The 127,526-nt window shown below is 42.2% G+C and overlaps 6 protein-coding genes and 1 pseudogene across 8 annotated transcripts in view; 2 read left to right on the top strand and 5 right to left on the bottom strand.

Moving 5' to 3' along the window:
- Positions 1-6,206: 6,206 nt before the first annotated feature.
- On the bottom strand, positions 6,207-81,843 carry LOC311019179 (guanine nucleotide-binding protein G(o) subunit alpha). 2 transcript variants are annotated; one of them, XM_084018438.1, is made up of 8 exons: positions 81,088-81,832; positions 80,373-80,415; positions 62,909-63,050; positions 30,992-31,152; positions 23,573-23,701; positions 21,804-21,933; positions 9,828-9,981; positions 6,207-7,802 (listed from the first exon to the last, which is right to left on the bottom strand). In XM_084018438.1, the coding sequence occupies exons 1-8, from the start codon at positions 81,203-81,205 to the stop codon at positions 7,615-7,617; spliced, it is 1,065 nt and encodes a 354-aa protein (XP_083874564.1). In that variant the 5' UTR covers positions 81,206-81,832; the 3' UTR covers positions 6,207-7,614. The 2 variants fall into 2 exon arrangements, with proteins under 2 accessions (XP_083874564.1, XP_083874565.1); XM_084018439.1 differs by lacking the exons at positions 6,207-7,802; positions 9,828-9,981 and adding exons at positions 13,674-14,433; positions 16,125-16,278 and having other exon boundaries at positions 81,088-81,843.
- An 11,433-nt stretch (positions 81,844-93,276) lies between these two features.
- hsf4 (heat shock transcription factor 4) lies at positions 93,277-106,010 on the bottom strand. Its single transcript, XM_084016979.1, has 13 exons — positions 105,656-106,010; positions 103,529-103,637; positions 103,323-103,450; positions 102,497-102,621; positions 101,231-101,306; positions 100,813-100,880; positions 99,778-99,877; positions 98,592-98,710; positions 98,275-98,511; positions 98,080-98,197; positions 97,879-97,944; positions 95,773-95,871; positions 93,277-93,707 (listed from the first exon to the last, which is right to left on the bottom strand). The coding sequence occupies exons 1-12, from the start codon at positions 105,779-105,781 to the stop codon at positions 95,812-95,814; spliced, it is 1,332 nt and encodes a 443-aa protein (XP_083873105.1). The 5' UTR covers positions 105,782-106,010; the 3' UTR covers positions 93,277-93,707; positions 95,773-95,811.
- An 828-nt stretch (positions 106,011-106,838) lies between these two features.
- Positions 106,839-111,641, bottom strand: LOC311019048 (cytochrome P450 2D15-like). The gene is made up of 11 exons (XM_084018211.1): positions 111,479-111,641; positions 110,982-111,144; positions 110,197-110,361; positions 109,954-110,114; positions 109,709-109,777; positions 109,330-109,434; positions 109,113-109,251; positions 108,601-108,686; positions 108,415-108,516; positions 107,690-107,831; positions 106,839-107,585 (listed from the first exon to the last, which is right to left on the bottom strand). Exons 1-11 carry the CDS (start codon positions 111,638-111,640, stop codon positions 107,392-107,394), a joined length of 1,488 nt encoding a protein of 495 aa, XP_083874337.1. The 5' UTR covers position 111,641; the 3' UTR covers positions 106,839-107,391.
- A 2,191-nt stretch (positions 111,642-113,832) lies between these two features.
- LOC311019049 (cytochrome P450 2F2-like) lies at positions 113,833-120,004 on the bottom strand (the record flags this gene model as incomplete). Its single annotated transcript, XM_084018212.1, has 11 exons — positions 113,833-114,276; positions 114,713-114,854; positions 115,174-115,275; positions 115,926-116,011; positions 116,217-116,355; positions 116,505-116,612; positions 116,776-116,844; positions 117,078-117,238; positions 117,371-117,523; positions 118,615-118,777; positions 119,843-120,004. The coding sequence occupies 11 exons, from the start codon at positions 120,002-120,004 to the stop codon at positions 114,089-114,091; spliced, it is 1,473 nt and encodes a 490-aa protein (XP_083874338.1). The 3' UTR covers positions 113,833-114,088.
- Positions 119,953-127,526, bottom strand: part of LOC311019050 (histone H1-like) — an 8,955-nt gene continuing 1,381 nt past the window's right edge. Inside the window, exon 2 of the mRNA XM_084018213.1 lies at positions 119,953-120,076. Coding sequence (XP_083874339.1) covers positions 119,977-120,076 — 100 coding nt within the window. The 3' untranslated portion in view covers positions 119,953-119,976. The remainder of the gene's footprint in view (positions 120,077-127,526) is intronic.
- On the top strand, positions 124,856-125,354 carry LOC311018507 (histone H3.2). The gene has a single exon (XM_084017505.1). It carries the CDS (start codon positions 124,923-124,925, stop codon positions 125,331-125,333), a length of 411 nt encoding a protein of 136 aa, XP_083873631.1. The 5' UTR covers positions 124,856-124,922; the 3' UTR covers positions 125,334-125,354.
- Positions 126,589-126,969, top strand: LOC311019051 (histone H2B 1.2 pseudogene; annotated as a pseudogene). Its single transcript has one exon. The product of its transcript is annotated as a histone H2B 1.2 pseudogene (transcript).

Raw genomic sequence — 127,526 nt, 5'->3', positions numbered from 1 at the left:
TCTTCACCCCGCAGGATCTAATATCAATATCCTTGTCCTGTCTTTATTAATATTGCAAGATGTTAGAGTGTAACCCCCACATGTACCGGAAGTTTGCTGTACAGGATGTTCAGTTCGTAACGATACTACACCACGTTTGTTTTTATTAATCGCATCGAATTATGTGGTTTTACCAAGAAAGCTTTGCCAGCTGACCAGCTGTTGTTAGTTGTAGCAAGCTAGTTGGTTTAGCCAGAAATGATGAGTCATTAAACAAATTGTGATTTAGAACATAAATATATGAAGCTTAAGGTAACACTTGACTAATATTATTTTATGTCTACATCATCATGTTGATGGACTTTTTTTACAAATAGGCATCATAATGAAGTTAATTCGGCATTATTGCATCGTTTTAGTGCTGTATTACAACGACACAATAACCAATGAAGAAGACGAGCTAGTAACAAGTTAAAAGCAACAGACATTGTCTTCTTTTATTGTCTTCTGTTGAACAAGTTAGTGTCCTGTTGACTTTTAGACACATTGAAGCTGCATGATGATTATATAAATGTGTTTTAAAGTGATAGCGTATCTAATTCCTCTCTCTCAATCCGACAATCACAAACATAAATATGAACTTTACCCAAATGACTGTATTTTATATGTATTTATTCTGTATTCATTGCAGCAAAATGAGGAGTGTCTGTAAAAAAGAAAAAAGACAATAAGCTTTACAGAAATGTTTCTTTCTAAAAGTATATTCTTTCTACTGAAAGTGATGCTATAATCCTTAAAATATGTACACCCTTAGATCCGTATGAGATGATTCTGAAAGTAAAGACAAAAAATGTCAAAAATAAAATAAAAAATAAATAGAAAGCTTGGGAACAATTCAGGGTGGCACCAGCCCCCTTAAAACAGATCTAAAACGTCACAGCAGCTCAGTGAAACTTACCTCAACCTGAAACCTCGTCTACGTGGAGGTAAGCCCCGCCCCCTTCCTCTCTGGCGCTTCTACCGCGAATAAACAGATTCTTCGCCAAACTCGAAAATGTGCTTTGCGTTTGGTGTGAACCCACCTTCAGTCAAACGTGTATTAATTCCGAGCTGGTTTTAGTATTAAATCAACACCCAGTAACAACACGTACTCACATACACAGCTACGGCATTGCTAGCATGCTAACGTGCCAATAGCGATTAGCATATACAGACTGCTTCTTATCTAAACGCTTCAAAATTAGCATGCAGGTGTGTTTACCTTCACGGCTCTGGATCCTCTTCTACCCAGCGTTGGTAAACCCCGTGTCCACCTGAGGAACGGGCCTAAATCCCCCGGCAGCTCTAGTTCGCCGGTTAACCCTGTAATAACAACAGGTAGACTGCTGATGCCACGTTCACGTGCTAGTCGGAATTACGACAATGTCACGTTCAAGTGCTAATGCATCTGCACCGCGCCAGCAGACTATTAGTGAATTTGTTATGGAGAGAACGATACACTGCAGTAGTATATATGGAGTTAAGTCCACATAATAGATCACTAAGGGGAAAAGAAGATCACTAAACTATTTACAAAACAATTAACTTTATTTTCAAAGAAACCTCCGTCTGCTGTTCTAACCTGTTCATTTCAATTAAATTGTATTTAAAGTGTCATATCATAACGGAAAATATCTCAGGACACTTAACACATTGAGCAGGACAGTTTAGAAGTCCCAACATCACCCAGGAGCGTTACAGCGACAGTGGCGAGAAAACACTGCCTTAAAGGAGAAATCCGGTCATTTTTGATCCCATTTCCGTTGTCCCCAGGGTCATCCCGACTTATTAGAAGCAAAAAAACAGACAAAAATTTACGTTGCCTAGCCCGAGATCTGTACCTGCCTGGCAGCCTTCCAGACTCGCTCCAATGCTAACCCATTGGGGCACGTTTTATCTGCTTTCCTGGGACTCAGAAAACAATTCCAAGACCTATGCAACACAGGTTGGGTCCGTACGAGACACCACGGCGCTCGTTTAGCTCAAATAGTGTTGCAAAACGACATAAATATGTGTGTTTTAGCATGAAGTTACTCACCTCAAATCACTCCGTAGACATTAGCAGTAGATAGCCGAGCGCCTGTCGTCCCTCCCAGTCACTGCAGAAACGAAAACGTTTTCCACGTAGTTTTGATTTTGTATCCATAAAGAAACGACCGAGCTGTGCAGTCGTCCTGTCCGTAATAAATCCATGAAGCTGTTACGTCCATATGTATGACTATGTTACAACATAGCAACGACTGCTTACAGCTAAACAGTAGCCGGGAGCCAAAAGTCTCGCGCAAGTTCCCGTCTCCCGACGTCCTCACTCTGGAGCTGTTTTCAAGCCAATACAGTGAAAAATCTTGGACAGTCGTGCGAGGGTCACTTTGTTCTCACTCTGTTGATGAGAGACTGCAGTCTGCACGCGCTACACGCTACATGCTACACGCGACACGCGACTCCCACTCGTGCTGTCAACACAACTAGCCTACTGAGACTGCGCGAGATTTGTTGTGGTTGTAGCAGGTTCAACTGTCACACAGGCTAAGCAATCTTACTATGTAGGCTAGCGCCAGTTACACTGTCATATGGACATGACGGCACTGCTCGATGGAAAGAAGTTTGTCACTGTATTGGCTTGAAAACAGCTCCAGAGTGAGGACGTCGGGAGACGGGAACTTGCGCGAGACTTTTGGCTCCCGGCTACTGTTTAGCTGTAAGCTATCGTTGCTATGTTTCTGCGGTGAGTGGGATGGACGAGCGCCCGGCACGTTACTAGCTGAAGCTATGTTGCTATGTTGTAACAGTCATACATATGGACGTAACAGCTTCATGGATTTATTACGGACATGACGACTGCACTGCTCGGTCGTTTCTTTATGGATACAAAATCAAAACTACGAGGAAAACGTTTTCGTTTCTGCGGTGACTGGGAGGGACGACAGGCGCTCGGCTATCTACTGCTAATGTCTACGGGGTGATTTGAGGTGAGTAACTTCATGCTAAAACACACATATTTATGTCGTTTTGCAACACTATTTGAGCTAAACGAGCGCCGTGGTGTCTCGTACGGACCCAACTTGTGATGCATAGGTCTTGGAATTGTTTTCTGAGGCCCAGGAAAGCAGATAAAACGTGCCCCAATGGGTTAGCATTGGAGCGAGTCTGGAAGGCTGCCAGGCAGGTACAGATCTCGGGCTAGGCAACGTCAATTTTTGTCTGTTTTTTTGCTTCTAATAAGTCGGGATGACCCTGGGGACAACGGAAATGGGATCAAAAATGACCGGATTTCTCCTTTAATAGGCTTTTAGGCAGAAATCTCATGCAGCCCAGGCCCTTGGGTTCCAGCTGCATCTTGGTAGTAGTCGTATTAACAGAAACAGAATTAACATTCCTACTGCGTTTAAAACCCCGTAAATTAACAAGTAACACACACACACACATATTTTAAATTATATATATTTATGTTTATCGCGGCTACCATGCGCTTACTTATTCATGCATCAATTTTGCAGACTGGGCCACATTCTCATTTTGGATGATGGGGGGATACAAACAAATGAGAAAATGATTGGCCCCAACTAAAAAAAAAAAAAATGTACACAAGGAGAGTGATTGCATGACTTTTTAAAAAGAAATCAGGGTGAGTCAAGTTGATGCGATTCAGAGCTCTCCTTCCTTTCACCTCCTCTGTTGCAGTCTGGTCTCTCTCTCTCTCTCTGTGTATATATATATATATATATATACACACACACACACTCTCTGTGAACCTGCTGGATCAGCGAGGATGAAACGCTCCTCTCTCTTCATGTGAATACCAACAGACACCGACTCTCTCTGCTTCCTGTCACTCCTGCTCACATGTTGTATTCTATCTGCCAGTCTTTGTGACACGGGTAGGAGTGTGTGTGATGTTTCACACCAATAGTAGCTGCTGCAGCCCAGTGCAAATGCACCTCAATGAGAGACCAGTGTGTGTGTGTGTGTGTGTGTTCTTGTAATACTTCTAATACAAATAGAGGATGTGTAAGAAAATCCCCTTTCACGTTGTCAGCACGTGTGAGGAAGTGTTTCATTGCCGTTGGGCTGAAGTGAGCATTTTTAGAGATAGTATGAGAGCGTTGATAGAAAAATGTGTTTTGTTTGTGAACCCACTTCACGACTTCCTCCCAGTGGGGATCGGCTGAGGGGAGGACAGGAAGCAGCATGTTTGTGTCTCTCATCACTATCGTGTGTGAATCATATATATATTTTAGTGGTGTTGTGTTTGAGTCCAGTACACTTATCTAAACCACGTATCAATGATCCACATATTGATTTGGTTTGATTGATTTGTTCCACACACCTCTCTTCTTTGGCTTTTAACACAGCATGAGTTGTATTGTTTTTGTATAGTTTTTATTGCACAGTGCGAGTGGTTTTTGTCTGTGTCCCGTCTCTACAATTAGATGTTTTTTCATGTTTGTTTCTGTATCCTTTAGGGTCATTGTCTTAACATTAAAACCCGTCTTTTAATATCGCAATCTAGTAACCTTTGAAGAACAATGTCCAGTGCAATGGAAGAGCCGAGGCAAACACAATTCTCTTCATATCGTTGAACTCTCATCGCTCAAAAGTGATTTGTGTTATAATGGTGCATTCTTTAAATATTCTCCTGATTTAATGAATTTCCTCCCTCCGTGCTGCCTGCCCGATAGGACGCCCAGCTGACAACAGCGAGAGCTTATTAAAATGCTGTTAAAAGATATCACAACACACTCATCTGGCGTCACAGTGTGCCAATAATCATCCTGAAGCCGTTCAGAGGCGTTACGTTGACTCAGCACTTTATAAACCGTGAGATTCATTCCACAATGTGTGACGCCGGCATCAATGACTTGCAGTCAATTAATTTTTTTATGGATTCCTCAGAGCTTAACTGTAAAAAAACACACACACACACACACACACACACAAAGTGACGGAATGACTCAGAGGCAAGAAGAGGTTTGTTTGTTTTTTTGTAGTCATGAAAACAGTGGCTTTTTAATGTAAACACTACATTCGATTGGTTTTTCCAGCACGGACATCCCACATGAAATAACAACCATTCACTAAAGAGGATTAGAGGGAGAGAGAAAGAGAGAGAAACAAAGCTGCACAGGAGAGAAAAATAAAAGAAGCATTCACCGGGTAAAGAACAGAACAGAAGAGGAGAATAAAAAAATCTAAGTGATGAAGGGAACAGAATGCCAAAGAAACAGGTACATCATGTCATTATACACAGTTGTTCTCTTTTCAAAACTAGAAATCAAGAAGGCAAAGAGAAGGAGAGGTCAATATAGATAGATGGATAGATAGATTGATGGGGGGGGGGGGGGGGGGGGGGGCACATGGATAAGTTATGAACAGTTAAATTTCCAAATCTACTTGTGTGTGCGTGTGTGCTTGTGTGAGCAAATGTGTGTGTGTGACGTAAAAACTGTGCTTTTCATTGTAGACCTGGAAGGTGTGTGTCGAACTGAAACAAGAAGAAGGAGAAGGAGGAGAAGAAGGAGAAGAAACATGGTTTATACAGCGTTGATGTGTGAACATGCGACGTCCCTAACTAGCGGACGCAGCGAGACACGTGCTCTCCCCCCCGAAAAAAAGTGGTTCCGTTTTTTTTCTTTTCCTGAAATAATAAAAATAGGTATTGTTATAATATTATATTTAATCGTTCTGAGTCAGGCTAAAGTGAGGACACGGTTCTGATGCAGGGAAACAGGCAAAAACGGTAAAAGGAGATGGGTGGGGGGGCAGGTCAGAGCATTACAACAACACAGGTCAGTCTGACACCATGTTCCAGATCAGCTCGCCGTCACACTGGAACACTTTGCAAAACAGCGTTATCTTAAAAAAGGGAGATATAGAGAACACAAAAAAACTGTTTCGTAGCCACAAAGCACAAGAAAGATCAACTTTATGAGAATATCACAGGTTCATAATGATCGTAGTCGTCGTTGTAATACCCACGTCCATTGGTTTTATTCATGTTTATAGGTGTAGACTTTCTACACGTCTCCTTCCGAGCGTCCCACGTTATCTTTCTTCCTTCAAAACTTTGACTCTCGCATTTTTTTTTTTTTTTTTTTACATTTCTTTTAAACTGCTTCTGTTGCTGCTCTTTGTTTCCCCCCCATCTGTTTTTATTCACCTTTTGCAATTTTTATTACTATTTTTTTTAATTATTATTATTATTATCTCAACAGCATCTTTTTTGTGTTTGTTTTATGAATTCTCTTTATACAAAGGCTTGAGTATCTCATGCTATCTGTGTCAGGGTTTTAGGAGGAAGGGGGAGGGAGGGGGGGTAGGAAAGTAAGAAAGGGGCTCTATGATCCCAAAATCAGGACGCCATGCGAAATAAAGGCAAAAAAGAAAAGATGGATGGAGGTGAGAGTAGTAAAGGCATGGTGGAGGTGTGTAAACAAAGAGAGAGAGGGAGGGAGCGGTATGTGGAGGACATGCGATTAATCAACCAATCAATAAATTAATCAACCATTACGAAACCAGTTTCCTTGCATGGAGAGTTGGTAGGTCAGGTTAGAACAGCGAGGAAGGTAACGTTATGTGATTGCTTCTAAAGCGTAGCTATCTACAGTACAGTACCTCTGTAAATGGCACTGATAGGACATTTAGCACGTTTCCTATTGGCTCTCAGTTTTGGCTGCGACCGGAGGTTGGCGGATGGCTAAGGCCAGGTTTGGGAGACGGGACGCCCCACTTCCTGTCGATGAAAACTGGATTGTGGGGAGTGAAATGGTACGTTCTTAAAAATCAAAAAGGAAATTGACAAACATCTTAAAATGTCTTGGCTACTGTAAACAAAAGACTAATGTTAAAATCAGTGTTGTCAGTTTAGGCAGGTCTCAATTTTTTTGAAGGTTTTCACCGACCTCGCCATCTGGTGTTTTTTTTTTTTTTTTTTTTTTTTTTTTTTTTTAGTTCTATCGACATTTTCACATATTTTCGCAAAAATTGTTATTACATAATCACTACTATAGCAAAAAAAAAAAGAAAACCCAAAACAATACACATAAAATGTGTCAAGGTGAGGCAAAATGTGAATAAAAAATCAGTGTACAGACTGATACTCATGTAATAAATATACACACAATCAACAAAAATAAATCAGAAGTCATATCCATAGTAATAAAAAAAAAATCAGAAAAGTACAGGTTTTGTTTTTGTTAACAACAAAAGACACAGCTGAGAAAGAAAAAAGGACGGGGAACAGAGGCTTTCATTGACTTTGTTCAAGAAGTTTTCAAGGCTTCAGGGTTTCCTGTTTTCTACTAAAACAAATGTGTTTGCTTGGCAGCCGGCCAAATAACATCAGGAGGAGTCAGAGCGCAAACAGAGGAGACAAGAACTAAAAACATTATATATATATTTATATTTATATATACGTGTGCCTATTTTTTTAAATTATCCTCATTATTAATATGTACCTAGTTGCATTTTTCTTTCCTTTTTCTTTAAATAATCAGCAGACTCATCGTCGTCATTTCCACAGCAGTGTCAAAGGAAAGGGGGGGGGGGGGGGGGTGAGAGAGAAGAGGGGAGTAGGGGGGGTTACGGGGGAGTGTGTGCTCAGTACAAGCCACACCCTCGGAGGTTGTTGGCGATGATGATGTCGGTCACGGCGTCAAACACCACCTGGATGTTTCCTGTATCCGTGGCGCAGGTCAGGTGACAGTAGATTTCCTTATTGGGAGAGCGATTCTTGCTCTCGAACTGTGCTTGGATGTAAGCGGCTGCGTCCTCGTAGGTATTGGGTCCTGGAGAGAGAAGAGAGGGAGACGGAGAAAAGCAGAGATGAACTGACGTTCCTATTATTATAGCCTTTAAAAGACATTATCACATTTACATTTAGGTCATTTAGCAGACGCTTTTGTCCAAAGCGACTTACAATAAGTACATTTGTCAAAAGAAGGAAACAAAGAAACCACAACGTATCATTGCTGATAAAGTAAGAGCTAAAAATAGAACAAGTGTTAGATCCTCATCTGAGTAAACTAGTACCTTAAGAGCAACAGTGCTATAGGTAAGGGTGTTTTTTTTTGGGGGAGGGGGGGAGAGATATTATTATCACAATAATAACATAACATAATATAATATTAGAATCATTCCAAGGTTGCTGACTTTACGTTTTCCACACCTGACACTACAACTCTTGGTTTACTGTCACGAGGGGGCAAAAGCAGTGGCGGTTCTACACGGGGGCCTACAGGGGCCAGTGCCCCTGTAAAAATGTCCCAGGCCCCCCCTGTGGCCCCCCCAGAGCTGACTGAATAAGCTGACTGAATGATAAAATGAAAATGAAATAAATTGATCAAGTTATTACGATTTTATGCGCTAGCGCCAAAAGCGGAACTAATGTGACTCAGCGCTCTACACGGAATAATTAGAGCGACGCACCCAAACACTGCCTTGCCGGATGCGAGATGAGAGTGAGAACGGCAGCCACAAGTTTTGAAGAGAGGAGCTAATGTCTTGTTGCAAGAGGCGAAGGTAAGCAAAACGATTTCATCTCGTAAAGTGATTTATTGCACGTAACCGTGTTACTGTTGTTCCTCACTACGATAAGAAAATCAAGTTTGTAAATGTCTGATCTCGCTATGTTTAAATATCTAAGCAAACTCATCGAAGCAGAAGCAAATATCCGAATGTCAGTATCCTAGCTAGTTCTACGCAATGTTGTGACGTTAACCACGTAAAATTAAAGTATTTAATGTTTAAATATCATTTGTTTCCATTTTTTAATGTGCCCCTCTGATCAAACATTGGCCCCACCTTGGCCCCCCCAGTAAAATTTGTCTAGAACCGCCACTGGGCAAAAGAGATGCAACATGCCCGCCTGACTGATTATGGAGGCAGTTAGAAGAGAATAAAGCCTGAGAGACGGGGATGAGGAGGACTGTGTGAGAGCTGCATGTGTGTGTGACGAGGACAGAAGACAGAAGACAGCTCTCCCTCGTCCTCCCTCGTCATGGCTGACCGAGCGTGACGGCGTCCTGCTCTCTGACTGACAATCTCCTCCACGGCTATCTGACTCTCACCTCCACGGGAAGGACTCGGCCTCTGTTTTCTTTCTCCTTCAACCCCCCCCCCCCTTCCTTAGCCACCTTTTTCCTGTGTATAACGGCTGATTTGACGTTAAGTGGTTAATGTCCAGCTTTTACACAGAGATCCCACCATAATCAAGGAAAGAAGACCGCTGAATAAGATTTAATTAGAAATAAGATTTTATATTGTTTCCTGCTGAAAGTCATGGGAGGAGATTGACTACAGCTAGCAGTCAGTTAGCATAGCTAAGCATAAAATATGAAGAGGGGAACAGGTAACAAAATACTCATTAACAGGCTATTTCTTGTTTATTTAATCCCCTAATTATTTTTAACCTTTAGAGGTTCTGGTATTTTGTTATGTTTAGAGAGAGCCAGGTCTGCGGTTTCCCCGTTCCCTGTCTTTATGCTAAGCTAGGCTAACCAGCCAGCTATATATTTCATATATGTATTTATTTCCATCAATCCTCTCATCGAACATTCAACAAGAAAGTCAAGAAAACAACCCATTCCTTTAAACTCCACTATTCATATTGTAATATGCACTTCAATGCTAGTTTTGGAGCTAACAGCGCTGCTAATGTCTTACCTCAGTAAGCTAAAATGGTACAACCGTCATGTTGCACAATTAGATTCAGCTCCACTGGTTTGGAGCTTTTTTGTTTTTGTTTTTTTCCTTGTCTTCCTCACCTGTGCACTTAAACCAACAATTCTTTTTGACAAAATATTTTGTTCAACCTGTGTATTCAGGGAAGCAGATGCTGAGTGCAGACTTCTTGATCTTCTCGGCAAACAGATCCTTCTTGTTGAGGAAGAGGATGATGGAGGTGTCGATGAAGAACTTGTTGTTGCAGATGGAGTCGAACAGCATCAGAGACTCGTGCATGCGATTCTGCGGAGGAGGACAGTGGAAGAGGGGGGGAGAAAGAAATGGATGGAAGAAATAATGAAATAAGAGAAGATGGGTGAGGTCAGAGGTTAATGGAACAAGAACAAGTGAAGGGACGGTGATGAAGAGAGAAGAGGAAACAAAGCAAACGTTAAAGTTACCACTAATCTAAAAGGGGGACGGAGGAAAGAATACCATTGTTATGGACAAAAGGCCAACTTTTACACAATTACTAGAGCAAACAATAAAACACATTTCTCTTTCTTTCCAATTACAACTTTAGCAAACCAGAGAGAAGAGAAGAACGGGGAGATGCAGACAAGAAACAGTGGTGTGTTAGTTTGCAAAGAGGGCCGGGTCGGTTCAGGAAATCCTTTCCAACATTTAAAATAAATACATTTAGGAAAACGCAGAAAGTGAGAGGGAAAGAGAAAAACACACACACACACACACACACACACAGACACAAAATAATTAGGTCAGGAAAATAATGACACGTATCAAGTTACTCATGTGGTGCTTTATTGACATTTCTCTTCTGTATAAATACAACTTTCAATAAATTATCACAGCAGTGAGGGAGATACAGCAGATATATTTTACTTACAGTGCCCAGTAAAATACACCACACACACACACACACACACACACACACACACACACACACACACACACACACACACACACACACACACACACACACACACACACACACACACTAAACAGGTGTAGATTTTGCTGAGGTGTACAGTATAGACAGGATGTTGGTTGGTATTGACAGAGGGGTTAAATGACTTGGATGTTAAGAAGCTGCAGCTGTGAAGGGTTGAGACGGAGGCTCACACTCGGCCCTCTTGATTCTACCCGAGTTCATTACGGTCCTGAATCCCCTCCCAGTCCAGCGGTGGAACCGGATCTCCTCGGCTCTGCAGAGGCCAAAGTGCTCATTTTGTGTCAAGTGAGAACTGAACGTATTATAAAACGAACAAAAAGCATTTACAGGCAAAACTCAACTTCTAAATTTCAAGCGCAAAACAAGTTGGCAAAAGGACACCACAGGAGCTCATTTACACTAACAAAGGGTTAAAAAAAACACCAAGGGTGTGCTAACATTTATTTTGTGCCACCACCTGCTGCCCAGACGAACTCGGACCTTTGTTATCTGAATGATTGTATGAACCACATCAGACCCACACACCTAGACAACCTGGGACTACATTACCCACTCAGTCACTGCAGCCTGTAGCAGTCCATTATGTATGTAAGACATAATCAACCCGCTCCCCTCTCAGCCCCACTATGTGTACTATAAAATATAACATCAAGCCCCCCCCTCCCATAAAAGGTATTTATCAACATATACTGTATGTGTAGCAAGGGATTTTAAATTCACTTCTAAATGCATCTGACATGACACTGAAGAATGTGTGCACAGCCTGAAGGTAACACAGGTTGGAAGACAAAGCTGGAACTGTACAGGATGCTGCCCCCAAAAAATGAAGTATCTGTTTGGCTTCGATGCAAAATTTCTCTGCACAGTGACGGTGGAGTAAAGAAGTGAATTCATAGAAACCTTCAATCAGTCTCAGGACGGTTTACGTATATATCAAGTCCTGCATCTAATTACTTTCACATCGTTGAACGGATGCAACACGACGGAGGAGAAGAACGAAAAGCTCCACGTTTGGCAAAAAGAACATCACAACATCTGAGGCTCCTCTAGTATTTGGCACCCGGAAAGTAAGGTGACATTTGGAAGTCCCAAGGGTGTGTTTGTGTCTTCTGTGTGTGGAAAGGGTAGACAGGTGCCTTCTGGGTAATTAATCCACAGACACTGACCCCCCTCCCTCCCCCATGGGATAACGTTGTCTCACGCACAATACATACACATGCACGTACACACACACACACACACACACACACACGTTCCTGTACTACAACAGACACAGATGCAGGTAAAAGCACACAAGATGCTCAGAGAGAAACACACACACACACAAAGCAGGCTGATCAACAGCCTCAGGCAGCTCTCTAATTAGGGAAAGAAGGCACAGATGTGACAGGAAGAGCCAATGACATCATCTACCTGTTTAAAAAAAACACACACAAGAAACAACGCAGCTTTGAGCAAACACGCCCTCGTTGTTTCGAGCGCGGAGTCGAAGCGGAATGAAGCGAATGCCCGGCTCATGAATAATTTAAGAAGCGCTCTGCCTCCGTGTGCCAGAGAGCAGCCGTCACCAGCAAAGCCACAAACACACACGGCTCAACCGATTCAACCGAGTCCCGGAGACGGAGAGGAGGGAGGAGCAGACGTCATTCTCCCGGGGTTGTATGCATCTGGCTTTAACGTCGAGGCCCAAATTCGAGCTGTTTCCCCACAAAGCTTTTCATTTCAACCAAAGCTGCAGACTAGATCAGACCTCAGCAGCGCTGCTGCAGCTGCTCCAGGGCGACGACGACCCAGCCGCTCAGCAGATATCACAACATCGGAGCTGAAACAATAGTCACAAGGTTGATCCAGTCAAGCATATTTCAAAGCTCACCACTGGCTTGTTAAAGGTAGGAAACACACACACACACGCACGCACGCACACACACACACACACACACACACACACACACACACACACACACACACACACACACACACACAATGGATGCAGTCCCAGGGCCTTGTAAATGTCACCCCTTCCTTTGATGAGCAATGTGTGGGAACTGCTTCTCGTTGCTCTTAAAGGGGGATTTTACAGTGAATGGTGCAACATGAGAGGCTGAAAAATAATTCCTAGAATACAAGCAAACATCCACAGGGATGAGGCACGGTGGTGGGATAAAACACCTCCTCACTACGGCTTCAAATATAAACTACACATTTACAGAGGAGGAAATAAAACGTACTGCTAACCTCTTCTAGCTACGATCAAAAGATGACATCACAAAGAAATCTTCTTCTATAGGGACACAAACACATTAACCCTTCAATGAAAGGCATCCTTTGCCGATCGAACCATGACGAATTACACCAGAAACGTGAGACAATCCTGGTGAAAATCGACTTTCAAATCCTACATGGATGGCCTATAAATTGGAAACACTCGCCCTTTAAAGTCTGAGCTAATCAACTAATCGATTGGAAAAGCAGTGTGTCTGAAGAAAGGTATTGATGCTGATGTGAGTGTTTGGAGTGCTGTGTGTGTTTCTCAGGCCGGTGGAGGATGCTGCTGTTTTTAAGAGTTGTTTTATGCTTCAAATGATAATAAAGCTCTATTTTCACTGTAATTATATTACCTGGGACTTCTTTATCTGCCATGTCAGTAACTGGCATCTGCTCCTGTTCCACTGCCCATCATATGCTCAACAACAACATGACAAAACAAGATGTATTGTGAAAGTAATGCACACTTCACAATGAGTTTAGTTTGACTTTATCTAATAAATTGCTTTTGCTTTTTGTCAGTATTCATGCATGATGGTTGAGTTGATAATTCTTACTAAATACTGATTATGTTGGAGCTCCACGTTATCGGAGCACGGTTTAGTGCAACAATACAGTCGAGACACTTTGCAGCACGCCGCTTACACCAGACTGTCATCAAACAACAAAATAAAGTGAATTACACAAAACAAACAACACAAAAGCTATTTTACAGAAAATCTGAAAGAATCTGTTTTTTCTTTTTTTTGGCTGATGACTTAGAATCGAATATGTCACGCTCATAATGAAGCCTGAAGAGCGTCTTTCTGACGTGAATTGAATGTGACCCTGACTGTTGAAACAACATACTTATATGCTCACATTCACATTGGCACTAAGGCAGAAGTCTAAGGTGTGAAATACTTTGGGGGGTAGAGGGGTGACTTTCTATTATACTTCTTGAAAACCCTGAAGATGGCTGCAGCTAACTAGCATTAGCATTAGTTCTTTGAATAAGGCACTACGTAGAAACAAGTCTCAGGAACGTTGCATCCCTGGAGAGTCTTAAAAAAAATTGCATTTTCACAACAATTCAACGCACAAAGCTACATTAAAATAAGCCTCAACCAACCAACCACTCAAGCAGCCGATTCATGAATTAAGAGTCAAGACGGACCAATGGAAAGCCTTACAATAAAGCAGTATGGCGGCAGCATCACAAACCAGCCCGTACCCCACGGCTGACTGTCTATTCACTGACACGGGCCGAATATAACGTGCGGTACAAACTAGCAGGTAAACACAAGTCAAACATCCTTCAACCAATTGGCTAACATTTAACAGGTATCATCAGTACAGGCCACACCCCCGCAGGTTATTTGCTATGATGACATCAGTGACGGCGTCAAAGACAAACTGGATGTTGTTGGTGTCCGTGGCGCAGGTCACGTGGGAGTAGACCTCTTTGCTCGGTGACTTGTTCTTGCTCTCGTACTGACACTTGATGTGGTCTATTCCCTCCAGGTAAGTGTCCGGACCTGAGGAGAGAGATGATAGAGTGAGAGTCAGCTGAAGGCTTCACAGCCTTTTTTAGATCAGCGGGCTATCCCACATTCCCTGTATAAGCGCTATTCCTTGATATTTTATGAAACGTTCTAGCTCAGCACAGATTCTGCTGAGGTACACAGAGAGTTATGCATACCGCTCGCCAAGTTTGAGTAAAAACGACACGTGGACAACTTTTTCCAGTTAAAACGGAGAGGTGGTTGTGGACTGACAAATGAAAGGTGATGGAAAAATGTTCAGTGTTGGAATTTGTTGGCAACGTTTGCCAGTTTCTGATTTCCAATGTTTCACAGCCTTTATTCGGCAACAACGCGAGGCTGTGACAGATGTGAGGTCTGGGCAGCCAAAAGGGTCGCGAGCCATTATTCATACTGTATCCTGATTCGTGCCACAGCACAATCTACTGCGTGACCTTCGAGTTCAAGTCCACCATAAACCGTGAGAGCCAGCACTTGTTTCTAACGCGGAGCGGATTCAATCAGGAGCTGTAATTTGTTATAACCACGTTGTAATGAGTCCCGATCCCAGTGATTGGTGTCATTTTTACATCCACTTGGGCTCTCGGCCATCAGCAGCACTGTGGTTCGTCTGTCTGCCTCAGAACGGGCTACAAGTCTGGCCATGTGAGAGGTGGAAGAGACGAGGAGAGGAAACGTGTTTGGAATCCCAATTCTCTCTTTCCCACAATCTGGCTTTGTCTGTTTTCTTTCTCATTTTCTCACACGCTTGGATTTCTCCCATCGCTTCGCCGCGTTCTTATCTCTCGCTCTCTTGTATCTGGACGAGCAAACTCCACCTCCAAACTTCGGACCCCACATTTTATTCATTCTTTCACTTCTTTGACTCTCCTCTTTGTTTTTGTTTAAGGTGTCGAGCCTCTTTTTCTGTCGCCTCCCATTTTCCGTTTCCCCAGTCTTCTCCATTTACTCTTCTTCACACAACCTTTCATATGCAGAGTAACGTTCATCAGAGCACCTGCAATTTTACAACTCAGTCAATAAAACACCAAACTCATCTTTCCCCTCTTTTTCACAAAGCTGATTAGACACATTTTGACTTAAATATGTTGACGCAATAAAGGGGATTGATTCCAGTTGTGAAAACTACTAATAGGTACAAATGCTCATTTTAGCCAGGATTAACCTAGATTATAGCTGCTATATTAGCCGTTTTGAGAGTTGTTCAGTCTGTTGGGTTGCTAACGCTAAGCTAGCAGCTGTCTGAGGGAAACACAAACAGATTCATTTGTTGGACTTTCCTGCTCTACATGATCTCTAACTGATTATCAGTGTTGATGTCTGTGCTCTTCTTATTTGAAGCCACCAGAACTCACATATCGACTGAAATTGTGAATTGTAAAAACAATTGCGATTGTCTTGCCCAGCCGTAATTTAACAAAAAAATGAAACCACAGTAAGCATCATTTAAAAGACTGAAGTAAGGTCCAGAGTGGACATTTATGACTCTATGTAATGAGGATTTCTATCCACAGATCACTGAAATAAGATCTTCCATTTGAATGAATATACATTTTTTAGAAAGAGTTAATGTCATAAGATTGGTGGTGCGGTCACCCGATTGCAAAGCGTGTTGGAGTTTGGTTTTGTGTTGCTTCTCAATGATTCTTGTGTCACAGTACACAGTCAGGTGCACGGATATGTACCGTTGTACTCTGGGAAGCAGATGGACAGTGGCGACTTGGTGATCTTTCTTTCAAAGATGTCCTTCTTGTTGAGGAAGAGGATGATGGAGGTGTCCTTGAACCACTTGTTGTTACAGATGGAATCAAACAGCTTCAGGGATTCGTGCATGCGGTTCTGTCGGAGAGACATTGACACGGGTTAAAACGGGCTTCGGCACCATCAACCGGACAAGCACACAGACAGTGCGTAAATGTGTTCAGAGAACACACTCATGCACACAAGTGGCAGCAACACACGTAAACTGAATACACACCGACGAAAACGCAAAGAGAAACTGAGTCAATAATAATGAGGAAGTACAACAGAAGTACTGAGGAGTTCTTCTTGTCTATGGACACAGCATTTCCTGCTGCATTTCCTGCTGCATGTGTGTGTGTGTGTGTGTGTGTGTGTGTGTGTGTGTGTGTGTTCAGCTGGGTTGAACAAAGCCTGCATTTTAAGCTGTGAGTGAATAATAGCTTAAAGGTGCCCTGTGGATTCATGTTTGACCACTAGGGGCACTGAAGAGCAATGCTTTGAAACGAAGGTCTCTTTACTAAGCGTGTTAGGTATTCTGCAGCATGTGCTTGAGGACTGCGAGCGGAGGTTTATGTAACGTGCAGGAGGCAGCAACAGTTGCTTATTGTGGAGGTCATGAATTATAAAGGTTGCAGCGACGAAGGAGAATTAGCTTTACAAATGTTTTCAGAGGTAGAAGATTTAACACGTTTCTTTGGCCGGATACGGACAAAAATGATTAAAAAATAAAATAAAACTGAAAAATAGCATACAAAGAAAAAAAGCTATATCAAAAAACAAGATCCAAGACATAACAGATTTAATATTAAATTTAACACTTAAAGTTTAAACATTAGAATGTGAAATGCAGCTAAAACAAAACATTAATTTAAAAAACAATATATAAATAAATACATTCAAGCTTAAATTAAATTTAGTGTTTTGTATTTTTTCCATCAGTAGGCACTTCCTCACGTTAGTATCACAATAATTTTTACCTCCAGATTGAGTTGTTAGCGTCAGAATGCTTTATAAATTAGTCTACCTTGACCTCTTCTCACCAGAATCCACTGTTTGCTAACGAAATCAGCAACTGTCATTATTTTATATTATTCATGCAAAAAAACAACAACACTAATCACTGTGTAAAAAAGTGCTTAGTGATGAAAACATATAAGACTGTTGATTCTTTTTAAGAGTTGAAAGCAGCCTCTCTCTGGTTATGATACCGTTTGCCCAGTTAATGAAAGGGGAGGGGAGAAAAGGTGACTGATGGGGCCCATCGACCAATCAGGATAGAGGAAGCTAGAAACGTGGCATATTACTGTAGATTTAGGCAATGCAGCCAGAAAGACAGACGATAGGGGCTTTAAATTGTTATAGAATGAATCAAGTGATCAGACAGACGGACAGATAGATAGCATGCAATACAATATTTCATTAACTGAAAACAAAGCACACACACACACACACACACACACACACACACACACACACACACACACACACACACACACACACACACACACACACACACACACACACACACACACACACACACACACACACACACACACGCAATTCAATTCCTCGGTTCACAAACAGAAGGAGGCACCACTTTCAACTCATAGTAAAGTGCATCAACCTATCGGAAGGTTTCATACCTGTCTGTGGGTGGAGCATCTGTAGAAGATCTGACTGCTGATTGGTTAGAGAGGACAGTCGATGGTGAGAGTGACAGGAGGAGTGGAAGGAGCCAGAGATGCTGCAGGACGGAGCTTAGAGCAGGAACAGAAAATGCAAGGGACCCGCTCACCCACCCGCCTCGCTTTACGACACCCGCCTGACCCCAAAACGCACACACAGTACACACACACACACACACATCTCTAGTGCTGAAAAGAAAGTGTTTAGAGGCAGGAGGACAGGATGTTATCCAGATAGCGTTCACCCAGAGGAGTCTCATTGTGTAGTCGTGAGTGTCATGTGTGTGTGAGACAAAGACAGGTATAGAAAAACACAATGCAAGCAGTTCTCCAATAGAAAGAAGGGAATTACAAAGCAGGAGTAATATGTGCTGGACTGTGTGTGTGTGTGTGTGTGTGTGTGTGTGTGTGTCCACACAGCACTTAGATCGACAGTAAAAACCTTCAGCATGGGTTCAGTGATCTTTTCCTTCTTTATCATCCTCTCAAAAGGAGAAAACGTAATATGGCCGTTAACATTCACGTCTGTCCGAAATGTCATCGCGTCATTGTTTTATACTTTTTTGCGTTTCATTTTCAGGCGGACGTTTGTGCCAAACCAGAATGGACAACCTCAAAACTTGATGGCAACAAAAAAGCATACAAATCCACAAAGGAAACCGACAACCTTTCACTTCAATAAGTATCATACAGTTTGTGCAAAAATTCAGTTTCCGAAAAATAGGAAATCCTTAGATGGTATAAAACGTCTAAAAGCTGGCCATAAACAGTGATGTTATAAAATGTTATAAATGTTACACACCAATACACTAAAAGATGGGAGGTGGTTCTTCTCTTTTTTTTGTGGACTTTCAGTCAGCACCATTATAATGGGCAAGTGCCAGTTTTAGCAACAACAAACATCATTTGTTTACACATCCATCCAATTAATGCTGCTAATCCAGGTCCAGGTCACATCAATTCAATTAATTATACTATTAGGAATTATTATTTCCCTGCTGGGAACCAGTGCAAATGTGATATAATAATCAGTAATTATAATAATCATACTTTCATCCTCCCACACTATGGTTGTGAAATTGTAGGCCTAATAATGACTGCATCAATAAACAGACATCACAAACTGCATATGCATTACCTTCCTTGTAAACATCTAAGGTGTAAAAGAAAAATCCACCTTTAGCTACTCTTAACTGTCCAGACAGGATTGGCATAACGGGGAAAGATAAATCCTTAGCGCATCAGTCATGTTAAGGCGAGTCCACACCGGACCGAAAATCGGCGTCTTTGAGAGAGTCGGCGTCCGTGACATGAGTCTCCTTGGTGTGGTCGCTTGAATCGGCCCACGTTGGCGTTCATTTCAGCCGACTCAAATGTGTAATCCGCCATTCGAGTCGGCCATTCTTTTACCATTCTGATTGGTGGAGGCTAGCAGCTTGACTAGCGAATCAGTGAAGCCCGGAAGTGACGATGGTAAACATACCAGATAAACAGTGGAATCGGGTTACATTTTACATTTTAGATTTTTCCGTTCAGAGAGTAATCACAACTACAGTCTACAACCTCACTCTGCCGACAACAGTGACTGGTGAGGACAGCGTGCTCTGTCTTTAGGGTCTAGAGAGGACCGGCTACTTCCGGTTTTCGTGTTTTTTGGCCCACAATACAGATTAGCGCCGCCTGTTGTTTTGGAGACATTACATCAAGCGCGGAACGTATGGCATCGGCTGTAATTCCGTAGGTGTGAACCGCCCATGTCGTTGTTCGAGTCGGCCATATTAAGTAGCCCGACTTCATTTACCGACGCGAGTCGGGCAGTTCTTCCGGTGTGGACTCGCCTTTAGTGAACTGCCCAAAAGCCATAACGTCATGGCTCCCCCTTCCTGGGTGTGATCTTTTCTGTCCGATTGTAGAAGATCTTGACTGCACCCTACTCGGACTTTCTGAATTACCGTAATTGTGTCTGGAAGCAGAACAGGCGGAGGATGTGGTTTGCTCGCCGGAAAACATTCTGGTCCTTGCCTGTTAATTACAACTCCCACGCTAGTGTTTCCTCTTCAATAAGACAAACTCTTCATCAGAACACACGTACCCCTCGTGTCTATTTGAACTTAAGTAAAATAATAGTTTTCTCTTTAACAATACTCCCCAGAAATAGTGATTTTAGAAACGTGTCATTGCTCTTCCAGCTTAAGGAAATCATGATTGAATGTACACGATAATATCACATACATATGCCTACATTTAAATATGCAAGAACAAAAAGCCCAGTAAGCACCATACTACAATTAAAATGGACTCGGAAACACATTGTAGAAGCTGCTTGTGAGTGTGTTTCATGACGGAGATTGATTCTCTTCATGTGACGTTCTTCTGGTGCTCCCAGCTCAGAGGGAAGCTTGATGACATCTGCATAAATGGAGCAACTTAACAGAGCCTGATTTCCCAGCCTGGAATCCTCCAAGGACACACTTCAGCCTTTATAAATAGCGGTGAGCACCGTGCATTCAAATTAGCGTATTTGTTTGAGGTTGCATGCATCGTCTACGTGGCCTTTTGCCGAGGAAACTCTGAGCTGCTCTGTTGTGTTTTTGTTTAACCCCTCCAGATCCCTCGGCATACTTACCTATAATGTTCCTATAATGCTCACCTGGTTCTCTATATCACATTTTAGTGTATTTTTTTACATTTTAGTCGTCAACTTCTAAGTCATGGGAATAGCAGAGGCTTCTTGGATGATTAAAACAATAACCGTCTGTCACTGTCCGTCTACAGTCAGGATGATTTGCCTTCAGAGCAACCTAATATACGTGAGAGACATGCACATGTCCTTCCAATTATTTAAAACAGGTCATTTGCTTTGGCTCGAGAGCAATGGTTTGCAGTGTTAATGTACTGAAGCGAAGAATGATTTGCATAGAGAAAAACAACTGGCGTAGGCTCCTCTCTGTCTCCCCTTGTGCTTTCCACTGAACAGTGGGTTCTCCAGATGGAACCGCTGGAGCATTAAGTGCTTTCATAAACAAACAAGTCAGAATGTATTTTGAATGTGGCCTTCGGCGGTGTACTGTTGGTTCATTTACATGTTCGGTTGTGATATTGGAGGACGGTGGACCAAAAACGCAAATCTGGAGGAAACACCCGCAGAATCCCAGAGACATTCACGCTGTGTTCTGGATCGTACTGGAATATGAAGGCAGACGACTGCTGATGCTTCAGTGTCATTAAATAATACACCAGATGTAACACCAGTGTAGGGGTGGGGGAAAATATCGATACGGCAATATATCACGATACTTTGCTGCCCAATACAATATCGATTTTTCAACTCCAAAGATCGATAAAAAAAAAGAAAGAAGATTCATGTTTAGACATGTTGTGAATGCAGTACTTTATCCTTTTTCATTTTATTTTCAATATTTATTCCAGTGAATTTCATGGGAATTAATAAAATGGAGAGGCTGTTTTGAATGAAATAGTTTCGACTCAATGGGTCCTCTGATCAATATCATCTGATTTACATATACAGGTACTTGTGTTTTCATCTTTATTTATATCGCAATATCGTGATACGTATCGTATCGTGACCAAAGTATCGTGATACGTATCGTATTGTGACCAAAGTATCGTGATACGTATCGTATTGTGACCAAAGTATCGTGATACGTATCGTATCGTGACCAAAGTATTGTGAAACGCATCGTATCATGAGGTTCTTGCCAATACTCACCCCTACACCAGAGCAAAACAAAAGGAAACGTACGTCTGAAAGTTTGTATGTACCGGTGACCCCTAAAACATTCTGAAAAGATGTATATATGAAATGTTAAGATGTTTGCACCTTTATTTATTTAGCAGCTCATCAAAGAGCACCACAGACATTTATACCATCCTGTCTCCAGTGTTTCTACATATAGAACAGACATCAGTCCTTACCGTGGTCTCGTCCTCGTGCAGCACCTGGTCGTATCCGCTGAGTGCCACACAGAAAATGATAGCTGTCACATCCTCAAAACAGTGGATCCACTTCTTCCTCTCCGACCTCTGACCTCCCACATCAAACAGCCTGATGGACGGACACACAGAAGTGAGTAAATCCACTTGAACAGACTGCTGCTGGTGTCTGTTTGTCTATTGTGATGATGGGCCTTCTTCCCGAGACCAGAAAGTGGTTTCATTTCTTGCAAGCGTCTGATGTTGTCAACAGCTGACTCATTGTTTCTCTAGCCAAGTGTTTGCTCTGTACACTTTTATTCCCCTGTACTGTGTTTGGATGCTCAGCTAATCTCTTTAAACGTCAGAGCAGGGCTTTTTAACTACACTGTCAGAAACCTAAGGGACCCGGGAGACGAACATTTCCCCCCTTGAAGCTTTTCTGGCCTCATGAATTAAAACCATTTTGTGATATTCAGTACACTTTTCTGACACACTCTCCAGATATTACTCATATTTTGCTTCAAAACATAATAAAGATCTATGCTCTGTTCCCTGGGTGCCTGGTTATGTTTTTAAAATGGGGGACCAAAGGAAACTAAAAAAGATACTGTAATGTAAAACAAATTCAATACTGCACTTCTACACCAGCTAAACATTTAGATGAAACACCTGCACTCGTGTTGATGACTTGTTGATGAGGCTGCTATGAAAGTGGAGTCCCAATATAATAGATTTGTGCATATTTCTCTCTTTCAACCTGATGGTCTAAATGTTAAACATTCAGGGCTCGGTGACCAAACCATTTGGTATTGTCCTTTTTCTGAGCCCAATTCGGACATTGACTATTACTCTCCTGTCTCTCCTCTGAATCTGTAACGATGCTGGCTTTAACAGTCTAACCAATTTTTAAGGTCTGGGAGCTTCAGAAAGGAGGAACTGGTCTGAATGCAGCCACATCAAACCATGACCTGTGACCTTCTGAGGAATACGGTGAAGCTGAAACTATCAGGCAAAAATAAAAGTATGCTAGATAACAAAGAAAGAAATAGTCCATAGACTTTACGTCTAAGACCAGATGGGCCTTTTCCAGCTAAACCACGATACCAACTCCAATCCAAAATGCACCCAGTTCCACATGTGGTGGGTATAATGGTAGGTTGATTGATGGTTTACACCCAGTACAGGAGCACTGTCGTCTCCCACACACTGCCCGACTGCCAGTAATAGCAATTGAGCTGACGGTATTTCGGCTTCTCGGCAGAAACACACCCAACAGCAGCAGCAGCACGCCGCCTCCTCTAACAGTCACAGCAGAAACTAAAGCAACTACCATTTCTCTGCATGTTTGCATTGAGTGCCTGAATGTGTCTGAACACATAACTATAGTGTGTGTGTGTGTGTGTGTGTATACACTTCAACATCAGCTGCAGCATAATGGTGCATCCATACAGCAAAACGATCTGTGTCTACAGTTTATTAACTTCTCTTCTCTGTTGCACTCAAGAGGGGTAGAAATATGGTAATTAGATTAAATGTCTTTTCTCTGGCTTTCTTCTCCCCCCACCATCCCAACACACCCCTGTCCTTTGCCATCACTCCCACAGCTCCTCGCTCTAATAGTGTCAGACAATCAGAGATATACACACTTGTTGAAAGCATTTCATCTAATTAATTACAGACTGGAGCTCCTACTGCGTGGGTAAGCGGCGCAGACGGAGATAGATCTGTAAAAGACATAATACATGTCAACGGCGTGAGTTAGCACTGACCTGAAATGGAGGTTTTTGAAGGTAAAGTGTGTCTCGACGATGCCCGTGGTCTTCACTCGGGTCCTCAGGATGTCCTGCTCCGTGGGCTGGTAGTCGGGCGCACCGATCCGATCTAGGCTGTCTAGGTAACTGCAGACACACGGAGACGAGCAGGTGTTAAATCAGCAGCAATCTACTTCTAGCGGAGCTGCCGTGATGAGACACGGGTTTCGGCTAATGTTAGTGTCCAGCTCCTAATTGGATTTGGGAAAGTTGACATTCCAGCAGTCACAGCCAACGTCTCCCCCAGAAAGCCTTGGTGTTTGACAAATTCATCCTTTAATCCATTGTTTTTTCTCTTGCAATTTTAACGGGAAAACATGCTTTTTGAAAAGGAGCTTAACGGGGTTTCGTTAGCAGAGAAATAACTGTATAGTAAATATAAATATATAGTGTTAAAGTCAACAGCACAGCACAGACACTAGCGTTGGGATTGGATGGATGATAAGAGATACTGGCAGCCAATGAAAATCCATCAGATTGCCAAAGCCTCGTGTCCGACACAGTCGGAGCGGTGCTCATACTGTTATACCTCTATCGTTGAAGTGTACATGGCTAACAGTATGTGAGGTGGCAGCTCTTAGCGAGTGGTCACTTCTGATAACGGCTCCTTATAATTGGGTTTCTCTTCCTTTGAAGTAAGCCACGATTCCGCGAGTAGTCCTTCAGCTTTTAGAGGCCTCGGCAGCTCAAAGGGTAGCTCGCTGATAACACTGACACAGTAGGAGTTTGATTACTTTAAAAAAAGGATGCACTTGCTTGACTGTACTCCACGGTGTGTTACAGTGTAATGATGCATGTCTTGGCTCAGGTGGGTGAACCACTAAACATTACGTAAGAGGCAGAATGTGACAACCACCCACTGGATTATGTATGAGTAACGATAGCAAATGTGTCACTCTACTGACAGAAGCAGGGTTAACTCTGTATTCATCACACGCTCCCTCTATGACAGGTAGACATGGAACGATATGAAAATGTCACAGTTACCCTGGCCAAAATAATTGTGGTTCAATGATATCCTGATGGTCATAAAAATATGCTTTAAACACGAATAAAATGGCAGCAAACATCCTGGAATCATTTTACGTTATTTTAGTAAAAAAGAAAATATTTGTATTATATGTTAAGAAAGGTGATCATAAATCATATTCAAAGTGATTCATAATAAATTAATTAATTTGTATCCCATATTTGTTTTAAATCAGGCTCTATTTTTCATCTTCTATACCAGGATAGCAAGTTAGTCAGCTTTTTTAAAGTCATATTTACAATTATCCCGATTATATAGAAATTTGCCATGATCAACTTATTGGGAGTGTTTTATAAATTCCTATGTAAGCTACATGTTGGTACTGTGAGAGCAGACACCGTAAGGATTCTGAAGTCACCTTTTACAGTTGATTTAAATCTAATGACAAAACTTCAGGAAAAAAAGAAAATATTTAGTGGTCATTTCACAAAGAGTACACGTGTTCAATGACGTCAATATTCATGGTCTGGCATCTACTATACATACTGTATCTCCATGATTGAGACACATTAAATGAAGCCATGAGTCCTAATTGGTAGATAAAATACAGATGGGAGCTACTGAGTAGCCACCTGGGTGAGATGTCTGTCCAGTTAAGCCAGAAGCGGAGCTTTATTTTCTAATATAAGTATAAATCCAGTGATCCTTAATAGCACAGTTGGGAGATTCATCTCCCGGCTCAGGCGTGATCTCTTTGCCTGCCTCCTGGATTAATTCACCCCACCAACAAGCAAAGGACAGGGGAGACCAGAGAGAATAAAGATCTGTGGCCCCATTACTTATTCTCCTTTACAGCATGACCACTGAGAATCTTTTATTCTGATCGGTGGTGGTTATGTTCTTTTAATTTCATATGATTTATTTTTCTCCTGTGTAACGTCCACTTTGAAAGCTATAATTCCTTACGTCTTCCTTTTGAAAGATGGCTACACTTGATAAATGAGGGTATTCTACGGCGATGAAGACAGAAAGACATACCCACATCACGCATCAATTTAGTGTAACGGATACCAAGGAAGGCTTTAGTCATAGATTGGTGAGTGTCGTTTTAGAGCTTTTAGAAATGGATGCTGAGTTACTTCCAAGAGAAAGAGAGAGATTCAGTAATGAGAACTATCGATCACACAGAAAGGAATATGGGTTAGAGCTTGGGGTGTGGAGAGGAATTGGCAAGGGAGAGAAAGTTTTTTTTTTTTTTTACAGAGCCACAACGAGGCAAAGTGATCTGCTGGACTTGACTCATGTTCTAAATGGGTAATAGCTATCAGCATGCACCAGGTCCTGTTCTAAAAGTAGAGCTTTGATACGATTAGAAACAAACATAAAACAGCATTTCTAGAAACATCTAGGCTGTTTAAACAACATACACCAGTCGGGAAACTCACAGAAATGCTGTCGGACCAAATCAATTGTTCACTCATAAGTCCAAAGAATATTGCTTCAGCAGACACATAAACCTACCCAGAACCTACAGAAGTGATTATGAAGAGGTGAGGTGACAGGATGAAGATTAAGCCTTTTATTTTAAAAAGTAAAAAAAGAAAAAGAAAAAAAAGCCAAAGATTCACTGGTTCCACCTTCTTCAATGTGAGGATGTGATAGTAAGTCAAAGTAAGTGAAAAGTATTTATAAAGCACATTAAAATACAGTTTACACTGACCAAAGTGCCGTGCATAGATACATAAAAGAACACCTATATCCACACAGTGTAGCTAATGTCAATAAAAAGACCAACATGAGAACAACATATATAACAATATCTATGTCATAAAAGGGCAGGATGCTTTTTTGTCAAATTACAGAATGTCTTTAGGTGGCGGGTTGATCAATAAAGTCATTTGAATACTTCATGTTGCGCTCTGGGAGATTATAATTGATCATTAGGTGGTGTATTGGAAATGAGCGTACTAATTGATAATACCCGCTAGTTGCAGAAACCTAGTGTTGTAAAATGCATCTCCTCTAGTCGATGAATCCTTGGGTTTGAGTGTCGCTTCATAATATCTCAGCTTGCTCCATTTTTCCTCTATAGGCTCCACATAGATGTGTGACTATTGAGGGAGAAAGGTCAGATAAAGTTGCCGTTATTACTGGGGCTCACAGATTGACAGTGTGACCTTTACCACCACGGGAGGTTGAACCCTCTCTGAATAGAAGCAGCCAGCTGGTCACTGTTCCCACCCTGCGGTCACAAAAAATGCTTTTTCCACAAACGTACATAAACATAGATGCTGTGAATATTATTTCCATGTACAGAACTGCTGTCCCCTGAAGGTCTGACCCACAGTAATGTAAATCACATCATGCCTGGGCTGGCTAATGACTTCTGTATGCTCGGCTGGCTTTGAGATGGCATACAGTACTGTTTGTAGAGCGCAAATGCATTAGTCCCCCGTCCTCGTCCTGATATTCCTCTTCATGGTGCGCTAAGTCGATTAACACCAGATCCCAGCGTACGCTTCTCTCATTTCCCTGGTGATCAATGGAAGAGTGTTCGGCACAAAAGAAAAGACAACCGGAGAGAATGTTGTCCGTGAGGTGATCGTGGCAAAGATGAGCGGGTTTGTGGGTCTCTGTGTGTGTGTGTGTTTCTGGTGGGATCGACCAATTATCATTATTCATTCATACACGTCACTGATGAAACAGAATCACACAGTATCACTGGGCTCCATGAACAAAGAGGGTTATTGTATCAGAAAAGATGTGAAAGGGTATTATGTGAGTATATATATATAAATTAATATACACACACACACACACACACACACACACACACACACACACACACACACACACACACACACACACACACACACACACACACAAACATTGACCATTAATTAACATCAACAAAGGCACAAGTGTTGATAAAGCAGCAACTTGATGCTTTAAATTGTATATATATATATATATATATATATATATATATATATATATATATATATATATATATAGTTTTGGGGAACCTAAGTGTAAAATGAGAAACCGAGGGGAGCTATATATAAATAATTCAGTAAAATATACATACCAATGCATGAGGCAGAATTTCTATGTGTATGTGTTTTTCTTTGTTACAGCATCAGCCCTTTGGAGGCCGGCTCCACTGTCCTCCATCAAAGCTGTTGCTAAGTAACTGGTTTTTAAAGATTAGACGTCTCCCCTACTGTGACGTTCAGACACATACTTCCAACCACCAGTTGTCTACAGAAAGGGCGGGCGTCATGATGCTCTGAAGGGATGGAGGAAAAAAAGCCCCGTCATTATTTAGCCCAGAGAAGAAGAAGATGAACCGGGACATTTCCCACTGGCGGTTCACAACCTCTTGTGTTGTATTTTTCCACATTCTGTGAAGAGAAGCGTGGTGACCTTTAAACATTCGGTCAGTCTGTGTTGTCAACAGAAGCCAGAAATGGACAAATAACAGTACCCACTGGCACCAGGAAGTACTCTGTTTATCTATTAAAATCAATGTGTCTGGAGTAGCTTTACATTACTAGCCTGTAGGGAGATCAATGATGTTAAATAATCAAATGTAATGCAAGATGCAGAATCAATATAGGTAGTAAAGAAGGGAGAATTATGCCACTTTGTCATTTAACTTAAACCATCAGTGCTATCAGTGGGCAAGCTGCACTCCATCTGTGTGATATGGCAATCTTTCAGTGCACTAATCCAAACTCTGGTCCCCTGTCCATTTAACTACATGATCTGGTATCTTAAAGGACATCTCCGTAGTCACTGTCTTACCTACATATAGCGGCCGCCACCTCCCCTGATGTGGACGCAGCAGCAACATTTAATCTAGCCACTTAAAAAAAAAAAATCAATATGTTCATCCCTTAACCTTTTCCCACAAGACTCCTTCCACAAAAAAGTGATTCTACCGTGCGGAGCACAACACCTACTGGTCTATTGCAACCTCAGTCAGATGGATGGGTTGTTTGTGATATTATTTGACTTTTTAAGGATTAGGGTTTGGTTTGTTTGGATCGAGGCAGCAGTAGACCGGCAACACCCGCCTGCTCTGTGAGGTGAAAATAACGGTTTCCTCAATGGACTCTAGTGGCGTAAACGTAATATAGATTTTATTTTTTATGTGTGTGTTTCTTTTAGGTGGCTACAATGCGTTTTGCTGCTGCTCCCGTCCGCAGCAGTACACTGCTTGGCATCCGTGCTGATACTCCTCTGTTACCGGGGGGGATATGACCGAGGCCAAGCTGGTACATACATAGTGCACACCACTGTGTCACAAAGGCAGGGGATGTAAATGATAAACAGTATGTGAATTGGGGTAAGTAGATCAGGGCAGGCACAGAGAGAGGTGGCCTCAGGCACTACTTGCTCCTCTCAGAACAGAGGCAAATGCATGTTAGTGCACATGTTTGATTACACACAAACACACACATCCGACCAACACTTCCTACTCCTACTACCATAACCGTCTTCACTAAACAGCCGACCTTTCACCTCACTGTAATGCCTGACAGTTGAAAAGCATGTTTGAGGCATGGTTCAAAATATCTTCACTTTGGAGAAATAACATGTACTTTAAGAGATGCACGCAAACACACACACACACACACACACACACACACACAGTCAAACAGAATGTGGTCTGATCATGTGATACCTGTCCTATCAGTTCATTGGCTGGTCGGCCTGTTCTGCTCCACAGGCCACAACATGATAGGAAGTGTGCATCAATCTTTAATGTGACATTTAACTCAGGCACACAAAGGGACACACACACACACACACACACACACACACACACACACACACACACACACACACACACACACACACACACACACACAGTGTTGTTGGAGTTAATTGACATTACATGTAAATGTTGGCAGGAAAATGTTTGCACTTCCATGATGTCGCCACGATGAAAAATAATGAAGTGCTGCAACTCTTTCTGTATCTTTCTCTGCCTCCACCCTTTGTTGCTTCCTCATCACTTCTGACTCTTTCCCTTGACTTGCTTTAGTCTGAATCGTCTTGCAGTCTGTATCATTCAATCATTTTGATGTGTTGTATTTCGTCTAAGCCTCTGTTTGAATCTCCTTCTCTTATATCTCTATATCTTCCCTTTCTGTCTTTTCTCATGCTCTCTCTTGAGTCTGCTCTTTCATCTGCTATTGAATCTGTTAAATGTTACCTCTGTGCCGCATTAGCTCTACTCCTGGAAACATATTTCCACCGGTAGATTCTCCACCAAATGGTCCATGTGTGCCAGGTCTAACATAAGGGTAACAATTGTTTTTAACTGTCTTCTAAACAAGATATATTAAACTAACAAACAAACCCAGTAATTTAGTAGCAATCCAAAGGCAGGCAAGATGCTCACTAATTAATATTGTTTCCAGATGAGCATTGTTCATGCTTTTCTCCCAATGAAAAGCCCCTTTGTCCGCTGTCATATGACTCAAATCATAATGGTTTGGCGCAGCTAAAACTGCCCTTTGATATGAATTCATGTTAATGCATCAACAAGACAAACACAGGCTACATTCACGACATCAGCGTTTGGAGCCAAATACACATGCAGCAAATAAAAGATACATGACTCCATCCATCACTCTATTTTAATGCATCTTTATGTCGCTGTGTAATTTCACTGGATGGATGGGGAACAATTAAACAAGGACTACACACACAAACATGGCACTTGAGGGAAAACACTCCCACTTCTCTCTCTCTCTCTGGTCTCTCTCCTTTCTCTCTCTCTCCACCCACACACGGGCACTCAGCATAAATCAGACCCTGTACTTGTAACGGTGATTGACTGTGTGTGATAATAGCTAGTGTATGATTGCATTTAGAAGGTTGTGAATAAATAGGTGTGCATGTTTTTTTTCTTCTTATTTTTCCTATATGTGGTGGGTGGGTGGATTAAGGGGAAACACACACACACACACACACACACACACACACACACACACACACACACACACACACACACACACACACACACACACACACACACACACACGACAAATATGGACAAACTCCATGTGCCTGCTTTCTAAACTAACCAATTGCATGTAAGTTATAAGATGACAGCAGGCCAAGGGCAGCCTTTTATGAAAGTCTAACTGAATGTAACGGTATTACGATTCTCTCACACCTCTCATTTGCCGCTGTAGACGACTCCCCTTCATCATGAAACACACTCAGGCTGAGCAACATCACCCAGGATCAATATCGGATGAAATTATCCCATTTGGAATGACACGTTATCACACACCTGTGTGCGAGACTCGTCATGTTCACTCATTAACAACACTTTTAGGTGACAAATCAATCCGCCGATGCACAAACAAGCGGCCGTGTGTACGTACTACTGCGCTGAATCGTTGAGCTGGTACTCGCGGGCGCGGCTGAAACACTCCTGGATGCCTGAGTCGGACCACAGACGCATCATGGCGGAGAGCAGCTCGGCGGAGTAAGGCTCCGTGTCCTCCATACGACTGACCACGTCACACACCATCTTAGCATCCGCCTGGAGGAAACACAAGAGGGGAGAAGGGGAGGTTAGTATCCACAGAGGCCCGAGGAGGAGGAGGAGCAGCAGCTTCTCTGTAACCCTGAAGCATTTTCAATACAGTATCATCAATAGTGTATGTGACCTGACTGTGTATGTGGGATTTGGAAAAAAGCACAAATAAACAACCGATACACGATAATGTATTGTTGTAACTTAAACTACTCAACAGTATATAAAGTATTATATTACCAGCCACAACATTATGAACATGATGAATGAAATATAGATATTCTGCATAATAATAAGTACTTTTACTTCTAGCACTTCACGTATATTTTTGATAGCTTTTACTTGAGTAATATTTTGAATGCAGGACTTGTACTTGCACAAATTTCAAAGATATTACAATCATGACAAAGACAAATTAGACACGACTCAAAATTAATCATAATCATTCCGTCTTCCTTCTCTTTAATAAAACCCCCCCTCGGCCTATCTGCTCTGCCATTTCTCTGATCGTCTTCCTGCTGTGAGTCACTCGGCGGCGGCGCTGACCGTTGAGTGACTCACAGTGGAGCCCCGCCCCCTCATCGACAGGGATCTCTGGCTCCAAAGACTGTTGGCCTGAACTGATTTCCTACTTGGCACAGAGGCAGATGGTAGCATACACAGCTGAGGAGTAGTAACTGTCAACACAAACTTGTTTATGTCACGTGATCATAATAGTCGTGCAAACATGGCACTGAAGTCACTTCCTCCATTGATCGTCTTCTGTAAGCAAACAATTAGCCGCATGGTTCCTATAGAGGTCCCCCGTCCCCACAGACGAAGAGAGACAGTGACTTTTTTGATCCTATTTGAAATGTGCCATGAATTACACATGTGGATGTTTCTGTGTGAAATGAGATTTACAATAAAACACAAAGACATAGTGTTTCAGTTAAATTTTGTTTAATGTCCCAGTCGGCAACATGTTTTTGATCATATTCACTGAAGCCGACACTACGCTCCGATAGAACGACATAAATCATCCGGTTTTAGAAAAGAAAAGCACGCCTCTACGTGAACGCCTGTTGTTTGGCAAAATATCAACAATGCTCGTGGTCATCCTGTCCAATCAGCACGCAGGGCTGTGTTCGTGCACACACATACCCCTCCCCCCTCAGGTTGTTACACTATCACAGGGGGGAGGCGGAGGGAAGTAGCAACAAGCTTCCCATTCCTCATTAAAAACCCAAACGAGGAGGTCCACAACAACCAAGGAAAAGAAAACACCGGTGGAAAAGAAGGGAAAAAAGAAAGATGGTGACGGTGCCCGTGATAAAACCAGAGTCAACATCGGAGCCGCGTTTCAAAGGTGGCGTGATCTAAGGGATTTCAAAGGGCACGGAGTCGAGGGGAGGGAGCTCGGTGGTCGTGGGGGAGGAGCTCGGTGGTCGTGGGGGAGGAGCTCGGTGGTTGTGGGGGAGGAGCTTGGTGGTCGTGGGGGAGGAGCTTGTGGTTGTGGGGGAGGAGTGTGGGAGTTGTAAACATTCAAAATCTGTGCCCTCGATCCGCCGGACTTGCCGACTGGGACTTTAATGTCTTTCCCTAAGAAAGTACATTTTTTTTGTATTTAAGTCCAAAAGTGACTTGATAAGAGGTCATTATGAACTCAATGTAAAGCTGCTTCTGTCTGTGCATTACAATATACTTCAGAATATCTTGACCTTGCCTTAAGAGGGAAGATATTATGTAGAAACATTAAATGGATTCACCTCATTTTATTTGAAAACGAAACCATCCTGTCCATTGTGCATTATCTAATTGTGAATTCCCCAAGTAATTGCTTTTAGGGGGACATGAGATAATAGAGGCTTTCTGATCAAACTAATCGTTTTACGGGTAGCGTAGAAATAATACAATTGCTTTCCATTACAAACTTGAAACCAGCTATTATTTTAACTATATTATGTGGTATTAAATGTAATAATAACTCTACAGATTACAATATATATATTAAAATGCAACCCTTCTTCTGTGTAACAGACCAACAATATTTTAGCAATAGAATTCCTGAGTCAGCAAGCTTGATATATGAGAAACAAACGTCCAATAATGGATCAACAGACCCTTGATACTGGTATATACAGTTGCAACCTACAGATACTTTTATAGAAATGTTATATTTCTATTACTGCAGCCTCAGAAATCCAGAGTCAGCAAAATGAAATATATATAGTATATAAAAAAACTGTGGAATTCTATACCTGCTGACTCCATCACTGGAACAATATATCACTCTGTCCTAAAGAATTAAATACCGTTACCCATGAAACAGTAGTACTGAGATGAGTTTGATTGCAAAGCACTCTGAAATGACAATTACCCGATGCACAATCAGTTTGAGTTTCCACATACCGCCTAAATCCACAGCGATGCCAAACAATCTGGAAGAGATGACGACAGATTGCATACGATTGGCGAGTTGAAAGAGCATGCATGATGCTCCTCCAGCAGCAACCTGATTAAAACTCGCCCACTCCAACACGCTGGAAGTCGCCTGGTTTCTTTTACGGAGGGATTTCACGGAGGTGCTCGGCCGGCGGCTGGTCCAATGTTATTGATGTTACAACATAACAACTCAAAGCTTGATTCGTTTGTCCAAATTCAACAGATGCAGGCTTTGATATGCCCATTAAAAAAAGGGAGAGGCATCGCCACCTCCCTTCGTGCTCTTATTATGCATCTCTTCCCTCTCTTTCATTTTCTATATTTTTGACTCTGTATTCTCGTTCTCCACAGACCATAAAGGCATTTATGCTCAAAGCCCCGTTTGTTGCATTTTCCTCTGAAACGCCAGAGGTCGTAAAAATACTGTTAAGCAAGAAATCAATGAGAGTTACTGGGAAAACACCATAATCCAATCTTCCTTCACACAAGGGGAGGAATTGTATTTAAGTGTAAACCCGTATCTCCCATTCATGGAACTAATTTATCGCCTCATCCAACCCCTGTAAAGAGAGGAGTCAAGTAGCGGATGTATGATCATAAAACCTGTAAACAATTTGATTCCGCTGATTAAACATTTACTCAAATGTAGATTTAAATACCTGCCGTAAACAAAGTATTCATAAACAAAATGCTCAGACATGTTAATTCGTGCTCGGTTCGCAAGCCATGATGCATGCTGACGCACCAAGGTGTGTGTGTGTGTGTTTCTACATTTGTCCCCAGATTTGTAAAGATTTATTTGTGTGTATGAGAATGTTTTTATAGATTAATATCACATTTCAAGGCTCCGTCCATATTATGAGACAGATGCACGCACATTACTATCTTTATATCTATCTATTCTATCTTTTACCTTGTCAGTGTTATGTGTCGTGTTGTTATTTTCATAGGGGAAATACATTATCGTGTTTTTATTTCTACTTTGATTAAATAAATTGGAATTAGTAGTTTTAATTATGCATTTTAATATACTTAAGCTGGGATGTTAAACAGGTCACAATTCCCTCTCTAATATCTATTTTATTTTATTTATTTTTTATTGTGTGTGTGAGTGTGTGTGTGTGTGTCTAACATACAGTGAATAGGCAATCACTGGAGCAATTATCCTCACCGCCCTCATCGTCCTCATCATCTCGTCCACATTCTCTGCCCCAACAATATACATTCATAAACACGGATTCATTACCCCATACTTTCATGTATGTGAGTGTGTGTTTGAGGTTGAAGTGACCACCAATCCATACGACGTATTTCAAGAGTTACACAGCTGACGAAGATGAGAGGAAACCTCCACCTAAGGGTCCAATTCATTATACTGCATATACAAAGGGTGCTCTTTGAAATGTATATACATGTCGATATAATTAACTGTTCACAAATGTATTCACAAATGGTAGCATCATTAAAAAGGCACAGGTCCTCAAACACTACTGGATGGATTACCAAGACATTTTTCTGCCTCTTCTGTGACCAAACAGTGTGTGTGCTGAGGTTGTGTATATGTTGATTTTGTGTAGAGTATACCATCCACATGAGTATATTCAGGCTTCCATAACCACCCACGACGACATGTAGAATGTGCTCAAACACCTGTAGTCATCATCCCGCCGCAGCAGCAACGATGCGGGTCTCCTCTCCAGTCTCTGATTTGAGCGAGGGACATTTTACACAGGGATGGCACAGCAGCGTGACTTCATTACACATTTCAATCTGCAGACGCACCGACAGGATCAGTCAGGATCAAACAGTAAATCATGTTCTGTCTTCACATCAGACTGGAAAGATTTTACTCACACATTTCACATCTAATGTAAATGTACCGTCCTCAGGACGAGTCCTGACTGACCTCCATCTAATCTGTCCGGATATTTTTACTAAAAGCATAACAAATAAAGTATTTTCAGTCATATCAAGTAGATAATTGTTCGTGACTTGTCCCATTTTGCTGCTTCCAACCATGATAAAACCTGCAGTTGTGGCTTATGGGAACACAAATACAGATTTTGATACTGATTTATGTGCATTCGATTCATTTCAGTTCAGTGTGAAAGTCCTTACTGCACTTTGCTGTCATTTACTGTTTCTCTTTCTTTCTTTTTTTTTTTTTTTTTATCTCCAAAGCAGACTCCAGCATGGGCACACACACACACACACACACACACACACACACACACACACACACACACACACACACACACACACACACACACACACACACAGACTGTTACCTGCAATCATTGCTATATCTATGAACCCGATCAGTTAAAACTTGATCTGACCCATAATGCCGTGGTTCTAATCCCACTTGAAGGGGTTGGATTTGATGTCTTTCAGTCCTGGTTAAAGCTCTGTTCCAACTTCCTCTCTGCTACTGATGCTCGGTCAACTCTGTCAACAGCCACACAATGCCTGATATGGAATGAGGGAGGCATGTGTGTGTGTGTGTGTGTTCAGACATGTGTGCACCAAGTCCTGGGCAGTGGGCCATAGACACACTTAAAACCCACAGCCCAAGCCAAGGATACTGTCTGAACCGACATACTGGAAGGCACAGGGTGTGTGTGTGTGTGTGTGTGTGTGTGTGTGTGTGTGTGTGTGTGTGCTAGTAATGGACTACTCAGACAAGCACATTGGAAATGCTCCTTTTTTCCCCTACGATGCAGCTATGTTTGTACACGACTCAAAATTAAACACACGCACGCACACACACACACACACACACACACACACACACACACACACACACACACACACACACACACACACACACACACACACACACACACACACAGTTGTCAAGGAAACAGGGAAAGTAATTCTCTTTTAACCTTTGCCCGATTTAATTTCCTACCAAAAGGAAATTAAACTAGAACCATCTGTAATAAGTGGTTAAAAAACTCTAAATGGCAGAAAACAACCAAAGAGCATATTTTTCTTTCCAACCAGGACTGAGCGAATTTAAAGTAAGTGTATACAAAGTTGAACTCTTCCCTGCGTTGACCCACGCACATTCAAAGTACCGAAAACAATGATGATTGGACGGAGCCTTCTTCGTATGTATAGTGTCAAACAGAGAATGTGGGGGATTCAAAGGGAATGATGTTTGGAGTCTACCAGAGAAAGGCATGGATGTATACGACATGAGTATGAATTTCTGAAAACGAGACGCCACCGACAAACACCTCCATCCGTAGCAAAGGTTAAAAAACAAACTGGAAACCGTGGTTTGAATTGTAAACACGGCTAGGAAATCATGTCTCTTGGGAGACTCGGTTTCTCCTTTATGCCTTCATCACTTTAAGACATCTACTTGCTGCAGGAAGCAGACAGTAACCAGATTACTTGCGTGTAAATTAACTGAATAGGAGCGACCAGCATGTAGACCTTTTTGTCTAACATTGACATCAGCAAAGCAGACAAAGTCGATGCATCTTATTATGTATCTACCCCTGAGGGAGCAGATTTTTTTCTTACTTGTGAATGATCCCATTTGTTGTGCAGTCATGTATCAACAGCATTAATGATTTTAAATCAAATACCGGCTTTATATGATTTTATTACAGGCTTGTGTCATTTAGGGCCAGCTGCGCTTACAGCATGAGTAATACGTTTTGGCAAAAAGGTAAGGCACGCAGATTTAATTACACGTCAACAAAATGAACGTTATTGTTTGTTTTTACACAGGCAACGATTAAATAAAGTGTGATGTGTGCACAGTGAATGATTCTGTTTCACTCTCACATCTTCTCCAGTAGTGAGGAATGAAACACTGTGCTACTAGAGGGGGATGCGGAGCGTCACAGTTTGACACAGACGACCACTGACCGAGCTGCCAAATTTGACGCGTAGGAAGTGAGAAAGCCCTGGATTTTGAGCAATACGGACAAAAATAAAATACTGCAATATTTTCGATTGAAAAACCCAAATCAATTTGCGCACAAGATATTTACAAATCTAATTATTTAATTGGTTAGTGGGTAAAGGACAACAATAGAACAGTCTGGAATGTTCAGAAAATGAAACCAATTTACTGCTCTGCAGCATTTAAAACCAGGCTAAGACACTTTCTGCTATATTCCAACATCCAAACGATAGTTATAACACTATCGATACACCATTGATTGAGCAAATCATCACATCGTGACTTGACTGTCATTTAGTTATCAAACCCACAGACTCGTGAGAGACGGATATGAATGAAAACACAGGCAAGAAAGCAACGAGACGATGTGAGAACAATGAAACGTGTAGATGTTCGTGTCGTGTTGACGTCACACTGAGCATCAGATAACATCAGAAAACAAAACAAAAGCCATGGCTGACATTCTCCATCAACAATCTGTTCCAACTCCCCCTTTCTCTCACTCTTTTTCCCTCCCTCCCCTCCCCTCCTCTCTTCTATTTTTGGACATGAGTTCTCTTTTCTTCATCCTCCTGTCAATCAAACCTCCTCTCCCTCCCTCCCTCCCTCCCTCCCTCTCTTCCAGTCTAACCTTTATCATTCCACCTCCGGACAAACCTCAAAATGACGTCACTGGAATTCAGTGGCCTAAAAAAAAGGATGTAATACACACAGCGACTCACGCCTATACATACACTCCTATATCATTATATATCAGGTGTGATGCCTCTTCTCTCTCTCCATCCCTCCACTTTATTATTTCACTCCATTACCACATCTTTCCTCGTCTCTTCTGTCGTCTGCTTGCACGACCCCACCCATCTAACTCTGTCTCACTCACTCCTTCTGTATCATGTGACTCTCAGCTGCAGTTGCCATGGTGACCATCCTAGTTTCCCAGGAATGCAATCTTCTCTCTATCTCTTGCCCTTCCTTCCATTCTGCTGCACCATCCTCCTCCATCAGCATTATCCTTCCTTCTAATGCCTCCATCTCATTTCCTACCCGGACTCCACCACCCCTCTCCCTCCCTTCTTCACTGCCCCTAACTCCCTCTTCCTATTTTCCTAAAAATGTGTCATTTATGCTTCACTCCTGTATTTCATTCTCATGATATTGATATAGATGTCAGATATCCTGCCAACACATCTTACTGGCTTGAAGTACGCACCGCGCCTCCCTCACGCCGTCTCTCCCACTCCCTCGCTCAGCAGTTGCTGAATAATGGAAGTGATGAAATATTAAATTGTTGTTCAGCCCTCCCATAGACTGCCCCAACGGAGCCTTAACACACATAGACACGCATATATATATATATATATATATATATATATATATATATACACATATATATATCTCACAGGGGCATCCTGCAACCACACCCACCCACAACAACACACACAGAGAGAGGAAGCTGGCGGATATGGTCCATGTACAGTACGTGCTGGTATACGGGTGGATCGTTAAAACACACTTAGTCAATAGCAGCCAGAGTGCGCAGTAAAAGAAAATCGATGCTACTGTCCCCACCTCAACCCTGTGAGAGACGGAGAAAATGAAACTCAACTTTCCATGCTTGTTACAAAACATTACACATGCAAAAAAAAAAAAAAAGCATGAAGTGATAGGAACAAATTGCATCAATCGGTGGATGTGAAATGAGCTTCTTGAGCATGTGTTCACATCGTTTGGGCTCCGGTTGTGAAATCTCTACATTTCAAAGGCCTCGACTTGGAGAGTGTGAGCTGCCAGTTTACTCGTTAGTTACTTATTCATGAGTTCTGTGGCCAACTAAGAGGGAAAGGCCTCTATCCAGCTTCCAGCACTAGCTCATTTTTCAAGACTAAGAATGAAACCCAGCTCAAATCAAAAGGAAGGCTCTGTGGTTGTACAGCATGCCACTCGACCACCAGACACCCGAAAACAGCAAGATTAAGTCCACACATTTGGTATTCGACCATCAATTGAACATAATAATGTAATCACATTTAGCATAGTTGAAGATGTACAGGAAGTGTTTCAATAAATTGGTTTCACTTAATTCCTCGTAATACAAAGATGAATGGGGGAAAACAATGTGAGTGAGTTCATGAGTGTTGAGCTGGTAACTACAGTATGTAGAGTTATGTTGCTATTGAGATGATATTAGCACACACAACACACACAACACACACACACAGCTTGACAGCTTAATCAAAAGGTGTGAAACGCTTCACTTAATTCCAGGCTTAATGTATGGGTGTGTGTGAGTGTGTGTGTCACAGTGAAGATACAAGCTACATCTATCACATCTGCACCAGTTTCTTCTACACACACGATCAAACATTAACTAGGAATATGAAGTCTTACACACACATCTTACCAGCACTTCTTAGGACATGAATCCTTCTACTACACCCGATGTAGTCAGTGAGAAATGTGTTTGTCCACTACAGATGTTAACACACACACACACACACACACACACACACACACACACACACACACACACACACACACACACACACACACACACACACACACACACACACACACACACACACACACACACACACACACAGAGAGCCTCCAGCCGTCTTTGTCAACAGCAAAACCCTTAGAAGACAAAAGAGGCCCTCTCTCAAGGCCTTTGCACACTGGGTCCGTTTCTTTCATCCATCATGCGTACAATTCATTATGCACAGAAACCTTCCACACTAAGTGTGTTTTTAATATATCTGTCCGTGTGCAAAGGCCTTAACCGCCCGCTCCTACCTGTGCTGGCCTGGCACTTCTTTATGAAAGATCTCTCTGCTGAGCTGAGTGAGCAAAAAGACTGGTTGCTTGGTTTCTGGTGTCCAAAAATAGAAGGCATCATGTGATATGATTAATGGATTGTTTCCCTGGTCTCTACTCTTTGACTAGAAGGAAGTTTGTGTTGTCAATCCCTCATTGTTCATCCACGTGACAGCAGGTGATCCCGCAGCTATTGCTTATTTATTCTATGCAAGTTATCCTTGTTTTATATTTGATCTTTTTCCCCACTGATTGTGCTTTCCTAAAACACTCTGATTCCCCGCAGGGATACGCCTTCTTTAGCTGTCAGCCTTTGTGCTCTGAGCTCTCTCTCCTCGCACGTTCCCTCGTGTCGAGGTGCAACCTCTCGCCCAATCTGCCTCTCTGTCACTCACTGCTGTTTCTTCTCACACATCATCTATACTTAGATCCAATAGTGAGCTGTCACCCCTGCACTCTCCGAACAAACCTCATCCTCAGAGTCTACTTAGCGAGGCACAAGCGCCAACACACCCCAGCGACGCTCATCGGCGTACAAAATCCAGATGAGACACGAAAGTCACCCGATAAAAACGGGAGGTGAAAAGAGGATTGAATCAAAACACAGCACGTCTCTGTTCTTCAGACACTGTGTGATGGATTCTCATATTTCGATTCGCCCAAGGGAGACCATGAGAGCTGTTATATAAAGCAAAGATAAACAAGTGAGGAGCTGCAATATTTAGGATAACAAGTGGTTCCTATGTTTGGGTGTTGGCTCTCTGACAGTTCAGCAGGCTAATTATACACATTATACGTGTGTTTATTGCTGCTTGCGTGTATATCTGTGCCCTGCTGTCATCGGTGCCACCCGTCAGCAGCCTGGACTCTGGAATCAGGTTTGTTCACCTTCATATTCTGCTTGGTTTCCTGCACATTTACCACAGCGCTCGGAGAAGGACAATGTTTGCATTCTTAAGTGTATTTAAAGTGAAAATGGGGACTCCAGGGGCCGACCTGGCGATGTCTTGAGGTTTAATCCCCTTCTGGGGATAAAAATGTCAGTCAGTCTGGCCACCAGTTAGGCTACACTGGTTTCTTTCAATTTACCAGTGGATTCTTATTTCATGACTGTGGGTGGCCGAGTTGGTTTAAGGTTAAGGATGACCTCCAGGCACTTCCACTGAGAGTCGTTCTCGGCATGAATTATCGGGAAGAGAAGTACCTCGGGATCATTTGAGTCGTACAAAGAAACGGCTCAGAAAGAGTACAGTCTGCATCCGCCGCTGGAATTGTGTGTCAACCAAAATATATTAAAAGTAAGATGTGTTTTATTACTTTGAAGAAAAATATTAAAAAATTATACAGTTCTAACACTGTGCATATCAGCTGGCAGATTAATCACCAAATTATGAGTTCATTTTTTTTAATTATCATCATTATTTCTGACTTGCTCCATGGCTTACCAGTAGAACTCAATTTTCAGCCACACATCCAACATTATACAAAAACAGAGCTGAAACAAATTGAGTTAGTCAACACAGAATGAACGGGCAACTATTCTGATGATCGTTTCAGCCAGTTTGCAGGTAAGTGTACCAAAAGCCGATTTCAGGTTCTCAAATGTGAGGATTTGTTGTTTTTCTGTGTCATATATGATAGTGAATAGAATACCGTTGGGTTCTGGAGTAATGCTTGGATGGACATAAAGATGCAGTGATCTTTATCAACAAATGAAATCAATGAGAGGAAAGGAAATGTCCAACAGACTCGGGAACAATGAAGACAATAGTTGCAGTCCGACACGCAAAATAGTTAAAAATACTTCTTCTCTCGTACAGTCACTCACACCAGGGAGTCAAAAGATCATCTGTGACTTCTTTTGAATAAATGGCTTATCAATGTTCCATAAAAAGATTCCAAGATTCCAATGAATATTGATTTATTATAAATGGTCTCAGTCTAAAAAAGCTGCATTTGCTCATCTTTTCTAGCCTTTTCTTTTAGCTGATGCTTACTTAGTTGAATCCCAAGGCAAAACACCATTTTCCCCCTAAGGTAGAAATCTAAAATGTGAATCCATGCAGTGACTGTAGCATGCTGATGTAATACAATTCCTGTTTGCTGAGTGAGAGTGAGACACAAGGAGAGAGAGAGAGAGTACAGAGGAGAGATGCAAAAAAGGCGAGGGGAGAAAATAGAGTACAGCTATGAAAATGAGAGGAGAGAGAGAGAGAGAGACAGAGAGACAGAGAGAGAGAATGTGTTGGGGCCCCCCATTCCAACCAGTAGCATGTGAACAGACGTGGCCAAAACACAGCAGCCAATCGTGTGGAGGATTGGTGGTCAGGTGACCGCATGGCTGCGTGTTCCATGGAGGTGGCCGGCTAGCCAGGTTGCTACGGTAACTGGTCGGTATCCTAGAGACTGGCAAAAGGGGGGCTTATAGAAAATTGAATGGTAAGACACCCAGAGAAAAGAGAGAGCGATGAAAAAGACAAAACCTCATTCAACATCACACACTGTAGGATTGAGACAAGCGCACACACACTTCTATATACCATATAACAGTGTGAGTGTGTGTGTGTGTGTGTGTGTGTGTGTGTTTGCAGCATTTGGGGTGTTGTGGCCATGATAGATAAGAGCTGTTGGATTACTTTATCTTATTTTCACAGCTACAAACACATCAACACTATAGTCAGGCCTGATGCTTCATCGGACTATAAATAAAGACAGTCACTCAAATACAGGGATGCTTGATGATCCCAGCCTAGATATGCCTGTGAATCATTTGAATAAATGTGTGTCAGGCCGACTGTCACCGTGGTGAATTTGTACACTGGCGAGTACATGTGTCACCATTCACCATTGTTCGCTTTGGACAATTTCAGAAGGGTGACGTTAATGTGATTATCAAAAGAGAAGTGAGTACATGGTAAGTGGTGATGCATAAGGGGCTGTGCTTCTCCCAGTGGGATCAAGTCACTGGCCCCTTATTTCATTATATCACTCACACTCGCGTCTTTGTTAAACTCGACCGGAGTCAGTCTTGGCCACTGAATACTGGCTTTGAGCTCGCCTCCCCTCACCAGATACAACGATTAGCCTGAGTCTGCTAATGTTAGCCTTTAAGGTCGGGTCACATCAGCCAGTGGCACGATGAAATTCACCCACACGTCCTCAATAACGAGGCAGCGCTAGACAATTGGTGACTTATCGCAGGGATAGCTGGTAATCAGAGCAGATGGTGAATTAACATGCTAGCAGGCCAGGAGCATGCTAACATGCTAGCTCAAGCACTCAGTAACAATAGCTCTCCAAACTGCTTTTCTATTTTCTCTGTCCTCCGCCGTGACGTTCAATTAAGAGTAACTGAAGTGCATCGCTTTGTTGTGAACACACCTTTAGTTATATTACCTATTTCACCGTGCAGTATTAGTGTGTTTCTCTCTCTCTCTCTCTCTCTCTCTGTGTGTGTGTGTCAGCGCCCCATGGGCAGAACTTTCTGCAGTACTAGACTAGAAAGCAGCAGTGATGCACTAACTGCATGCCTGATTCTAACACACACCAACACACACACACACACACACACACACACACACACACACACACACACACACACACACACACACACACACACACACACACACACACACACACACACACACACACACACACACACACACACACCAACACACACACACACACCAACACACACACACAAACAAACACATTTTGTGTCTAACCACTCAGCCCCATTACTCTGGTCTATTCAAGCTTCTCTCCCTTCTTTCTGCTGGAGGACTGAAGAAGAGTGAAGAAGTAGCAGCTACGGACCGAACAACTCCACCACACTCATGCACAGAGAGAAAGGGGCGCACCGAGGTGTATTATTGTGTGCATGAAAGAACTCATACAGGACTCACTTCAGCAGTGAAGTCACAAAGAACACATCAGACCATACAGACATTAAGTCTACCCTGCAGCACTTCCTCTGTGTGTCACCACCGTCATCAGAACAGCCTCCATTCTGCCTTCTCACAAGCCCCGTGTTTGAGTCTTCATATACAGGGGTGTGAAATAGACACACTGAAAACTTGACGATGTGGACTGAAAAATATATACAACAAATATGTCTCCATGGTGGCCACTTAGCTAGCTGGCTAATAGGCCTCTGCCAAGCAAAGCAGCAGCGGGAGTGAAGTGTGATTGACAGATTGATGTGATGTGTCACAATCATATCAGAGTTTCTATTGGCCCAAGGTTAACATGGGTGTTAGTAATAGATGCTTGTTTTAGTGGCACAAATGGTCCCCATCTGCAGATATGCATTATGATACAGCACAATTTCATAATTTATAGCAAATTATTTCACGGACCCCACTTTGAGAACCTCTGGTGTGACGGTTTCCCACACTATTATTATTACCCTGCATGGAAGTCACGCTACCTCCGTTTCCCTGTCATCTCTTCTCCTTTACGCCGTCATATTACAGTGCTGATAGAATGTTTATATTGGGAAATCAATCTGGAATATGAGATGAATATGAAGGGAAATCTCCCTCTAGGTTAAATAATGAGCACATTGGCAGATAGTGACAAACAAGGATCATTTTAAATCACAACTACTGCTGTAATGATGAGCAGGAAGATGACATATCCAGAATTAAGTACAGGCAGGGGTTGAAATTAAGCTGTTTTACTCGCCAAATGCGAGTAATTTTTGTATTTGTCGAGTAATTTATGAAGACCACTCGCCACTCTGGCGAGTAATCTAAAAAAATAAAAGCCCATCATATCTTTCTTGTGTAGAAGCTTTTAATGTGAAGCAGCAAAAACAGGAAGTTGTGTGTTTTGATCAGCAACTTAACACGTCTCCCGTCAGTTCTGGGATGGACGCCTCTCATTGGCGGTTAGGTGTAGGCATGAGGAGTGAGGAATCAGGGTAAGCCAATCAGAGGCAGAGTAAGGCGGGCTATCCCAGATGATCCCGCGGAAATCAACACCACTTCCCACACTTGTTCATTCATACTTTGTAGACCTTTTTACCGCAGCCTATAAACTATTTTTTCCCGATTTAGCTACTCCATTATGTGGAGATTTCTTGTGGGGGGGCAGCCCCCAAGAAAAAAAACGAGGACGGAGGAAGAATCGACCCACAGCGTCTCAGCGCCCACCTCGTCTCAGTCAAAACCGGCGAAATATTATCAGTGTTTCCCCTACCATTGTACAGGCCTGGCGGCCCCCCAGGCCCAAAAAAAAATCCATATACCAAAAATAAGCCACCTATCAATTCATTCATAAATCAATAATCATTTACATTAGGAGCGCCTCCGCGCAGCACAGCAGACTTGCTCCGCAAGACGCGCGCTCCCGCTACGTTCTTCTTCCGTGTACTTGTCGCTTTCTACTTTGAAAACACGGAACGTTGACACTGTATTTTGATAAGCTGTTGCACTCTTCAGACTCGTGGTGTGAGCGGAACCGGTCCATAGGGTCCATAATATTTATTTTATTACATTACATTATTATTTATTTTTACATAATAAAAATGCCGCTGTGTGTCTCCGTCCAAAACCCGCTGCGCTCGCGCTGCCTGCTCGCACAGATCCGCTCGTGCGCACATGCGCTGATGCAGGTCGAGTGTTGTCGAGAAATATAAGCAGAGACGGCGCTCCTTAAAAACAACATCACGCCATGTGTGTGTAGTATTAGGACGTGATGACGTATGTACAACCGGCCAAAGCCCGTTTGCCCCCCCTCCCCGGGGGGGAGGATTGTTTTTGATAAGATGTGGAACTTTGAGTTAACTGCTGTTGAGTAAACCTATAACTTATATTTTACTTGATAAAATAAGACAATATATGCACTCATATGTCGTTGTAGTGTTTTACAGTATCTGTAGCTATTAATGTGATGCTCATCATTTTCCAGACATATTTTTCTGGACCCTGATCATTTCCATCAACCAGCACCTTAATAAGTCACTCTCTCCTTGTGATCTTGAATACACTCTGGTTGAACAAAAATGTTGAATGCAAATATAATAATTGCAGAATTGCAGACTGCTTGCTGTGCCACCTGACTTAATCCAACTGCACCAATACACCCTCCCATGCGTCTCGTCTGTTTAGGGTTTTTTCGGTGGGTACCACCGGGCCTGAAAAAATTCTAGGGGAAACACTGAATTATGTTCGGAAATTGAATGAGAAGTGGCGCTACACGGTGTCGGGTGAGGCAAGAACATGGCTTGAGTATAGGGCCAAAGAGGGCATGAAATGTTTCTGTATATATACTGCTAATAAATATTGTGAAGAAAAGAGACTGCGATTACTATGATTGAAAATCAATTTAGACAGACATACGAAAAAGTAATTCTAACAAATGGCAATTTAATATTTTTGTCTGGTAAAAAATCTGTTTGTCTAGTAAACATTTTCATCTACTCGCCAGTTGTCTGGTAAGCCAAAAAGTTAGTTTCAACCCCTGAGTACAGGTCTGCACGTTTGAGCAGATCGGCACCGAAGGGTTTACGCACCAAAAATATCGATCGTACGTGGAAAAAGATCTCTAACCAACACAACAATGTGATACGTGTTTCTGCCCGCTGTAGCCAAGAGAAAAAAAACAGGATTTGTTCCAGAAACCACAGCACTGCGTTTGAAGCAGGATAAAACAATAAACAGCACACTGTGCACTCTATGCCCTTTCAAGAAAATAAAAATATAAAAACATACAGTACATAAAAACATCCAAAGTGAGGCAATTTTGTAAATACTTTCCAAAGCTCCAAGCTGCAGCCGTTTCAATGAAATACTGGGGATGATTTAACTTGCAGCCTGAGAAAAACAGCAGCTAATCGGTGGAGAGGCCCGTGACTCATGTGGCATGTTGACTTATGGTACTCACAATTTCTTCCACGCCCCCTGGCCGCAGAAAAAACTGATAATTTCATCCTCCAGCTCTGGTGTTTCTGCATTTGTTAAATTTAGGGAATGAATGCAGTGAATGAGTGCCATCACAAGTATAAGGTGTGTGTGTGTGTGTGTGTGTGTGTGTGTGTGTGTGTGTGTGTGTGTGTGTGTGTGTGTGTGTGTGTGTGTGAAAAGAAGTGAACGTTAGCACAAGGGTGGGAGGGGTAACTGAGCTGGTCAGTCTGTACACAAGGAAATAAAAATGCTGTCCTGGCAGATTTCCTTCCACCGCCAAGTAGCTAGTTTACACTGAATGGAAAGAGAAGAGTGAGGGGAGGAGAAGGAGGAGGAGGAGGAGGAGGGTAGAAGAGACACTGAGGAAAAAAGAGAGCGGACACCAATGAGAAGGGTTGAGAGAGGCAAGAGGAAGAGACTTCAACCAGCATTAAAAGTCCAGTACATGTCGGGGCCCATGTTGTATCATTGCCCAAAACACGGACACACACAAACCCAAGAGCTTTTTTCCTCCACGAGCTAATCGATAGAAGCAGCACCTAAGATTGCAGCTCAAAAAGAGGCAGAGCGGGAGAGTGAGGGAGGCCTTTGAGGAAGAATTAGGAACATTCCAAAACCCTTGACGTTGGCATCTTAAAAGCATCCGTTGTCGGGCCCTAATGTGATGTGTTGACGTGCTGAAAGGATGCTCCGGCATCAGGGAAGAGAATCCAACTAAATCAATACCGCTGAGAGAATCTCTCTCTTAAGGTGCCTCACAAGACTATTATAAACATAGTGGTTGTAAGGATTTTTCTGAGTGCAGTTTACATTGTCACTCTAAACCATTTAGGCACAATCAACAACAACGACGGAGGAAGGGCTGAACAATTGGAGGTAAGTATTTCATTTTGATTTTGACTTAAAAAAAATGAATCTTTCAGCCCTGGTGTGAGGCCACATCTTTTAATAAATCATCACTTTTTATTGCATATTAAATTTGTCTTCATAAGTAAACGTGTGCTTCAAGACAGAGGAAGGATTTACTCGTGACACATTGGGTCAAAACTGAGGACTTGAGGACATGAAAACACTTCAAATGTTCTCTTTCATTCTCTCTGTGGGCGAAAATGAGATCGACAATGGACGAATGGAGATGAAGCATCACTTGGACATGAAAACAGATGCATGGAGGGACGGATGACGGCATGATGAGAAGATTAGAAGGAAGAAAGGAATACGGGAGGGAGGAAAGAGAGAAGGACAAGTGGACAGGATGGATGGATGGATGCTTTCTTTTCTATCTCACATGTGCACATGGGAATGGTCTTATTTCTATAACCTCACACACACAGGGGACATCCCATTTAAGAATAAATTATTAATGGACGGACAGATGCAGCTTTTTATGAAGTTAATAATTGAGGAAAGATGAATTAGAGGGTAGTAGGAGAAAGCATGAGGGAAGACAGGGATAGAGGGAAGAGACAAAGAGGGGGGGGGGAAGTCATTTTGGCTCTTTTAAATAGTTTTCCATAAACCATCTCAAAATACAGTAGAGTGGTGGCCTTTATCACCCTCCTCTCTTCTTATGACATAATCTATATTTTGATGCTCTGCTGTCTCACTGTCCCTTGACCTCATTCTCATTTCCTTCATTTTTTTCCTTCGTCCTTTTTCTCTCTCCCCCACCCTCTTAGGTGCCCATGTTACCATGGCAACAGCAGACATCAGAATAAATCACCTCGAGCGCTACCTTGTCTTGCAGCTACAGTGTGCACACACACACAAACACACATACATATTACATACACTCAGTAGAGAGAGACATAGCGAGGGATGGATGGTTGGATAGATGGATAGATAAGCACACAAAAACAATAATCCTCAAGATTGAGAATAAGACATTATCATATTATTATTATTATCAAAGCATAAAATGAATCAGGACCGAGCTTCTGAAGAGGTGCAAGCCGTTGTTAGCATTATTCAGTGATGTGGGAGAGATGTGGGAGGATAAACTAACCCTTTAGTTGCAACACGTTTAATGTTGTGTATCACGCTGCGGTGGTCACGTTCCCCTATTAACAGAGAGTAATGCAACGACACCGCATTTGCGTCATCTATGGAGGAAATGTGCAACCAACAGGGTGATGTTGGTCATTGACAATAGGTAGAGATGTTCCGATACCATTTTTCCCCTCCCGATTCCGATTACTCGTGCTGTGGGTATCGGCCGATACCGAGTACCGATAGTAAACCCTTTGTAAAACATGAATGAATACAGCAAATGGAACATTAGCTCCTTTCAGGTGTCAGGTGACCAATTCTTCTTCGCCCCTCGAAAAAACAGTGCCTGGACTCCAGTACTCGCCGGTACCGTTGCCAGCATTTTCGGCAGTATCGGAGGCATTTCAGATACTGGTATCGGAATCGGGAACAACTCTAACAATAGGGCATGTGTAATTCTGTGCTTGAGGTGGACAAACTACAGCTCTATTGACCAAAGACAGGAAGAGAAAACGGCAGAGAGAGAGAGACTCATGATTGTATCTGCTAACCTTCAATTAGCAGTGGCAGCAGTCAGCAGGGCATTGATTAGCCTCTAAATGCCAGAGCAGTGTGCAAACACCCACATCCAAAGACACACACACACACACACACACACACACACACTCACTGGTACAAATTAACGTCAAAAGTAATTCCATGAGGTTTAGATATTATTGGACACTAACGATGAAACGAGGATCAAAAATGATCAATCAAATACTATTATAGCTTTAACCACGTCGCCACATCAGCGTCAATCTAAAAGCATGATGTCATGTCTTTTGTGTCAGAGAGGTGTGGACTTCCCTCCCCAAAATGTATATTTATCGCTGGGCTTTTGTATTGGTTTGTCGTCCGACTGTACAGCTGTTGATTGTGTCTAAAATGAACCGACACCATGTCGGCCTATTATTCTGTCTCATCTCTGAATGATTTGCTTGACCCCAAGATTCCCGATTAATCACATCAACACACTGGTTTTACCTTTCCAACGACTTTGAAGACATTTTGCGGAACAAGTGCTTTTAATTTAGCTTTTCAAGCAACTTGAGTCGGGCTTCATGGAACACTGCTGCACACAGACGGCTCTCCTTGATGATCTTCTTACTGCCATCCCTCGAACATGATCCATCTGAGCTCTCTCTGACCTTTGCGCTTCGTTGGATGTTAGATGTTGAATCTTAATCAGTGCACGGGCATCTTTAGTTTGTCCTTGAATTGGTTTTACTATCAATATCGTATATGTTCCTACTTTAATGGCCATACGACTCAGACTCTTTTGTTTTAATGGTTTGCATCAGTCATCTTCAAAGACCAGGTCGGGACCCACAGATGGATCGCAGGAGATTATATTAGAGTCGGCGAATAAATGTGCTGAATCTTTCGATTAACATGTATAGCTACACCACACCTTTGAGCCACACCAGGGAACTAGTCTATGTTTTTATTAATATGCATAAAACTAAGTTGAAGTAGTTTGTTTAAGTAAAGACTTTATTTCCCCCTGTGAGTCAGAAAAAGCTCTAAAGACCTAGTCTGGACCTTGTCCATTAAAAGCTGCAGCAGAATAGGAGTAACAGTCAACAGGCGACACGAGTGACTGAGAGGCGTTTTTCTGGCTCTCCACCAAAAAAAAAAAAAAGGTACAGTACATAATGACTATGTCTGGGTTTTTTTTAGTTAACCTTCAAATCTTTCTGGTTTTTTTTTTGCTTCCCATCTCAGCCTTCCTCGATCTTCTGCTCAGACAGCTTTTGTCTCTTGCTCGCCATCTGTAAGGCTTTTACTGCCTAGGAACAAATATGTGCATGCTGACAGTGTGTGTGTGTGTGTGTGTGTGTGTGTGTGTGTGTGTGTGTGTGTGTGTGTGTGTGTGTGTGTGAGAGAGAGAGATAAACTTTGTGCGAATGTGGCCAGCAGGATGTGTAAGCCTGCAGCAGGACATTAACATTGAATGTCACATGCAGATATATGCCTGTCCTTGCGTATGTGTGTGTGTCATCTCTAACTGGTGTGTGTGCTCGTGTGCAGCCGATGATCAGGATAGACGTCGCTGGAAAACAACTGAGTCAGAGGTTCACTACCTGGCCTGAGACACGATGACAGGGCTGAGCACTCATACATCATGCTGCCTGACACACACACACACACACACACACACACACACACACACACACACACACACACACACACACACACAGTATATACAAAGAATTTCATTACTTTTATTTGACGCAACAATGACTTTTTGATCATGGCATCACCCCTCTGATTTGTAATGAACCGGTCAGCTTTTAACAGGGTAATGACAGCTCGGGCTAAACCATCGGCCCATCAGAGGGATTAGGAAAATTACAGGGGGAAAAAGAAATAATTGTCATTCAGGAACACCATTTTTGTGATGAAGAGATGAGAGAGGATTTAATCCATAGCTGATGATGTTTTTGTACAGCCGCATCACTTCAGTTCATGTCAAGATACGAGTAATTTAAATCATCTGACTAGAGCGTCTGTGTGTGCTTGCTCATTTTATATTTTGGATAAGCTTTGATCCAGAAATGAAAGTGTGGATGCTGCGAAAAAGTGATTTGATATGATGTTTTGAATCAGAAAGCTTCTTTACCCACTAAGCTGCAGTGCAGATGCTCTTCTGCTCACTGCTTTGCTTTCATTTCAAACAGAGATTTTTACCCCCCGCCTTTTTTTGCCACTTACAACTCCATCGTTGGGATAATAATTTATGAACCTTATAGAAGGAGTATAATGTCAAGCTCTTCCATATTGAGAAAGAGCTTGGCTTGGGTACGGATAGGCAAGTCTCCATGCCAACCTCACGCATGGTTGCATCCATAGAAGCAACCTTTTACCTCTTCAATCACTTTAAGTAGATACATACACTCACAGAAACAGAAAATGGCACACAGGAACACACACACACAGGAACACACACACAGGAACACACACACACACACACACACACACACACACACACACACACACACACACACACACACACACACACACACACACACACACACACACACACACACACACACACACACACACACACACACACACACACACACCTACAGTAGGCATGGCTGGTTTTGAAATAAGAGGCAGTCATCAAATATAGATTCAAATATCCTCCATAATTTACATCTACAAGGCACAGCAGGCGCACACACACACACACATTCATTGCTCTTGCTCTGTGTGTATATGTGTCCAACGCATGCGTGTACAGGGAAATGCGTACGTCACCGAGCAGGAAAACTAGGACACAACAGAAGAACAAGACGAGGTGGAAACCCAGTCGTGAAAAAATGGCGATGAGGCCAAAATGATACAGGGATAGAAACGGTGTCTATAATGTGAATTCCTGGCTAGGTTTGAGACAAATGATTAAGGACTAAATTCAATAATTCAATAATGCCGTTTTCAGCTATTTGAATAATAATTAAATAATCATTATTGCCCTATTTCAGTGGCCAGGCTTGCGTAACTTTGTTGAACAGACTAGACCTAGGTTGAATCCCATGGCGATTATTTAACATTTCCACAACCTCACAATGTTGATCTCACTGGAAACAGAGCAAGATCAACAGATTTCCTGCTCCAAATTCCAGACAGTGACCGGGGAGCGCGGGGGGGAGGCTTTAGCCACATTTCCACTGCATGTTTCGTCATGACTCTACTCTAATTACTCTTTTTTGTTAGTAAAAGGTGTGGATAAATGGATCAATGCTTCACAGCTGACTCACTAGCACATCATCATGACGGATACACCGAACTGAACCACCTCCACAGTGCAGAGAGGGGGGAGGAAGAGATGTTTTTCACTTGACAGACATGAAATGTGGTTCAGACATTCATGTCCCCCTGGGGATGAATTAGGCAGGTCTGTACTTTGTCTTTAGAGCTAATAAGCAAACGTTTGCATGCTAAAACACACTAAACTCACATTGTGAACCCGGTTCATATATTAGCAAATTATCAATGTCATTTTGAGCTTGTTAGCATGTTGACATTAGCATGTAGCTAATGTAACAGGGCTGGAGACTCAGAGGTAGAATTAGTCGTCCTCCAATCAGAAGATGAGTGGTTCAATTCCAGTTCCTCCAGTCCGCATGCCAAAGTGCCCTTGGGCAAGATGCTGAATCCCAAAGGCTGTGCCTTCGGTGTGTGAATGAGTTAGAGTAGCATTTAATGTGTTGTGACTTCCTCTTCTGTGGCTACATAATACAGTACTGTGCATAAGGTTTAAGGATTTATTTAAATATTTGATATGTTTTTTGGGATTATATCTTCAGTTTGAGCATTTCGTTTGATATCTAGGTCACTGTTTTCGGCCAGTGTTGGATCTGATAATTAGCATCAGCCCATCTGTATACGTTGATCATATATGCCCGTGTCTACTTTTAGCCAGGCTTAATTACCAGCCAGGCGGACTGAGCCTTCCTCTGGCCCAGTTCAATATATGGCTCATTCTACAATTCCACCAGAGTACTAAGCATTGTGCTGCAGCAGAGCCATAATATAATTACATCAGTGTCTATTCAGGGACAGGTATAATTAACAGGCCAAATACGCTTTCAACAGTACAGTGTTAACAGTCACTATATGGAAGGACACTGTGGACTGAGTTACCTAAATGACCGAGTTACATCTGTGTGACAATTCATGTAAAAGAAAAAATGTCATATTGGTTACTGTGCGACTCATCATCCCCAGAATATCCTCTTACATTGAGGAAAAAATGTGTTAGGTACTTAAAATTAGGGCCCATCTCACTAAAAGCTTTATTATTACAAGCTCTGACACAAATACTGACCAGCCACAGAAGCAGGAGATGTATACATCTGAGGTCTTGCATGACAGAGATGATATATGAATCGTATAGGCAGGTGTCTATTTTTAGCCTGGCCTAATTAGCTGCACCAGCAGTTGGCTGGCAGCTTAAACGCAGCACAGGGAGGAATTCAAGCACAACAACGTCAAAGAATGTTAGAATACAGTGGAAAAGTAAACTAGTGTACTTTACCCATCTACTGCTGTGTGTCCCACACTGTGGACGTTTTGGACAAATATAGAAGGAAATAGTTCCAAACTAGATTCAAGTAAAACATTTAACACAGAAAGACACTGAAAATAGTCAATACACTCCTTTCTTATTACCAGTAGATGATTATGCCTTTCTGTGGTTAGTTTTGTCTTGTTTAATGTCACAAACACAATAAAAACAGAGTAAGTAACCGGTGTAAATGTCATGGCTGTTACTTCTTTTTGATATTTCTTACTCTTTCAAACTAATACTAATCATAATAATACTGGTAATGCCGACTGTAACCTTTCCCTCTGAAGACAAAGGCAAGATGTTGGTGTGTTTTGTTGTGCAGTGGGAGAAGGGATTTAACAAGCTGCAGTTAATGTTATGACAGAACAAAACAGCTTCATAAACCGCACACGTTTTACAGCAGATTAAATAACCGCATGTGATCGACTGTTGTTGGTTAATCCAGTGAGTAAAATATCTGACATATCCGGGGTATTACAAAAAAAATTGTATGAATCCAAAATGACTCTGTGCAGTTCTGCACATTATTTTGCATCATAATTGGGTAATCCAACTAGAGCCGGTAAAGGGATAGATACCGGCCGATATATCTCTTTCACCTCACAGGACATATCATCCCACGGAGTGTGTGTGTGTGTGTGTGTGTGTGTGTGTGCAAACAGAATATACTGTATAGGGTGCACAGCAGCATACTGTATCTGTGGTCTAAACCGACACCAGAATTGATGACATTTGGCTGTTTTGCAGAGGCCTGGAAATGTGATGACATTAACGCAGGGTGCTTCATCAGCCCGATCCATTCTCCACACACAGGCACGTGATAGCATAGTGGTGTGCCAATGTGCTAGACCTCTAAGCACCATCTCCAGTGCTGCCTCCCTCCCCTCCTCCGTCACTCTATTCAGCATGTTTCACACCTGAGGGAGGATGTTTCATCCCGTTCTCCCTCCCGAGGGAGGGGAAGGGTGTAGTTCCATGCTCCGTCTCCGTCAGCACCTGAGAACCCGGTCCCTGAGGTAACTTTCACACAGCACAGTGGGCACACGCACACGCTAGTTGCCTTCATGAGTGACTGATCACAAGCCTATCTAAGTGGCTCGCTGACATAAAGCCATTTTTAGGAGGCTTTTCTCTGAAGCTGAGCAAATCTGGACTGATGATTGGCGGCCCTGGTAACCAGGGGCGACAGGAGAGAGGCATCATGGTCCTGTTGTTAGCGGCGCCGTGTTTTGGCGTGGTGAGACAGGTCCATGTGCCCGTCAAATAGATGCTGGCTGCACCAGTCTAGCAAACGCAGCGTGGAGGTAAGCGACGGAGTGCTTCTGTGGCTGCAGGGCGATTCATGAGGCTCTGGTGGATAACTAGCTGAGTGCGGGTTGCGGGCATGTTGCCTCCCCTAAAGGCCCGACTCTGAGCCTTTCTGATGTTATGCACTCTGACGGGTTTTGCAGGCTTGACTCTAGAAAAGCACTGTGGGTTCACAGGCGCACACACAGGGAAGACAAGAGGGCAAAGGAATGAGAGGCTTGAGCTAAATGGAGTTGCAGTGGGCCAGCATGAACATGTCGACGCGCACGCCGCCTGGCTTTGTCTCAGAACTAATTTTGCCCCCAACGGCTGATAACAGCAGCAATAACAAGCCTCATGCTGTCTCCAACAACACTGCTATCTTTTTTTTTTCTTTTCACCATTCCCTTTGATACTGAGGCGTGGGATCATGTGGAAATTGAATTTCACGATAACCCTGGCCAAAATAATTGCGACTCACCACATTATCCTGATAGTTATCAAAATATATTAAAAACTCTTACAAATACCACTAAGACACGCTGGAATTACTTGTTAAGAAACTAATAATCAAACCATCTTAAATAAGGTAATAATAAATCACAGGGTACTCAGGCTTAAATAAATTATACATTTCTAAAAAAAAAAATGGCAAATTCGACTTTTTTAAAAATGAAGCCGTATTTATCACTTATCACAGATTTTTCAGAGTCACTTCTGATGATATAAATACCATCACATTTCCTGATGATATAAATATCATCACATTTCCAGGCCTCTGCAAAACAGCCAAATGTCATCAATTCTTCATTTTTAAAAATGTTCGTAAATTTACGAACATCTTCAACTTATGTTGTTTTTCTATCGTGCCATCCCTAGTGTCTCATGAAACATCAGGGGGGGAAAAACTCACTGTTGCAAATTAATTAAAATATCTATTATAAACATGCAAGCTAATTAGTGGAGAACTCAAATAGCCAATTGACAAAAAGATGTTTAAGTCATTTTTGTTAAACAAGTAAATGACCCTCAAACACACGTGTGAAATGGAAGTCCATCCAGTAGTATTTCAGTCTGGATCAAAGCAACGAGCTGAACGACACTGCCACCAAAAACAAACACATTGCTTCCATAGCAGATCATCCAGTGATCCACACGTCTCCTCCCCTAACATTACTATGACACACGTGCACTCTTGGAGAAATGTACAATGCTCGTTTCCTCCTCGCTGTTACCGAGTCAGGCATCCATCCATTTTCTAAACAGCTTAGCCTGTTCAAGGTCACGGGGTGCTGGAGCCCATCCCAGTAGGCACTGGTTGCCAGTCTATCACCGACACACTGACAGACACAGTCATACTCACATTCACACCTACAGGCGATTCAGAGCAGCCACTTGACTAAACCTGCTTGTGTCTCTGGACTGTGGGGGAGCAGGGAGAGCATGCCAAGTGGATACAGGAAGGGTCCCAGCTGGTCGAGGATTCACACCAAAGGCCGACAGCGAAACAAGCTACTTAACCGAGCCACGATGCCTCGGTGCAGAAAGCAGCTGAATGTCGTCACTGTCCTGGCCAGTGCCAAGTATTCATGGGTGAATAGATATGAAATAGAAACCGTGTGTCAACTGTACATCTGCAGTGTAAATAATGGAACACGCACTGCATCGTCTCTCCAAAAACCTCAGGTATCTGGGCTCCTGGTCCTTTCTGTTGCTAGGAAACAGTTCAGTTCTCTGCTGTGACAATCTCACTTTCATGAGGCAGACTCTTTCTCTCTGGTTTACTGTATTTATCTCTCTCACACTCGCATGTTCAGCACACACACACGTCCACATACAGCTGACACACAGTGTGCCCCGTTGTATGTTAATTAGCCAGCTGCAGTCACATCACAGAAACACCCTATGATGATCAGTTTACCTTATAGAGCTAATCTTATCGAGCTATTGGATTTGACGGGAGGAACAGAATGGTGCGGTGAGTGTAACACTATAGGGGGATGGAGAGAAAGCTCCTGTGACGGGATAAAACCAGAGAGGGTGAAGAAAGGGAGTGATGAGACGAGATACAGGTAATAGGAACAGGGAGAGAGGAGGCTGATTGAGACGAAGACGGAGGACAGGAGGGGGAAAGGGTGAAATGAAGGGAAGGGAGTGATGAGGAGAGACAGGCAAAGAGGAAAGACGAGGAGAAAAGGAGGGAGGATGCGAGGTAGGGAGAGACAAATGTAGGATGCTGAAAATAACAAAGGGCAGGAGGGAAGGGAGGGGGTGAAAGAGGGAGGGAACACGAATCAAAGGAAGCTCAGCGCTGCAGGAGTGTGACAGACTGACACACACTTCAAACACACACACACACTCTTCTCAACACACAGATATACAAAAACTTCAAACACACAAATGTGAGTGTGTGTAGTGGAGGTCCCGTCCATACAATGACCTTCTTAACCTGGTTGAAAGGAATCTATAAACGGCACATAAACACAAGCCGAATCATCCTGATCAATAACCAACTGTGTGTGTGTGTATATGTGTGTGTGTGTAAATGTGTGTGTCGTAGGTTTGGAGGCTCAAAGCCTTGCATGTTGCTATGGACACGTGTTCAGGCCTGTTAACGCTCTGTTGTGATGAAAAATGAACCTCATTGTGTTCCTTACAATTAAAAAGTGTGCTAATATCAGCTTTTAAAAGTTTACGTCGGTATAATGGAAACAAGGCAGCCATTATGTCATAAGCAATTTCTCCCAAACTGTGTATTACTGTACGGAAAAATGGGTTTATTAGGTCAGTCCACAACAGAGCCGGCAATAAGGAGGAGCGAGCGGTTCTGGAATTATTTTTAGCACATTTATTTATTTATTCATTTTCACTTTTACTGTAAACAACATCATTAGCCTCCTGGATAATATGACAAAAAAAGTTGTTGTTTAAAAATCTTTTGTCTATATGTTCAATAGCATAAATACAACAATAGAGTCGAGTCTTATCAGCAAACACAAGCTGGTTGATGAAATCGGGGATGTAGCATTACACCATAAAGTTGTTGCCAAAATAAGAATAAGTATAGATATTAAAGCATTTGCTCATTGTTAGCATCTGCAAAAGCCTTTTAACCTATATTTGCTGTATATTTGGTTTTGCCAAGAACTCCCATTAAAAATGTGAAGACCATGGATTCCTTCTATAGCAATACGTCTTTAAAAACCAGTCTTAAATGTGTATTTTTATTTGGAAACCGGGTTGAAGGACAATGAAATGTAGTTGTAGTCTGTTAATGCTACACAAGAAAAAAACAAAAAACAAAATAATAACTGTAGTGCATTTTTTTTTTTATTTGCAGCCAACGTAACTACAGTGTCCATGTTCACTTGGTGTGGACACGTTGATGTGATGTGATAGGATAGGGGGCATTAGGGCTTCATGGCACAGAGGATATCATGCCTCAGATAAACAGATAATTGTTAACAGGTATAATCTTTTCATTGGATTTGGTGACAGTAAGTAAGTAAGACCAGTAAAGGTTATTTGGGTGTAAAAGCAGTTGCTCAATGTTCAAGAATCTGAGTTCTTGGAGACCTGTGGACTCACCTCCACTTTAAACTACACTTAGGTGTACAGGTTGTTATATTCTTTAATGAGCAGAGGGAACATGGTCATCAGAGGGGCGTTGTTCATACCCACGTATTAGAACGAACACAGATTAACCCATGAGGAAAACTAGCAACAACAAACAGCAACCTGTCTGCCGGCTCCCGCCCTCCCTCCCTCTCCTCCTCATGCCTCGTCTATCCCTTCATCGCATCCCTCTCTTCATTTCATCCCCCCCCCCTCCGCGTTTCCACACTCCGTCGAGACACAAAGTGTTTTTCTGATCTTAGTTGTTGTGCTCGTGCGCGCTGCAGTCGAACAGCAGCTGCGTCCTGCTCTTCATCAGTGCGTCCGTCTTAATTCACCTTAATCCATCTATGTGCGAGGGCATAGTATCACTCTTCATAAATCCTCACGCACACCACTTCCAGTGAAAACCCAGAGCTTTACAGACCTGCTGTACCTGCTTACTGCAGCCCAGTTATTGGAGAATTGTTGCTCAGGGCTGAGTAATTAATAGGAGTCACTCAAATTAAAAAGCAAAACCAAATACTGAATTCAGTGTGGATTCGGACCACGGGCGGTTTAACATTTGGGTTTATTCACCGTGGCAGAAGCCTTTTTCTTAAACCGGAGTGAAAACTAATTGAAGATTCATATAGCACTAACAACACGCAGTCTATTTCAAGCCCGCTATCAGTGTGTGTGTGTGTGTGTGTGTGTGTCACGTCGCCCTTGGACATGCGCTTGCGGAATGTGTTGAGAGCAAGGCAAAACACTGGGTTGCCACAGCAACTAGCTAAGGCTGGGATAGCAGATGTAGGTTTTATTTTTGTTTTGTTTTTTTAATCAGAAGACAAAGTGAGAACAAGCTAAGTAGGGAAAAAAATTAAAGGACAGGTGGAGTTGAATACTTGTGACTAACACAATATTGGTATTGTAAGAGAGAAAGAAAAGGTGATGGAGAGACATGAAGAGAGAAAGCAAGCCATAATCGCATTAAGGTGTTAAAAGAGTAACTGAAGTAATGGTTTTACATTTACGGAATCGTTTCACAGCAGATTGCAAAAGATCTATATCTATATATCAATATAGATCTTTTGCTATCTGCTGTATGAAACACACACACACACACACTTTTAAGCTATATCCTCCTTTATCCTCTGGTTACTTTGACAGGAAGTCAGATGTAGAGTGTAGTTTAAACACAGCGTAGTCTGGTCTCTATCTGTTCCTTGTCCACTGTCACATTCTACCCCCTTCTGTCTTAAATTATCCCCTTTCCTTCCTCCATCCCTCTTATGCCTTTCAAGCTTTTATATAAACTACTCCTTCGTTAAAACGTTGTTTCCATTTTTCCTCTGACCCTTCTGTCATCCTTCACCCTGTACTCGAAGCATATTTTGATTCATTCAAGTGCCGCCGAATAGTAGTTATAACACAGAGTCCCTCCATCAATCCATATGTGGTGGTGTAACAATAAAGGAAGCCAACAAGATAACCTTGCATAGCCCAAAATGTCTCACTTAACTGCCATCCTGATGTCATTCTGTACATTCTCAGTAATTCAATCACGTGTCCTTTATATGGGAAGATCCACTGCTGCATCACAGTGAGGGCCACTCCCATCAGCTGTTTACGCTGCTCATTCCCTCCATCGTGCATGCATGGAGGAGGAGGAAGAAGAGGCGTACGCCCAAAAATAATGCATACTGCCTCAGGCACCTCTTCACCTTTGAAATGCAATACCAAGATCACACACACACAAACACACACACACACAAACACACGTATCCTAATCAATAGATGTACTGTCTCAATATGAATAGCTTCATTGTGATTAAAAATACACAGTGCCTTTCGGTGTGGTTAAGGCACATGTGTGTGTGTGTGTGTGCGTGCGTGTGAGATCATGTGCTCCCGGGGAGCTCTGGCATCTAACACTTGCCCCAACAGCAGTGCAATAAAGAACCCACATATGGGCTTGTATCTGGTGTACTGCATACATTTAATTAGACAGGTCAAGCGTGGATTGTATTTGAATGCACCATCCCAGACTTCTCGGTTAATCTGCACATTTTTTCTCAAAGTCTATTTGCACTGTAATCCACTTGGAGCTCCCTCCATACTCCACATGGCAAACAGGGTACAAAGGTACAGCTAATTTAAATCTGGACAACTCTTATGACTTGAATCCTGAGGATTTTGGGACCTAAAATTGAGGCAGGGGTCAAGAGAGGCTGGTATAATGTAACAGTGCGTCTTCATGATCCTTAATTAACCTCCTCCCATTGCACTTTGTTGAGACAGGACTGATGCTCTTCTGTGGATTACAGTCATAATCCTCAATTAGCGTATAATACATTGAACTTGAATGGTTAAGGATTTAGAGGATTTAGAAGCAGCGCTAACTTAGATTGATCCTTCAATGTACGAGCATGACGGGGTTAGTTGGCAGCCTTTCCCATTAGGCCCTGAATCAGTGGTGGTGTAGACAGTTTAACCCCCCCCCCAAGAATAACAACATGATAAACAACTTAAAGCGATGGTTCGGAGTAAAATGCACCCTAGGTCATTTCCACCATGACATCCAGCCAAACACCCCCTCAGAAGCATTTTTAGCGATGGTCAGCATTGGTCAAGATAGGGCTATCAGCCGAATGGCTAAGTACTGGCGCGATGGTACATCTCGATTATCTCATAAATTACCCCACTAATAATGCATGGGATGTTACCAAACTTCTGCAGTAGTACACATAGGGTCTGTACTCACAAAACGATGCATCTGAAAGTTTGTAAGTACACCAGGAGTTTATTTAAACAGGTCACAAGTGTTGACAAGTGTTGACCTGATAATACAAGCATTTATAAAAATGTGTTGACCTGATAATACAAGCATTTATAAAAATTCAGCGAAACTTTTTCATACTCTCGTGTGCAACTCGTGTGACGGAAACAGCTGGGTAAACACGGAAGTGGCGTCTGCGCAGCGGTAGCGTTAGCAGCCGAGGATAGAATCAGCTCACTAAAACAACTGAGAAAAGTTAGTCCCACTTGTGTCACTGGAACTTATGATGCATAAATAACGATGGACTACATCAGTGTGTGTAGAAATCGCTAATGTTGTGAGGATTTCTCACCATTCTTCAGCTCTCCAAAACACCAAGCTGTGACATTAACATCCCGTTCCACCGTACGTCGCAAGGTCAATGTGCAGTAACGATAGTATTGTCCGTGACGGATTCACTGCAATTAAAGTGACCCAATCAAAATAATGAGATATTCTGTCAATCCCCACACAGTGGCAGGATTTTTCTGAGAGGTCGAAGCAAGGACCTGAACTGGGTGTCTTGCTCAGAGGTACTTTATCAAGTCCGATACAGGAGCTGGACTCCTGGTGCTTCGGTTGAAAGACAGTAACTCTGTAAGGCACACAGTGCCCTCTTCCTGAACTACATCCGTTCTTATGGCATTCTTCCAGTGGCTTTTTGCCGCAATCAGTACTGGGAGCTCTAGTACTTTACATTTAGCCTGTTTGAGTTCACAGTTTTTGGACTATCAACAATCTTGAAGACATTTCTATCTGTGATGTCTTGTTTCTGTGCTACGCTTCAGTGTACATGACACGCGTTTGGTTTTAAGTATAAATATCGCTGTGTGATGGACTCGTTTGGAAAGTGTGTGTGCTAGTATGGGGGGACGAGTGCTGACCTTGCGTTCTTTGTCTCCGTACTCCAGGCCCAGTGTATCCATGGCACGGACGATGGCAGCCAGAGATTGGATGGTGTTGCTGTAAACCACAGGCTTGTACTGCTTTACGTCGTCACCAGAGAAACCGTCCTCATGGATGATCCTATACACACACACAAAAGGTATTTGGCATTACTTTTGTGCACAAACATAGGAGCAGCAGCTCAGAAAAACAGGCAGAAATAGTAAGTTAGTAAGTGTGTGTGTGTGTGTGTAGCCTGGTGTACTAGTGTGCTGATGGTTCGTTTCCTCCCTGTAATAGGTAGTTACATAGATCGACAGATTTCTATATTAGGTATGGAGCAGAAGTTAGTTAAACTCATTAGTTTGTACCTCCAGTAAGGATCCCTGAGTGCAAAGCCAAATGCAGCGAAATTGAAAATACACAATGCAGGTTGCGTTTTACTTGATTGGAACATTGGACGATGCCGTCATACGTGCGTTGACGCGTTTGAGCCCCGTACCGTGATGGTTCAGCACAAATACAAGAACCATATTATAGATACACACACACACACACACACAACGCAAGAAGGTAAACTAAATGTTATTCAAATACGATGGTTGTACAAATCGAGGTGTGATATATAACAACGGTTAGGTGCATAAAGGAGGGAGAAGGTTTTGCAAGAATGGGGGTGAGAGGTTGGGGAGAAACACAGGTGGTTTAAGGAGGGTTGCAACAAAAACACAAAAGAAAGAGAGAGCAGGAAAGGGGGGAGGGGCCGTAACCAGTAGGCTTCGCTGACATTTAGGCACACAGTGCAAGCAGCAGCCCATCCTGCCGTTTTAAATGTCATGCTGTCTTTCACACAAGGCCACACTGACAGACAGACTCAAAGACAGTTAGACAGTTACCCTGGCAGACAGACCGGTGGAAGAAAAGTGCACGGATGGAAGTCAAAGAGAGAGAGTTGACAGAGTGATGGGCAGCCAAGAACAATAGACAGGACACCAGAGTTGCCTGATACAGAGAGACAGATACAGGTTGGGGTGACAGTTTGAGCAATTCAGAAAACAACATCCTCACACAAATTAATCAGGGTGAACAAGAAGGGACTGAGGATCGAACCCGACTCTATATTGAAACACATCTTCAACACCCACACCATCCAGAAATGTCTATGATGTCCAGGGCTCATCAATTCAAAATCACTCAAAACATTGTTATGAGAGGTTTGGAGTGCGAGTGGAAGGAACTCAGAGGAAGCTCAAGATAAGACCACAGAGAGCAGAATCAAATCAGAAATCTATGCGAATATTACTGCAGAAATATTTTTTGTTGCTGTTGCAAATATGTGTAAAGAGTTTATAACTGTGTGTGCAGAGATTTGCCAGCATGTATATAATCTGTAAATATGTACAGTAATCTCTCAACGTGCATTGTATTTGTACACATGTAAAATAATGTAAAATTTTACAAGGTAGCTTGGCATCATTGTACAAAAGAGTTGCCGTTTGAGGACCCATTTCACTTTGTAAGAAAAACACACACAAAAAACAAGCAAAGCTATATCATGTGTGGCGGAGGGGAAGGAAGGAAGACTTTAGGACTTGCAGCCCGAGGAAAGGAGTCTGGTGCTATAGCAGCTGATACTTCTGCATCTCCTGCCAGATGGCAGCCGGGTGAACAGACTGTAGTTGGGCTGTGTCTTGTTTATTTCCTTTGGGCCCTTCGCAAGCACCGCCTGTCATGAATATCACTGATGCTCGGTCGACGAGCAGCGATGATGTTTCTGTGCGGTTCTAATCAGCCACCATAGAGAGCTCCTGTCTTGCCCGAGCGCTTCCCATGCCAGTTTGTAAAGTTTACAGTTAGGATGCTTTCTATTGCTCCTCTGCAAAAATGTACAAAAACTTAAACAGGAACTCTGCCTTTGTTAAGTGTCCTTAAGAAACACAGCCTTTTATGAGCTTTTTTCCTCAACAAGATGGAGATGTGTGAGGACTGTGTCCGTTTGTTTATGATGCTGATTCCCAGGAACTTAAAACTGTTCACGTTCTCCACCTCAGTGCCACTGATGCAGATGGAAGTGTGGGTCTTAGTCTCCTTGGTTTTACCAACACTGAGCAGTAGGTTGTTCTCCTAGCAACACTCGATTTCCGCTCATCGAGGAGTCTCATCGTAGTTTGTGATCCGGCAGATGACAGCGGTGTCATCTGTAAGCCTCGCAACAGTGTTCTCTTCATGTCGTGGATAGCAGTCGTGGGTGTACAGCGTGAACAGACGGGGGCTGAGCACACGGCCCTGGGGGGCTCCAGTGTTCAACACCAGTGTGGAGGAGTGGATGCCAATCTGCACTGCCTGGGGTCTGTTTGTGAGGAAGTCTAACAACCAGAGCTTTTGTGTGAACTTGGTTCAGTATTGTTTCTTCTGGTAGAGATGTAGACATTATGATGGAATTTAGGTAAAACATATTTGAGATTTGCTTTATTAAAACCACCAACTATCTGAGACTTTACGGAGTCCTCCCATCAAGTGCAACAGCTTAACTCTACGATGTTATGATGAAGCCGGGTATCTATGCGTGTACAAAAGTGTCTGATTTCCCGTTGGTGGGTAAGCCTGAGTCTTATTTCATCCATTTTATTTTCCAGCGACTGGACATCAGCTATGAGCAGGCTGGGTAATGGAGTAACCCTGGGTCCCAGCTGGGTTAGCTTAGCGCTTTCCTCCTTCTCTTCCTGGGGCTGTCACACCACACTGGTGTTAGTTTGGCCAGTCCAGCTGAGTGGTTGTGAAATGTTGTGTGACCGCCACGTCGCTCCGTTAGTTTGATCTGTACGTAGGACTGTGGTATTTCAAAGGGTTAATTCGGATTCACCAAGGTCACACAATAACACAAATAAAGCAGCAGTCGACCAGCAACTTCTGTTTTCTGAGAGGTAAAATGACTGCTTAACCCCCACCCAATGGAGTCTAACTTTGAAGAGAGCATAGATAACAACTTCAGTACCTTTCGTCAAGGTAAAGAGGTGCTCTGTATTAAAAACACATAAGCAGCTTCTGTCTTTACATCTGACAAACACATGCCACCAAGTGTGTGTGTGTGTGTGTGTGTGTGTGTGTGTGTGTGTGTGTGTGTGTGTGTGTGTGTGTGTGTGTGTGTGTGTGTGTGTGTGTGTGGTCTGGAGGACAGCACAGTCCCAGTGTAATGTTTCAGATCAATCAGGCTGCCTGCCAGTCCTATATAAATACACCAGGCTTATGTTTACATCTGTGACTTTCACACAGAGGGCCCAAGCACGGATCTATACACTGCAACTAGGACTAGGAAGGATTCTTAGTAGAGATGCACCGGTTGTTAAATTCTGGGCTGATACCAAATACCAATTTGGAAATAATAAATTGGCCAATAGCTGAGGCAGATGCCTTTTTGATGTTTTTTTTTTAATTTGGTTCTTGCTGTTTGTATTCATGTTTTTCTGTCAAACAAAGACAAATTCATTATGAAAAACTGTTTCAAAACCCAGTAGCTGGTTTCTGTTTACAGAGTCCGCCTGCAAATAACTAACGCAGCATTTAGCCAGCACAAAATGTATCCAACACAACATACATCTATCGGCATCTTATTTGCTAATAGGCTGATGGCAGAACGAAGGGCCAAGTACCGGCTGATATCGATGTTCATGTCTCCTCTGTATGATGTACTTGATTCTCGTCTCACACTCCGTCTTAATGACCTGCCAACCGGACACTTGTATTCGGAATCCTTCCATCTTTCCTTGCACCAGAGGTGAAACGAGGACAAACTCCTAATTGGATGCCTCAGTCTCTGCGGAAAGTCTCTGTGTTGAGCTGCCAGATGCTAAGAAGGACGGTGATGCGTGTTACACAGTTACAGTTATACAAATCTCCAATCAATAAGAACCTAGAGAAATAGAAACCAGGGGCTCGTGAAACCCGAACTCCCAATGTACTGCGATCTCTATCTTTCTAACATGAGCAACATATACATCAACATGCTCTCTAGTATCAGGACACAAATATCTGTGTGCAATTTTAGAACAACGGTGGACTGAAAAGATAAGCAACATGAATTAGTGAGATGCTCTTCTGAACCTGGAGTTTAATTAAACTCTTCCATGCGATTACGTTCAAGCTGAAGTCAGTGTGGGGGCGAAGGTTGATGGAGGAAGCGATGCAGAATCATTACTGTCTTCCTAGAAAGTTCATTTTACCATCTATATTAACACAGGGACAGAAATACAGTCACAGTCACGAAGAAACAGACTTCAGGTGAAAAAGAAGAAAGTGTTCTAGCAAGTGTTAGATGTGTATCAAAGGACTTGTTTTGTGTGTTTGAGTGTGTGTGTGTGTGTGTGTGTGTGTGTGTGTGTGTGTGTGTGTGTGTGTGTGTGTGTGTGTGTGAGAGAGAGAGAGAGAGAGTGTGCTTGCTTTGGATTGGCTGGCCTGCTGATGTGAGCTTCCATGCATGAGGACCTTTTCTCATTACCCACTCTCCAAGCCCTTCTGTCAGCAAAGAAAGAGCATTGTGTGCATGTGTGTGTGTGTGTGTGTGTGTGTGTGTGATTTCCCGTAGCTTTGGCACAATCTGCACAGTGACCTGAAAGACAGTTTAGTTTCACACAGAGTCACACAGATGGACAGAGCGACAGACATATGGGCAATTCAACCACGATATTATTACACGATTATGGCCACACCAAGTTCTACAGTTACTGTGGTCTCTCCCTGATTCCAGCAGCTTTCCTTCATCAACTTCTTACCAAACTTCATCTGAGTTTATTATCATTCCGTGCTGCAGTACCACTCTGCACCTGAACTGTTAGTGAACCAACGGGGGCGCTGTTTTACAAATAAGTATTGTTATATTTGGTTGCAAATATGAAATTAACTATCAAAGAAATCATTGGGGTCAACATAATACTGCATACTATGTACATTTTGATGTTTGTTTTTTTAAACACCCTAAGCAGCAAGCTATCCACAACAAAACTGAAGTACATTTTGAGAATATACTATACTTCACATCCTTTTTTCAGCCAATTAAGCAAAATAAATTGAATGTGTGTGTGTGTGTGTGTGTGTGTGTGTGTGTGTGTGTGTGTGTGTGTGTGTGTGTGTGTGTGTGTGTGTGTGTTTTACATTAGGTTAAAGTCAGGAATGTTTGTTCAGCAATGCAGCTGCCTTCATTGGGTGCAGTGTGGGGGGAGATTGTGTGCATCTCAGCAGATATTAGCATCAGCCCTCGAGCTACACCAGCCGGCCTGATTGGCCAGCTTATAGGCAATTAAGCAATGACAGGCACTCGTCAGCACCATCAGCCCATGTGACTCAGAATGATATCAGACAGATTCAAATGCTCCTCTCAGGAGTCCATGATTTGCGTGCCATTCTATAACAGCACTGCATTTACAATTTAAAAAAAGAAAAAATAAGGAACAAGTGCCTTTTGTGCCAAGGTGTCTCCTGGCATCACAAAGACAGACAGAGCTTAAAGCAGTGGCATATATATTTTTATCTAATCTAAGGCCAAACACTGTCCCTGCTAAGTGGTTTAGAAAAAGCAACAGCGCCCAAGGTCTCTGACTACCGTGAACAAAAACTGCTGGATAAAAAAAATTGAAAAAACGACAACAAAAGAGGACCTTGTCATCGATGTAAGACTTCTCTGCTGTATGTGCTTTAGAAAAACACGACCATTATATCAAACACAACATGCCTGCCTCTGTCTCCCATTATCCACCCCGCACTCATTTCTATCCTCACACCTACTCATGTTAACACACTAAACACAAAGCCTACAGAGCGGACTGTGTGGCTGGCTCTTTATCGCCATGCTGTGCATCCAGCCACTCACTTTGTGGTCATTGTCGACGGAGCTCTCAGTCATGACAAAGTGCATGGTGACCAACTCCTGTCAACACCGCCGGACAGTTACTCACAGTACACAATGCAGTGTGTGTGTGTGTGTGTGTCGGGAGCGTTGGAACAAGTGCGAAGGAGATAGAGAGGATCAAAATGTGATGGGTGATAATGGGTATAGGAGAGAGTATGAAAGAAGGGGGCGATAATCAGAAAAAAGAAGCTATAAATAACCAAAGGGGTCAGAGGTACTGCACTTCTCACACAACACACACAACACACAACACACAACACACAACACACACACTCTGTCATTTGGCTCCACTCACTTGCCATCACACCTTGAGGTCAAGCAGTAGCATCCAAACACACACACACACTCTCACACACACCTCCATATTGCCCCCCCCCCCCCCCCCCCCCCCTCTCTTTTCTCAAAATACCCATAGTATGTATATTAGTGTCATTAGTGGATGGATTGCCATGAATTATGGCACACACGTTGCCAGTTTTTTGAGGATGAATCCTATTGTATGGTGATCCTCCGACCTCTAATGTGTGCCTTTGAGCAAAATGCCTCAACAAGTAATAAAATAGAGGAACACTGAAGCTGCTTACAGAATGATCGCCTCAGAATTCCCTGCAAAGTGGATTGAACAGGGTATTCATCAACGTTAATTAAAATCCCCAACCATAGGAAGCCAAAAATATCAGTTCAAAAGGGAAGAACTGAACAACGGCTGACAAGCAAGATCAACATCATTGCGCCTTGCTGGAGCGCTGGCGGGGTCGGTGCCCACGGCCAAGTGCCCACTGTCCAGTGTCCACACAGCCCTGGACGTGGAGCCCGACATGTTCTGTGGCCCCGGGCTCCTCTCTCTCCCGCTATGACTGCACCACCAGCCCGAGGAAATCCACCAGATTACAGATAGAAACAAATCATATGTATGTATTTATTTTATTCATAATGATAAAGTTGTTGTCTAATATATGAGTCTGAAATATATTCCTCATATGTTCTCTTTGTAAACATCTGGGGGCTTTACAGGGGGTGCAGAGGCAGTCAGTGCGGTCACATGGTAAGATTGTATTGGTTTTTCCAAGAAATATGTTCTCTTCTAAAATCCCTGGTCACATGCCGTTGAATAAGTCCGATAATGGTCAGTGGCCTGGCTGACTCCCTAGCCCTTTCTACAAGACGGTGTTAGAACTACTTCCGGTACACGGCTAGTTAAAAACAATAACAAACTTTCTGGCAGCATACAGTCTCCTCATCCGTCCAGAAATGAGTTGTTTATTTCTTCGCAGCCATGGTATCGTTTGACTGTTCCGGCAACAACATTACTATTTATGACGGCGTCGGCGCTTCCTTCCACTTCCGGGTGAAATCCCCAGCGAAAATTCTCGCACATGCGCAGGACGCGAACACGACTTAATCTCGTTCACAAGGCGGCACAAGTCAGATAAACAACGACTCAAACCAGGGGCTGCAATCGGCTTCAGAAATCCTATCCTTACACGTTTCTTATCCTGTACACCTGAATTCAATACGGTTTTGATGGGTTTAAGATCGTATAAAGCTTGCCGATGTGAACGCAGTGAGTGACAGCAGGTGAGAGGCAAACCAGAATCCGATTCAACATCATTTTTGGTTAAACTACCAAGATCTCAAGACAAGCATCAGAAAATCTATGAAAACAGTACCAGCGTTAGCATTATAGCTAGGCTAATCTTAGCACATCTGGTACCTATACCGGTGTTGTGCTCCAGTGACATTGTGGTTTAACAATGTTACTGATATCCAAATATTAATTGTCTTTATTTTGAATAAACATTTAATATTTTATTTCAGAAGTCTAAAATGTACACAATACCAGCAGGTGTTCATGGTCTTTATGCAGATAGAAGGGTCCACAAAATGAGTTTCGACGAATTTATCCAGAATGTCAAAGTGATTCAGCAGCAAAAACAGGTTAAAGGATAAAAATAGAAGGCAAAGCTACAGATCACAGTGGAAAATGTGCGTGACTTGGTGAACGGCCACGGACAAACAGCAACACTACTTCCATTGCCAGTGCCACCCTTAACTATGTTGGTGAAAACAGTAAACATGATCCCTGCTATACATAAGCATGTTAGCACTGTCATTGTGAACTCGTTAGCATGCCAGTGTTGGCGTTCAGCTCAAAGCACCACTGTGTCAATGGAGAGCCTACAGCTAGTGTGGCTGGGGATCGTCTTGTGACCGTTCAGCGAATACTGTTGTCCAAAGTAAGACAGGTTTGTAGTTCTGTTCAGGAAAATGGTATTGAGAATTGATTATTGAACCAAATTCACAGAGATAGAAGATGACATGCTACAATATTGGTCCAAAAATCCTTCTAGCTGTATTGGGTCATGCAAAGCCAAGTCATTAAGAAAGGCTTTTTGATTCACCCCCACCGGTTGTGACTATTTGTATAAAAAGAAAAGGCTCATGTCTTTGACCACTGTGACCCTTCGTTTACACGCCCGTGTAATGTGGAGAAGAAGAAGATTTCCACTGTGAAGGGTAGATGAAGAGTTTCAGCCCTTGTTCGTTGTTTTTTTTTTTTAGTCTAACAATGAATTCCCCCGCCTGAGAGGAGTCCTGGCTCCTGGTTTTGGTCATGTGATGATGAAGGCTTCTTGTGCCAGAGGACAGTCTGCTTCTCAGTAGTTCAGGAGGGATGTTAGGAGCTGCACACACACATGTATAAACCCAGGCAGACAGGAGAACCGAATAATTACAGCTCAGAATTACATCTGGGAAGACCTCATTAAATCTGTCTGCCATTATCTCTCTGTCTCACTGTCACATATTATCTCCATCTGCCTCCCTCCACTGCCAAGTCCCCTTTCATCCCTTATTACCGTGCCCCCCTCACTCTCTGGATATCTCTTACCTAACATCATACTTGGTCCCAGTCAGTCTCTCCCACTCGCTGATCATCCTCTCTCCCCCGTTCGCACTCGTCATTCCAAATTATGTCTTCTTCTTTTTGTTACTCCTCTCTCCTGATTTACTGTACTTTTCCATTTGCAATTAACTCTTAATTAGAGCGGTGCTCATCTCTCTCACTCTCTCCCAGTTGACCGATTTCTACAGGGAAACAAAAAGGTACATACGAGCACGCACCACCTGCACACAGGTGTTCACCTGGCAAAGCTTAGTGCGACACAAGTCCATCGCCATAACCGTTGCAGCTGCACAAAGAATCACACCTAAAACTTTGTTAGTATATGCCAGTACAGTTCAAATATTTTTATTGGCTGAAAAAAAAAAAAAAAAAAATCACACTAGGATTGGTCTCCACACTGTTCTTTTCAAACGTATTATTTGGTAACTGTGTTGGCTTTTTGTTAGCTGGCCATGATCATACATCTGCTGACAGCCATGTGGTCGATCTTTTTTTTAATTAAATGTGTCATTTATCAGCTAACTTGAATCACTGGCTTATCTCATGACGCCACTATGCTTTCATTGTCGGGTGTGTCCATTCCAGCTTGGCAGCTAATTTGGAGGGGAAAAAGAAGAAGTCCACAATGGCGTGTAGAATATGATTCTCTTCTCAGATAAAGAAAAGCCAACTTTGTGCACCAATCTTTTTCTACTGTACAGTGCACAGTTTAGATTTTCTAATTGCAGTTACTTGCTATCAGCAGGTACAACCGAAGTAGGGATGTATTTTTTTAGCATGACAGAAAAAAGTAGGCATGCAGCAGGCATGCGTACCGTGAGTTAACAGAGATAATGACTGTTGTTCTGCATTTCCTGTTAGCAGCACAAGTATGGGAAGTGGTTGCTGCAGAAGCAGCTGATAATATCAACCGCGTAGCCGTGCACGTCTACATGTGCTCTGGCAATTTGAGTCAGATCCTCCAGACTGGTTAAGGAATGAGACGGACAGGAAGAGTAAGGTGATATAGGTTTAGTCGGGTCGCCCCCAGCTACATCTTCAGAATGTCATTATTAATTTCCCCTGTGTCAATATGAATGTCTTACTTTGAGGGATTCAATGAAAGCCCCGTCATCTAGTGGAAACAAACACATGGAAGCTTCCTGGATTCAAACAATCTGATAGATGGCTCGGACTTGGCCGAGACACAGAGAAGCACCCGTGTTTGTGTTATTGGTGGAGGCATCTCATTCAAAATTCAAGGATTGTATGTGTGTGTTTGTGGGGGGGGGGCAGGAAATGCAGATTGTAGTATGAATGGGACCACGCGTGTTCTTATGAGTGGTACAAGTCGGCAGCTGTCGGCGGACGTGGAATGTGGAAAGTATGTCCGGGGCTAAGTGACTGAGGATCCTCTGATTCTTGCTCTAATGCCAGCAGAAGGTCAGAATGATCACAGAGGCGAGAGTGGGAAATATCTCAAGATCTTGCTATGACATTGTGTACATTCATGGAGGGTTAAATCATAATAACTAGCACCATCATCAAACTAAAATGTGCCTTAAACTGATTCATGATCAAATACCTGCTACACTAATTCCCATCAACCTCAGCTGTACTTTTTGTTTAGTGCTAGTTAGCCAATGTTAGCAGATTAACACTAAACTACGATGGTACATGGTAGGCATATGATGCTTTGAAAACATGGCACTACAACTTACTGGTATTACTTTACCTTTTGTTAAGAATCAAACATTTTTATTGCATCAGATATAAAAGATCCTTTTTAGTGAAAACCAATCAAATACTGAATTTGAAATTGTATTTCTGTATCGATATTTTTTAAAACAAGCTCTATTGTTAACTTGTATACCATGTCAGCAAGTGAGAACATTTTCAAGACATTCCTCGTACTTTCCCCCACATGATTTACACAACGTATGAAGGAGAAACCCCTATGGTATGATGTAATCCAATACAACGAAACAAAAACGGCTGCAAAATGTAGCATAATATTGAATGCACTCTTCCAGCTACAAACCCAGCCACAGTCACCATCAGCTGACTTTACATCAGCTGAGTGTGGTCACTGTAACAAGAGTCCTTTGTCTCGCAGGGCACTGAACTGACATGAAATCTGCCAAATAAGTCCAACACGACAAAAAAAAAAAAAAAAAACACTTCCACAACCACATCGACGTAAAGCACACAAATCAGCAAAAACTGAAGGGAAAAAAAACACTCCGTTGCATATGTGTACAAGCATGCACGCACACACAAAGTTTCATCCCACAAAAGACCTTTGTTTTTTTATGAGGCCCTGATTAGCACAAGTAACACACACACGCACACACACGCACAGACACACACACGGTCCCATACAAGTGAACCAAACCAAGAAAGAGAGTGACATGGAGTAGAGCGGTGTGCAAGACATTTAAAATGGATTAAAAGATTCTTGCAAGCTTAGAATAAGTGAAATGTATTGTGATATCCATAATCACATGTGTTTGAAGCCCCTGATCTGAGCATCCAAGTGTAAACATCCTTTGACTGTACAAAGTTGTACGCAAGTCCATAAAGATGGACACTTTTGGAGAATATGTGTGTGTGTCTGACACACACACACACACACACACACACACACACACACACACACACACACACACACACACACACACACACACACACACACACACACACACACACCCCCTATCATGAGATGTAGCCTCGCTGTTATTTCACAACTCACTGAGGCAGCCAATCAAATCATTCAGGCGATGAGCACGCCCACGGCTATATTTAACCAATGAAGGATGAGTATCTGGCTGAAGGACTGCTTCAGATGACCAGTGAGTTCCCCCCTCTCTCTCTCTTTATTTTTTTACCCTTTATCTTCCCCCCTTGCGTCAAACCGTCCCAGGAAAAGGAGGCTAATAATTTATGGAGGATAACAGGAGAGGAGAACCCTTTGCACCTTGACAAGCCCATCCCCGTCTCCCTTTGTAACTTCCTCTTTAATAAGTGTGAATATGTTCTTCCACTTGCCAATCTCTCTCCTCTAGCACAAAATGGCTTCGCTTCTCTCCTCTCACCTCCCCAACCTAATTCACACTTATTCTCCCGTTCACCCTTGTCTCTTTCCTCACATTTTTTTTTTTTTTTAACACTCCTACATCACTTTCACCGTTTGAAAGACAAAATAATAATTCCCCTCCCTGGTTGCTTCTGCCTGGTGTCCCTGTAGCTCTCCACCTTTTTTCTCTCACTTTATCAAACTTCCTTTTGTAATCCAGTTTAGTCATTTCTATGGCCGCTAACAGACTGCTCTTCTCTTTCCTTCTATGCACTGGGCATTTATTTTCCTTTATTTAAACTCCCTTTCTCCCTGTTAGTCTATAACCCCCCCCTCCATCTCCTCCCCCTTCACCCTTTTATTCTCCTCTTCTGGGCCTTAAACCTAATTATCTCCTGTTCCAGAGAAACCACACACACACACACACACACGGAACAGCCTGTGGGAAGCAGTGCAGCCGCGAGGGACGGACAGCGTTTGTTCTCCCGTCGGCCGGTCGCCTTCGATCATGTCAGTGCGGCACAAACACACATACATTGTTAAGAGCAAGCCAGAGACGGAGTAAAGAAGAAAGCAAGAGGGTGTTAAGCTGTGGATGAGTTGATGTTTCTTTGCTCAAATCCTAACAGCAGAGGGACTTGACACATTTATTTGAATTTATTTAAGAAAGAAGTTACTTTAAGCAAGGTGTCTTAGCTTTGTTACAGGCAGTATATATAGGAGTGCTTAAACACAACTGCCTCGAGTCTAAACACTCATACATTCAAAGCATCTATAAACAAGGATGATCAAATCAAACGATAGATCATTGGCCCTCCCTTCTTTGCAAAGTTCCCACACTAAGACAAATGTCAAATTCTCTGACTTCCACTGAAAACAAGTCGAATTTCCACGACTTATACCAAACTGTAAAAATTTCGCCGCTTGAACTGAGCACTTTATTGTGTTATTTGTTGTTGAGTGATAAATTGATGGTGAAAAACCAAGTAACCATAGCAACCACACCACACAAATAGGGGGAACTTGTGAAATGACCGGGTAAAGAAAAAGACAGGAAATATAAACATGCTACCAACTAAAGTCCCTGATATTCCATGAAATTATCAAATCCGCTGACCTTCCCTGTCTGGAAAATACGTTTTAAATACTTTTAATGACTTTTTTATATTCCAGGAATCCCCTGACTCATGGGAACCCGTTCTCTGGCTATACATTAGTAAGAGCGTTATTGAGGCCATCTGTAACGCTGCTACTCAGCACCTGAGAACACAAGACGTGATAGGATGAAGGGAGTTTATGGTTTGTATAGTTTTTTATGGGTCGTAAACTGTTAATGATTGAAAGTGAATCTACCTGCAGAATTAATTAGGTATGAAAGGATGCCATGGTATAACTACTCCTTCTGTCATGTGACGAGACATCAAGAAGACTCCCTGTGCGCTCATTCTCAAACACGGCTGATTAGGACTATCAGTCGATCTGATTTTATGGGGTACTCATTCAAATTAAAGCAGAGGCCGAGGCTACATTGTCCATAATGCAACTTTATAGCATCTTCTTGTCCTGTTTGGTAAAAGTCCAGGCTTTTCACACACAATGCCCCAGTTTGAAATGCACACGTCCTATTATACAATTATTTCTCCAAGCTGAGACGTTATAATCCCGATGACGTCATTGGGCTAAATTTTTCGAACTTTGTCCTCGCTCCGGAGCCATTACGCAGCTATAAGCTCAACTTGACATACAAATCAGGTTTTCTTTAAAAAAAATAACCAATTCATTTCATGTTTTTCGAAAGAACAACCATCTCTGGAGCCTCCCTCACAGAAACAGCCCCTGAATCAGAGCCTTAGGCTTAAAAGGCCTGAATCAGAGTGCAGAATTTTAACAGAACAAAAGGGAAAGGGCCGCACCAGGACCTCTATTCTTCTCCTCCACTGCTAAATCATATTAAAGTATTACTGCATTAAATTCTGTCTTAGTGAGTAGTGGTAGAGAGGTCAGTCTGCCAGCTGGGCAGCGAGAGAACCTTTGCACACATTAAAGCACACACAAGCACCATAAACAGATGGTGTCACACACACACACACACACGTCTCTGTACTCTGTTGTTCACACATGATCAATTCTCTTGGGTTGCTGGCAGAAAATATAACACTTACTGACGATGGCGATCATGTACACGTACAAAAACAAGTCATTCACTCCGATAGCAAATCATTTGACTTCAAATTCCCCTTTTTCTGCACAGTCATCTCAGGCATCTTATTGTCACCCAGTGTTGCTTCACCTGCGTTTCGAGCGGAGCGATAACACACTTACTTCAACTGATTGCGATCACATGCACAGCTGCAACACACATTGAGGCTCAAAATACACACCATAAACTCACAAACACACACACACACACACACACACACACACACACGTCACACACACGGTCACTCGAGCACGCCCCAGATGTTCAAAGCACTGTGAAAGAAAACGCAGCGAGGACTTTCTACTCCTCTGATGCGGTTCCGGAAATAGCAGAGCGTCTATGAAACGGAACGTAAAGGCTTCCCTTGCAGGGCGCTGTCCACCACAGCAACTTCCCTCTCCTCTCCAGAATATCACATTCCCTTTGTAGATCAGGGTTTGGGGGAAATGACCAGCCCTCCTTGAGCGTGTAATAGTAGTAGTTGTATACACCTATATTATGTGTCTTGGTATCAATGACTGTAAATCAGCAAAAACCTCATAGTTCACCTGTTTTTTTCTTTTTGTAGAGATCGAGGAAGAATAGCATATAATAACCGCAATATTAGAATAATAGCCACGTATTAACATCAAACCATCAAATGAAATCCATGAATTAAATTGTTCCAAAGGTATCGGCCCAGTTAATATCTCTATTTCAATGAACCCACTGGGAGCATTGGTCAGTCAGTGTGCAGAATGTGCTGTTCTGCTGGAATGACCATTAACAGCTGAGAAATGGGCTCATCTGGATTCACTGACTCGTGTCTTTATGTGATATGTCACAATATGACCACCAAAGCCTATTATTCGGATAAAACACACGTGGCTCTGAGAGATTGAAGAGAAACCATATGTCACGACTGGATTACAGATGAAATGACAAGGGGACTATATCTCCAGTAAATCCGGTATGTAGTATGGCATTATAAGGATATTATAATGACAACACAGGAGGGAGGGGGAAAGAGGCCACTTTAATTAAGTGATTGAACTTGCTGCTAAGTACCACAGGTCCACATTTAGTCCCTACAGGGGTAGAACAGGACTACTGTGGTGGTATTTTATCAGAGCTAACCAGACCCGTTGTTAGTAACAAGACCTCAACAGACACCGACACAACCAACATACACGCTATTTTTATTCTTTCTATTCTTTCATATTTGGGGTTGAAAATGTATAAGGGCTGCAAATTGTAATTCTTTTCATCACCACTATTTTTTTTTTATCAATTTATCAGTTAAAGGGTCTACAAAATGTTAGAAATATGTTGGTTACGCCGTCCTAAAGCACAAATCTTAAAATGCCCAGCAATCTCCCAAGATATTCAGTTGCCAATTAAATAAAACAGAGAAATCCTGGACAAAAAAATAAATCTTAAAACGATCAGCATGTAGGATTTAGTGGCACCTAGCGGTAAGGTTGCAGACAAACTATTGGATACCCCTCCGCTCACGTCAGTAAATGCCACCGCTAATATTATTGGACTGACGTGAAGGTGAAGGTGCAGACAGTGACGGGAGTCTATTTGCATGAAACACATACAGTATATTAGAAGAATATTTTACAGCACCCCCGTGCATACATGGCTGTGCAGTAAATCATGTTTTACTACACGCGTGTGGCTAAAAGAGAGTTATGAGGATTACAACAGAGGTCTATGGAAGTAATGTCGTGGAGCAACCAACAGTTGGTGCCGGCATCAAACCACATTCATTCCTAACTAGACTCACAGGCATGTCCATGAAGTGACTGCATTTTTTCTTTTTTTACACTTTTAACACATTAGCCGAATCTTTAATTTGTTTATGAATGCAGTTAGCCAACGTCAGCAACACTTTGCTCACTCACAACGTGCGTTTCCCTCGAATTAATGGCAGTTATTTGTTGGCATGCAAATTTTATTTTCAGTTCCCGTTACCTCAGTCATGACACGCATCTTCTCAATGACAAGTGAGAAGATCATCAGCAACACGGTGGATCGTCGCAGTAAAAAGAAGGTAGAACTGCAGGTTGCTAATTTTATGTTTTTGTTTATAAAAAATCCCTATAAAATATGCATTTTGCCATTTGTGTCGGAGAGATGGAGAGGCTTGTAGAGAGATGACCATACATAAGACACTGTTCACACTGCATACGGCAGGGGTTTTCAAAGTCTGAGACTGGGTCCTCATTACGTCATCTGAGCACATAGACCAGGGGTGTCAAACTGATCCAGTAAAGGGCCGTGTGGCTGCAGGTTTTCATTCCAACCAAGCAAGAACACACCTGATCCAACCAATCAAGGTGTGAAGGCAAATCAGGTAGGTGAATAAGTCAAGTCAGGTGTGTTCTTGCTTGGTTGGAATGAAAACCTGCAGCCACACGGCCCTTTACTGGATCAGTTTGACACCCCTGACATAGACATTCAACAATTTAGCCAAGAGGGCCCAATATTGCCGTTAACACCAGACTTCACCAAATACATGGCAAAATGTCCATCCTAAGGCATTTTATTAGCTCTGGAAAATAATAAAATTCCCCAAAACTACTGTATCTCTGAATTATCTCAGTCAAATCACACACAATTAGGCTATTCCACGTGATCATCATCCTCCTTGAAACCGTTTGGAGTCCCCCAGGGAAGGGCCCGCCTTCCACTTTGAAAAACCTCCAGTACACGCCAGCACAGCACATTCTTATCAGTGGCGTTCACACAGTTCATTCTACAGTATTTATTCACCCCAGGCTACACATTGCTGTCCAGTGTCTATATTATTCTGTACAATAATAATAAACATTACTGCTTTTTGCCATTGGATCATTCCCTGTACTGTTATGCATGTTTATGCGACTGTTTACAACATAAATTATGAAGAAAGAAGCACGAGATGAATGCTGTAGCCTAAATATATTCTGCATTATGCTAACTGTCTCCTCTCCACGGAATGACATTTAAAAAAAAATATGCTTAGCACAGTCTTATTGCCATTACCCCCAGATAGAACATATGTCATATATATTGAAACTGTACAAAACAGACTGACAGGTCTGGCCTGAGTGGAACTACAGAGAGCTACAGGAACCACGTGACCGCCTGGCGGCGAGATCAAGGAGTGTTGTAACTCTCTCTTTCAGCGGCGCTGCCTACACCCGATCTTTCCACCCACACAAGAGACGCGTCAGGTGTTTGGACGAGGGTGGAAAGAGTGAGGCTTGGGCAGTTGTCTGACAAGGCCTGTTAGGGTTGAGGTCAGGGGTATTATATGTGGTTTGTGTGTGTGTGTTTGTGTGTGTGTGTGTCAGACAGACAGAAACAAAGAGTGAGAGAGGGACACACATCCACTCTATAGGATTATTAGACCGTGGCGATTAGAGACTTACTTCATCTGTTTGACGATGGTGCTTTTCCCTGACTCTCCAGCCCCTGAGGGATAAGAGACAAGAAGACAATGTAAACATGGTGTGTGTGTGTGTGTGTGTGTGTGTGTGTGTGTGTGTGTTAGAGAGAGAGCAATGTGGAGAAAGAGAGAGAGAGAAAGAAAGGGAGAACCAGCCTCTTTAACAACCTAAGTGAATAAGGACAGCAGCAGCAGCGGGTTAGACGTATAAAAAAAAAAAAAGATGGTGAAAGTGACTGCACCCTTTCTTCCTCAACATCCTCCTTATTTTTCCCCTTGCATCTTCCAATTCAGTCAGCCAATTGATTTAAACGTTAACACTTTCCAAATTAAAAATTTCCCACCCAGATCAATGAACCAGCTTGGCCCTCTCCGCTGCTGCAGACTGCCATTTTTTTTTTTTTTTTTTTCGGCAACGACTTTTTTTTTTGGGCAGATTTTGAAGATTAGTGGGTCTAATTAACCGATAATAAACACCTAATATGGAGGTGGCTTCAAAGTGTTTAAAGGCAAATGTGTCTTTTTTAATGCTCATATATGATCGTTAGTTCAGCTGATGGTGGACGTGATGTTTTTTAACCATCATCTACAGTCACGGTCTTCTGCCAAACGCCCACACACTCACCACACCTTTAAGCCCCCCTCCCTCCCTCCTCCCCCCTCCCGGGTGTTTCATCCGTCGGGGGCCGGCGTCTTACCGAGCAGCAGCAGTTTGACATCTTTGGCCGCGGTGACACCGTCCTCCTTGAGGTTTTTCTCGATGGCTTTGCTCCGATCCAGAGCCGCCCTCTCCTCTGCGCTCAGAGTACATCCCATGGTTAGAGAACACAGCTTGAAAGCGTTACCGACACCGGGATCCACGGCGAAACCAGAAAACAACACCACCCGACCCAAAAAAAAAACAAGGGTGGATTCAATTAAGCTTGTGTGTGGAAACAAAAGCTTGGTTTGCCGATCCCTCAGTGATCCCTCGGTGATCCCTCGCGCTCTGGGCAGCTCCCTCTCTCTCGCGCTCGTGCGGCGCCGTTAAAGCATTTAAATCAAACGATCCACTCGGTTTGATCCGCGGAGCGACACACAACGGCCACCGCAGCTGGTTGGGGTTGTTTTAGGGGGGTGGGGGGGTTCTCAACGCGTACGTTTTCTCGGTCCCGTTCTTCGTCACTCAATTCCGTCGGTAAATCACGGTTAACGGTCGTCTTCTCACGGTTAACGGTCGTCTTCTTCCTCCACTCGTCGACAGCAGGCGTACGTGTTACTCGGCGGCGGTGAGCAGCGCTCGCATCGTTTGATTTCCAACACGGCGTTTCTTCTTCTTCTTCTTCTTCCTTTTCTTCGTCTTCTTCCTTTTCTTCTTCTTCTTCTTCTTCTCACAAACAGTTGGACGTTCCTCTCGGTTCGGCTCCTCCGCGGCGGGCGGCGTGTGGACTCGCTCTGTGTGGCTCTCTACTGCCTCCCGGTAGCTCCGGTAGTTGGGACTCGGTCGTCCGTTAGTTTCATTCGTTGCAATTGCAGGTTGCTGACGTCAGAACACAGTGAGAAGAAGAGAGAGAGGGGGAAAAAAAGAAGTAGTGAGAGACGTAGAGCGTCCATGACTCCCAGTGGCGCGGCCTAGTGGCGCACTGTTACCGTAGCCCACCTTACGTCCCGTTCGTATAGTCCAATAATAGATGGATAAAAAGTACATATACATACAACAAGATGGATTGTGTTCAAGAAAAACATGACACGATAACCGACAAGAGTCACAAAGGGGGTTTTGTAGGCGTTAGGTAGGTCAGCGGATGGATATTCAGATTATGGGGTCACAGGTGCGCGATGAGCCAATTAGAGTTGAAGAGGAGGCTACTACGCAAGCGCACTGCTGCTCACCTCTAACGATATTGATGGATGTTTATTTTCTACTGTTATATCCATAAATATTAATTCAGGTGCGTTATTGCCCTTGGATTCATTTGACAGTAAATCGCTGGAAATCTCCCACATTGGAGACGTGGAGGTGGTTCGGTTATTGTCATGTGAGCGATGGAGTGTTTGCTATATGATACCAGATATTCTGAAAAAGGTTTATAAGCATTTTATTTTATTTATTTAAAAAAAACAAGACACACAGCAGCACATGTAACACCGTTTCATAACACAAACAATAACAATTGGAAACAAGTCAACATAATTCAACATTCAAAAACATCTACAGCCAGATGTGACGGCTTCCAAGTCATTTAGCGCCACTTTAAATGTGTCCAACAAGACCAGCTCCCTAATATTCATAAACACACTGTTTCCTAGTTCGTTAAGGATTTAGGGACATTTAGAAGGAATATGTCCTGGGAGCAAAGACAATAAAGACCCATCGTGTGTTGAAGGATGTCGGTCTGTAGGTATTTAGGGCTGATTTAATGAAACGTGTTTGTCAACATGTTTCATACATTTAGCAACAACAAAAAAGCCAATGTATTGCTTTTGAGACTCCCTCTCTGCAGCATGGTTTAAGCTACTTTTAGTTCATTGTTTTGGTTTTCTAGACCGCTGGGTTATGGCTGTCTTCTGCCCCCACATATGAAACCAGAGACAACCGTTTCCTGCAAACTGCACTCACGTACGCTGATGATATGCTGGCCTGCCTGGATAACCTGCATGAAACAGCAGCGAGCCAAAAGGAACAAGTGTCTGGTGCAGGAAGTCGAGCATCGAGCATGTGCTAAGTACGGTAGCCACTTCCTGGTGTTTTTTTTTTTAAGGAAGTCTATTTCGAAACAAAGATAAGAGGTTCATGCAACAAACATTCAGACTTTCACCGTGTAGATCCATTTGTGTTCCATCCAAGCACACACAATAAGGTTTATGATTACTAGATAGAGATATTCAGTATTACAGCATTCCTGTTTCTTTGCAAACAATTTAGCATACTTGTCATTTTCAATTTACTACTCAAGATTTATAGCGATTTTGCAATACATTATCTCATCAGCATGCAAAGAAGATGTCATTTTATTTTAGGGTATAATCATTTAAAAGTAATCACAGTTCATCATCTGGGAGCCCTGAATAACTGCACCAAAACAAATATGTGTCATCCTCTCAGTGGTGCCAGAGGCTGACATTGAGAGGATCGCTAAGGGCCCTTTAATATATCTCAAGCAAATTTCATAGAAATCGATCCAATCCAAAAAGATGTCCTCCTAAACACAAGTGCCAACCCAGATAATGCAGAGACGTCGCTGCAGCTTGGCCACCTTCTCCTTTCCTTCCTTCGTCACATGGGTTCTGTCCGTTGACAAACACAGGCTGTGGTAACTATTACACAAGCGCACACACACACACACACACACACACACAATCAACAGTGATGTGATGCAAGTCTCCCTCGCAGAGTGTAAGAGCTGATTGAGAGCATAAAATTGGAGAAACTAAAATAGTATTCTGCAACACATTAAATGAGGAACCTGCGTTGGCAGCAGTCAGCATTTCAATAGCATTTTAACCCCTTTACCTCTCGTTTGTCAAGGGAATATAAAAATAGCACTGCATGGTGTGTTAGCACATTACAACCACCCTGATTTGCATATATTCATCTTAGAAAGGAAGAAAAACCGATTATACCTGTGAGGAAATGTGAAAAGGATTCACAGTGTGTTTAATCCTTATTAACTTAAAACACAATCATGAACATGTACGTACGGTTTGCTAGTTTACTTCAGAACTACAAAATAACTCAGCAGCCACACAGAGATCTAGTTGGATTACAATTTTAAAAAAACAGTCTGATCTTACTTGATGTAGCCGTCAAGTCCACATTCAAGACAGGATTCTGTTCAAAACGAGTCGGCAACATCAAATTAATAAGCTTGCTAGATACAAAATTCACCAGTGATGGTTTAGATGATTCCATCAGCAAAATTTGGAGTGGTTAAACTCCGACCTCATCATCAAGGGCTGAGGGAAAAGATCAAAAGATTTTCACCACAACGTCAACAAAGATTTGGCGGAGAATTATGTGACGCATGTTTCCAGCATCTTTTTCTTTACAGATCTATAATACACACTTCAGGTGTGTCATCTACATCTTCTCCTCATTCTCCTTTTCTTCTTCCTCTCCTCATTTAGATGCTCTCTATGAGAGGTGGCAAACATGACTCTTTTAACATGAATTAAACAACTTATGTGTCTTTAAATCGGCCTCACAGTCAATACCTTGGACATGTATAAAAGGTTTAAGGGATTAGTCCACCTACCAGCATCTTTATATTTCACTGTGACCAAGAAATAGTCCACACATCCCGTTTAACCGCCTTGGTTTTTTGAAAGGATTAAATGAGATGCAATACGGAAATAATTAGACATAGTGGTCTAGGCCCAGCAGGTGGATTTGTTTTAAGGCTAGACTTCCCTCCCCCGTTTATGTTTCTTTATGCTAACTCTTGGCAAAACGTGGCGTAACATTTTTTTAGTGTGTGTGTGTGTGTTCGTGTGTGTGTGTGTTTTGCTATGCTCCTCTAACTGTAGGGATGGAATTTGTGTTTAAAGCTTCTAATTACAACATTTTTAAAAATCTTTAGTTAAAACGATAACCGGCACATAAACTACCATTTCATTTCTGAGCTGTATATTCAATATTTGTTTATGGAGGTTTGTTCCCTTTTACAAGATAAACCATCTGTATTAAAGTGAAATTCAACATAACTGATTAGATCACTGTGAACACAAATATCCACTAAGTCCTCTTAGAGAGAGCACATCCCCTCTACCTTTCATACAGAATAATGGTGCACAAGGGCTTCTGGGTATTCTCACCAAGGCCGTCATCTCCAACCTGAGCAGCGATAATACCTTTGAAATGAGGTGCTGAGTGCTAAACCGCTTCTCTGCCCTCTCCCCCCAAAGGTTTCCATTTGACAGAAGCAGATATTACAGTTGTAAACAATCAAACAAAGCACCAAAGAGCCGACTGATCTGAGGCCACAGCACCTTCAAAAACAGCACGCCTCCTCCCACCTCCTGACTGAAGCCTGGCCGGGTTGGAAAGTTTGGGGCTGTTACAAATGTTTCTCTAAATAACACAGAACACTCGTCTTTGCCGACCTCACACCCACTACCATGATTTTGTTAATTTTACAGACACAGTCACAGACATACAACAATATTGACAACGTAATATTTATTTATTATAACATATAGCATATTGTTTTCTGTAATTTATTAAGTTGATCATTTTGTGTGGAGGGTATGTTGAGGGTATGAGTTTGATAAGTATTGTTTATTTGCGTCTACCAGTGCCCCACATGTAAAACAATTATGTGAAAAATCAGCAAAATATGTTTCCCTGTTACTGATAAAGGAGCCAGTTTAAAAAACAAACAATTAATTCAATGAATTCATCAATTCTATTGCAACATCCTCTATTAAGATAATTAAAGGTTCACCTAAACTGCATGCTGCTTTGTGATATGAGCGACTGTGAGTCTCCACTGGCTTGTTGTCAAGGATACGTTTAAACGGGGCTTTTGTACTGCTCCTTTTTAAAATGAGATCAAAGTTGATGGTGAAATGTCTCATTTCCAGCCATATATGAAAACGATGACGGATAAGGAAATATGAACCATCACTGATTCAGTGTCCCTGTCTCATTTTCATGTTTAAACAGTATTATAAATATGCATTTTCATCAAATAGCACCTGACCTGTCCTTACAACTTATATAACGGTATAAAAAGACTTTTTTGCATGAAAAATGCATAATAGTTTCAACCCTGATGCCCCAGTCACATCACCATCATATCACTGTCACATCACTGTCACATCACCATCACATCACTGTCACATCACCATCACATCACCATCACATCACCATCATATCACTGTCACATCACCATCACATCACCGTCACATCACCAGTCACATCACCGTCACATCACCAGTCACATCACCAGTCACATCACCGTCACATCACCAGTCACATCACTGTCACATCACCGTCACATCACCGTCACATCACCGTCACATCACCGTCACATCACTGTCACATCACTGTCACATCACCATCACATCACCAGTCACATCACCGTCACATCACTGTCACATCACCAGTCACATCACCGTCACATCACCGTGACATCACCGTCACATCACTGTCACATCACCGTCACATCACCGTCACATCACCGTCACATCACTGTCACATCACCATCACATCACCGTCACATCACCAGTCACATCACCGTCACATCACCATCACATCACCAGTCACATCACCGTCACATCACCATCACATCACCGTCACATCACTGTCACATCACCATTCACATCACCGTCGCATCACCGTCACATCACCTTCACATCACTGTGACATCACCGTCACATCACCGTCACATCACTGTCACATCACCAGTCACATCACCGTCACATCACCAGTCACATCACCGTCACATCACCGTCACATCACTGTCACATCACCAGTCACATCACCGTCACATCACCAGTCACATCACCATCACATCACTGTCACATCACCGTCACATCACTGTCACATCACCAGTCACATCACCGTCACATCACCAGTCACATCACCATCACATCACTGTCACATCACCATCACATCACCAGTCACATCACCGTCACATCACCATTGCCAGTACTACTCTGAACCCTGAACCCTGAACCCCCTCTCCCAAGTACACACATGGCTCATCTTTGTTAATTTGCAACACTATTTATATAAATTGAGTGCTTTGAACGCTTCACTTGGTCACTACGTGATTATAATAATGGAAAACCTTTCTGCACCACATATTATAAAAGTATTAAATAGCTCAGTTCAGAAAAACATTTTCCCACATTCTTCCACTCATTCTGTACTACCTGCACTTTTCCACATCACTAAATGATCAATATAATATGCAGGGATGTTTCCTCTATTGTCCTTATTTGTCATTGGTGCAGAACCGTGTCCCTGAGTTGTACGTCTGTGGCGCTTGTAGTTGAAGGGCTTCAGCTCGGTGCTGCTGGTAGTTATGAATAAAATACGCCTTGTTCTGTTGTAGTCTGGCCCAGCATCTGCCTGCATCTGCTGCTTAAGTGATCTCTGAGGACTCCTGGCTGGCATGTGCCGGACAAAGAGACAGAAGAAGAGCGTGTTGGGAGAACTCCTTTACATTCAACTCGCTACGGGCAGGAAATGGCTGAATGTAAGGAATATGTGCATGTCTGTGTGTGTGTGTGTGTGTGTGTGTGTGTGGTATCATGTGCATTTGATCTGTTTATGGAAGACTCTTACTATTCTAAGACTGTAAAGTATCAATCATTGATATCCACCATTGAGAATCTGGGCTACAAACCCCAGCTTATCGTGCTGGTGTTTGGTAGTCTAGGCCCGGGCATGTGCATAGGCGTGCGATCCGTGGACTACGCATCGGGGGGCTTTCTAGAACAACAGCCAAACAGCTAGTAAAGTACTGCTCAATTTCTTCTATCGTAGGAAGCATGTTTATCTGGAAACGGAGATGTTTCTTGTACCCCTGAAACAGTAACAATGTGCTGATCTGTTTTATCCTGTTGGATCATTCAAAATATTTGATTCTTACTGAAACCTGACTTGTAATGTGGAATCAAATAAAGTATATAAAATGTGTGTGTGTGTGTGTGTGGTTTCAGTAATGATGCTTCACGGAGCGCGATGAGAGGAGAGCCACTCAGAGACAACACAAGCCATTCCAAATAGCACTCTGTCTGAATAATGCAGCAGTGTGGAGGACGGAGGGAGGAGGAGGAGGACGAAGATGAGAGGGGGCAAGAGAGATTGTGTAGCGACTGGGGAGCCAAAGGGTTGGAGAATGATGTAGAGGAGATGAGGTGCAGGACAAAGGGACGACTGATTCACAATGTGAGAGGTGAGGAAGAAGTGAGAACAGGAGGAAGAGGAGAGAGGAATCAAAAGAGAAATCTGTGTGTAAAGAGAGGAGAGAGAAAGAAAGCAGGAGAAAGGAAAAGAGGAGTATGGACGGAGGAAGGAGGAAGAAGGCCAAGTTTCATTGAAGCTTTTTATAAAGGTTTGGCAAATAAAACCTCACGTACAGCTCTGTGAAGCTGAAACTACTGAGCAAATATCACCGTGTCCACTAATAAACACTTACATGCTTACAACATTAATGTTCACGCACAATCAAAAGAATATCAATGCCAACACAAAAACAAACACAGGACTTTGCCGATGTTGTAGTGACGTTGCACTTTGCAAGAAACTACAGTTCCCTTGTCATCATCAATATATAGGCCTGTAACACAATGATAGAATAACAAAAGTGCAAGATGCAGTCACAAGCATGAAAATGAAAACGTACGAGTGGCGGAAGGATGTGGGTTAAGTGGTGAAGGAGCCTCCCCCTCCCCCTACATAACAAGCCGGATCCCTGTTGGGCGTCTCCGTCCCATCGCAAGATCGTCTTTCATCTAAAGGAAGAAAATAAATATGAGAAATGCTCTTTTCAAGCTCAGCTGGATGGAGGAGCATGTTGTTGTCATGGCTTGATTGGCAGCAGCTTGTAGGCTATTGTAGCGGGCTGACTCCAGACTTTTTTGGCAAATTTTATCTTATTTGATGTTTATGTTTTCTTTATAAGGGCCACACCGACACATAACGGGGCCCAATAAACAGAGACATGCTGTTTAATGTGCTGAGCTGCAGCTGAGAAGGTCATGGGCTATCTACAGGCAGTCAAACACCTCAGCATCACAAGCATGTGTGATTTCCAGCTTGGTACGCTGCCCCCAGGTGGCCAATCACATCAATGAATACAGGTTACTGTGGTTCGGTTTGTGGTTTTCATTGTTGGAGATCTCGTAAGTTTAATTATAAGCTACAAAGAGCTTATTCCCTCAATCTAAAGTTGACCTTCAAATTAAACGATGAAGACAAATAATCCTAAATCTGCCGACACAATCCCTTATTTCACAGGTTTGATATCCACCACAGCTTTGGTTCAGGAGAAGACAATGGACACATTTAATGACATAAATGCCAAACTTACAGGTTACATAACATGGAAAACGGCAGGTCACAGTTACTTAAATATGTAATATAATGCTGCAGAACAGACTAGCTAATTCAATTTGAAATATTGAGGTGCTGGATGAAATAATGCATTTATTTTGTGAGTCATCCAGTGGGATGGGACATGAACGGCATGATTTTAGGATTAATGATCGGCTTTTAAGAGAAGTAACAGCTAATGGCTGACCTTGTGAAAGGTCATTTTAATAAAAACATTAAACGGCAGCAGCAACGAAAACTGAATGATTAAAATCAGTAAAAACTAAAAGCGAGAGAGAAAAATCTAAATTTCCCAAAGTGATATTTGCTAAAACCCCGTTGTGGGACACTGCACCTTTCTTGCGTCATACCTGACAGCAACTGCAACGTTCCATTAATCAGAGAAAGCAATATCTTTGCTGTGAGAAAAACATGTTAATGGTTGTTTCTCACTCCTGCAGTGGATGGCTTGTTAGAAGGGCTGAAATCTAATTTGGAGGAGAGACAAATGGAGTGTTTGCTACTTCAGAGGCGTAACTGGAGACGTGTGCAGCTCCACCATGAAACAAGGAGGAGACAAAGAACCTGAGAAACACTCAGCTGAGAGCAGGGATAATGATATTTATAGTAGCTATACTTCCTGTGTGTGTGTGTGTGTGTGTGTGTGTGTGTGTGTGTGTGTGTGTGTGTGTGTGTGTGTGTGTGTGCGTGCGTGTGTGTGTGTGTGTGTGTGTGTGTGTGTGTGTGTGTGTGTGTGTGTGAGTGTGTGTGTGTGTGTGTGTGTGTGTGTGTTTGTGTGTGTGTGTGTGTGTGTGTGTGTGTGTGTAATTGCAATATAATCCACAGGATAGTTAATCAAGATTTGTAATGTTGCTGCACATTCATTTCATACTTTGTGGAAAGGTTTTTTTGTTCTAAAAATACATACAGGACGTGTTTTGTGTTTTTGAGTGAAGAAGAAGAAGAAGCTGCATGCTTTGGTGAGAGAATATTACAACAGGAAAGAAAGCAAAGTGACAACACGAGGTGAGGTGTGTCAATGACTCTTCATCATAACAGCTGTGCTCTGAGTTAGTTGCCATAGCTGTCAGTCAGAGGTTGGCCAAAGCCCCTTTACAAAGTCACACACACACACACACACACACACACACACACACACACACACACACACACACACACACACACACACACACGATGAACGTATGTTAAATAGAACACTTTAAACATTTTTAAACCATTCTTAAAACTTCCTTTCTTGTGTTTTTGATTTTGCAAAGGAGACACAATCCCCATGATGTGAAATCCAAAGCTTGACAAGGACATATATTTGCATATAATAAACATACAACAGATAGAAATGAAAAGGAAATAATAAAAAATGTCTCTTAGTCTGCCTTCTTTCACTTTTATTTAACAACTTATATATTTCATACAGGTGGAATACATGTTAATTTAATTTGACTCTCTGTAACAATACACTTTAGTCTTCGGAAAAAAAAAACAAAAAAAAACAATTCACATTTCCAGCAGGTTGAGGCCCACTTTCAAAAGCATCTAAGCACTAAGATCGCCCCGTCTGTCTTAACTGACAGCACGAGAAAGGATTTGGCTGTCTATGTTTGTTTGTTAGCAGTACAAGTATTAAATATGTTGATGTATTGTTGGTAGTGCAGAAGTGCTTCTGGGATGCCAGGCTTTGTTACAGCAGAGATATTTTCACTCAGTCAACAAAAATACTTCCTTGTCCATCTGCAATCCTGACAAGCATAAATATCATATGAACACACATCCGTTCATTTCCAGTGCAAATTAATAAAATGGAAAAACAATAAGAATTAAGAACACAACAGCAATGTGTGTATTCATCACTCCTTGGAAAAAAAAAATCAATAACACTCATATTATGAGGAACAAGAATAAATGCTATGTCTATAATGTACTGTATACTCTCAAATATCATACAACTGTGATTTGTTTTAGTGCAAGTTCACTTGTTATACACCACAGCTTGTTTTATTCTCCCTTCTCCCCGAAGTATGCACAGAAGAAGGAGGCCTTGCCACAAAAGTGTCAACCCACAGGGGCCAGTTTACATTAGCTTTTTAACAAATCCAATATAACGTCTAAAACGCGGCTAGTCTTTCCTAGCGCATTTTCCTCCCCTAATGCAGACATTACAAATGTGTGATCATGTCCATGTCAGAGGAATATTTATTTATTTATTTTAAACTTTTGCAGAATCACACTGCAGGAAATCTAAATGCAAAGTTACGAATTCAGAAGTTCTAATATCGTCAATGACAAATTATAGCAATTTGAATAACTAGCAATAGTTGTCGTGGTAACCGACAGATTCAAAAGTACACGATTGAGAAAATGCAATGCATTTTTCAAAAAACTAATGCAAATGGCTACCCTGATTATTTTTGTTATTAGCCTTGCTAGCATCAGCATGTAGCTCTGATGTTGAAGTTGCCGGTCGGCTCGTCGCTCAGTTTCAAATCTTTTTCTGGGGCCTGACTTGGTTCTTGATTCTGTACAAAAACATAATTCCTCAAGCTGGATTTATAGTTCTGCGTTAAGGGGGCAAGGTGGAGCCGCGCAGTCGTTGCTGTAGGCTCAGTTGCAGCCGGTTGCAGCTTTGCGCGACTCAGTGAAAAAGAGCTAGCAGTGCTTCCAGACTGGCAGGCTAATGTTAATCCTTCTGCAGTGCATCTTGCCATGGTGCGTTATCCAGTCCACCACTCAGTTTCCTACATTCCTATGGTCATCCATGTATTGCGATGTCGTGAGTTCTCACAGTTCTGTACAGTATTGCACGATTCAACTCGTCTCCAGGACGTTTTTTCCCCCCAGAAGAATATTTAGCATCAAGTTAACCTTTAACTGCTGCCTGCTGAGGGCTAATACTTCAAATCGAATGGTTATTGATGATCTTTCGTTATCCGGATAATTAATATACAATTCTTCAAGCAGGTACTTGTTCTATAACAGATTGAATTATGAAGTAACAACCCCACCAATCAGGATTACATCTTTTAAAGACTGCCTCCAGGACAGTTCATTTAGATTTTTATTTTTTTAACAAAGTGTGAAAAGTAGCATCCCACTGTCTTGACATTCTCTCAGGGTTTCTACAGTATGTTGTTTGCACACTCAAGTCTTAACTCAACATGTGGCCTTTGTTTCCAAATGAAAACAGTTGTAACACTCGGCCAGCGTCTCTCCTAGACGTGCATGTGTAGAGCAACAAGCTGTTTGTCATCTACAAACAGAAAATAAATGACCTGCTGTCATATATAACTAGTGATACAGATTGTGCAAAAATGCAGTGGTGTTCATGGTTTTGTCAAATGAGAAGTCTATCTTTTTTTTATTTTTTTTTAAAATATTTCCTTTAAACTTCACATTTAAATGGACAGAAGAGAAGTAACCAAGTCTCTAGCTACATGTCAGGCCTGTGCAAAGATACATTAGAGGGGTGCTTCAGTGTGTAAAACCTCCCGTCACAATATGCTTCTAAAAAAACGAAAGGTTTCTGAACAGATTTTTTTAGAGTGGCTTGAATCCATACGTTTGCTAGAAGAACCTTTTACACTTGACGGAAGGCTAAATCACCCCTGATCTATCTCAACACATTCATCAGGATTTGAAGTGCATGAAATATATGAGGAGCCCTGAAATGTTTGACACCCTTAACACAGACTGAAAAAATAAAAAAACACGACTTGTAATATTAACAGTATGCTACGTCCCCCCTTCCCCTCCCCCACCCCAAGATTCACAGCGACTTTTTTTGTTTGTTTTTTTGCCAAAATGTTCTCTTGGATACAAATACAGTATGTTTGTAATAAGGATAAAATAATAAAATATTCATATGTACATCCGTAATAGATTCTTTATACAGTAGAGGAAGAAAAAGTCACGTCCACAAGCAGGAACTCTCCTCTCACACAAAGATTAAAGTGCTGGAGCCAAGAATGCGCTGTCTGCATCCAGCTGGCTTAATATTGAAGTCTGGGTATATAATAATGTCTTCACACACTTGTTTGGGTAACTATGAAAAACCTGCATCAAAGGCAGCGGTTTACGCCCACAGAGCCGCTGGCCGATAAGCCCAATGGCAGGGCCAGGAGATGTAAGTATACAAGCTTTTTCATTGTAGGTGTGTGAACAGGAAGGAAAAAAGAAAGAAATAAGGAAAGAAAGCCACGTGTAAGAAACAGCCTGGCAGGGCCGAGGGATCAAACCCATGCAGAGTGGAATAATGAGGGGAAGAGCAGCTTCTGAGGCCTGAGGAGAGAAACATGAAGAGATGACAGAGTCAGTTTGTAGGCATGAACAGCGTCTCCATAGTTACACATGGAGGAAGTCAAAAACCCTCAGGCCACCACATATTACACTCAACAAAAATATAAACGCAACACTTTTGTTTTTGCTCCCATTTTTCATGAGATGGACTTAAAGATCTAAAATTCATTCCAGATACACAATATTACCATTTCTCTCAAACATTGTTCACAAATCTGTCTAAATGTGTGATAGTGAGCACTTCTGCTTTGCTGAGATAATCCATCCCACCTCACAGGTGTGCCACATCAAGATGCTGATCTGACATCATGATTAGTGCACAGGTGTGCCTTAGACTGTCCACAATAAAAGGCCACCCTGAAATGTGCATTTTTTTGCTTTATTGGGGGTCTGGGGACTCAGAACCAGTCAATATCTGGTGTGACCACCATTTGCCTCATGCAGTGCAACACATCTTCTTCGCATAGAGTTTATCAGATTGTCAATTGTGGCCTGTGGAATGTTGGTCCACTCCTCTTCAATGGCTGTGCGAAGTTGCTGGATATTAGTGGGAACTGGTACACGCTGTTGTATACGCCGGTCAAGCACATCCCAAACATGCTCAATGGGTGACATGTCCGGTGAGTATGCTGGCCATGCAAGAACTGGGACATTTTCAGCTTCCAAGAATTGTGTACAGATCCTTGCAACATGGGGCCGTGCATTATCTTGCTGAAACATGAGGTGATGTTCATGGATGTATGGCACAACAATGGGCCTCAGGATCTCATCACGGTATCTCTGTGCATTCAAAATGCCATCAATAAAATGCACCTGTGTTCTTCGTCCATAACAGATGCCTGCCCATACCATAACCCCACCACCACCATGGGCCACTCGATCCACAACATTGACATCAGCAAAGCGCTCACCCACACGACGCCACACACGCTGTCTGCCATCTGCCCTGAACAATGTAAACCGAGATTCATCCGTGAAGAGAACACCTCTCCAACGTGCCAGACGCCATCGAATGTGAGCATTTGCCCACTCAAGTCTGTTACGGCGACGAGCTGGAGTCAGGTCAAGACCCCGATGAGGACGACGAGCATGCAGTTGAGCTTCCCTGAGACGGTTTCTGACAGTTTGTGCAGAAATTGTTTGGTTATGCAAACCAATTGTTTCAGCAGCTGTCTGAGTGGCTGGTCTCAGACGATCTTGGAGGTGAACCTGCTGGATGTGGAGGTCCTGGGCTGGTGTGGTTACACGTGGTCTGCGGTTGTGAGGCCGGTTGGATGTACTGCCATATTCTCTGAAACGCCTTTGGAGACGGCTTATGGTGGAGAAATGAACATTCAATGCACGAGCAACAGATCTGGTTGACATTCCTGCTGTCAGCATGCCAATTGCACGCTTCCTCAATGCTTGTGGCATCTGTGGCATTTTGCTGTGAGACAAAACTGCACATTTCAGAGTGGCCTTTTATTGTGGGCAGTATAAGGTACACCTGTGCACTAATCATGATGTCAGATCAGCATCTTGATGTGGCACACCTGTGAGGTGGGATGGATTATCTCAGCAAAACAGAAGTGCTCACTATCACACATTTAGACAGATTTGTGAACAATGTTTGAGAGAAATGGTAATATTGTGTATCTGGAATGAATTTTAGATCTTTAAGTCCATCTCATGAAAAATGGGAGCAAAAACAAAAGTGTTGCGTTTATATTTTTGTTGAGTGTATAATCGTACGCTCAGGTACAGACGGAGCTAATTTGGATTTAATTTTAAGGAAAAGTCTGAATTTAAAAATAAAAACTAACATGAAGATCCCTCCCTCCATGCTAAAGCAACTCCTACGTCTAAACGACACGATACACAGTTGGTTTCATGACTCATCTGTGTGTGAAGTACTTTTTAATAGGAATCGAAATGTAACCAGAACGTGAACAGAATACTAATGACGGACCTCGGGCAGATTAGCAATAAATAAGGTTGTTTGGGGAGAGTAAAGCACTTCATCTCTACAGTAAGATTACGATGTCGGATTAAGTCACAGGATCGTTACCTTCCACTTCCAGAAAAGACAGTCCACAGCACAGATGGATCACTGCTCCTCACAGCCAGGAGCTGGAAAAGCCTCCGCTTCCTGGTTCTGGAACATGTACTGTGAAGGAGATAACACACACAGTACCGTTAATGTCATAATACAAATGTAGAACATGTGTGCTTTCCTATCTATGGATATCCAGTTTGTTTGTGTTCATCCAGCAGAAAGGTCTCTCTCTCTCTCTCTCTAACACCACATCCTCTTGCATCAAAGTGCTTATGTTAAGCTACATTAACTTGTCAAGACAGAGAGCAGGGAGCATGAGGTTGGAAGGGAGTAAGAGGAACATCATGACTCGTCTGTTGACCTGAAGGCCAGAGAGAGAGAGAGAGAGAGAGAGAGAGAGAGAGAGAGAGAGAGAGAGACAGTGATGGACATGATCACTTGTGGATGAATCACTTCAGGCAGTGCAAAGGCGTAACTTCTTGAGTAATATTTCAGCCGGAGGAAGGAAGAAGATGTAACGGGAATGGAACGAAATTCAGCGAAAGCACCAACGCATTGCATCGCCTCCCGTATCACATTTCACCCCCACAAGCGAATTCAAATGCAACGTTCTTTAACGTGGTTGTTGAATGTCTTTGGGGCAAATGCACAGAACGTTCGCACCTCAACAAAACCAAATAGACAAGAGGAGAGATATCTCGAGATGATCAATGGCACCAAGATATCTCCTTTTAGAAGGATACTTGGCTCTGGATGATGGACACATTGTTTTTAATCCCATAAAACACATAAAAAATGATGTTCTACATGGAGGGTCGAGGGAAGAAGCTGCTCTGATGCTTACTGCTTCTTCTGTAACGCTTGCCAGATGGCAGCAGGGTGAACGGGCTGTTTGCTGGGCCGGGTGTCATATTATCCTTTGAACTCTTCGCGGGCGCCTCACCTCACCAATGACGCTGGGTAAATGAGTACAAATGATGTTTCTGTGCGGTTTTAACCACCCGCTGTAGAGCCCTCCTGTCTCTGGGGGCCGAGAAGTTTCCATCAGGATGTTTTTTTATTGCTCTTCTGTTAAAGTTGGCAAGAACCTAAGCAGGAACTCTGTTTCCTGAAGAAATACATCCGTTTCAGAGCTATTTTTTACCGTCACAGAAAATCTTTTAAAAAACTAAAGCCTGGTCAAATCTCAAGCGGGCAAAAACAAAAGTCAAGAAAGCATCATTGTGGTGAGTTTGAGAGAGTTCAGGGATGGTGTTGCAAAAGTCAACATGTTACGACAGCACAATCGGTGATTTCACCACCATTTAAGGAACTAGCTGCTGTTTGACATTCAGGGTCACTGACGAGGACACGGCTCATCAGGGAGACACATCTTCCATGATTCACATCCAGTTTATAAGTTATTCATCATTTAATGGCCACTGATTGTCCCGGCTAGATTCTCTCCACTTCAGCTTTTGAATGCAATCTTTAAAATGCAGATGAAGGCGCTTCGTACTATTAGTGCTGTTTTTCTTTACGCTTCATGTGACGGTTTCTGGTGCTGAGAGAGCTTTTCACACGGCCAGCTGCATCAAATACGAGAAAATTGGTAGGTTTTAGCATCTTTCCAGCTGTTTATAACAACAAGCTTTAAAAAAAGAGAACGATATATTTCCCACGGGAGTTGAAAAGCAGCCACACAAAACGAAAAAAAATAAGTTTAGAGTACACTACACAAAAAAACACATTATTTTAAATATTGGCCCAAATACTCCTGCGTTTACTTAAGTAGGAAATAAGAGGATATACATGTATAAATATTAGGAAGGCGTGCTGTAGAGGAAAAGCACAGGTGTTTTTTTAAATACATTTACATATCAGACGGAAACTGTTGATGTTCGCTGATTTTGTCTTGTCGAATTAAATTCATTTTCCATGGGAGGTGTGGTGGAGTTGTGTAAAAGCACTTTTGATTTAATGGTGTGGTTTTATCACCTGAGAGTACACTCAATAAGCAGTGTAATAAGTAAAGGTGTGTTATGACTCATTCATCTTGGGATGATGGCGAGGTCGTTAAGCAGACGAGGATCAGGGGAGTCCCAGCTCCGTCCACAGCTCTAACACGGTGTGACTTACTGATTTGAGGTTGGACTCCATCTCCGTGAAGTTCCACTCAGTGAGAGGCAGGTTTAAATTGAAGGGCTGCAGAGACAGAGAGAGAAGGAACAGTTCAACTCATTGGCTGCTGTGTATATATATAAGCAGATATCCGTTTGAAAAGTCAAATATGAGACACATCTGCAGTAGTCTGGTGTGTTTGTACACAGATGTACTGACGTCCATGACGGCGCTGGTCCCGGCCTCCACGCTGCTCTGCTGATGGCTCCTGAGCAGCAGCTGCTGCAGCTCCTCCAGGCTCATATCCACGTTCTCCACCGCCTCCGAAACCTCCACTCTGCACACACACATTCATATATATCATATACAGGAGCACAGAGGGTCATGTGACCTGTGTGTCAGGTGAGCGGCTACCTGTCCAGGGCCGGTCTCTTACTCCTCCTCTCCACCACGGAGCCCCTCCCCTCCAGAACAGACTGGACCATCGCGACGGGGAGGACGGGGGGTTCTGAGGAGCACACCTCGCAGGAGGAGGTCAACGCCACGGCCTCTCCTCCCCCAACGCCGCCCCCTTTCCCTCCTCCTCCCCCTCCTCCTCCTCTCACTCCTGGACTCACGGGCTCCTCTTTGATCAGCATCATACACTTCTCCCTGTGGGCGGAGTCAAAATACTGTCACGACACAGTTTGACATACGTTGATGATGGGAAACGGTGACGTTGCATCGCTCACCTGGTCTCATCAGGCTGCATCTGGAGGCTCATACTGGCCTGAGACATGTCAGTAACGTCTGATATGACTGGTCCTCCTGTAAGCCCACTAGTAGAGCAGGAAGCAGTGTCGCTGGATGGCTGAGGAGGAAGAAGAGGAGATGGTCATGCTCTTGTGAGCATTTCCCCACAATTGCTCATGTAGAATGAATACATTACACACTCATTGCTGGCCTATTCTACAAAAAACAGAATCAAAGCACATTTGTTTTACAATATAAAAATAATGTGGCACAGAAATGTTGTTTTCCCCATGAAAAACAGCATATAAAACTTGCAGCAACTACAGCATATAAAACTTGCAACAAACTACAAAAAAAACAAGTCAAACCACAGAAAGTGCACTTTCGCTGGGCAGTTAGTGAATTCTGGTTTTTGGTGGAGCAATAACTGCACTGCAGCTTGGTAACATCTGGGCTATTAAACCCATACACAGATTCTCACGGAGAAAGAGACAACTGCAGCCGAGGCAAAAGAGCAAGCTGGTGAGATAGCCTTGAGCTAAATACATCCCTCCCCCCAGGCCTCTCTTTAACTGGAACATAACAATATTCATCAACCAACACCTTGCTGATAATTCAGGTTGATCCACCAGTTTTAATTAAAGACAAAACAACAACTTATTTACATTACTTAAGATATAGTTTAAAATGACTGAATTTAGTACACAGACATATGACTGAATATCTATGAAACCATAAATAATCAGAATATGTTTCTTTTATAAAACAAACTAATTAAAATGGCAAAAAGCGCCCCCTTTGTTGGCAGGTGCTCATCCGAACGGCTGACAAAATAAAACTGCCTCTAAATTAAAATGAAGATTTTACAACCTTGCTCTCTGTCTGTTCAGGATAGTGTGTGAATATTTTCTTTCTTTATATTTGATTTCTAATGTGTCACTGCGCACTGCTTCCCTCTAGTGGTGATATATGACATGACAGTTAGACCGCTGGCATCTTATAATAGGATGGATGACAACGTAATAATTGGACTGATTATTAAAACATAGTTTTTACTGGACTTTGGGAATTATGAAGCACTGTGATAAACATTATATTATATTATATTATATTATATTATATTATATTATATTATATTATATTATATATTATTATATTATATTATATTACATTATATTGTCTCACCGACTGGATGTAGAAGGGCTCGTGCATTGGCTCCATTGGGTGACTATGGCTGAACTTGGAGGCGGGGGGGCTCGGAGAGCCGTCGTCCAACATCAGGGGTCTGGAAGGAACATGAATAATATGGATAAACACAGTCAGACAGAGTACTAATGAAGGAGTGAAGGAACAGGAGCTGCTGCAATGGGAGTTTTAATGGTTAGACAGCTGTTTACTTTACTTTTAGCATTTCATGAAGTTGCTAATTGGTACAAATAATGTATTTTGTAAATGAAGAGTTAAGTCATATTTTGTGTTTACTGCCATTTAGCAAAGTGTAGCATGCTAATCTACTAAAATAACATGTTGAAAATGGTTAACATTATGCTTTTTAAACGTCAACACTGAGAACACGTCAGTCAGACGTGGTTTTGTTTTTTGGAGTACTTTTTTTTCTTTGCCTTTTCACACAGCAAGTAAGGCGGGAGAGTAAAGCGATGAGTGAACGTCACATGAGTGAGTCAGTGCCACACACAGATGGTGGACGTTCACAGAGAGACGATGAACGGCTGAAAGGCCGAACATGACCGCCGTTAAAACACGGGCGACACGGCAACTTCAGTCAGGCGACACACCGACCCTGAAATCTACGTTTCTATAGCACTTTTGTGTTCCAGCGTGCCTTTCCTTTTACATGTCGGCCTTGTTCACACTCAGCAGCAAAGCTGAACCAGCGATTTACACACACACACACACACGGGCAGTAGCAGGGTCATGCACTCTGCTCTGCGTTCACTGTGTGTGTGAATGTCTGTGTGTGTGTGTGTGCGTGTGTGTGTGCGTGTGTGTGTGTGTGTGTGTGTGAATGACTGACTCAGCACTTGTCTCCATTCACAGTGCTTGTTGAGTTAGATTGTTCAGTTTGTCAGCTGAGCCAGCCCTTCCCTCTACCCCACTGTGGTCCTGTTTGTCTCACTTTTGTTGATTGCCCCACTTTGTGTGTGTGTGTGTGTGTGTGTGTGTGTGTGTGTGTGTACGTGCGAGCGTGCATGTACTCACAGCTTTCTCTTTAGGCCCACAGTGCTGGGTGTGTTGGACTGCATCTGGCTGAACAGAAACTGAATCAGCTGGCAATGAGAGAAAAAAACACAGCATGAATCAGCATCGTCCACACACACACACACACACACACACACACACGCACACACACACACACACACACACACACACACACACACACACGCACACACACACACACACACCCCTGTTGTATGAAGGCCTTTAGCAGTAGTTTTAGTTGACAAAGTTAACCCTGAACCTTAAATCGGTCTGGTCTGTCACATGAATCAGAACACCTGCAGGAGTATGCAGGGCCTTGAACCTATAATAATGTATGCTATCTTATTTACACACACACACACACACACACACACACACACACACACACACACACACACACACACACACACACACAGACCTTGTTCATGACTTTCTGTTGCTGTGTGTGATTCTGTCGCAGTGAGACGACCTCTCGCCACAGAACTTCATTCTGCCTGCAGACGAGGAGGGGAAACAGAAATGGAGAAAACTAAATCACATTAAGTAGGTGTTCAGTCAATCAGTCAAGTAGCACTAAAAGAAGAATCTGGGGAGGTCCAATATTTGTTTCCTATTGCCATAGTGATAAAGTCTACTGCGCTTTAATGTTTAATGCCCTCCTCACAATTCAGGTTTTTAATAAAGATGTCATCCTCTAACCAGCCTGACGAGTGCGGCCGTCAAGATGAACCCTAAAGGCGTCACACGGTAGCTGTGTGTTATTCATGTGATATTCTGGATTGTTGAGGTCGTTTGACAGACTTTGAAATGAAAATGAAACATCATCTCCGGTTCTTTTTTGTTTTGTTTTAGAAGTTGATCAGTAATCACATGGTTTTGGGAGAGCACGTCATCCTTTCTGAGAAAGTGTTACTGGTGTGTGTGTGTGTGTGTGTGTGTGTGTGTGTGTGTGTGTGTGTGTGTGTGTGTGTGTGCGTGTGTGTGTGTGTGTGTGAGTCAGGTGAGCAGGTGAACATTCTCCCCTCGCGCTAGCAAACAATGCCGAGCACAAAGCAGCTCCACCACACAATAGACACACAGCAGCTTTTTACACCAACAATAGCCTCTAGAGAAAAAGTCCGTTCGTGTAGCGGCTGATTTGTTCCAACTTAGCAAAGAGGAATAACAGACAGGTCAACTGCTCTTCTCACACGTTCCCACTAAAAGGGGATTTAAAAACTCTTACAAACCTGTAGTCATATTGTCATCACTCAAATATAACTGTAAAATCAAATTTTTGACATTTGCTCATCATTCTTTTTTTTTTATTGCCAACTTTATTAATGAGTCAAACTGACCTGAAAAATATTATTTTCATTTACATAACTTTCACACTATATCTGCATTAAACTGTATAGGGACCCAGGGGCAAAAAAATCCCTGCGATTGCAGACTTAAGTACATAGTAACGGCAGATGAAATTATTCCTGAATACTGTTTGTCATTGAATGTGAAGCCATTTAATTCAACTTTAGTTTTAAAACCTGAATTACTTGGGTTCATATTTAACTTCCCCTACATGACGGGGCCTGGAGATAACGTATTAATGCATTCAATTTGTAGTTAAACCGATCGTGACACAAACTGAACATTGGACTTTTGAGGTCTCCAAGGATTCGCTTCGGACCACATCTGGAGTACTCACTGTTTCATGTCCTGCATCTGACACTCCATGTTGTCCTGTTGGGTTCTGAGAAGCTGGACCTCATACAGCAGTTTGCTGAGGTCCTCCTGGCGGACTTTGGTCTCCTCACTCTTCACTATGGAGACCTGAACACACGACACATCAAACCACATACTGGATGGATCAGGGTCAGGGCCAACATTTCAGTCGTGGTCCCCAGAGGAAGAAGCCCAGGGCCCACATTTGGGGTTTTAAGTGAAATGTCTCAAACTGTTGGATGTTTTGTCAGGAAATAATAACTTTGGTGATCCCTTCAGTTTTCATCTTGTGCCATTATTGGAGCAACATTTTCGAATACCAAAAAAAAACTGTCTCAGGTCTTAATTTGTGTTTAATGCTAATTAGTTAATATTGCTCAAACCTGAGATAAACATTATACCTGTTGAACGTTAGCTTAGATACTTAGAGGATCCATCATTACTGTGACGGCGCCTCGCTTGTAAACTTTCTACGCACCTCTGCCTCATGTTTGGATATATAATCACCCAATGTTATTAAAATAAAGATTACAATCTGTGTCGTTATCATCTTATCAGAAAGGAAAGGACAATCTACACTCCTCTGCTTGGAGATATCAGTTTTACTCATAAATCTCCATGATGAGTCGTTGTATTTCCTGTCTTTTATTAGATTAGGCATTTCTCCCGATTACAATGCAAATACATCGTTGAGTTTTGACGATTAAAATCATAATCTTAAGTAAACACCAGCTGGGATTATTGACTCCAGGCAGTTTCTTGTGTGGAGTTGTATGAGTCCAAATACTACACAGGAGGCGTGTCCATACCTTCCTCTTGATGTGTTCCAGCATGTGTTCGTGTCCCTGGAGGAAGTACAGATGCTGGAACTCTGTGTCGTCTCTCTCGGGCTTCACCAGGCCGCTCTGCTCGATGTTCACCACCTTACGGAAACCATCTGGACGCACACACAGAGCATCAATACGTACGTTCTACCTCAGAGAAAGAATGAGGAAGAGGAGGGAAGGCTACTCACACATGTTGAGCTGTCGAACAAAGCTCGCCATGTTATTGTGTTTAAAGTACTTTGGCAGAACTTCCTTGGCAAAGCGACCCTGGTCGAACACGTGGAAACTCGTCCCCGACTGGAAGAGAGAAAAGTCAGTCATTCAGTGTAGAGAGAGGGAACATTTAGGATATACTGTATATTTGAACACAAAACAGCCTGCAATCAAAGCACTTTTCTATTCTGTCTTTTAAATCAGCAAAACAACTTCACTTGTGTGTTTACTCATCATGTCTTCCTCATTAGCATCACTCAGTGTGATCCCAAAACCTTTCAGTGAAGGATTTATTGTGTGAAAATCAGATACTAAATTCAGATACGAGTCATAACGTTGATACTAATGTGGCTTTTTTCCCCCCCTTTCTTTTCTCTCCGATAATTACATTTTTTGGTCGTTTTGGATTCTAATGAGAACATTTGCAGCTACTTCATTCGTGCAACATCACTAAATGTACAGGGGCAGACACATCTCGCTGTTGATCTACTGGCATGTGAAGGAAATGATGACATTATAACACCATACGGAGGTAACACAGTGCAGGATGTGTTCATCAGCAGCCGACCAAACACACTCTCTCACTGTGGTGATGAGTCATGCTCTCTCTATCTCTCTCTTCCCATCCAGTTAGTCTTACTAAGCGACTGCAGCATTGTTGTTGCAGGTACTTTATACTGAGAGTTAGCAAAAACCCATCGGCACAGCAGGTGTTGCTGTTACCTCCTGTGTGTAATGCTCATTGCTTACTAATAGTCTGACTATCTGACTCTCTAACTACAGATGTCATTACACAACTCATCCCGATGAGGCTAACAGAGGTAAACCCGTGTTTTCCATCCAAACAATCTAATTTGCTCACAGCATTAAACGTGTAGCTGCTCATCCGTGGGTTGATTGTCAAAAGTGCTAATGGTACTCATAATGTACCTTTAACAAAGAACGCACGCTACTTTGCTGAACTGTGTGCGGGATGTTCTATTATTGAGATGATCGAAAATATCTTCACCTGACAAAATCGCCATCATGGTAGAGAAGTGAAAACTAGAGTGCGATTTAAAGAATAGGCCTCCAGAAATTATTATCAGACAGAACAGACTCACACACTATTTCTTAAATGTTATATTAAAATATATAAATGTCGTCCTTTTATTGACTAAATGTGAGGTGAAACTGTGATTCCAGTAGCTTTTGCTCACATTTTGAGAGCGTATTTAGCTGATTTGGGATAATATGGTGAATCACTAGTACAAACCAACAGATAACGGCAGGTGACAAGAAACACAGTGAGTTTTATGTATGCGTGCTTATTGGTGGCTCATTACTGAATAACTTCTATAGTTGTTTACACATAAACACTGTGGCTGAATGACAGTAAACGCAGCTAGTTAGCGACGGCTTGACATTTTGCAAGTTAATTATCGCCACAACGTTTACTTGTTGTATCTAAAATCTATGTAGATTCTAATCAGCCCAGTGAATAATGTGCATCATTTCCACTAAAGATCTTTTTCCTCGTGTCATCTAGACATTTCACAGAGAACTATCAGAGAACTGCAGGCAGATAAACCCTCGCTGTAAGAGCATGATGGTCTAGACCAGTCGTTCCCAAAGACCGGGTCGGGACCCACAAGTTGATCTCAGGGGATTTTATTTGGGTCGCCAAGTAATTGCAGAATTTCTTCCAGTCGTCTTTTATTTAGCATTTATCGCTGCAGTACGCATTTGAGCCACATGGGGGAACCTGAATGTTTTCATTGTTCTGATAGTTATAGCTTACGTCTGCTATGAAAGGCTAGCATACATTCTGTTTGTTTTACTGATGAGAGGACATAAAAATTACACCTAATTAAGCATTAAGTTGTTCTATCTATACTTAACTAATTTGTCTTCAATAAAACATGCAAACAAAGTGTCATGTCTCTTCTAAATATCTGGTGTACATGTTCAAGATAATATCAGGTGATGAGGAAACAGACAGGAATTTCTAAAAACAGCCTTTTCTAAATTGGGTTATTTTTTAAAAAGTGAATCTTTTTTTTGTAAACTGAAATGACATTCCTCACAGTCAATAGAGTATCATGTCCTGAGGATGGACTCACAGCACTCCAGCAGATGAGGTGGTTGGTGTCCGGATCCTCCACCAGGGTCCACAGCTTGGTGAGGAAGGCTGGAACGTTGCTGGCGTAGCTGCCGTCCACACCCATGGCACTCGGAGACTCCTGCATACTCACACCTGTCTACTGCCAAGACGGCTCACAGCAGGAAACCAAACGTGTGTGTGTTTGTGTGTAGGATGTGTAAGTGTGTGTGTGTGTGTGTGTGTGTGTGTGAGCTGACTCCCAGACTAGTCCATGTTTGAGAAACTCCACTTCTGATGATCCATTACTGATAATCCCAAGTTTGTCTCAGTCTCTTTGATTCCATTTCAGCCGCTCAAACTGTCCCTGCACTTCCTTGTCGACTCAACTCTTGATTTTCACTTTCTGTTCTCTCGACTCGACTGTTCAGTTGATCCTCCTTTAACCTTTATCTCCTTTATCTTTACACTCTCCTCACTCTGTCCTTCCTGCCACACCAGTCATCCAACTGAATGTCATCACAGAAGGTCCATGTCAGCACACACACACCATTCAACACCCCCCCACCCCCTCGCTTACCCCCGGCCTCCCACTGACAATCAGGAGACCGCCCAGTAAAACAATACAGCATCCACACAAAAAGCTCCAATAATGCACCACTGTCCAACCATCAAAAGGCTCCTGGTTAAGCTGAATAGTGCAGGGTTCAGTGCACCTGTATGCCGGTAGGAAGGGTCCCTTATAATTTCTGAGAATGATCATAAATATCTTGACATTGTTGTGAGGTGGACGAACAGTTGAGCAACTATACTGGCCTTTTAACTCACGGTTTCACAAACAGATTAAGGTCTCATATAGGTTCTTTTGATGCATAGTGAATCAATGCGATTATGCTATAGCATAATGTGGGAAAGTGAAGTTCAATTATCTCAAATACTGTACAGTAGACAGACTTAGTAACTTCCCCCACAGACTTTAAATTAAAACATCAACTGGTTGGAATTCTGTAAAATTGGATTTTATGTATTTATTCCCCTGAGATTGAACCCCGGTGAATTTTACTCTGTGACATTCCCTTCAGCGCCACCTTCAGGTCAAAATCTCCACTTGTAAACAAGCAAGATCTAAATCTAAAAATGTCCATTGAATTTATTAGTAGGACCCCCACATTCTTTGTTGAGCTGGTGACAAAGGAATACATTAGTTTATTTTTTACACAACTTATTTAATTTAGATTTACAATTGGAATTTTACACATAAAGAGAACACTGGATAATAAGTTTTCTGGTGTGATAAGATATAATACTATTGTACGATTTACATACTGTAAGATGCACTGTAATTAGAGGCTTTTAACTGTTATTATAGCTCAGAGGAAGAGTGAGTTGTCCTCCAATTAGAAGATTGGTGGTTTGAATCCCGGCGGATAAAAGTGACTAAATGTAGTGTGAAGCACCTTGAGTTAGCTATAGTAGCTATATAAATGCAGGTCCATCTACCATTTAACTATAAATGGTAGCAGCATTGTTGCATTCAATTACAGTCAAAGTAGGTTATAGAAATCATTTTTGCCACATGGGGGCAGTGTAAGTAAGTATAAGGTTTTAAATTTAGATAGCATGTTTCTGCCATGCCAATAACTATATTGATTTGATCAATTCTATCCAAATATTCAGCTTAAACCACAACTGGTTTTATACCCAAGAGTGGGATTTTGTACCATGCTTCAATACCCAATTAGAGTTTTAGGATGGCCTCTATGTTGGGACGTTTTTTCTGAGTCGGACGTTCATCCGATAAGGTTTGGGAGTCTGGGTCGCCCCAAAAACGGGTGTAAAGTCTGGCTCTCCTGCATCCTCGGGCCACTCAAAATCGAACCTCCTCAGCAGAGTCACCAGGATTAGGAAGAGCTCCATACGAGCCAGACTTTCTCCGAGACACATACGAGGACCTGCGGGTTAAAAACACTGTCACATATACTTTCTATGACCCACCGGGTATATCTTCAATAAAACCTCCCCGTCGATCCAATAACGTGACAATTATTTCAGTCACCTAAAGAGAACGGCATGAAGGCCTCCGGCTTCTCAAACTCCCCCTGCTCATTGAGGAAGTTCTCGGGGTTGAAGTCATGGGGGGATTTCCACTGTCCCTCCTCATTCAGCACTGACGAGAGGTTGGGGATGATAACAGTTCCCTGGAGGACACAACAAAGAACTGTCTGTTAACATGTGAACACATCACAATGACACTCACGACTGTGGTTGTTCCCCAATGCTTTTACATAGAGCCCCATCCCATCAGAAACCCCCTGGTTCCATTTTGTACAGTAGTATTGTTTACCCCCTTGCATTGGATTTCTTTTGTGCCCTGCATGCCCATGTTTCTGTTTATATACCACTTATTTGCTGCATTAAACACATTTTAGAGGAAACATAGTGCTGTTTTTATTCAAAATAATGAGGATATATTGTCGATTAATATACCTGGTAAGTCTAAACGAATCAGAAATTTGTTGACTGCCAAAAATGCGAACTTGCAATACATTAATCAAGTAAAAACTCTAAAAGAAATGATGAAAATGCATGAATCTCCTATCTAGCAGATCTTTATTCATTCACTTTGTTTTTTACCAGGTTACAAGCAGCTGATGTACCAGCATATAATATTGCATGAGGTTTGCCAATTTTTCAATGCAATGTGCTTATCAAACTGTTAATATTGGAATGCATCGTAATTCTAACATGCCTGTGCTGCATTTAATGTTCAAATCAACTTACCCTGGGTATTGAGTATCCCATTAACTCTGTGTCATTAGTGGTGCAGTGGAAAACACTGAGGGGAACGGTGTTAGCCAGCCTCTGGATCTCATGAATGACGGCCTGCATCACAGAGACAGCGTTTACGGCATCACACTGTAGCTTTGTAACATCTCAGAGCTTTTGAAATATCTCCTGATAGTTAACCTGCACATAAGGCATCTGGAGTCTGTCTTCAAAACTGGCTTCAACCTTCCCCTTCAGAACATTGTCTATTTCCTGCTGACAGCGCTCTGAGAAAACACAGAGAGAAAGACAACAAGGACAACTTAACAGAAAGTGCGTGACAGTGTGACAAGTATGTTTGAAATAAATGATGCCCCCGGATCAGATTCAGTTTGCCAAGTCGTCCCTAAAAAAGAGGATTAGTCAATAGGAACCACAGTGGAAAGTAATTTAAGTGTAAATAAACAAGTATCCCTATAAAGGACATTTCTACTGGCTGTTTTTTTTGGCAAGGTTAACTGAATCTCACATCATATCAATAAGAAAAAGTAAAAGTAACTAATCTGTTTTGAAAATGGGAAAAGAAAATACAGATTTGAACGTGCTCACAATGATTCGTCATGGAAACACGAATGTCCAAAAAAATGTCCTGTTAATCCATTACAGTTTTTTCTCAGTCCGACCAAGGCCCCAAACATGGTTAACAGACATACCCTGGATCTGTGGATGAGTCATGAGGTAGAGGAAGGCGGCGAGCAGCGTGTTGGCGGTCGTGTCAGTCCCGGCAAAGTGAAGGTCAAAAATAAACGCACAAAGCTGCTCTTCAGAAAATGATGAACCATCGTCGCCTCTCTATTGCAGACAGAGAGAATGCTGTTCATTCTGTCACCACACAGCTAAACTTCCCATTAACAAGACGAGCCCTCACACCTTGTCCAGTTCATCCAGGTAGCAGTCTATGAAATGACGTGGTTCACCAGGAACTCTGGTCTTCTTGTTCTCAGCCAACACCTCCCTATATCTTTCATGTCCACTCTGATAGGAGAAATCAGATACATGAACAGGTTTTGGAAATGTTTTTGAAAGATATATCAAAGATTGTCAAGGGAACAGATATGCATTTGTCACAAATGAAGTGCTTATAATTAGCAAATGTTAGCATTCTAACAGGTTTAGCCAAGGTTTTCATTGTGAGCTTGTCAGCATGTTACTACAGAACTTATCAGAACAACTCAACACCATTACTTTAGCTGGTGGGCCATTATCTCTTATAAAACATGACATGAATTTAACATTTTACAAGACATACCTTGAACAAGGTAAAGACTTTCCGGAAGGGCAGTGGCAGGTATCGCACAATGGGAACAGAGTCATAAATCTGTACAGGAGAGAAACATTTAAATAATTCTGAAAGTTTTCAGAAGTTCTTAATGTTTCTGTTTTAGCAGTCTATTCATCCTCTATATCACACTGTCTTTACTGAGCAACCTAACATATCAGAATTGTTCTAAATTTATAGTATGTCATGTTATTGTTGTCAGAAGCGTGACTCACCATACCCCAGCGCCCGTTGATTATTTTGGAGGACCCGTGAAAAAGGTCAACAAAAAACTTAATGAACTCATCCTCATAGTCGAACTGCCGACCAAACAGAACTCGGCAGATGATGTTGGAGGCTGCGTTGTGGAACAGCAGGTGTGGGTTCATGGTCTTACCTGGTAAAAAACCAACATGAATGATGTCACTAATGGTTTGAATATCATAGAATACAAGTTAAAAAGAGAATAACGGACATACCGACACTGGGCTCCAACAGCTTTATGATGTGATCTATCTCTTTTAGAATACTTTGCTCCATCGGCTGTTTCCCCAGACCAAAGTTTCTGAGGGTCATCAGACCAAAGCGTCGTTGCTCTTTCCAGCCGGGGTTGTAATCCGCTAGAATCACTCCGGGGGCTTCAGCTGCATGCAAAAGAAGGTCCTTTCAGAACTGAGAAGCATAGACTTTCAAGTACATTTAAAAAAGGCACGACCCTATACATGTCCATATTGTCCTTAATGACTGCTTGAGTTGCCGATTGGCTCATCATTATCAACATCCAATTATATCAATGGTTTATCGTTTCCTGTGTAGAGAAACTAAATGAATCCTGGTGAAAATGTGTTTTCTTTAATAGTTCCATTCACTGGTACTTTATACTGCTATCTCAGATGTAAATATTGTACTTTTTAGTCCACTGCAGTACATGTGCTTGACTGATTTCAGACTAAGATTATATATATGTAAGAAAAAACATTTTGAACACATTACATCCTCCCCTCATTGAGTTAATAGGAGTTATCATTCTCTCCTCAAACCTTTTGGGTGGCTTTAATAAAATTACTGTAACAAAACACTTATATTTCACAAAAAAGCAGTCCAAAGTGTAGCAGAAGTTTTTTCCCCCCAAACACATGAATTATCTGGCAGCAGCTCAGATTCATCTTGTGACCCTCTTTGAGGAGTCCCGGCCCCCTACTGTATGTTGGAAACTGTTGGACTGTGGAATTCACAGAGAGGCCGCAGACAAAAAGCTTTGCACCTTTCATTTGTACAGCATGATTAACCATTAGGTCATGTGTCCGTCCAGAGAAGTGAGCAGCTTTGTTGACCAGGGCTTCTTTCAAGGCCTGCAGTCCGTTTAAGATGACCACAGGTCTGGGACCAAGGAACAGACTGTAAACATTCCCATAATGCTTGGCCAACTGGGAACAAAGAGACAGTAGATTAGAGGTACGATTTAGTGCAATCATCAGCAGCTATAATGAGCTATTATGGACATGTTAATACAGGAGGAGTGGAAGTAGTAGAAAAGTGAGTGACCGTCGTTTTACATATTACAGACATCAACTAGCACACTTTAACAGCCTGGTGTGAGATTTAGAGACACATAGTATAAACACAGCAAAAACATACATGTCAAATAATGACTATATTTATAGAACCCATTCAATGTGGGTAAAATCTAAAATAATCCATATGTTCATGAAATCATTATGTATAACAGTACGTTCTCTTGGTAACACTATTTAACGTTACCCTCTCCAGGTCTGCGATAGGACTCTCCAGATTGAGCTGCAGCACATTTCCAAAGACGGGGATGGGTCGAGGGCCTGGAGGGAAATTTTTGGCCCTGCGGTTCTCACAGAGGAGCAGGAAGAGCAAAACAGCCGCCGAGAGCAGGACCACGGACGCTAACATGACGAAGTTGAGATTCCGACTACTTTAACCTTGTAAATGCAGCTACACAATAACTTTTAAAACCCACAAGACCTTTGCCCGGTCATATGGCCTGAGTGTTACTGTACTGATTTGACCTGGAGATCTGCAGCAACCAGTAAATAAGATAGATAAGATAAAATTGATTATATAATAGAGTCACAGTGCTGTGGGTATGTTTTGTGTTGTATTCTTTCTGTATTCTTGAGGTGACATCCTCCCCCTCCTCCTCATTGGTGTGTGGAGCGCCACTTTAAACTAGTTATGGGGTTGTCAAGTTGCCAGTGGGCTGGGGCGCCCGGGGGACATGCAGAGACCCTGAGCACAGTAGCTACGAGCCACGACCAACAATTTCCTTAGAACAAAAGCATTGTGGCTAAATAGTGTTTTTGCTGGCTTAAATAAAGCTCTTTTTGGGTTACAGTTACCCGTTGTGTCTTTCCCCTCCTTTATGTGATGGGAATTTTTCATTTAGTAGTTCATTATAGTATAATTAGTAGTTTGAGTAGTTTTAACTCATACTATTCCATGTGTGTCATGAGGTAACCTGTATTCTGCACTTATGTCATGTCATGTGTTACATGAGTTGTAAAATGCATCTTGTGACAACAGCACAGCTGGCAAGTTAATATGGATCTTTAGACGCTGATGAGTGGTCCAAAAACCAAGTCCTGGACAAGGTTCGCCGTCTACACAAACAATGGAACAATGCTGCATCTCCGATGACACAGCCCTAACATCTGTATAAAAAGCCCTTCTCAAGATTGAAGACTTGGTCAGACTCTTAAGGAGTCTGCCCCTATCTGGCCAGATAGTTTGCTCTGAAGCTGTATGTCGGTGATGCGGTCCGCTTGGACACCCTGTTTGCGAGGGCTTTGACTTATTAGACTTTGTCTGTTTACAGTCTGTCTGTAGCAACTGCTAGCCTGTGTTGGACTCTTTATAGAATAAATTACTAAAAGCGCTGTTAGGAGTTGTATTCTTATTTCTCATCAGGTGATCATAAACTGATTTCCACCACACTTTACACACAGTTTATTATTTACCTATGATACTCCCTTCATCCCCTAACCATATGTATATTTTTTAGGGACTCGTATGGGATTTGTGACCTCTCGCACCCCAAGCAATAATCATACCCCTAGACCAACGGAGAAACATACACAGGTACCACAACTGATCTAGCCTTAATCCTCAGCTCTGTCTGTGACCCACCTTCTGTGATGGAAGTGGAAATGTTTAACAAGCACAAAGAGTGGCACCATTTCAACAATGACTAACTTCCCATGGGACTTTGAAACGGGAGGGCATGGACACAGTTACTTTGATAGATCGTTTAGATTTATGTTCCAACTATGATGACAGATACGAATTCCTTCAATTTTTAAAAAAAATGGGGTTTGACCTGGAAAAATAAAGGAATTTAGTTAATATTGCGACTTATTTTTCATTTTTTTAGCCATAAATACACATCATTAAAATGTACTTGTATATTTCAAGCAATGTGCAATATACATGGAATACACAACTAAGCAGTAAGTATATCAATTAACCCTCTTTGACCTTGGTTGTCATGGTTACATAAATAAACATTCATGGTATACTCTAGTATAGAGATCATTTCATTTTCAGGCCAAGGACCCCCCAAAGCTTATAGTGAGTGGAGGGACCCCCTATTACATGTCCTATAAAATTGTATTCCTTATTAAACCAGGCCAATAATAATGTGTAGTGCAGCCTATAATGCCATGGATAATAGTACTTTTTTAATGATGTATGTATACAATACTTAGCCATTAAAATAATAATAGTTGTCAGATTCATATTTTAATTCTATTTTGGCATTTCTACATCACAATTTCACAACATAATATTAAACACAAACAACAAAGGATAAGGAGACAAAGATTTATATTTGCTTAATATAGGTTGTATTCATGTTAAGGTGTATTTTTGGAAGAAAAAATAATTTGGGGGACCCCCTGTAGTAACTCTGCGGACGCCTCAGGGGTCCCAGACCCCCTGTTGAAGAACTCTGCTCTTGTATGTAGCCAGTTATATGGCTGTGTCGGAAATTAGTCAACGGTCAACTCTACAGTGAGTTTGTCATCTTCGGCATGGAGCAACTTAAGGAGGGATCCAACAACAGTAGTATAGTTCCTCTTTATATAAAAAAAAACCCCAACACATTATTACGTGCAATAACATGCTGTTTTTAGCTAGCAAATTGAAATCTGATAGCTGGCAATGTTATAGATATAATTGTATATGATTGCCAAGATGATGTATACAAGGTTCCTGGGATAAGTAGCTGCATCAGTGTTAGCATTGCTACTAGTGAAGGCCATATGATAGGCAGCTCAACATGTTCTTGGCTAGGTGTCATCCGTTTCTACCTTATGAAACATCATTTAGCATTTATTCTAGGGTTTACTGCCTTGCTCGGAGTTCAACCTTCATGCGATACGGTTTGGGAGTCAAGGTCACCCCATAGACCGGAGTGTAGTCCGGCTCTCCTGCGTCCTCGGGCCAGCTGAACTTGAACTTCCTGAGCAGCGTCACCATGATGAGGAAGAGCTCCATACGAGCTAGAGTCTCTCCGAGACACATACGAGGACCTGAGAAACAAAAGGAGACCATCAGTAAATCAACCTTGTTGTGCATGCTGTTTGGTGTTTTCCCCCACATCCCCCAACACTCCCTCTACTACAAAAGTAGAATATGAGCCAGAGCCTTCGGCCATCAAACTCCTCTTCTGTGGAATCAGCTCCCAGTTTAAGTCTAGGAAACCAATACCGTCTCACATTTAAGAGCAGGATTTCGTCTTTGATAATAGTCATATTTAGGGCTGGCTCGGGCTTAACTTGAACCAGCCCCTATTTATGCTGCTGTGGGCCCAGACTGCAGGGGAGGATTCCTATGATACACTGCGCTCCATTCTCCTCTTCCTCTCCAACGGCATCCATAGCCATTTTTGCACAGCGATCCCGACATAATAGCAAAAAAAGACACGTCGACACGTCACTATTATACCTAACTTGAATTGACCCGTACCTGCAGAGAAAGGCATGAAGGCCTCTGGTTTAACAAATTCTTCCTGGTCATTGAGGAAGTTGTCAGGGTTGAATTCATTGGGGTATTTCCATTGTCCCTCCTCATTCAGCACTGAGGACTGGTTGGGGATGATGAGGGTACCCTGGGGAGAAAATGAAGCAAGAGAAAAGTGCATTGAAGAAAGCACAAAAATGTAAACATGTTGAAGGTTTAGACTGGCTGAAGATACCGATTTTAATACGGTATAAACATTACAGCAATCTGCAACCCCCTTAGAAAACAGTTATGTCTCTTTCAAAGTCTGTCAAATCAAGTTTGAATTAGAATTTGCAGAAAATGTCACATACCTTGCCACCACAAGGTGGAGTGCTGATACAGTACAGTAGGGTTCCCCCCCCCCCACAACACTACCATACTGACACTATTGCCAAACACTATTTAAGACCAGTTGCTTTTTATACCTTGGGGATGGAATATCCCATGAGCTCTGTGTCTTTCGTCGTACAGTGGAAGACGCTAAGTGGAACAGTGTTGGCAACCCTCTGCACTTCATGGATCACAGCCTGGATGAGGAGAGATTTAAACAACATGTCCTCATGCTTTCTCTCACCTATCTCACTCACAGAAGAAACAAAACATACCGGCTCTCAGAAGCTCAGTCATATAAAAAGCAGACCAATAAGAATGCTGTATGGAAACTCGTCGAACTTGTACTAACAAAAGATAATGATGAATGTGGTTCAAAAGCAGTGATTATGGTACACCCATAGAGTCCAGGCTGAGTTATCCTGAACAAATTAAATGTCCAACTGCTTAATTGGAACAACATACAATAAAAATACAAATAATTATAATAACTTCACGTTCTATAGCGCCTTTCAAGGAACCCAAGGATGCTTTACACACAACGAGAGAGACATAAGGAGTGATGATTTAGTCCATAGGTTGTTGCGAAGAGGTGGGTTTAACAAATAATCTGGGAATATATCAGTACATATTGTATGCATTTAATAATACAAATAATACTGTATATTGGATAGCATTAAAATCACCATGAGTAAATATATTTACAGAGAGTATTTATATATATCCCTCGCAAGAACAACCATTAACTCACTATTTCATCTGAATCCTAATAAAACAATATCTACATGTGAAATTGTGTGAATATATACGTGTGAAATCATTATGAGAGATCAGTCTGATGATTTACCTGCATGTACGGCATGTTGTGCCTGTCGTCAAAACTGGCCTGAACCTTCCCACCCAACACCTCGTCTATCTCCCGCTGACAACGCTCTGAGAGATACAGCAGAGAGTAAACATATTATCAGGTGACATTAAGACATGTCTTCAGTGAAAATGCCTTTTCTGTTCACGACTTTCATAGAAAGAATTCTTGAGCATTGAAAAATTGATGCATGAACCTGCACATTTTAGATAGCGAGAAAATAGAAGTATGGAGCCGATGGCAGGAAAGTAATTTACATGTGCAGACATATACCTTGTATGTGTGGGTGGGTTGTAAGGTAGAGGAAACCAGTAAGCAGGGTGTTGGAGGTAGTGTCGGTGCCAGCAAAGTAAATATCGAGAGCGTACATGACCAGCTGATCTTCTGAAAAGGAAGAGCCATCATCACCTGTCTGAAACAGGAGAATAATTGTCAATACAAACACACACACACACACACACACACACACACACACACACACACACACACACACACACACACACACACACACACACACACACACACACACACACACACACACACACACACACACACACACACCTCCTTATCCAATCGATCCAAATAGCAGTCAACAAAGTCTCGTGGCTGTCCGGGGACTCTGGTCTGCTTGTGTTCGTTCAACAAACGAATGGAAATTCTCTGACAAATCTGTAAAACATTCAAGTCAACATTCAGAATTATTACTATTTTTTTATTTTCTGACACTGACAAACGGTTTGTTTGTCATTGAATGTGTGTGTGAGTTTTCTTTCATGCTCGAGTCCTTATAAATATTATAAATATTTTAGCTCTCTCGGTTCATGTTCCATACCTTGGCGTTCCTAAAGGACTGGGTGAAGGGCAGTGGCAGGTTACGAATCATTGGAAGAGAGTCATACAGCTGTCAAACAAAGATAGGGATACTGTTTATTTAAATCCAAAGACGAGGATTCTGCTTCCTGGCAAGAAAACAACACTTCAATGAAATTGTACTTAAATTCAGTTGTAGGTTTTGTTTGGTGCCAATTAACAAAGTTGTTAATCACCACCTTAACATGCTGAAGTTACAGTTAAAGTTCTTGCTGATATTTTCTGAGCCAGGTTTGAAAGGCAGAAACATGGGCTTGGACTCACCATGGCCCACGGTCCGTTAGCCATCTTGGCGTTCTCAGTGAAGCACTGAACAATCACCCTGATGACCTCATCGTCGTACTCATAGCGGATACCGAAGAGAACCTGGCAGATGATGTTGGAGGACATGTTGTGAAACATAAGTTGAGGACTTGTGGACTTGCCTGTAAAAATAAAAATAAATAGAACATAAAACCAACAGCAGCACAATGCAGAATTCAACGTTAATGGAAATGTGGTGACAATCCACGCTGAGTATTTGTAGGATTGCGACGACCCCCGGATGACCTACATACCGACACTCTTCTCCAGTGTGTCAATGGTGTATTGTATCTCTCCATGAATCCTCTCCTCCATGGAATTCTTCCCCATGCCGAAGTTCCTCAAGGTCATCAGAGCAAAGCGACGATGATCCTTCCAACTGGGGCCGTAATCTGCCAGAATCACTCCTATACACAAAACGGCATTTAGTGTGAGCTTCAGATTAAAGATGTGATCACTGCTGATCCATTCCAGTCTTGTCTGCTGTTAAGTTTAATTACTTTTTAACTCCCAACGGCACTTTAATGTGTTGTCTTTATTTACTTTCAATTGGCATTCTTGTTTGTTTGTTGCCACATTACAGTCAGTGGCCTCACATAGTTTTAAACAATATTGAAATAGATTTGAACAGATGGAAGTACTTGGAGTGTCCTTAGGTGTTAACAAATTTGGAAACAATATCTTTCACTTGATCTCATTTACTTAAAACTGAAATACCTCATAAACCCACAACTTTTACAATCGAATGACAATTCTTCTTTACCATTAACAAACCAACAACGATGCTGGCTTGAGTGCTGACAGGACAACACTGACAGGGGGCAAAAGGTCATCGGATGATGAAATTAAAACCGTGAGGCTCATTTTCTTCTGCAGCCTCACATCCTCCTTGCGGTCAGGACTTAGAACTGCCTACCGAGGATTTCTCTTTCCAACATATCTGCTATATGTTATATTAATTTTGCTTATATCATTTTAATTTGTATGTATATTCAACCACGTTACACACTCAGTATTTTGTTTTGAAAGGTTATAATGGATTAAGTTTATAGTAATTTATTATTATTATTATTATTATTATTATTATTATTATTATTATTATTATTATTATTATCTGTAACACATTTTGTGATAAACAAAGAAAAACATATTGGCCAAATTTACCGTATAAAACTGTGTTGTCTTGATAATTACTGATCTTCACACCGTATCACCTTTAAGTGCATGTCTTTCTCTTAGAATGGCGAATAAACTAGACAGCAAATTACTCTCATCTCTAGTGTTTGTTACCTTCTTTGACGTTTCCCACGTTGTTGCAGCATGTGGATAGGCCACTCATTTCAATGAATCGTGGTAATGACAGCAATAAAAATGTAAACTGCACCGTGACCATCATTTTAACCAGAGCTATAGTAATACTGATATAGTAACACATAGCTAACATATGGAGTGTATTTCTGATTCTCAGTCCTTTGACATCAGACAGCATCTGACCTACCTTTCTTCTCGGTTGTGACATTGACAAACATGTCTTGGGGTCTTCCAGCAAAATCACTGCCTTTGGTCACTAGCGCCTCCTTTATGACCTTCAACCCATTGATGATTACAGCTGGTCTGGGACCGAGGTACAAACTGTAGACGTCTCCATATGTCTTCCTCAGCTAGAAGAAAACAAGGGAACACGCTGGTGTTTGAAATGCATATAAATCAATACATTTGCCAGCAGGCACAGTACAAGTACAAATACTTTTCAGGTATCTGTACTACTACTTTAGTATGTATTTTTCAGGCAACTTTTACTCCCTACATGCACTTTCTTCTCAGGCTCTTCACTTTAGTTTAGATGCATTTGAGGTAAATTATTTTTTTTCTCATTATTAATATGAGGTCCAGTTAGCCTTGCAAAAAAAAAAAAAAAAAAAAACAGGCAGTAGAAATGTTTTTACTTGAGTAAAGAAGTTGTAGTACTACCAGTCTTTTTGAAGACAAGTATCTGTACTTCTACTTGAGGACAGAACGTTCTTTGTACTTTTGACGCCTCTGTCCATCAATATAACTTAGAAAGAGTCACACAAATTACTAATAGGCCTACAAGTAAAACCAGCAACTAAGTTCAGCCAACTTCACGCTATCCGACTCTCCATCAAGACAAGCTGTTGGGCTTGTGGTACCGTTCAAGTTTTATTTTATTTTGATTTTTTACCACAATACATTTATAGCCACCTCCAAATGTTGTTTGGATCTGATTTGCAAACATTGCATTTCATGTGTTTGTTTTCTGTAGTTGTCCAAATATTCTTAAATAAATTATCTAATCTGGACATGCCAAGAAAAAGCACACATCTTTACCATTTATGGTCCTCTACTGTTGCACATGCAACACATAAAGTAAAGTTCCTATTGTAACAGGTGACTCCTCCCCCCCAAGATCAGAGAATGAGGACTAAAGTCACAAAGTGTGTTCTAGGCATTAGACACCACCTAGTATGTGTGCACAGCTTGTATCTTTAGTAACACAAATGTACAGCAAGTCGACTGTAAAGACAATGACCATTTGTCATTGTGCAGTGAAATAACAACTCTTGAAACGATTTCTATCAGAAAAAGCAGCACAGTGGTCACAAGTGTAAACAGTGAACCATTGGAGACATATTAAGTACTGATATTAGTATGTACATCAACACAGTGATAATGTAAGGCATTGGAATTAAGGGATTTTTCCTCACCCTCTCAAAGTCCTTCAGGGGGTTCTCGAGGCTCAGGTCCAGAATGTTGCCCAGTATCGGCAGGATACGGGGTCCCGGTGGAAAGTTCTTGGGCCTTCGGGATTTGAGTTGAAGGACGATGAAGGCGACGCAGATCAACAGCAGGACGATCGAGGCAAACATGGTGGAATGGACCGAAGAGGCAAGCTGGAAGTTCTACTGGTCGTGTCCTTTAGTCCTCTGTGTGAAAGAGGACTGGAGACTTCACACAGAGAGAAAAGGTCACACACTTGTAGAGGCGTGTTCTGATAGTTCAGTAGATAACTCAGGCTAAAGTCTGTCAGCTTACATGCAGATAAATGAGTGCCCTATAATAACATTATAGCTATGTAATGGCGTGTCATTAGAAGACAGCTTGCTTTGTATTCATCTGCATCCCATAGTTGTTCAGCAGGTTGGTCAACCGTGGTTGTTTTAAATATCCCATACAAATACAGTTTGATTAATCAGTTACAGACTATGGTTAAAGTGCATTTACCCAAGTGCTTGAGTACACGTTTTAGTTCTTTTTTATGCCAAATTCTACTTCTACTGCCCTACTTTTTTTTTTACCCCACTTCAATCACGTGACAGTTTTAGCTACTATACAAATTACATTTGACAAGCTTATAAAATGTGTCGTTTTCTTATTAATTAAACTACCCAACAATATATGAGCTGGCAGCTGACAATTATAGCTGATTGAGGGATTAGTAGGGGTGTAACGGTTAGGAGTGTAACGGTACACAAAAATCTCGGTTCGGTACGTACCTCGGTTTTGAGGTCACGGTTCGGTTCATTTCAGGTACAGTAAGAAAACAAAATGCAAAATATAAATGTGCTAGTTGTTTATTACTTTTGTGCTTTTAACAGTAGGAACATGCACTGGAGCTAGAATGCTGCTCAACAATATAAATACAAGTATTTAAAATATTTATTTAAAAAATAAATAAAAATAACAGACTGTTTCTTTAAAAAATATATTTTCTCCATCTGATGTGCAAAATTGAACAGTTGCAACACTAACAGGGCAGGGAGAGGCTGTTTAAATGCGGTGGGGAGCTGTGTTTGCACTAACTGTGTTTGCTCGTCTTTCTCCTCGTTGTAGCGATGTTCACGTGGGGGTGGTGCCGGTTCAATACAAATACATGTACCGTTACTAGGGGTGTAACGGTGTTTCGGTACGGGGTGCTCGGTTCGGAACGGAGGCGTACCGAACGAGTTTCCATACGGACATATTAAGTAGAGGACCGCATGTGTGGAGCATGCTGCAGCCGCACATGCGCAGTTGCGCACACCGCAACACAATAAACAGCAGTAGTAGCGGAATGCCGCTAGCGTTGGCAACAAGCCAGAGTTGGAGGACCCTCCCGCGACATTAAGGTCTCCCGTTTGGGAACACTTCGGCTTCCCGGTGAGATACAAACAGGGACAAAGAGAGGTTGATAAAACCAAAACGGTTTGCCAACATTGTTCGTGTGAGGTCGGGTATGTTTCTGGCAACACGTCAAACCTGTTGACGCATTTGAAACGGCACCACCCCCACGTGCAAACACAGCTCCCCACCCTATTTAAACAGCCTCTCCCTGCCCTGTTCAATTTTGCACATCAGATGGAGAAAAGATTTGTTTTTAAAGAAACAGTCTGTTATTTTTATTTTTTAAATAAATATTTTAAATACTTGTATTTATATTTTTGAGCAGCATTCTAGCTCCAGTGCATGTTCCTACTGTTAAAAGCACAAAAGTAATAAACAACTAGCACATTTATATTTTGCATTTTGTTTTCTTACTGTACCGGAAATGAACCGAACCGTGACCTCAAAACCGAGGTACGTACCGAACCGAGATTTTTGTGTACTGTTACACCCCTAGGGATTAGTCAATTAGACAATTAACTGGCACCTATTTTCAGAACCGTTTGTCATTTTCAATGCAAATGACGTCAAAATAATAAAAAAAAAAATAGTAACAGTACCCAGCAAACATTTTCTCGACCTGCGTCTAGATGAAGACGTCTAATCGACGTCGCGTCACGTCACATCACATCGTGACTTTAATTCGACTGTTTTTCAACATCATAAAATAATATCATGGCAAATATGACCTAATTAAATATGCATTTTAGAGCGGTTTAACTGAATAAACACTGCCAGAAAACGTTTGCTCGACCTGCGTCTAGATGAAGACGTCCAATCGACGTCGCGTCACGACGTGACTTTAATTCAACTTTTTTTCGACATGATAACATTAGGGGGAATACGATCTCAAAGAAAACATATTTAACTGAAAAAACACTGTCAAGAATGATTTCCTCTATCTACTGCTGTGTCGAGATGCAGATATCCAATCATGTCGGGACGTCTGATTAACGTCGGGCAGGCAGGTTGATCTGACGTCTACCTGAGGGGCTGAAATTACCAACGTCATTTAGACGTCGTTTCAACGACATATCAACGCACGAATGTTAAAAACTATTCGAAATAATGGAAATATGTTCGTGAATTTAAGAAAATAATGTAGTATCATATTGGCAATGTGGGCTAAAATGTTTGTGATATAGCATCCATCTAGGAACTATTTTTCCTCGCGTAGTTAGCGCACCTAGCGGTTTCCTACGCATGCGCAAGAAGAACTTTGCAGCGGCAAATGTGAAATTCGCTGGTGTTGTCTATTGGACTTTTTGACCTCTTTGCATTTTAAGGATTTTTTTGCTGAAATTGATAAGTTAATTTAAATAGTTGTAGATTAGAGCATTAAGAATTGCACATGTATACAGCACAAGAGCTGTGCTTGTCATAGAATGTATGGATGTGGTAATGCCAGTTATGTAGGCACTAGTTGAAACTAGATTTAGGTAAACATATTTTTAAATGCAATACATTACATGTGTATTTTGACAAAGGTTGATATGCCGTCGAAATGACGTCAGTCATGAGAACGGCGTCAGAAAAACTTTTAATTTCAGCACCTCTGGACGTTGAATCGAGCTGCCTGGCCGACGTTAATTAGACGTCAAATAGACGTCACGTAGAGACGTTGAAAAGTCGTCTATACGACGTAATAATGACATAGATTGAAGTAGCCTGCTCTGTGAGCCGTTGATATGTCGTCGAAACGACGTGAATTGATGCCGTCGAAATCCGACGTCAGGAAAACTTTAATTTCAGCACCTCTGGTAGACGTCGAATCGACCTGCCTGACCTACGTTGATTAGACGTCAAATAGACGTCAAAATGTTTGCTGGGTATTGATTAACATTAAAAGGGGTTATTTCCTGCATTGACCCTACTTTTACTTCAAGTGATGCAATGCAGGACTTTGATTTGTCCCAGATTATTTTAATAGTTTCCCTACTCGGTGTGCACACAAACTGACTCGCCACCTTTCAGCAGGCCTCCATACAGTTGCATACTGGGTAATTTATTTAAGAAACAAGTAAATAACATAAAGCATGAGAATCTCACCTTTATGCCGCTGCTTGTTGAAGGTTGTTTATGAGTGTGTGTGGGTTTGCCGTTGGCCACTAGGAGGAGGAGGAGGAGGAAGGAGGAGGAGGCTAGGCTGTAGGACACTCAGCAGGCTACTGGTGTTTCCCAGTGCAGGTTACATAAGGGTGTCTTTGTATGTACAGAGTTCATTGGACTCTACCCAACTGGCGGTGAAGGCCATGCATATATATGTATACAAAATGTGCATGTGAGTGGCTTCACAATACTCATAATGCATCTGAAAGGAGATTTGTGATGATTGCTGTCCAAAAATCTATTATAAAGGGGTCAGAAAACAAACTTAAAATACGGCCTTTTTTGTATCAAATGTATGTGCTAGTTTGCATTTCCAGAACACATGCATGTATCTACACAGGGAATTTTGGATGCCATGGATAGATAGATAGATAGATAGATAGATAGATAGATAGATAGATAGATAGATAGATAGATAGATAGATAGATAGATAGATAGATAGATAGATTTTTGCAATATATTAGCAGGTGCAATGGGTAACATGTTGTGTACATATGCAAATGTGTCATAAAATAAATAAAAAACTAAATGTGTATGTTGGGTATTTCACCCCGAATAATCTGAAAGGAGACATGTGAGCAGTAGTTACAAATGCAGTGCAAATTATACCTTTCGTCCCTCCGCCTCCTCTTATGGTTCGTCTCCAGCAGGTTATTAAGTGACGTGATAAACGTTCATTGTGGAGGCTGTTTTTGTTTAGTTTGGCTCGACCGCGTCAGACAACACGATTTAAAACGAGCAACAATTTACTTGGAAGACGAGATGACTCCGTTTCCGGCTCTCGATTGCAGTACTTGATTGGTCTTCTTCTTCTTCTTCTTCTTTTTGTTTATTGGCGGGTTGCAACCGTTTTCTTGGTGCATACCGCCACCAACTGTATCGGAGTATTGTAACATGACAGTATTTATGTCTTTCTATGATCTTTTAAAAGGAAAAATAAATAAATAAATAAATAAACAGATAATATATGAGTGGATGACTAAAAGGGGGGGGGGGGGGGGGGTTAAGCTATATAAATACTAAATTCTTTTAAATAATCCTGTCTTCTTTAAATATTCGGTCACTGCCTTTTGTGCGAGAGGTACCCCCTCTCCTGCGGTTCCCAGTATGCCACCCAGACTCCACACTCTTCCTGCTCTCTGCAGTTGATCAGCCAACCTCGTTCTCTCCTCCGTGTATCTCTCACACTCCATCAATACATGTTCCACACTTTACTTGATTGGTCGAGTACGATTCTCTGTTTTATGTGTCCGCTGAGCGCGCGAGCCTGTTCGTGACAGTGCGAGACCAATCAGGAAAGAGGCTTCCACTCTGAGTTTAGGCGGAGAGTTTGGAAAGACTTCCCGCCAATGAGCTGCTGAGATTGGGGCGGTGGGTCGCTCCTCGAGGCGGCGCTGAGCTCCACGAGGAGCCCTCCACCAATCAGGAGCCGGAGGTCTGAACAGCGTCACCGTTTCACAGCCGGTCCCACAGTTTAAGAGCAGCGAGTCTCTCCGTTCATCGTATATTTCTCCCGACCAGAGAAAGAAGAAGTCATGGCTAGAACCAAGCAGACAGCCCGTAAATCCACCGGCGGCAAAGCCCCCAGGAAGCAGCTGGCCACCAAGGCTGCCCGTAAGAGCGCCCCGGCCACCGGCGGCGTGAAGAAGCCTCACCGTTACAGGCCCGGTACCGTCGCTCTCAGGGAGATCCGTCGCTACCAGAAATCCACCGAGCTGCTGATCCGCAAGCTGCCCTTCCAGCGTCTGGTCAGAGAGATCGCTCAGGACTTCAAGACCGACCTGCGCTTCCAGAGCTCCGCTGTTATGGCTCTGCAGGAGTCCAGCGAGGCTTACCTGGTCGGCCTGTTCGAGGACACCAACCTGTGCGCCATCCACGCCAAGAGGGTCACCATCATGCCCAAGGACATCCAGCTGGCCCGTCGCATCCGCGGAGAGCGAGCTTAACCTGTCTGCTGTTAAACCAACACAACGGCTCTTTTAAGAGCCACCTCACTCTTCTCTGAGAGCTCCTTCCTATGCTGAATAACTGTATTTAAACATTACTGATAACAGGTTAATATACTACATAATTTTCTGTTGTGGAACAGTAATTGCAACCTAAAATACACATACATTAGTGGTGGCTCGAAAACAAAGTCATGAATATTGACATATTGTAATTTGATGATGCATCTACCTTATTAAATTTTTGGCAATTCTTGCACTTATTGGCTTCATAGTCCTCAACACAAAAATAATAGCCACCAAACTTATTAGTGCTCATGGTTTCATAACTTCCGGTGCACTACAAATACTACAAACAAACCAGAGAACTACTGCAGACGAACTCGTTGAAGAAATCAAATCACTTCTACGTTAATTTGCAATTGCGTATTTCTGCTGATAATAACCATCAATATGACTCTGATTTAATAAATGATTGGCCATGAACACTTTATTTATACTGTCAGTCTGAAATATTCCATGGTCTCAATGTTTTGTGTGCATTTTCTAGTATTAATTTACATTTTCATTAATGCATTTTTGGTCAATATATTTGTAAAAAAAAACAGTCAGTAGGCTATAATTAAGTCATTTGTGTATGTATTTGTATTGATGTCTAAGAAGAAAGAGGAGGTCAATACAAGTAATTTGTTTTGTCTGCACTGTTGCATTTTCTACATTTGTATTTATTTATGTTCATTGTAGAATATATTGCATTTTCTTGGGAATGAAAGTCAGTACAATAAATAGCCTACATTTTCTTCTGTTTTATTTTGTTACTTTGAAATACAACATATTACTCGTGCCACTTAGTACTTTACTTTGAATATTTAAGTAGGCTAATAAAAATTTATAATTTAAGTAATGCCATTTTAAGAAACAACAGAAGGGTAAAAACATGCCAATTTCAACTAATATAATTGATCATGTGTGTTACATTTACAGTAGATCAGAGCAAATGATCGATCATACTGTGACAATGACTTATAGTATTATCGGCACTGAGGAGACGCGAAGGGCCTCAAATCAAAACCCGTTCTGATGTCCCCCATGAAGGGAAAAGGCCGAGCTACAATTTAGCTCGCGGTCAGTGTCGCTCAGTAGTCAACCAATCCCGTGCGAGCAACAGCACAGTAACATTTGCATCAAGCGGAAAGAAAAGGAGGAGACTGTGACCAGAGACTACTCCGCTTTGGAAAAACTTACCGTTCCAAACATGCCGACAGAACAAGTCGTCAAAGCGCCCAAGAAGGGCTCCAAGAAAGCCGTCTCCAAGACCCCCAGTAAGACCGGCAAGAAGAGGAGAAAGTCCAGGAAGGAGAGCTACGCCATCTACGTGTACAAGGTGATGAAGCAGGTCCACCCCGACACCGGCATCTCCTCCAAGGCCATGGGCATCATGAACTCCTTCGTGAGCGACATCTTTGAACGCATCGCCGGTGAGGCCTCCCGTCTGGCTCACTACAACAAGCGCTCCACCATCACTTCCAGGGAGATCCAGACCGCCGTCCGCCTGCTGCTGCCCGGGGAGCTGGCTAAGCACGCCGTGTCTGAGGGCACCAAGGCCGTCACCAAGTACACCAGCTCCAAGTAAACGTACTGCTGTATAAACGACAACCCAAAGGCTCTTTTAAGAGCCACACACTTCTTCTAAAGACCTTCCTGTTCTTGAATATAATACTGACCTGTGTATATTATTTGTTAATACAGATATGTTTAACTTATTTATAACACTGAGATTATAGCAAATATAAATTAAAAGCATCGTATCCATTACTGTTTTTGCTGCAATGAAATGACATCCGAAATACCCTATTCATTAAAATCCCTAAAGTTTGGCTGGGATACTTTGAGAATGTTCTCTGGATTATGTTCAATTTATTTCTTATGTAAAAGATTTGTTAATATCATGGGTTACTGAGGTTTGTAATCATCCCCCACTCCCTGCTTATAATTGTCTTGAAAGTAAACCAGATAAAATCAAATCTATTATCACGTCTCCTCAACTGTTGTCCTCTCCTACAGTCCAGTCTCTCTGCACTGCTACTTCATTATATTTTTTTGCATTTGTGCTTAATGGCTACACTGATGGTCACAGCTTTACTCTACATCAATTATTTGTAAATCAAGGAATGAAATGTGATTATATTAGGT

This window comes from Eutrigla gurnardus (assembly GCF_963514095.1).
Source record: "Eutrigla gurnardus genome assembly, chromosome: 9".
NCBI classification, from domain to species: domain Eukaryota; kingdom Metazoa; phylum Chordata; class Actinopteri; order Perciformes; family Triglidae; genus Eutrigla; species Eutrigla gurnardus.
This window is presented reverse-complemented; position numbering and strand designations above follow the sequence as displayed.

Excerpts from the sequence above, each read along its gene's own strand:
- LOC311019179 (XM_084018439.1), bottom strand. The coding sequence starts at position 81,205 with ATGGGATGTACTCTGAGCGCAGAGGAGAGGGCGGCTCTGGATCGGAGC. Across the intron at positions 80,416-81,087 it reads TGTCAAACTGCTGCTGCTCG|GGGCTGGAGAGTCAGGGAAA; the intron begins GTAAGACGCCGG and ends CTTATCCCTCAG. Across the intron at positions 16,279-21,803 it reads TGCACGAGGACGAGACCACG|AACCGCATGCACGAATCCCT; the intron begins GTAAGGACTGAT and ends TCTCTCCGACAG.
- hsf4 (XM_084016979.1), bottom strand. The coding sequence starts at position 105,781 with ATGCAGGAGTCTCCGAGTGCCATGGGTGTGGACGGCAGCTACGCCAGC. Across the intron at positions 103,638-105,655 it reads ACCTCATCTGCTGGAGTGCT|TCGGGGACGAGTTTCCACGT; the intron begins GTGAGTCCATCC and ends TCTCTCTTCCAG. Across the intron at positions 102,622-103,322 it reads TGGAACACATCAAGAGGAAG|GTCTCCATAGTGAAGAGTGA; the intron begins GTATGGACACGC and ends TCGTGTGTTCAG.
- LOC311019048 (XM_084018211.1), bottom strand. The coding sequence starts at position 111,640 with ATGTTAGCGTCCGTGGTCCTGCTCTCGGCGGCTGTTTTGCTCTTCCTG. Across the intron at positions 111,145-111,478 it reads CTATCGCAGACCTGGAGAGG|TTGGCCAAGCATTATGGGAA; the intron begins GTAACGTTAAAT and ends CTTTGTTCCCAG. Across the intron at positions 109,435-109,708 it reads AAGTCTTTACCTTGTTCAAG|AGTGGACATGAAAGATATAG; the intron begins GTATGTCTTGTA and ends TTCTCCTATCAG.
- LOC311018507 (XM_084017505.1), top strand. The coding sequence starts at position 124,923 with ATGGCTAGAACCAAGCAGACAGCCCGTAAATCCACCGGCGGCAAAGCC.